This window comes from Pelophylax lessonae (genome assembly GCF_965119305.1).
Source record: "Pelophylax lessonae genome assembly, chromosome: 4".
NCBI classification, from domain to species: Eukaryota; Metazoa; Chordata; class Amphibia; order Anura; family Ranidae; genus Pelophylax; species Pelophylax lessonae.
In genome coordinates this window covers 167,001,542-167,126,653 of record NC_138771.1, presented here as the reverse complement: position 1 = coordinate 167,126,653, position 125,112 = coordinate 167,001,542, and the positions used below count along the sequence as shown (strand labels likewise).

The 125,112-nt window shown below is 41.5% G+C and overlaps 1 protein-coding gene across 1 annotated transcript; it reads left to right on the top strand.

Annotated features, from left to right (window-relative positions):
• Nucleotides 1–10,827: 10,827 nt before the first annotated feature.
• On the top strand, nucleotides 10,828–117,775 carry ITIH5 (inter-alpha-trypsin inhibitor heavy chain 5). The gene is made up of 14 exons (XM_082254061.1): nucleotides 10,828–11,120; nucleotides 45,443–45,487; nucleotides 50,069–50,232; nucleotides 53,985–54,083; nucleotides 56,457–56,698; nucleotides 66,211–66,380; nucleotides 68,519–68,635; nucleotides 90,506–90,677; nucleotides 94,239–94,548; nucleotides 110,049–110,602; nucleotides 113,050–113,103; nucleotides 115,011–115,127; nucleotides 115,349–115,726; nucleotides 116,927–117,775. The coding sequence occupies exons 1-14, from the start codon at nucleotides 11,004–11,006 to the stop codon at nucleotides 117,205–117,207; spliced, it is 2,820 nt and encodes a 939-aa protein (XP_082110187.1). The 5' UTR covers nucleotides 10,828–11,003; the 3' UTR covers nucleotides 117,208–117,775.
• The last annotated feature ends 7,337 nt before the right edge of the window (nucleotides 117,776–125,112 follow it).

Here is a 125,112-nt window from a genome sequence, read left to right as displayed (position 1 = left end):
GTTTCCACCAATGCCCAGTGCAAGGCTGAGGTTGTACACCATGTACATTGCACTGCACTGTTCTCCAGTTAACTCTCGGTTGCCTGTGACAATATACACCTTTACAATAATTTAAATTTTGGAGTGACATGCTGAGCCAGTGTCCACAACCCCCTGTCCAGCGTTTTCCACTACTACTTCCAAGTAGCGTAGTGGGCCCCCGCCATGCACCCTGCGTGGGCTCCACACATGCACTTAACTCAACTCTCAAACTTCCATACCTCTGGCGGAAGTAGTGCCGACAACATCTCCCTCGCTGCTAGAGGCAGTGCCACCTATAACAGGTACACGCTATCGACAGAATGCTTGGTTATCTTCCATTATTCTTGATGACTACTTATGTCTTCACACCACTTCACTCCATACTGATGTCTTAGTACCCTAATGTGTTAAGACCCACTAGGTGAACTATATGTGTGCAGGTTATTTATGATACACCTCTTTAACAAGTTCCGACCAGGCAGGGACACGATTTCAATACTTTTACTTTGTAAAAGTGTAAAAAAATTGACATTTCACAGTCCAACTGGTAAGGCATGATACTTTCCTAGTTCCAAAACTATAGCTTTAGGCTTGTGTGCTGCCCTGGCACACCTGGGAAAAGTTTAGTCCAATAGTCACAGTCCTTCAGAGGCATATCTCCAGCACTGGTGCCTTCAGGGCAAATCCCAAGTTAAAGCCTCTACAAGCAGGTCATGACAAGCGACATTCTCCTACTCCTGCAGGTCTCTTTGTCAGTTTCCATCCCTAACGAGCCTCAAAGCCCACAGTTGCGCTGGTACTCTCTGGACTTCCCTCCACCTCTTCTCCATTCTCCTTCTCCTCCTCTGTGTGCCAGACCACTGACCCGCCAAAAAGACCAAGGAAGCAGCATAAGAATAATCAAATAAGAGTGTCTGTTACACTGAGGACATATTGTTTCAGGTTAGCAATTTTATGCTCCTTCACTGGGTTGGAGGTGTCTATTTGTTATTGAACATTTCTCCTGTAGGCGTCAGAATAACCCCAAAGGAAAAGACTTCTTGTGTCCCTACAGTGAGTACAAAAATTAACTTTTTCAGTTTTGGATAGATTAGGGACTGCGTATAATTAATTTTTTGCTTTCTTTGTCCAGTTAGGGTGATTTCCCTTCACTTCCTGTCCCATAAATGCAACAGGAAGTGTAAGAAAATCTGTATACTGTGAGGCGAATTCCCTTTCTAGACAGTCGCCCCCAGAACAGTTGTCCTCATTAAAAGATACAGACAGGGTTTGCAATCCTTTCCTACTCTATATAAAATAAAAAAATTTTGGTTTTACATAAACTTTTAACTTGTTCATTGTAAAGTTATAATTTCAAAAACGTGTTTGGTGGGCACAACAGACTATTCAGTGGAATGCATGAAGAGGCAACGGCAGAGCAGACAGTAACAAGCAAGTAAGTGTTTGCTAATAAATGTAAGCACTGATGTAACTACTTTACAACGCAGCCACTGACAGAAGACAAACATTAAAGAAACATGTTTCAACATAAAGATTTCCATTACAGCTACTTCAACAGAGAAGTGTGATTACATGTGTGCAAGTATATAAAGCAAGAGTGATGCTATCATAGGACATTTAAACATAGAAATAATATTATAATATAATTACATTTGAAAGTATAGAAGAATTGGGGATATCTTTTTAAGCATTAGACACATTATAATTGCATTTTCCCTTATTTGCCACTAAAGTCTACTTAATTTTATTTAAGTCCAAAATAGAAAAATTTAGCAACATTGAGAAAAAAAAAATGTATGACATCACGAAAAAAGCATCTTCTTCAGCTCTCTTCCATAGAAAATATTGGATTATCTATCTATAAATATATTTGATTAGAATCACCTTATTCAATACATGTAAAAATGAAGAGGCGCTGCTTTAGAAACAAGTATATGCAATGAGAATCAAATTTTTGTAGTTACCAAAAGATTTTTAAAGTCCATTGATGGACATAGGAATGCTAAAATAATCGAGTTATACTGCTGCTTCCAGAAATATGGGACACTAGCAAATAGAAAAATACTATAAGTCAGCTCCAGTATAACCTCTCCTCTACCCAGCATGCCAATTGTTTTCGTGCAAGCAGTACAAAGGACCAGAAAAACACAGAGGGGTGGGATTTTTGGCAAGTACTAAAAAATGGATTTTTGTAAAATCTTACCGTAAAATCCTTTTCTCTTAAGCTCATTGACAGACGTAGTCCTCGTTGATTAATAACAACTCGGGTTATACTGCCCTCTACAGGAGTAGGACTAGACAGGAAAGAAAACATTCTGGCCACACCTTAGGGGCAGTCCCAGAGGGTATATCCTCTCTCTCTCTGCTACAGCAAATCAGTTATGTCACAAAGCAGTGTTTAGAGAATTTAACCCAACCCAACTCAAAAACAGAGGGGCGGGTACTACGTCTGTCAATGAGCTTAAGAGAAAAGGATTTTACGGTAAGATTTTACAAAAATCCATTTTTCTCTGTCGCTCATTGACAGACGTAGTCCTCGTTGATTAATAACAACTCGGGACGTCCCAAAGCAGTACCACAAATGAGGGGTGGGAAAATGGAAATCAAACTCCAATCTAGAAGGCCCAACCGGTGCCAACTAGAAGTTTTAAAGGCTCATCAATCACACGATGAGACTCAACTGAAATTCCAACGGAAAAAAACCCTCGAGGTAGACCACCGGTCTCCTCAAATTGCGGCCTGCAAAACCTTGCGGCCAAATGAGGCATCCGCCGATGCCATCACATCAACTTTATAAAATTTCGTAAAGGTATGTACCGACAACCAGGTGGCCGCCTTGCACACCTGGACCACTGACGCCTGATGACGGTAGTGCCAGGAAGTACTGAGCTTTCGAGTGGAGTGCGCCTTAACAGGGAACGGAGGATTCCGACCCTTAATAGAATAAGCCTGTACCACTGTCTGTCTAATCCATTTGGAGATAGTCGCGGCAGATGCAGGCAACCCCTTTCTGGGGCCATCCGTGATCACAAAAAGTGAATCCGTCTTACGGAATGTTTCCGTAGCCTTCAGGTATACCCTGATTGCCCGAACCACATCCAAGGAATGCAACGCATATTCCCGAGGATGATTGGGCTGAGGACACAAGGAAGGTAGCACAATATCTTCATTCAGATGAAAGTCTGAAACCACCTTAGGAAGAAAGGATGGCTTTGGATGAAGAACTACCTTATCCCTATGAACCACTAGATATGGGGAATGGCATGATAATGCAGCCAGTTCTGACACCCTGCGTGCAGAAGTGATAGCCACCAAGAAGGCCACCTTCTGGGATAATGTAAGCAAGGGAATCTCCCTGATATTTTCAAAGGGAGGTTTCTGCAGAACCGACAAAACCAAATTAAGATCCCAAGGTGGTAAGGGCGCGCGGACTGGCGGAGCCAAGTGCCGCACCCCCTGGATGAAATTCCGCACCAAGGAATGAGTAGCCAAAGACTTCTGAAAGAAGATTGCTAATGCTGAAACCTGACCCTTGATGGTGCTCAAGGATAGTTTCTGCTCAACCCCCTTTTGCAGAAAAGCCAAGATTCGGGTCACTGAATAGGTACGTGGGGGAAATCCCAAAGATTCACACTACGCAATATAAGTCTTCCATGTGCGATAATAGACTTTGCTGGAAGTCGCTTTCCTTGCTTTAATTAGAGTAGGAATAACTGAAGCTGACAACCCTCTGCCCTTCAGTACCTGGGTCTCAATGGCCAGGCCATTAAAACCAGCGACTGTAAAGCATGATGGAAGATCGGTCCTTGAGACCGCAGATCCTACCTGAGAGGAGGTCTCCAAGGAGCGTTCGCGACTAGCATGTCCAAGTCGGCCTGACCGGCCTGACGAGGCTAGCCTAGAATTTCCAGGATAACTGGAGTTCCCTCCATCTCTATCCTGCGGAGAAATCTCAGCAGCAACTTGAGAGGGGGGAAGACGTATAGTAGCTGATACTGCCTTTATAGGCCGTTCAGCGCGTCTGCTGCGTCCGCTAGAGGATCGCGGGCGCGCGTTACCAACCTCCGCGCCTTCCTGTTGAGCCGATATGCCAACAGATCCACCTCCGGGATACTCTGATGAAGACACAGATGGTGAAATCATTGGTGATCGACCTAAGTCATCACCCTGATATTGTCTGACTGGATCCGAACCAGGCTGCCCTAGAGCTGCTTGGTCCAGGCAATCCGACAAAGTCTGATCGCTCTCTGTTCCCACACATTTATCAGAAACCTGATTCTTATCAGGAGTGATGATTTCTCCTGGTTGAGCATTAGAGACCAAAGTCACCAGACTAGAGGCTCCTTGGTCTGTTTGCTCAACCGGATCCGATTCCTGTAGGGAACTGAGACTAATCTTTGGAAAAGGTAAAGAAAATGATCTGTTCAGGAAACGGGAACTACCGCTCCCTGTAGCACCTAAATGTTGGAAGGAAAGAATCGCACCGATAGCAGTGATCGATACTCGATCTTGTGTCCTGATCGTATGATCTCCTGAACCCCTTAACCCCTAAATTTTTTTTACCAAACATATGTAGCAGAAAACAAATTGGCCAAAAATGTTAAAAAATTTAGATTTTTACATTTTTTTTGGGGGGGAATTTCATTTAAAAAAAATGTGAAAAATATTGTTATTTTTGCAAAATTTACGCTCTTTTTTTGTTTATAGCGCAAAAAGTAAAAATCGCACAGGTGATCAAATACCACCAAAAGAAAGCTCTGTTTGTGGGAAAAAAAGCACGTCAAATTCGTTTAGGTACAGCATCGCACGACCGTGCAATTGTCCGTTAAAGTCAAGCAGTAAAAAATCGCAAAAAACCCCCTGGTCAGGAAGGGGGTAAAATCTTCCGGGGCTTAAGTGGTTAAAAATAATTTAGATCTCTTCCTCAGGAAGCAGAATATACAGGACTAAAGGAATCGTTAGAGAATAAAAATCACACACATACACACACTTGGGTTGAACTGGATGGACCTGTTACGAACTATGTAAATATGTACCAATTGTGCAGGGACAGTTACAATAAGGACAAGACTGATTGCTCTGGCTGGTTGTGTGCTGCCTCTGACATCCCTACAGCCCTAGTAATGGCCTACGTTGGCTATGTAGAATTTTGCCCTGTGTAGACTTTACATTGCATGTCAAACAGACTGATGCATTGGCTTACCTTTTTCAAATGTTTTCAACTTGCAAATGTTGTTTAATCATTTAAATATTTGTTGTGATTTACATCATCTACTGTAGTCTTTCCCAACCATTTTAACATGAAGAAACCCTCAAAATAATTTTCGGATCTCAACTAGTCAGTGGGAGAGGGTCCCCATTACACAGTTGAACGAATGATCAGTTGAAAGAATGCTCCTTATATTGGCGGAAACTGGGAATAGCGGTAAACTGACTGTTTGGTACAAACCTAGGTTCGGACTGAGAAATTGGGGATTTTAATTTTGTATTAAAGGACATGACAAACATTTTGGTGTCTTTATTTCTAAGATATATATATATATATATATATATATATATATATATACAGTAAAACCTTGGATTGCGAGCATAATTCGTTTCGGAAACATGCTTGTAATCCAAAGCACTCTTATATCAAAGCGAATTTCCCCATAAGAAATAATGGAAACTCAGATGATTCGTTCCACAACCCTTTATTCATAAGTCCTTCAGTTTATAGTCCATATAAAAAGATTATAGCATTGCAATAGGTTGTGTAACCATAAAATGTCCATCCACAAATAGCCGCTTCCATAAGGGGATTAGAAGCAAAATCCAGCAGGAGCTACAGAGTATCAAAGAGAAGAGAGGCACCTCTAAGTGTAGCAATATGGTTAAAATTGAATGAAGGTACAACATTTAGCAACTCACATGGTTGATGAATAAAACAGGCACATCTAAGTATGCAGGCATCCGGGGTAAAGCTGTCCACATAGACTATCTTCTGCACCGCCGGCTGCCAGTCTGTAATCCTGACCGGGAAGACCACCCTGCAGTAAAGCGATCTGAAAGCGAGGGGCAGCATGGAAGGGATGACATAGATGTCGGTGCGGAGGATGGTCTAAAGTTATTTTTACTAAATGTTGTACCTTCATTAAATGTAACCATATTGCTACACTTCGAGGCGCCTCTCTTCTCTTTTATACTTAGCTGTAACTTGAGACTACTTGTATATCAAGACATCGCTTGTATATCAAGTCAAAATTTATTTGAAAATTTTGCTTGTCTTGCAAAGCGCTCTTAAACCAAGTTACTCTCAAACCAAGGTTTTACTGTATATATATATATATATATATATATATTTTTTTTTTTGAATGAGTAGGAATACTATGTACCCAATGCTCATTCATGTAGGGGAAGGCAGTATCTGAGGGACCCCTTATTAATAAAGGGGGCTTCTAGATTACGATAAAACCCCACCCAAAGACCCACAGAACAACTGACCAGGATTGTGGGGAAGAACCCAATGTTCTCAGCAACACTGGGGCAAGGTGCTTTCCATAGGGGGCCCCCACTGGCAAGGTATTACTCCCATGTTGAGGGCTTGTGTCCTGGTATAGCTTAGGGAGGAAAAAGGGAACATTCAGATGCTTGGATTAAGGGTCTATCATTGGTTTTTAAGGGCTTTCATGCTTTTTTTTTTAACTTTGAAAATCCCTCCTTATTGCCTTACCTTTACATAGGCTATCCCCTCTTGAGTCCATCATAAATGCAGCTGTGCTCATCCACCTTACCAACCATTCAGTGTCTGTAACTCCTCTCTGTCAATCCCTCCACTGGCTTCCTTTCACCCAATGAATTCAAGTCAAAATACTAGCAGAAACTTACAAAGCCATCCAAAACTTGGCCCCCTGCTACATCATTAACCTAGTCTCAAAATACCAACCTAATCATTCCCTTCATTCCTCCCAAGACCTCTTGCTCTCTAGCTCCCTCATCAACTCCTCCCATGCTCGCTCCAGGACTTTTCATGAGTCTCTCCTATCCTTTGGAAATCCCTACCCAAATCTGTCCGACTATCTCCTACTCTGTTTTCTTTTTAACGATCCCTGTAAACCTATCCTGCCCCTACCCAACAACTGAACTTTTATTTTCTCCATTATCTCAACCCCCACAGCTATTACCGTTTGTATAACTTGACCCTCCCTCCTAGATTGTATGTAATGTAATGAGCAGGGCCCTCTGATTCCCACTGTATTGAATTGTATTGTAACTGTATTGTCTGCCCTCATGTTGTAAAATGTTGCGCAAACTTTTGTCGCTATATAGATCCTGTATAATAATAATTTTGCATAGAGATCCTCCTTAAGTACCACAAAGACCCCTCCAAAGCCCCCCCCCCCCCCCAAATACATAGCAGTGCCTTGCAGGGGTCTGTGGGTTTTTTTTTTTAGAAGTCAGCAAAGAAATGTAATTTGCCTGCAATTTTAAACCCTTTTTTCCTTTTTAACCCCTCGCTGACTGCCCCACATACATTTATTGTGGGACGGCAGCTCCTGTGTGCAGAATCATGTACAGGTATGTGATTCTGCATTTCTGGGTCTCGGGCGAACACATGCTCTGCCGGCAACCTGTTTCTGGACACAGCAGGAGCCAATCAGCAGGTCCCGCCAATCGTTCCCGAGAGAGGCAGAACGGCAGTCTGCCTTTGTAAACAACGCAGATCGTCATTCTGTGACAAGGGAAGATCACGATTCTGTGTTTCTGCTAAGCAGGAACATGGATCTCTGTCTTCCCACAGTTATGAAGTCCTCCCTAGGAACACATTCAACCCTTTGATTGCCCTTGATGTTAACCCCTTCCCTGACAGTGTCATTAGTACAGTGACAGTGCATATTTTTAACACTGATCACTGTATTGGTGTCACTGGTCTCCAAATGAGTGTCAAAAAGTGTCACTTAGGGGTTTAATTACTAAAGCTAGAGAGGGCAAAATTAGTCACAATTCTGCAGAGAAACCAATCACCTTTCAGGTTTTATTGCTCGAGCTTAAATAAACAAGCTGAGATTAGAAGCTGATCGGTTTCTCTGCAGAATTGTGACTCACTTTGCACTCTCTAGCTTTAGTAAATAAACCCCTTAGTGTCAGATTTGTCCGCCACGATGTCACAGTCCTGCTTAAAGTCGCTGATCATCGCCAGTACTAGTGAAAAAATAAATAAATAAACATTCCATAAAAATATCCCATAGTTTGTAGTCGCTATAACTTGTGCGTAAACCAATCAATATACGCATGTTGGGAATTTTTTTTCCAAAAACATGTAGCAGAATACATATTGGCCTTAATTGATGAAGAAATTCAATTTTTTTAATTTTTTTATTTATAGCGCAAATAAAAACCGCAGAGGTGATCAAACAGAAACAAAAGAAAGCTCTATTTGTGGGAAAAAAAGGACATAAATTTTATTTGGGTACAGTGTTGCATGACTCTGCAATTGTCAGTTAAAATAACAAAGTGTCATATAGCAAAAAATGACCTGGTTATGAAGGTTGTGGGGGGGAACCTTCCAGAGCTGAAGGGATTAAATCATGCAGCAGTTTCTGTACATCATAAGATACACCCCATTCACAGGTGGTATTGTGGCACTCACAGGCGTGTTATTTAATCACTTTTAATGTTTCACTTAAAGCAGTCGTTCTCAACTCCGGGCCTCGGGGCCACTAACAGGCCAGGTTTGCAAGATAACTGAAATACATCACAGGTGATATAATTTGCTGCTCAGTGATTGCAGTATTCTAGTCTGCATCTCTCCCAAGGTAATACCTAAAATCTTGCCTGTTAGTGGGTCCTGAGGACAGGAGTTGAGAACCCCTGACTTAACCTCTTGCCGACCGCCCACCGCAGTATTACTGCGGCAGGGCGGCTCGGCTGCGCAAAATCCTGTAGATCTATGTGATTTTGTGCATAAGGTCTCAAGGGCGTGTGCGCACCGCAGGAGCCGCGTTCCTGTTGTGTTTAGACACAGTGGGAGGCGGGCCGTGGGAGGAGTGGAGGCAATTGCCGCCGGCCTCCCGTGATTGTCAGTGAAACTAACAGAAGACCCGCCTGCTTATGTAAACAAAGCAAGCGAGTCTTCTGTCAGACAGACAGGGAGAGATCAGGAGTTTCAGCTAAGCTGACACCCCGATCTCTCTGTGCCTGTCACAGAACCATTCCCCCACACAGTCAGTAATCACATTTAGGCATACATTAACCCCTTTGATTACCCCCAGTGTTAACCCCTTCCCTGCTAGTGTCATTTATACAGTAAAAGTGCATAATATTTAACAATGATTACTGTATTAATGTCACTGGTCCCCAAAAAGTGTCAAAAATGTCAGTTAGGGGCCAGATCTAACCGCCGCAATGTCGCAGTCCCGCTAGAAAATGCTGATCGCCGCCATTACTAATAAAAACAAAAAAATAAATAAAAATTCCAAAAATCTATACCGTAGTTTGTAAATGCTATAAGGCCCCTTTCACACCGTCTGTTTTGTCTGCGGACTCCGTTTTTCTCAGCGGGGGATCGAACCGCCGATCCCCCGCTGAGCAGGCGGATGGCAGCTCTGTCTCCGCACTGTGTGCGGAGAAAGAGCTTTCAGGTCCCCGATGTCCTCTATGGGGGAATCAGATAAGAATATACCGCCTGTCCGTTCTCATCCGATCCCATCCGATCCGCCAGATGGATGGAAAATAGGGTTTCTATCCGTCCGGATTTGATGGACAAGATCGGATCGGATGTCAGCAGACATGTCTCCGCTGACATACGCTGCCCCATAGAGATGCATGGGGCATTCGTTCAGATCTGCCTAAAAAACTGACAGCCAGATCTGAATGGCCCGCATGTGTGAAAGGGGCTTAACTTTTGTACAAACCAAATAAAATACGCTTTTTGGGACTTTTTTTTACCAAAAATATGTAGGAGAATACAAATTTGCCTAAACTGATAAAAAATTTTGATTTTTTACATTTTTTTATTGGGAATGTTTTATAGCAGAAAGTAAAAAATATGGCTTTTTTCAAAACTGTCGCTCTCTTTGTTTATAGCGCAAATACCACCAAAAGAAAGCTCTATTTGTGGGAAAAAAAGGACATCAATTGTTTTTGGGTACAGCATCGCACGACCGCTCAATTTTTCGTTAAAGTAACCCAGTGCCGAATCGCAAAAAATGGCCTCATCATTAAGGAGGTAAAACCTTCCAAAGCTGAAGTGGTTAAAGCATTAAAAATATAACTGCTCCTAGCCTGATTTATTTTACATTTTTTTTCTCTTAGTACATGTTCCCCAGGGCAGTGTGGGAATTTTACAATTCTGAAAACTTATTTAAGAGACTTTTTTGGGATCACAGCTGTAATACGTAATCCAGAACGAAACTAGCTGTTCAAGATGAGGTAACACTGACACTGACTTTCACATTGCTCCTTCCTTGGGAGGTACAATGCTAGCCAGCTGCTTAAAGTCTGTTTTTAGTAAATAGGATGACATGCTCAAAGGGCTGAAATCTATTTCAATAAATATCTGTTGCCAGAAATGCAAAATACAAATTGAAACAGAAGAGTACAATGTAAGTGGCAGCAATAAATATCTGAAATGTAGGAAGATCAGCCAGGGTTGCAGACTTTTGTATATTTTGTGCCAAAGTTTCGACCCAGATCTGTAAAAGGTCTGTAAGCTGTACATAAATACACGGTACACACCCATGCATCCTCCTCCTGTCTGATTTCCTAGTGACTACACTTTGTTTGGGAATATTTGACAGTGCTTGTATGGTGGAGAGAACATTGATGAGAGGCTGGGGTGAGGTGTGGGAGGGCTGGGAGTGCCTGCCTTTTTCTCCAGGCTCTTAGAGCCATCTGAGCCAGCTGCACACTGGCAGCTCACCACCCTGCATCTACAATCCCAGCACTGCTGGAAAGGACATCAGTCTTCCCTGGGAAAATCATTGCACCCATAGGATTTAAACATGATTTTTCTCCTTGGATTCTGCTTTTGTGTTTCCACTTCCATGGGAGATAACAGGGCTGAAATGACTGACAACAACTTAATAGAGTTTTCATTAGTAAATGGCATAGAGGAAAAAGTGAGTACTCCGTGCTTTGCTATTTCTTATCTTAATTTTTATCATGAGATGTAAAGACATGTTATTATAGGCGCACCTTTATTGACATGAACATTCAGTCAATCATTTAATTTGACTAAACCAATCAAATCAAATAAAAAAAATCACAAACCAAAGACCCGCTGATCAATTTGGAAACTCTTGATTGATTTTGACTCATTGATCAGCTATGGCAGACTTTTTTCAATTTCCTTTGATCACCCAAATAAAAAATTCTGTGAGTGTGTTGCAAAACCAGATACAATGCAGAGTAATAATACAATGGATTTTAATTATTTGTTACATTTATTACTTAAAGATCATTTTTTGGATTTATATTTTTAGCTGATCACAAGTGTGGAATAATACTGTAAGATATTTTAATTGATGATTAACAGCTTGTTTGTAATTGCTTATACCAAGATCAATTGCACATCACTATGTGTATGGCAACCAGTAAAGTTTAGTTTATTACCTGGCCAACCAATAATGAAAAGGTAAGGACTGGAGCTGAAATTAAAATGTCGGTTTTAAGGTGTTATACAATGGATCATAACTGTGTTATCCACTCATCAAATTACTTTGTTTCCTAAGGTGATATATTTTATGATGGTAACTATTGGGAGGTGATGTTGGAAGTGGTCATTGCACAGACTTGTATGTGCTTATGTAACAGTCATGATTCATTAGAAGGAAGGAATGAATGCAGAATAATGTATTCTTTGCCGTGTGCTCTGTTCGTGTTTTACTTAGATTAAGAGCTTTCACTGCAATGTATGGGGCGACCTCACATCCAATGTACTTGCATACTGGGAACCGACTGTATAGAAATAGTAGTAGTGGTTATCAGATGTGTCTGAAAGGAAACTGTTTTTGAGTTCCATAACATATTATTTACTTGCACTAGGAAAATACCTGCTAGGATGTGAAATGTAGGCTGCTATGAGCCACATAGACATGATCCACTATCGTGCCTGGTATCAGACTCCAAAAACTATCTAATTCATTGCAATTATTTTCCTTTTATTAAATGTTTCTTATTTTATATTATGGACATCTGTTAATTATTTTTGCAAATCATATTACCTTAGATGATGCAGAACTTAGAAGTGCAATCTAGACAAACATGGAATATTTACATCTACTTTAATTTGGGGAACACAACATATCTATTGCATAGCTGTAATTTTCATTTTATATTCTGCTGTAGAGTTGGCTATCTGATTATCTGATCATTGCAGCTGCCAGTATCGTTATCCCTATTTTCTGAGGGAAACTGGATCTGAGGCTATCGAAATGCATGCATTGTGTTTTTTGGTTTATTGACTGCCTCACCTTTAATTCCACTGCATTATATCACATATAGATGAACATAAGGATCAAATGATATACATATATATACAGTAAAACCTTGGATTGCGAGCATAATTCGTTCTGGAAACATGCTTGTAATCCAAAGCACTCTTATATCAAAGCAAATTTCTCCGTAAGAAATAATGGAAACTCAGATGATTCGTTCCACAAGTCCTTCAGTTTATAGTCTATATACAAAGATGATAGCAATGTGATAGGTTGTGTAACCATAAAATGTCCATCCACAATATGCAGCCTTCCCAAGGGGATTAGAAGCAAAATCTAGCAGAGCTACAGAATATAAGAGAGATGAGAGGCACCTCTAAGTGTAGCAATATGGTTGCATTTAATGAAGGTTCAACATTTAGCAACTCACATGGTTGATGATTAAAATAGGCACACCTAAGTATGCAGGCATCCGGAGTAAAGCTGTCCACATAGACCGTCTTCTGAACCACCGGCTCTCACCACTGTCAGTCTGCAATCAGGACCGGGAAGAATAGCCTGCAGTAGAGTGATCTGAAAGTGAGGCTTTGAATCGCTCGTGGAGTGCAGTGGGGAAGGGATGATGAAGATGGCTGTGCAGAGGATGGTCTATGTGGACAGCTTTACCCCAGATGCCTGCATTCTTAGATGTGCCTGTTTTAATCATCAACCATGTGAGTTGCTAAATATTGAACCTTCATTAAAAGTAACCATATTGCTACACTTTGGAGGCTCCTCTCTTCTTTTTTATACATGACGCTACTTGTATATCAAGACATCGCTTGTATATCAAGTCAAAATTTATTTAAAAAATGTGCTTGTCTTGCAAAGCGCTCTCTAACCAAGTTACTCTCAAACCAAGGTTTTACTGTATATATATATATATATATACACACACACACACACACACACACACACAGTATCTCACAAAAGAGAGTGCACCCCTCACATCTTTGTAAATATTTTATATATATATTTTCATGTGACAACCTTGAAGAAATGACACTTTGCTACAATGTAAAGTAGTGAGTGTACAGCTTGTATAACAGTGTAAATTTGCTGTCCCCTCAAAAAAACTCAACACACAGCCATTAAAGTCTAAACCGCTGGCAAGAAGTAGAAGAAGAGTACACCCCTAAGTGGAAATGTCCAAATTGGGCCCAACTAGCCATTTTCCCTACCCGTTGTCATGTGACTTGTTGGTGGTCACTAGAAGTTCAACATGGCACCTCATGCCAAAGAACTCTCTGAGGATCTGAAAAAAATAATTGTTGCTCTACGTAAGATGGACTAGGCTACAAGAAAATTGCCAAGACCCTGAATTTGAGTTGCAGCACGGTGGCCAAGACCATACAGCAGTTTAACAGGACAGGTTCCACTCAGAACAGGCCTCGTCATGGTCGACCAAAGAAGTTGAGTGCACATGCTCAACGTCATGTCCAGAGGTTGTTTTTGGGAAATAGACGTATGAATGTTGCCAGTATTGCTGCAGAGGTTGAAGAGGTGGGGGGGGGGGGGTCAGCCTGTCAGTACTTAGACCATACGCCGCACACTGCACCAAATTGGTCTGCATGGCTGTCCTCCCAGAAGGAAGCCTCTTCTAAAGATGATGCACAAGAAAGCCCGCAAACAGTTTGCTGAAGACAAGTAGACTAAGGACATGGATTACTGGAACCATGTCCTGTGGCCTGATGTAACCAAGATAAACATATTTGGTTCAGATGGTGTGAAGCGTGTGGCGCGGCAACCAGGTGAGGAGTACAAAGACAAGTGTGTCTTGCCTACAGTCAAGTATGGTAGTGTTATGGTCTGGGGCTGCATGAGTGCTGCCAGCACTGGGAAGCTACAGTTCATTGAGGAAACCATGGATGGCAACATGTACTGTGACATACTGAAGCAGAGCATGATCCCCCCCCTTCGGAGACTGGGCCACAGGGCAGTATTCCAACATGATAATGACCCCAAACACACCTCCAAGACGACCACTGTCTTGCTAAAGAAGCTGAGGGTTAAGGTGATGGACTGGCCAAGCATCTCTCCAGACCTAAAACCTATTGAGCATCTGAGGGGCATCCTCAAACGGAAGGTGCACAAGCTTCATGATGTCGTCATGGAGTGGAGGAGTGGAAGAGAACTCCAGTGGCAACCTGTGAAGCTTGTCACATGAAAAGATTATATAATAAAATATTTACAAAAATGTGAGGGGTGTACTCACTATTGTGAGATACTGTGTGTGTGTGTATATATATATATATATATATATTTTTTTTTTTTTTTTCAGTGCCTGAAAGCCAGACACAGTAACCTTTTCAAAAATCCTTCTGTATAGAGTGCAGCCTCTTGTCATATGATTCTCATGTTCAGCTATATGTGATAGAATGCAGTGAAATTAAATGTGAGGCAGTCAATAAACCAGTAAACACAATGCATGCATTTCAACAGCCTCACATCCAGATTCCCTCATAAAATAGGGATAACGATACTGGCAGCTGCAATGATCAGATAATCAGATAGCCAACTCTACAGCAGAATATGAAATGAAAATTACAGCTATGCAATAGATATGTTTTGTTCCCTAAATCAACTTAGATGTAAATATTCCATGTTTGTCTAGATTGCACATTTAAGTTCTGCATCATCTAAGGTAATATGATTTGCAAAAATAATTAACAGATGTCCATAATATAAAATAAGAAACATTTAATAAAAGAAAAACAATTGCAATGAATTAGGTTTCTGGAATCTGATACCAGGCACGATAGTGGATCATGTCTATGTGGCTCATAGCAGCCTACATTTCACATCCTAGCAGGTATTTTCCTAGTGCAAGTAAACAATATGTTATGGAACTTAAAAACAGTTTCCTTTCAGACACATCTGATAACCACTACTACCATTTCTATACAGTAGGTTCCCAGTGTGCAAGTACATTGGATGAGAGGTCGCCCCATACATTGAAGTGAAAGCTCTTGATCTAAGTAAAACACCAACAGAGCACACAGCAAAGAATACATTATTCTGCATTCATTCCTTCCTTCTAATGAATCATGACTGTTACATAAGCACATACAAGTCTGTACAATGACCACTTCCAACATCACCTCCCAATAGTTACCATCATACAATTTTAGTTATAAATTGATTAGCCAGGATTTGGATTTCCGCTGAATCAGGCATATACAGTATAACTGCATTTGAAAAGCTTGCATGCTATTTTGCCTCCATGTGGTGTTCTCCATTTCAGTGCCTGGTGAGCTTTACCCTATAATACCCTACATGTGTTTCAAACCTCTAATATTTGCTTCATTCCATTACAGCAGTCAATCATCAAGGGAAATGTAGTTTGGTTTATGTTAAGTGGTATGAACCCTAGGCAACGTAAATGGAATATGTAGAACTGAATGGCTCAGAGGAGTGACATATCCTACCTCTATCTCCTTTCCAGGCTGCCTGTTCACAGGATCCCTGTGAAGTTTCAATTAGAGAAAGGAAGTCTAAAATTAAACAATTTCTGATTTCTGTGATCTCTCTTTAGAAACTGGTAACAATGTTCTCTGAGTCCTGTGTCAAATGTGAACCCTGTTTGTTTGTAAAATAAATGTGTTTAGAGTAGATTATATACAGACCTCATTAACACGGGCGCAATCAAGCATATACCCATGCGGGGGGGGGGGGGGCAAGTTTGCCTGCAGGGGGATGCACAGGTGTTCCTTGCATCCCACTGCAGGCAGTCCCATTTATGTCAGTTGGTACACAGTGGTTGCATGGACACAGCTGCTGATCCCCAACTGACATCCATGTGGATGCCCATGCTGGTCCCCAAACTTACACTGTTGGTATTCGAAGACACGCACCTGAACCACGGATGTTAGGCTGGCCATACATTATACAGTTTTCTTATTCAATTTCCTTTATATTTACCTTCAGCTATGTAGTGTAAGGGTCTACCTGATGGCATAGAAATTTAAAGTGTTTAGGTTTGACCCTTATATTGTATGCTTTTAGTAAATCTAAATAAAAATTGTACAAGAAAATTATATAATGTATGGCCAGCCTTAAGCTGGATACACACTATCCAACTTTTGTGGTTAGATTTCCTTCAGATTTACCTTTTCTATGTAGTGCAAGGGCCTGCCAGATTGCATACAAATTGAAAGTGTTTAGGTTTGACCTTATATTATATGGTTTTGGTAAGTCTAAAGGAAAAAGTCTTCAGAAAATCTTATATTGTGTATGGCCCATAAGATTGGGAGCAGCGGCTGTGTCCATGCAGCCACTGTGTACTAACTGACATAAATGGGACTGCCTGCACAGGGATGCAAGGAACACCCGTACCTCCTGTGAGGGAAAAATGGCTCTGGCTTGAATGTACATGTATGCCTGTATGAAGGAGGCCATATATTATCCATTTAAAAATGTACATTATCTCTGTAGTATGTAGAGGTATGGAAGCTGCCATTTCTGACCTCATGTTTTTAAAGAAACTCGTTTCTAGGCAGTCATTAAAGAGAAGCTTTAGTCAGCTCTGCAAAAATGAATAGTCTTTAAAAAAAAGATACTCACCTGTCCAGGGATCCAGCGCTGTCCTCACCTGGGTTGGTCATTCAATGGTCCCCAGCACTGGCATGTTAACTGTGGGCAGCCTGCTGTTATTCCTTGCAGCTTCACAGCCAGCTGCCCACTGCACATGCGTGATCTGCGCTTTGTGGATGGTCCCCCAGCCTTCTGGGACCTTTGACATGTCCCAGAAGGTTGTAGGTGCAGAGTGGGGGAAGAGAACTTCTGCTAAGTTTGCCCAGGCGACCCAAAGGTAAGTGGGAATGGTTACCTGTTAAAATATGTAACCGCTTCCCTAAAAAAAAAAATATTCCAAATGTGGCAGAGGGGGGAGGGAGGGAGAGCAGAACTTCCCCTTTTTGGGTGAATTTCTGGCTTCAGTAATTTTTTTTAGATCACTGACTTGGGACAGTTTGCAGATCATAATTGTGGTCATATTTAGTCAATGACATCACTTGGGAGACTCTGTCCCTTTGTTTACTTTTGGGGCTGGGGCTCCGGGGGATGTCATTCAGTGGGAGTCAGTGACGGGATCGGACATGTCTGTTGGTCAGTAGGGCATCTTTCATCTTAATTGATTTGGATCTGCATTACTGCACAATGCGATTGATGTGGATGTGCATTGTGGTTCTTTTTTTAGGGCCTTTTTTAAATAAAAGAGGTCTTTATTTATTTATTTATTTTTTTGTGTGAATGAGTAGGGGTACTCCTTGCTCATTAACATGGGGGACCCGTATCTGGGTTTCACATTACTGTTAATGGGTGCTTTAAGATTCTGATACACACCTGCCTGCAGCTCCCCATAACCCTTGAGCCAGGATTGAAGAGGTCCTTGTCCTTATCAACATAGGAACTAGGTGTTTTACCAGGGGGGTCCCACGTGTTAAGGCTATGAAGCCTGGTAAAGTTGGGGGGGGGGGAAGCTTGGCCCCCATCTTTCCTGGCCTGTCAGACGTCATGCTTGGATAAGGAACTGATATTGATTTTTTTTTTTGCTTTTTGCATAGTGTTCCCCCTTAAAATTCACTGCAGACCCAAATGGTTTGGTATGGAATTTGAGGTGCCCTATGCATTTTTTTTGGTGGGATCCCCCTTGACATCAGTACTAGACCCTCATTAAGGTTGAGGGTCTGATATGTATTTTTAGAGGAACCCCACTCTTTTTCGTATAGGGGTCTACCATTAACATCTATATCAGACTCTCATCTAGGATAAGGTTCTGGTATAGATGAAGGCAATCCCTGGCTATTTGTTAACAAACAGAAGTAAAGTAGCCAATGCTGATTGCCAATGCTGATTGTCAGTTTTGGTATGGTGGGTTGTATACATCGTACAGATGCCCAACTTCGTTGATCAAATATGTCCATGTCAATACTTGGTCAGTTATGTCAGCTATCCCTCCCCCACCTTTTTTTATATTTAAGGTGTCAGCAGAGAATGCCTAGCTGACAGCTGAATGGGCAAAGAGTCATGTTTGTTAGGAAGCTGGTGACCATGTCTTCCCCGGTGCCCTGTGGAAACTGTCATATTTAGTAACAGTATTAATACTGTTACTGTGAAAGCTGTCAAATTTTTTTTGTCAGTAAAAATATTTATTGGGGGTTGTACACAGAATATGGGTCAAGCACAACAGAATACATTAAGTAAAACCAGATTTTTCTGCCCTGCTGAAGGTATATATATATATATATATATATATATATATATATATATATATATATATATATATATTCAGTGCCTTGCAAAAGTATTCGGCCCCCTTGAACTTTGCGACCTTTTGCCACATTTCAGGCTTCAAACATAAAGTTATAAAACTGTAAATTGTGGGACACAATCATGAAGTGGAACGAAATTTATTGGATATTTCAAACTTTTTTTAACAAATAAAAAACTGAAAAATTGGGCGTGCAAAATTATTCAGCCCCCTTAAGTTAATACTTTGTAGCACCACCTTTTGCTGCGATTACAACTGTAAGTCACTTGGGGTATTTCTCTATCAGTTTTGCACATCGAGAGACTGAAATTTTTGCCCATTCCTCCTTGCAAAACAGCTCGAGCTCAGTAAGGTTGGATGGAGAGCGTTTGTGAACAGCAGTTTTCAGTTCTTTCCACAGATTCTCGATTGGATTCAGGTCTGGACTTTGACTTGGCCATTCTAACACCTGGATATGTTTATTTGTGAACCATTCCATTATAGATTTTGCTTTATGTTTTGGATCATTGTCTTGTTGGAAGACAAATCTCCGTCCCAGTCTCAGGTCTTTTGCAGACTCCATCAGGTTTTCTTCCAGAATGGTCCTGTATTTGGCTCCATCCATCTTCCCATCAATTTTAACCATCTTCCCTGTCCCTGCTGAAGAAAAGCAGGCCCAAACCATGATCCTGCCACCGCCATGTTTGACAGTGGGGATGGGGTGTTCAGGGTGATGAGCTGTGTTGCTTTTACGCCAAACATAACGTTTTGCATTGTTGCCAAAAAGTTTGATTTTGGTTTCATCTGACTAGAGCACCTTCTTCCACATGTTTGGTGTGTCTCCCAGGTGGCTTGTGGCAAACTTTAAACAACACTTTTTATGGATATCTTTAAGAAATGGCTTTCTTCTTGCCACTCTTCCATAAAGGCCAGATTAGTGCAGTGTACGACTGATTGCTGTCCTATGGACAGAGTCTCCCACCTCAGCTGTAGATCTCTGCAGTTCATCCAGAGTGATCATGGGCCTCTTGGCTGCATCTCTGATCAGTCTTCTCCTTGTATGAGCTGAAAGTTTAGAGGGACGGCCAGGTCTTCGTAGATTTGCAGTGGTCTGATACTCCTTCCATTTCAATATTATCGCTTGCACAGTGCTCCTTGGGATGTTTAAAGCTTGGGAAATCTTTTTGTATCCAAATCCGGCTTTAAACTTCTCCACAACAGTATCTCTGTGTTCCTTGTTCTTCATGATGCTCTCTGCGCTTTAAACGGACCTCTGAGACTATCACAGTGCAGGTGCATTTATACGGAGACTTGATTACACACAAGTGGATTCTATTTATCATCATTAGTAATTTAGGTCAACATTAGATCATTCAGAGAACCTCCCTGAACTTCTGGAGAGAGTTTGCTGCACTGAAAGTAAAGGGGTTGAATAATTTTGCAAGCCCAATTTTTCAGTTTTTTATTTGTTAACAAAGTTTGAAATATCCAATAAATTTCGTTCCACTTCATGATTGTGTCCCACTTTTTGTTGATTCTTCACAAAAAATTACAGTTTTATATCTATATGTTTGAAGCCTGAAATGTGGCAAAAGGTCGCAAAGTTCAAGGGGGCCGAATACTTTCACAAGGCACTGTATACAGTATCTCACAAAAGTGAGTACATCTCTCACATTTTTGTAAATATTTTATTATATCTTTTCACGTGACAACACTGAAGAAATGACACTTTACTACAATGTAAAGTAGTGAGTGTACAGCTTGTATAACAGTGTAATTTTGCTGTTCCCCCCAAAATAACTCAACACACAGCCATTAATGTCTAAACCGCTTGCAACAAAAGTGAGTACACTCCTAAGTGAAAATGTAAAAATTGTGCCCAATTAGCCATTTGCCTCCCCGGTGTCATGTGACTGGTTAGTGTTACAAGGTCTCAGGTGTGAATGGGGAGCAAGTGTGTTAAATTTAGTGTTATCGTTCTCACTCTCTCTTACTGGTCACTGGAAGTTTAACATGGCACCTCATGGCAAAGAACTCTCTGAGGATCTGAAAAAAAAGAATTGTTGCTCTTCATAAAGATGGCCTAGGCTATAAGAAGATTGCCAAGACCCTGAAACTGAGCTGCAGCATGGTGGCCAAGACCATACAGCGGTTTAACAGGACAGGTTCCACTCAGAACAGGACTCGCCATGGTCAATCAAAGAAGTTGAGTGCACATGCTCAGCATCATATAGGTTGTCTTTGTGAAATAGACGTATGAGTGTTGCCAGAATTGCTGCAGAGGTTGAAGGGGTGGGGGGTCAACCTGTCAGTGCTCAGATCATACGCTGCACACTGCATCAAATTGGTCTGCATGGCTGTCGTCCCAGAAGGAAGCCTCTTCTAAAGATGATGCACAAGAAAGCCCACAAACAGTTTTCTGAAGACAAGCAGACTAAGAACATGGATTACTGGAACCATGTTCTGTAAACTGATGAGACCAAGATAAACGTATTTGGTTCAGTTGGTGTCAAGCGTGTGTAGCTGCATCCAGGTGAGGAGTACAAAGACAAGTGTATCTCGCCTACAGTAAAGTATGGTGGTGGGAGTGTCATGGTTTGGGGCTGCATGAGTGCTGCCGGAACTGGGGAGCTACAGTTCTTTGCCGGAACCATGAATGCCAACATTAACTGTGACATACTGAAGCAGAGCATGATCCCCCCCCCTTCGGAGACTTGGCCGCAGGGCAGTATTCCAACATGAAAATGACCCCAAACACACCCCCAAGACAACCACTGCCTTGCTAAAGAAGCTGAGGGTAAAGGTGATGGACTGACCAAGCATGTCTCCAGACCCAAACCCTATTAAGCATCTGTGGAACATCTTAATACGGAAGTTGAAGGAGAGCAAGGTCTCTAACATCCACCAGTTCCGTGATGTCATCATGGAGGAGTGGAAGAGGACTCCAGTGGCAACCTGTGAAGCTCCATGCCCAAAAGGGTTAAGGCAGTGCTTGAAAATAATTGTGTCCACACAAAATATTGACAATTTGGGCTCAATTTGGACATTTTGACTTAGGGGTGTACTCACTTTTGTTGCCAGCAGTTTAGACATTAATGGCTGTGTGTTGAGTTATTTTGAGGGGACAGCAAATTTACACTGTTATGCAAGCTGTACACTCACTACTTTACATTGTAGCAAAGTGTCATTTCTTCAGTGTTGTCACATGAAAAGATATAATAAAATATTTACAAAAATGTGAGGGGTGTACTCACTTTAGTGAGATACTGTGTATGTATGTATGTGTGTATATATATATACATATATATATATATATATATACAGTCAAAATTCAGACCAACGTGGGTTCTGTCCAACCCCAAGGTCCATCCCTAGTGGTGAAATTCCTTCCACAGGATTGCCATGTAAAGAAATGTATCCACTTTATTGAGTAAATCTAATTAATCAACAGAGACATTTCTTATCCTTGGTAATAAAAAGTTCTTAATCTTTGTTGGCCCGTGTTAGTCTTTGAAACAGTACACAGTCTAGAGGTTTCCTAATTATTATTTTTATTAATTTAATTTATAATTTTATAATTTATTAATCTGCATTGCCATAAGCTTTAAATTAATACTGATGAAGGTAGTACCTACTTAATACATTGTGGCATGTCCTGGTGCAATTTAGGGAGGAGCACAGTGATTTTGGCTAAATTGATTTCACTGCCTTCTTCGAATCAGCAAAAGGTAACTGACATTTTGGCAAATTGGCATCTACTTTTGTTACACAGTCTATTTAGGAAAAATCTGTTTGCAAAACAAATTCTGCCTTTATAATAGCCCTTTGACTTCCTGAAAGCCACCCCAAGTAACCAATTAGTGAATGGTGTGCCACAACAAAACAGCAGCATGATGGTTCTATATTGTCAAAACTGTCACTGGTGATATTCATTAATTTAATAGTGCTATTAAATTATAGTAATCTAAATCTAGTCCTCTAAACAAAGAGCAATGGCTTGACGAAACATAGACAAAAAAATGTCAGTCTTGACAAAACACGGGCAACAAATCAGCAATTGTTACAGTACATAAGCTACAAATGGTCAGTTATGGCAATATCCAATTCTGCAAAGCCAGGTGTATTTATGCCCCTGATGAAGAGTGATACTTGGAAGACATTGGGCAGTTTCTACATCAAGACTGTTACACTTAAACCTATGAGAGTTTATATGGGGTTTTATTCCCCTATGGTCTTAAGTCTACAGCATATGTTTTGAGATAAGGTTTTAAAATAAAGATGAAATAAACTGTTATATATATATATATATATATATATATATATATATATATATATATATATATTTTTTTTTATATATTTTGGTGGCAGTAAAGTCCCATACACCCATGACACAACTTATTGGATAGACTATTTTGGTACTAGTATCCTCCAATCACACCAGATATCTTCTGCTATAACAATATGTACAATAGGCCACAATATGGCTTGTTACATTAAATATTACACATATTTAGAATATAATAAAACTGACAGCTTAAAATGTGTATTGTATGTTATACCCATAATGTAAACTATTTTTAAACAAGCAAAAGTGAGAAAGTTCCAAGAGCAGGTTTTCTTTTACAAAAGGTTTTATTTTCATTTAGTGAGAATACAAATATACAGCATGTATTAAGAAATTAGCAAAGAAAATGTATAAATAGTACCTACAAAACTAAATGAAACAAGACACAGATTGGGTAGGCAGATGACGTAAATAGCCCGAAATAAACAAGCAACAATAATATATGCAACATACATGAGGCAGGGACAGAGGGAACTCTGGATTGCGCAGAGTTGCCAACAGGGAAGGGCACAATCCGCTACCCCATCTGAAGATAAAAAAAAAAGGCCACAAGATGCCATTCAAAAAAAGCCAGTATGTACAGTAGGCAGTCAAAAGAAGGAAGTAAAGAGATGCTAGGAGAGTAAGTTTTAAATTGGTAAGAAGACTAGAAAAGTTTCAGAAAACATTACCTAGACTACACTCTTAACTCATATTGGTAACGAGAGATGAGGTTTGGGTTTTCCACCACCATGGGTTTTTGGCAAATCCCTGGGATTCACAAACTTCACACATCACAAACTTTATTGGAAACTTTGCATGCTTGCCACCAGAAATAAGGTTCAACATAGCCATTACCGTAAAAGAGCCAATAATTAGAAGAACACAGCCCCCTTTCTATAAAGGGTAGGCCCACAGAGGCCATATTGTCAGTGTTTTTGGAACTGTTGGGGGCTGATAATTATGTGTAGAAAAATTACTGTTGTGTGTGTTTTGTTTTTTTATCTGGTACATGTTCACCATGGCAGAGTTCGGCTACCCAAACATTTTTATGACAATAGGTTGCCTATTATCTTCAATAGATCAGAACTGAATAATAGAGTTTTCCTCCCATAGACTTCAGTGGGATTCCCTGCAAAGTTTGTGAAATTCAAAAAGGATTATCTTGCTTACTTTTGGATAGAGTGGGGAAATGTTGAAACCCCTGTCAGGTTTTCATTGTGATCTGTGCCGCTGCTGGGGAGATTCACCCCTCTGTTTAATCTGGTGACCACTGTCAAAAAAGTAATGAGAAATTCAAAATTTTACAGTTGGCATTGGAACAGGTAGAGAAACACAACTGCATCACTTTTCAGAGATTTCCTCCAACCTCCTGGCATTGGAATAGAATGGAAATCTCATCAAAGCGACACAGGCAGGAAAAAAAAATCAAATACAGCTTTAAAGCCCAAGGGTTGTAAAGTCAGAAGGTTTTTTTTATCTTATTGTATTCTATGCATTAAGATAAAAAGCCTTTTGTGTGCAGGAGCCCCCCTCAGCCCTCCTAATACTTACTTGAGCCCCCCTCTGTATCCAGCGATGTCCTTGAGTGCCTTAGCCATCTGGGACTCTCTCTCCTCATTGGCTGAGACACAGCAGCAGTGCCATTGGCTCCTGCTGCTGTCAATCAAAGTCAGCTTGCTAATAAGGAGAGAGAGGGGGCGGGGCCGAATGGCAGCTCCGTGTCTGAATGGATACACGGAGCTGCAGCTTGGCTCTGGGGCCTCCATAGCAAGCTGCTTGCTGTGGGGGCACTCAACAGGAGAGAGGGGCCAGGAGCTCCAGGCAGGGACCTGAGAAGAGGAGGAACCAGGCTGCTCTGTGCAAAATCATTGCACAGACCCCCCTTTAAAGACACTGTAAGTATAAAAATCCCTGTTGATCTGCTAGAAATGCACTTGCTATTGAATTCCTGCACAGATGTCACATAGTAGTTCCCAGTTTTCTTTTGCTAAACTACTCAACCACTCCCACTGTTTTCATCTCCAAAGCATATGTACTAATTGACTTGTATGTTTGAGATAAGAACTAGGAGATTTAAATAGATACCACAGATATAACACGGGCAGAGAGTAGAAAACAGAGGACAGATCTAGATCTGAAGAACAACTGTTTTTTTTTTTTTGCACTTATGACAGATATATTAATGGCATATTTAAAAAAGGCCAAAAGGGAACAAGTAAGAGTTTATTGTAAGGGTTTACATCCAATTTAAACATTCCCTATTCTAATCTGTGCACAACTAAAGAAATGTTATGGCTTTAGGTATACTGTACATGAGATCATGACCTCAATAACAAAAAAAAAAAAAAGATCTCAAAGCTAAACTTTAGGCATATAAAACACACAAATCAGTGCAGCTCTGTAATCAGTAATACATGATTAATGTATTTTTTTTTTTTATGAAAGCAGTGTAATTACCATGTATAGCAGAGCAGGAGTGTGAGAGGATGAAGCAATAGCAGTTGCCAATGCCAATCAGTTCATGTGCAGACAAGAAGCATGCTGATAGGAGAAGAAGGTAGATTGACAGAGAGATTAGCTCATCACTATGGAGCAAGTCCAGGCCAACCTGGGCTCAGAGGAAGAGGGTCAAATGATTCTGGCTATCAAACTGAGGACATCTAGTTGAAGAAAAAAGGACTGTGATTGAAAACTGGTGAAGCTGTTTATTGCAGTTAAAGTTGGTTTTGTTATTTTATCTTTTTATAGGATATTTATTTTTATATTGTTGTTTTTGCCAATATTGTGGGAGGTGGAGACCTTTTGGAAACTCAAAATATCCCCACTGTTTGAAAGTTACAGTTCATAAATACTAAACTGGAAGCTCAGGAAACTGCAGAAATTAGCAATTGTTTACAAAATGGAAAAGATCCAAGTCACTAAGCTTAGTGCAGAGTTCTACATAATGTTATTATCTGGTGTTTCTATACCCCTGGTAATATATTTAACAACAAATGATCACAATGGCAATACCTTCTATCTGGCAAACTGGTTTTAAAGATGTACTAAAACAGAAAAATACATTTTTTACAATATGAATTTCATTCTATAAATCTAAATAACCTATGCAGCGTTGTCTGGGGAGGTACTGGGTTTGATTTACTAAAGGCAAATTATCTATTCATGTTGCAAGGGAATTTTCACTGTTAAAGAGAATTTTCTCTTAGCTTAGTGAATGAGGTGAAGCTCTAATGACTTCCAATCATGTGCAAGCAAAAAAATGGATTTTTGTAAAATCTTACCGTAAAATCCTTTTCTCTTAGCTCATTGACAGACGTAGTCCTCGGTGATACACCACCTTCGGGTTATGTTGCCTCCCCAGGAGCAGGACTAGACAGGAAATTAAAAAGCTCTGGCCACACCCTAGGGGCAGTCCCAGAGGGTATATCCTCTCTCTCTCTGCCTCAGCAAATCAGTTATGTGAAAAAGCAGTCTTTAGAGATTTTAACCCAACCCAACTCAAAAACAGAGGGGCGGGGACTACGTCTGTCAATGAGCTAAGAGAAAAGGATTTTACGGTAAGATTTTACAAAAATCCATTTTTCTCTAGCGCTCATTGACAGACGTAGTCCTCGGTGATACACCACCTTCGGGACGTCCCAGAGCAGTATCACAAATGAGGGGTGGGAAAATGGAAATCAAATCCCAATCTAGAAGGCCCAACCGGTGCCAACTAGAAGTTTACAATGCTCATCCTTAATGATGAGACTCAACAAAAAAGAGAAAAATTTTTTTTTTTTTTCAAACAGAAAAAAAAAAACCCTCGAGGTAGACCACCGGTCTCCTCAAATTGCGGCCTGCAAAACCTTGCGGCCAAATGAGGCATCCGCCGATGCCGTCACATCAATTTTATAGAATTTTGTAAATGTATGTACCGACGACCAGGTGGCCGCCTTACATACCTGGACCACTGACGCCTGATGGCGAAAGGCCCAGGAAGTACTGAGCGCTCGAGTGGAGTGCGCCCTAACAGGGAACGGAGGACTCTGACCCTTAATAGAATAAGCCTGTACCACCGTTTGTCTAATCCATTTGGCAATGGTCGCGGCAGATTCAGGCAAACCCTTTCTGGGGCCATCCGTGATCACAAAAAGTGAATCCGTCTTATGGAATGATTCCGTAGCTTTCAGGTATACCCTGATTGCCCGAACCACATCTAAGGAATGCAACGCATGTTCCCGATGATGCTTGGGCTGAGGACACAAGGAAGGTAGTACAATATCTTCATTCAGATGAAAATCTGAAACCACCTTAGGAAGAAAAGATGGCTTAGGATGAAGTACTACCTTATCCCTATGAATCACTAGGTATGGGGACTGGCATGATAATGCAGCCAGTTCTGACACCCTGCAAGCAGAAGAAATAGCCACCAAGAAGGCCACCTTCTGGGATAAAGTAAGCAAGGGAATCTCCCTGATGTTTTCAAAGGGAGGTTTCTGTAGAACCGACAAAACCAAATTAAGATCCCAGGGCGGTAAGGGCGCGGACTGGAGGAGCCAGGTGCCGCACCCCCTGGATGAAATTCCGCACCAAGGACTTGGTAGCTAAAGGTTTCTGAAAGAAGATTGCTAATGCTGAAACTTGACCCTTGATGGTGCTCAAGGCTAGCTTCTGCTCAACCCCTTGTTGCAAAAAGGCCAATATTCGAGTCACCGAATAGGTACGTGGAGGAAATCCTAAAGATTCGCACCACGCAATATAAGTCTTCCATGTGTGATAATAGACCTTGCTGGAAGTCGCTTTCCTTGCTTTAATAAGGGTAGGAATGACTGAAGTAGACAAACCTCTGTCCTTCAGTACTTGGGTCTCAATGGCCAGACCATTAAACCCAGCGACTGTAAAGCATGATGGTAAATTGGTCCTTGAGACCACAGACACTCCCTGAGACGAAGTTCCCACGGAACGTCTGCGACTAGCATGTCCAAGTCGGCCAGGCCGGCTTGAGGAGGCCAGCCTAGAATTTCTAGGACCACTGGCGCTGATAGAATCTGAACCAGGCGTCCCTAGAGGTATCTGGCCCCGACCATCCGAGAAAGTCTGGTCGTTTTCTGTTCCCACACATTTATCAGATACCTGATTGTTATCAGGAAGGGTGATCTTTTCTGGTTGAACCTCAGGGACCGAAGTCACCCGACTAGAGGCTACTTGGCCTATCTGGTCAACCAGATCCGATTCCTGTGAGGTATAGGGACTAATCTTAGGAAAAGGTAAAGGAAAAGATCTATTCAGGGAACGGTAACTACCGCTTCCTGTAGTACTTAAATGTTGGAAGGGAAGAATCGCACCGGTAGTAGTGGTTGAAGCTCGATCTAATGTCCTGAATACCGGTGAAAACGTCCCCCCACCCTGAAACCGGGTGGGGGCGCACCTTCAGGCTGTGTACTCCTTTGCTTCGGGTTTGGCTGGGTTGGTCCTCTGCTTGTCCGACCAGCCCTTCTTGAACCCTCCTGGAGGAGTCTTGCCTTTCCCGCTAGTACCAGCCGGGCGCCCTTTATGGGCGGTAAAGAAAGGTCCTCGCTTGTTGCGAGGTCCCTTAGCTTTAGCAGCCTGTGGCAAAAAAGTGCTCTTGCCCCCAGTGGCATCCTTGATGATTTCATCTAGGTTGGCCCCAAATAGACGATTCCCCTGAAAAGGGAGATTTGTCAAGGTCTTTTTGGAACCTAGGTCAGCTGACCAGCATTTTAACCACAGCACACGTCTGAGGATCACCGCTGACATAGATGCATGCCCTAATAAGGGAGTAGTGTCCAAGGCTGCGTCACAGATAAACTGTAGCCCTTGTATAATCTGTTCCATCAAATCAGATGTCTCCTGGGGAATATCTTTTCCCCTAAGGTCTTGGCGTACCATTTTCGCCCATTCCGTAAGTGTCTGGGAAACTAGACCAATAACAATTACTGGTCTAAATGCTGACCCTATCAGAGAGAAGATGGTGCGGGACTCTGCTTCCATCTTTCGATCCACCGGATCCTTAAAGGACGAAGTGTCCTCCACTGGGATAACCGTGGCTTTATTCAGCCTGGAAATAGGTGGATCCACCACTGGTGGTACCGTCCATTTCTTAATGATGGATTCCTCAAACGGATAGCGTCTAGCAATACGCTTGGAAATAGTAAAGGTACGTTTAGAATGCTCCCATTCTCCTTTAATCTGATTACCGAAACATTTGGGTACAGGAAAAACCTTCACCGTTTTGATGGGCTTATTAGTACCAAAAGGAATCTCTGTTTCAGTTGCCTCTGCCGGTAAAGCCTCAAGTTTTAAGGTTTCCTGCACTGCCACAACTAGTGCGTCCACCAATGCTTCTTCCTGAATTATAGCAGGAGAAGAAGCGTCCTCCTCACTGTCTGAGGGGGCTTTACCTGGGATAACAGCCTTTGCAGAGGAACCTGCAACTGCAGTGACCATCTCTGAATCAGAGTCAGAGGTGTCAGATAGTATAGGGGTAGGCGGGGGTCGCTTCCTTGACCCCCGTCCCTGACAGGCCGCCTCCACCCGAGCCACCATAGACTCCAAAATTGCTGTAAATGACTCTACACTCTGTGCACCGGCGGGTCCCGTGGCCCCCTCGAGGTAAACAGGTGGGGGAATATGTGTGGCAGGGTCCATGATAATTCCAATCACTTCCTGGATAATATAATTCAAAAATAAAAAACCTCTTTTTTTTTTTTTTTTTCTTTCAGACCCCCAGCGCCACAAAAAGCCCCTTAGTGTTACCTGCTAGGGATCCCTATCGATCGAGAGAGAGAGAGAGATAGACCCCCAGGCTCACCACTTGATGCTCAGAGTTTAACTGCAACAGGTTACAGCGCTGTCTTGACAAACAGGAAGTCTTTTGGCTGGCTGCCCAGGAAGAAAGGAGGCGGCTCCGCCCCTCTGCACGCCTTCCGGCGCCTCCCCTAGCTCCACGAGGTGTTTGGATCACCTCAAACATGGCCGCCCCCATGCTGGAGACACGAGGCTACGCCAAAATGGCGGCTCGTGCGATCCAGCAAAAAAAATGGCGGCGGCCTGTACTGAATAGCGGTGTGCTGCAGGGCACACAACACTCTCTCTGCATGGGGATTTGGCGTGGTTGGCGGTACCGGCCCTGGCGGACCGCATGGCCATTCGAGAGGCCTGCTAATAGCTGGAGATCTGATTAGGAAGGCAGTCTACATGTCCGTGGCTTCTGACTGGTAGGTAGCTTATTCTTATCACCGTAAGATTCCCAGAATGCCACAGATTATAATCTTTTTAACATGTATACAATTAGATTGTTAGCTCCCAAACCAAGCCTCCTGGCTTTTTGCACATAAAATCACACTCAAAGTAGGAGGATCTGTGTCATTTATAGGATAGAGAGGGACTCTATCTTACCATACAGAGAGGGGCCCGCGTTCACCACAAGACCCGTCAGGGGAAAAGGGGGAACATACTACTCACCATACCGGAACCAGGCGGGCACCAACTCCTGACAGTACCCCTCTCCATCGGGGCGGGAGGGCTGTCGACCGATATGGACGCCGTGACTCATGGTCTTTGGCGTTTCAGCGAGACGTTTAACTCGCGGGGTCAGTCCTTTAATGGGACTTTGTCGCGGCCGACCCAGCGCGGAGCTATGGCCTGCACGCGCTCGTAGGCTGAACTGGGGTGACCACCGGATCTCAACATCCAGCCCGTCGCCCAGTTCAGCTTTCTTGCTTGAAGATCTCACAGGAACACTGGAGAAAAAAAGCTGTCTAAAAAATCCTTTAAGAAAAAAATCTTGCCAGGACCTAAGATCCCAGCAAGGTATCTAGGTCCTTACTCCTAACTAGACAGAAAATAACTGATTTGCTGAGGCAGAGAGAGAGAGGATATACCCTCTGGGACTGCCCCTAGGGTGTGGCCAGAGCTTTTTAATTTCCTGTCTAGTCCTGCTCCTGTGGAGGCAACATAACCCGAAGGTGGTGTATCACCGAGGACTACGTCTGTCAATGAGCGCTAGAGAAATACATATTTTATTCTTTTTTCTGGCATGTACTTGGGTATTTTTTGCAGGGTGGTTTTTCACCGCATTCACAGAGCTAAGGGAACATTCCATTAGAATTATTTCTATTAAAATAACAAACATATTATACTTACCTCCTCTGTGCAATGGTTTTACACAGGGCAGCCTGGATCCTCCTCTACTCGGGTCCCTGGCTGGAGCTCCTGGCCCCTCCCTCCTGTTACGTGCCCCCACAGCAAGCAGCTTGCTATGGGGGCACTAGAGCCGAGCCACAGCTCCCTGTGTCCATTCACACATGGACCCCCAGTTCGGCCCCGCCACCTCTCTCCTGATTGGATAACTCACTTTGACAGCAGTGGGAGCCAATGGCACTGCTGCTGTGCCTCAGCCAATCAGGAGAGAGAGCCCCTTACCGCTGAGGCACTCATGGACATTGTTGGGTAGAGATGGAGTTCAGTTAAGCATTAGGGGGTGCTGGGGCGGCTACTGCACACAGAAGGGTTTTTATCTTAATGCATAGAAGGCATTAACCACTTGCCGACTGCCTAACGCCGATTTACGTTGGCAGTCAGCCCCTCACAGGCAAAGCGACGTAGGTCTACGTCGCTAGTCTGTGAGGCTCTAGGGAGCAAGCGCACGCCGCCGCTTGCTCGCGGCCCCCCCCACGCGTGTGCCCGGCGGACCCGATGTTCGCCGGGCACTCGCGATTGTCCGTTACAGCGGGAGAAAGGCAGGCGGCTAATGTAAACACAGCCGCCTGTCATTCTCCCCTGTGTAAGAATGGAGATCATACGGTTCTGCTATGTAGGACCGTTGATCTCTGTTCTTACATCAGTAGCCACATCCAATCACAGTTAGAAGCACGCCCCTAGGGACACACTTAACCCCTCCTTCTCAAATAAAGTTAACTCTTTCCCTGCCAGTGTCATTTTTACAGTAACAGTGCATATGTATAGCACTGATTACTGTAGTAATGTCACTGGTAACCCCAAAAGTGTCAAAAATGTCAGTCAAGGGTCCGATCTGTCTGCCACAATGTCGCAGTCCCAAAAAAATATCGCAGATCGCCGCCATTACTCGTTAAAAAAAACCAACAAAAAAGACAAAAATCTTTCCCTTAGTTAGTAAACGCAATAACTTTTGCGCAAACCAATCAAAATACGCTTTTTGCGATTTTTTTTTTTTTTTACCAAACATATGTAGCATAAAAGAAATTGGCCTAAAATGTTAAAAAAATTTGATTTTTACATTTTTTTGGGGAATTTCATATAAAAAAATGTGAAAAATATTGTTATTTTTGCAAAATTGACGCTCTTTTTTTTGTTTATAGCGCATGATCAAAAAATCGCACAGGTGATCAAATGCCACCAAAAGAAAGCTCTGTTTGTGGGAACAAAAGGACGTCAAATTCGTTTAGGTACAGCGTCGCACGACCGCGCAATTGTCCGTTAAAGTAACACAGTGCCGAATTGCAAAATAGGCCCTGGTCAGGAAGGGGGTAAAATCTTCCGGGGCTTAAGGGGTTAAGATAACAAACCTTCTGCCTTTACAACCACTTTAACTTCTGGAAACACAGGGATTCATTGAAAGTAAATCAACTTATGGAGTGCACAGTGTAGACAATTCAGAATTTAAAATCTTTAGCCTTTTCTGATATGTACATTTAAATCTTGTGCATAACGTGAAAGGCTGGATGCTATAAAAAACTAAATTAGAGAACAACCTAAAATTTCCTAAATTTCAAGGTCACTGCTTAGTTCTATTTAAAATGATCTAAACGGGAGTAAAATAGCAGTTTTGTTAAGCAAATTTCATGAGTTACACATACACTGCTCAAAAAAAATAAAGGAACACTTTGAAAACAAATCAGAGCTCTATAGGAAAAAAGATCATGCTGGATATCTATAATGATATGGAGTGGGCAATGTGTTAGGATCTACACTGATATGTACTGGGTAATGTGTTAGGAACGAAAGGATGCCACATCGTTTGATGGAAATAAAAATTATCGACCTACAGAGGGCTGAATTCAAAGACACCCTGAAAATCAAAGTAAAAAAATTATGCAGCAGGCTAGTCCATTTTGCTAAAATTTCATTGCAGCAACTCAAAATGGTACTCAGTAGATTGCATGGCCACCATGTGTTTATATGCATGCCTGACAATGAGACGATGCGATGGATGGTGTCCTGGGGTATTTCTTCCCAGATCTGGACCAGAGCATCACTGAGCTCCTGAACAGACTGAGGTGCAACCTGGCGATATCGGATGGACTGAAACATAATGTCCCAGAGGTGTTCTATTGGATTTAGGTCAGGCGAGCGTGGGGACCATTCGATGGTATCAATTCCTTCATCCTCCAGGACCTGGCTGCATACTCTCACCACATGAGGCTTGGTATTGTCATGCACCAGGAGGGACCCAGGACCAACTGCACCACCGTAAGGTCTAAAAATGGGTCCAAGAATTTCATTCTGATACCTAATGGCAGTTAATGTCTAGCCTGTAGAGGTCTGTGCATCCCTCCATGAATATGCCTCCCCTGACCATCACTGACCCACCACCAAACTGGTCATGCTGAACAATGTTACAGGCAACATAACACTTTCCACGGCTTCTCCAGACCCCTTCACATCTGTCATGTGTGCTCAGGGTGAACCTGCTCTCATCTGTGAAAAGCTCAGGGCATCAGTGGTGTACCTGACAATTCTGGTGTTCAATGGCAAATGCCAAATGAGCTCCACGGTGTACTGGGCAGTGAGCACAGGGCCCACTAGAGGAAGCCAGGCCCTCGGGCCACCCTCATAAAGTTTGTTTCTGTTTGTTTGTTCAGAGACATTCACACCAGTGACCTGCTGGAGGTCATTTTGTAGGGCTCTGGCAGTGCTCATCCTGCTCCTCCTTGCACAAAGGAGCAGATACCAGTCCTGCTGATAGTATAAGGACCTTCTACAGCCCTGCCCAGCTCTCCTAGAGTAACTGCCTGTCTCCTGGAATCTCTTCTATGCTCTTCAGACTGTGCCGGGAGACACAGCAAACCTTCTGGCAATGGCATGTATTGATGTGCCATCCTGGAGGAGTTGGACTGCCTGTGCAACCTCTATAGGGTCCAGGTTTTGCCTCATGCTACCAGTAGTGACTCTGATCCTAGCCAAATGCAAAACTAGTGAAAAACAGAAAAGATGAGTAGGGAAAAAAATGTCAGTGGCCTCCACCTGTAAAACCATTCCTGTTTTGGAGGTTGTCTCATTGTTGCCCATGTAGTGAATCTGTTGTTAATTTCATTAACACCAAAGCAGCTGAAACTGAAAAGGAGTTGTGAAGTCAGGAAGGTTTTTTTGTAATCTTAATGTATTCTATGCATTAAGATAAAAAGCCTTTTGTGTGTAGCAGCCTCCCCAGCACCCCTAATACTTACCTGAGCCCCATCTCTGTGCCCCATCTCTATCCATCGATGTACACGAGTCCTTCGGCCGTCCTAGGACTCTCCCTCCTGATTAGCTGAGACACAGCAGTGATGCCATTGGCTCCCACTGCTGTCAATCAAAGTCAGGGAGCCAATCAGGAGAGAGAGGGGGCGGGCCCAAAGGCAGCTCCATGTCTGAAAAGACACATGGAGCCGCAGCTCAGTTCGGGTGCCCCCATAGAAAGCTGATTGCTGTGGGGGCACTCAATAGGAGAAAGGAGCCAGGAGCTCCAGCCAGGGACCTGAGAAGAGGAGGATCTAGGCTGCTCTGTGCAAAACCAACTGCACAGAGGAGGTAAGTATATCATGTTTGTTTATTTATTTTTATTTTTAAACAAGACTTTACAATCACTTTAACAACTCCCTCTGCTACTTAACTGACCAGATCAATATCCCAGGAGTTTACTTGACTTGATGCTATACTCTGATTAAAAAGTGTTCCTTTATTATTTTCTTTTGAGCAGTTTATATAAGCGCAAGTCCTGGCATTGAACAAATATATATATATAATTTAATGTTCATACAGCATATTAATACATTCTTTGTTGTCATTGTGCTGAACTTTTGATACAGAGAAGATGCACATTTGTTGTTTCTTTCCACTTCATTCAGTAGCAGTAGTTGGAAATTCCTTTTTATCCCATCTGTGGTTATCCAGTGTCTATGGCTAGTAAGCTGCCAAAGCTTTTATCTGCATACACAAAGACAGGTTGCTTTGGTTTGGTGCCCTTAAGTCTGATAGCAAGGCCTTAATGCTGCAAAGACATAAAAGAATGACATTTACCAACAAACTTCTATTATAAACTTAAATTACAAGACATGACAGTTCAAAACAGCAGGAGCTCCCATTATTTTCATTTTAAGGTATTTTAAGGTTTATTGTTTTGTTTTTATAGTATACAGAAAAAATTAGAAAAGAAGTGTGGAAAATAAAAACAAAACAAAACAAACACACATATTCACTTGTATGGCTACAGCATTAGACCCCGTTGACACTGGGGTGATCCGACTTGCCGGGGCGACCTCACAGGTCGCGGCGCGCTGCTCGCACCGCGACCTCGGAGCGGCCGGCACGGACTTCATAACATTGAAGTCAATGCAGTTCACTCCAGGTCGCCCCAAAGAAGCTCCGGACCCTTTTTCTAAGTCGGAGCGACTTGTGTCGCTCCTATTAGAACGGGTCCACAGCTTCTCTATGGCAGGCGACCTACGGCGACCTGTCAGGCGACCAGGTCGCCTGACAGGTCGCCCCAGTGTGAACGGGGTCTCAGTCTGATGTTGCAGCTGTCCCCCACCGGCTCTAAGACTGAGAACTGAGCGATAACATTACCTTTGCACAGAGCAGCCCCGATCCTCTTCTTTTTGGGTCCCCTGTCGGCGATCCTAGCTCCTCACCTCTGCCGAGTGCCCCGATAGCAAGCCTCTTGCTATGGGGAATTCACCTCGGCTTGCTCCTGAGTCATGCTCCTGTGAATGGACATTGTCCATTCACACACAGAGCTTGGCTAGATTCCCCCCCCCCCCGCTCTCGCCTCACTGACTCACTGGCTGTGATTGACAGCAGCAGGAGCCAACGGCTCCTGCTGCTGTGTAAGCCAATGCTGAGAGAGAGTCCCCGGACAGCAGCTGCTCTATTGCACATTGCTCAATCAAGATCAGATAATTTTAAGGTGGGGCTGCACCCAGGTTTTTTACCTTAAAGCGGAGTTCCAGCCATTTACTCACCTGTCCAACGGTCCAGCGATGCGGCCGCCGGAAGCCTCGATCCTCTCCCACGGCGCCGGCATCACTGCTGTGGGCACCCGGCTGTTACAGTTTGCGGCTTCACAGCCGGGTGCCCACTGCGCATGCGCGAGTCGTGCTGCGCGCCGTGATTGGCCGGCAATCTTCTGGGACCTCTGACGTGTCCCAGAAGATTGCAGGGAGGGAGGGGGAGAGGAGAACTTCCGCTCAGGGCGCCGCGGCGCTCCGAGCGGAAGTGGGAGCGGGTACCTGTCAAAACTAGGTACCCGCTCCCCCCCCCAAAAAATGACATGCCAAATGTGGCATGTCGGGGGGTCAGGACTCCCTAAAGCGGAAGTTCCACTTTTGGGTGGAACTCCGCTTTAATGCGCAGAAGGCGTTAGGGTAAAAAACGTTCTGCCTTTAGAACCACTTTAAGGTCTGTAGCTGGGAAATAAAAACAAACCAAAAAAAAAAAACTTATTCAGTATATTTTTCCGTTTTCTCTGTTTAAACCCTACCAAATACAGAAAAATACCTGTCCATCTGACAGAAGTCCAGTGCACTCCTAAGTTATTATTTGAGCTGACAGCACAGTGCCTTTGCTTCACTGAAATCCCAAGCAGTGTTGCCAGACCAGTTCTTTGCTTGTAGGCAGGTGCAAGTTTCCCTCTGTTTAGTGGCTGGCACTGTGCTATTATTACCGATGAAGTGGAGTCTTCGAGGGAATTGTCCCTTCATGGACTCCATCAGGTTCTCTATACTTCAGGTAGCAATCTTGGTGTGAGACCTTTTAGAATAGGTTACCTGTGTCAATTGGGCACTCCTGGAGCAAGTGTTAGGTCAGGGATAGAGACCCAGCTGGTGAGGGCAAGTGTATAGCACAAGGAGTGGTTCCTGGTAAGCAGAGACAGAGCAGGTCTAGAGCACCTTTTTTCAACCAGGGTTTTTCAGGGGGGGGGGGGGCCTTGGCAAAATGCCTCAAAATTGTCCCAAATTACCCAAATATTATTAACAAGCTTGTGGGTGGTTCAAGCCTGCCTATTTTTGTTACTCAAAGCCACAGGTGTTACTGTGCAGCATTACAATGTAGGGCACTGTGCAGGCCAACTGCCGGGGTCCTAACAACCAAAGACATCATAGGTTGATCAGCATGATTTTAGGTGCCTGAGGACATCCTTGTTTTCCTTCCCCCTACCCTTCTCTGTCAGCACTGGGGTCGCATTTGCTGAAAGAGGGAGAGAAAGTGAGGGAAAAGAGAAACGCTTGAATACTAGCACCGGTGTGCAAAGATGTATTTGCTTCGTAAGAAATAAAATCACCTATAATGTTGGGTGTTTTATGTGTGTTGATGCCCTCTCTCAACAACAAAAGACAAGCAACAATTGACCCCCCCCCCAAGCAACATAAGAACCCCCCAGCAAACAGAAACAACAGATGTCCTCGGCAACATTAGATCAACATGCAAAAAAGATCCCCTCCAGCAACAATAGATCCCCCAGCAGTGAGAATCCTCCAGCACACTCCAGCACCCCTTGTCATTACATACAGTACATTCAGTAGTAGAGGTGCCGGAACTGCGTTCCTCGTGTTCCCACTGAAAAAAAGCCCTGCATATACAGACAAAACTTAGCCCTGGGACCTTAAATTAGGTATAACACACATGGCCACTGTATATGAAGTAAACATAATTACTGAATTTACATAGTTATTGAATACTGAAGGAGGTAAATACAGCTGTCATTATAATACATCAAATGCATATACAGAAATGCCAAGGCAATCAGTGATCACTACAATATTATGATACGTGCTTGAAAATTTCAGATGTCAGTACATGTTTAAAAAAGGGCATCTTAAAGAGGTTGTAAACCCATATATATATATATATATATATATATATATATATATATATATATATATATATATTTTTGTAACCTGAAAGAGAAACACATAATGAGCTAGTATGCACCGCCTAGTATCCATAGTATGAGCTAGTATCCACCGCACGCGCGTGGGAGCCGACGGTCACAGCACGGGACTCTGAAGGAATGGCACCAGCAGCCGTTCCTTCAGAGCGCATGCGCCAGTGACGTCACTGGCTGCATGTAAGGTAAATATCTCCTAAACAGTACATGTTTGGGAGATATTTTCAGTACCTATACAGTAGGTAAGCCTTATCATAGGCTTACCTATAGGCAGGGCCGGCCTTAGGTGTTCAGGCGCCCTGTGCAAGCTAATCCTGTGGCACCAACACCCCCCCCCCCCCTGCACATCTATTTGCACCTTTTTTGCACTTTGACTTTTCTTTTTTTTACTATCACTAATAACTTAGCCCCCCTTACATTAGAGACCCCCCTTACAACAGAGACCCCCCCACAGAGCCCCCCTTACATCAGAGACCCTCACAGAGGTCCCCCTTACATCAGAGACCCCCCTCCCCACAGAGCGCCCTTATATCAGAGACCCTCACAGAGGCCCCCCTTACATCAGAGACCCCAGAGACCTTCACAGAGGCCTCCCTTACATCAGAGACCCCCCCACAGAGCCCCCTTACATCAAAGACCCTCACAGAGGCCCCCCTTACATCAGAGACCCCCCCACAGAGCGCCCTTACATCAAAGACCCTCACAGAGGCCCCCCTTACATCAGAGACCCTCACAGAGGCCTCCCTTACATCAGAGACCCTCACAGAGGACCCCTTACACCAGAGACCCTCACAGAGGCCCCCTTACATCAAAGACCCTCACAGAGACCCCCCTTACATCAGAGACCCTTACCTCCCGCTGTGTGGCCTGATCATCTGCGAGCTGGGATGGCCGCACGGCGCCCCTGTTGCCCATGGCACCCTGTGCGGCCGCACAGCTCGCACACCCCAAAGGCCGGCCCTGCCTATAGGTACAACTTGCAGAGGAGGGTTTACTTCCTCTTTAACCACTTTACCACCGGAGGATTTTGCTGTCTTCCGTCCAGGCCACTTTTTGCGATTCGGCGCTGTGCGACTTCAACTGACAATTGCGCGGTCGTGCGACGCCGTACCCAAACGAAATTTACGTCCTTTTTTTCCCCACAAACAGAGCTTTCTTTTGGTGGTATTTGATCACCTTTTTACTTTTTGCGCTATAAACAAAAAAAGAGCATTTATTTTGAAAAAAATAACAATATTTTTAACATTTTTTTATATGAAATTCCCCCCAAAAAAGATGTAAAAACCAATTTTTTAAAAAATTTTTGGCCAATTTGTTTTCTGCTACCTATGTTTGGTAAAAAAAATCGCAATAAGCGTATTTTGATTGGTTTGCGCAAAAGTTATTGCGTTTACTAACAAAGGGAAAGATTTCTGTCATTTTTGGTGTTTTTTTTTTAACGCGTAATGGCGGCGATCTTCAATTTTTTTTGCGGGATTGCGACATTGCAGCGGACAGATTGGACCCTTGATTGACACTTTTGGGGGTACCAGTGACATTACTGCAGTAATCAGTGCTATATATATGCACTGTTACTGTAAAAATGACACTGGCAGGGAAGGGGTTAATTTTATTGGAGAGGGAGGGGTTAATGTATGCCTGGTGCTTACTGACGTGTGGGGGGGGAGGTGACTGAGTGAGTCATGGACAGATCGGATGTCCAGCTATGCTGAACAGTCCGATCTGTCACTCCCTGTCACTATGGAGATCCGCCCGCTTGTGTTTACACAGGCGGGCGGATCTCCACACTAGATCCCCGGCGATCGGGGCAGAGCAGAGGCGATCGCCGCTGCTCCTCCCCTGGCCCGACTCCCGCTGTGAATGAAAACAGCGGGAGCGAGCCTCCGGCGGCGCGCAAGCGCCGCCCAGAAGGGGGAGTGTCTGACGACGTAGTACTACGTCGTCAGACGATTACGAGCCACTCTGCCGCAGTAATATTACTGTGGGCGGAGGTAAAGTGGTTAAAAAAGGCGTTTCATGAGCTACCGCTTACTTCTTCAGAAATGGATGCACATAAAACATGTAAATCGGCTGAGCCGGAATATCATAGCTACATTCCCATCTGGTGGTGGCCAGGTACATCTGGCCCAGAAGCTGTAGGATCGGAACCAGGAAAGGCCCATGGGGGAATAAAAGGAGGGAAGATACAGCATATATAGTGTAGAACAATGTCCGTCCATATATGTCATCCAAAGTAATTACATGGGTTATGTAAGAGCTGTCAATTCAGGGATGTAACCTTCATGTGAGAAAGGAAACTAGAAAAAGAGTTCCTCTTTGGCCAAAGTTGAATAATGTTCCTACTAGAGGTGTAGGCCATTTGCATATTCACTAACTAGCTAACTTCCAGGACATTGCTAAGGAACATTGCTAGGAGAGGCCCAGTGTTACTGCTCACCTTCACCATCTCAAATGCTGAGCTCAGAGCTTCTGTGCTGGGGAACAGAATTTGCATGTGAGGGGGATTGAATCAGAAAAGTGCTTACTTGTGATGGTTGAGGTGAGCAGTAACACTGGGCTTCTCTTAGCAACGGCCCTTTGCAATGTCCTAGAAATATTCCAGTCAGGCTTCATGAGGTACATGGCCTCACATAGCAAGGGCATTATTCAACTTTGGTCAAAGCTGCACAGCTTGTTTTTATCTACAGACACCCCTAGACATGTGCAATTTGTTTCCTTCCAAATAAATATTTGGAGATTCAGATATATCCGAATCCCCGAAGTACAGACAAATTTTACAGAATTCTCCGAATATTGCAACAAAATTTGTTTGAATTTCTGAAATTCAAATTGAAATTTGACTTGAATTTTAAATTGAATTCTATTCAAATTCGAACTGTAAACATATTATTGAAATCAAAGTTTGTGTGTGATATTAGAGTACCATTTCGAAATAATGCTGTTTTTGTTTAACCAAAGGTGATTTAAAGAGTCACTGTAATCATTTGATGAAGATTTTTCTTTTGTTCGTTCACTTTGCAAGTGTAAAATTGATAATAAGAACCCAGTAAAATATAAATAGTTAAAAGCATTTGTACTTGATATTATTTTTTCTCTGCTAGCTAAAACTTCTGCACAGTTTTATACAGTACATAGTAAAATGTTGAAAGTAAGATACTACTTTTATTAATTAGAACACTTTGCATATTTTGAATAAACGTATTATTAATACAAATAAGATCAATGTATAAATAACAATCAGATGCTTGGTTACTTGGCTGCCACATTCAAATAAAAAAAAAAAAAAAAAATCTAAAAATTTTCGATTCTAATGTTTTGAATCGAGAAAAAATCGGTAGATTTGAAGAAAATTTGAAAATTACATAGAACGAATTTGGAATACGAATTCTGAATACGAATTGAATTTAACCACTTACGCCCCGGAAAATTTTAACCCCCTTCCTGACCAGGGCCTATTTTGTGATTCGGCACTGCGTGACTTTAACGGACAATTGCGCGGCCGTGCGACGCTGTACCTAAACGAATTTGACGTCCTTTTTTTCCCATAAACAGAGCTTTCTTTCGGTGGTATTTGATCATCTGTGCGATTTTTTGATCATGCGCTATAAACAAAAAAAGAGCGTCAATTTTGCAAAAATAACAATATTTTTCACATTTTTTTATATGAAATTCCCAAAAAAAAAATGTAAAAATCAAAATTTTTTAACATTTTCGGCCAACTTGTTTAATGCTACATATGTTTGGTAAAAAAATCGCAAAAAACGTATTTTGATTGGTTTACGCAAAAGTTATCGCGTTTACTAACAAAGGGAAAGATTTTTGTAATTTTTGTTGTTTTTTTTTTTAACGAGTAATGGCGGCGATCTGCGAGTAATGGCGACGGACAGATCGGACCCTTGACTGACATTTTTGACACTTTTGGGGTTACCAGTGACATTACTACAGTAATCAGTGCTATACATATGCACTGTTACTGTAAAAATTACATTGGCAGTGAAGGAGTTAACTGTATTGGAGAGGGAGGGGTTAAGTGTGTCCTAGGGGCGTGTTTCTAACTGTGATTGGCTGTGGCTACTAGTGTAAGAACAGAGATCAACGGTCCTACATAGTAGAACCGTCTGATCTCCATTCTTACACAGGGGAGACTGACAGGCGGCTGTGTTTACATTAGCCGCCTGCCTTTCTCCCGCTCTAACGGACGATCGTGAGTGCCCAGCGGACATCGGGCCGCCAGGCACATGCGCGGGGGGGTCCGTGACCGCGAAGGAGTGGGAGCACGCCGCCGGCGGCGCGCGCTCGCTCCCTAGACCCTCACAGGCTAGTGACGTAACCCTACGTCGCTTTGCCTGTGAGGGGCTGACTGCCGACGTAAATAGTCGTGCGGCGGTCGGCAAGCGGTTAACAAAACAAAATAACTAGATTAACTAATCTAACCGAAACAAAACACATTTTTTTCATCATGCTCATGTCTAGACACCCCTTATCTGCACAGGCATTTTTTTGGTAAAGGTGAACTAATCCATTAAAATAAGCATTTTTTTGCTACAAAGTACTTTAAACTCCAAACAATTATATATTTTCTCTGAGAGCAGAGGTCCTGTAGAATAAAATAATGGTAGTTAATTTTCTTTCCCACAGCTATTTGCGCAGCTGTTTATCAAACGCAAATTTTCAGGAACAAAAATTTAGTGCAAAAAAGGAGGTGTGTTGAGTAAATACTGTAGATTCCAAAAATGTCAAGCCTTAAAATTGTCTGAATGAATAAAGCAGATGCTGGGTAATCCTTGAACTGCAGGTACAAATCCTTTTCTGGCAGAAAGAACAGTGAGCAGAATAGTAGTGACATCATTAAATATTACTTCAAACTCATGAGCCTAGCAGGGTCTTAAATGTTACACTGCGGATATAAAGCTATGAGGCTCGAGGAACAAGAGGTGTACTGCTATTTTTTCTAGAGGAATTCTAGTCAAATGGTACTGCTTAGACACAATTCCCATTTCTAGATGTTCACAATAAGACAGTAGGTATTCATCCTTTGGGTTTAGGTCCACTTTTTATTGTAATGTAAAAATACTGTAGCTATATAGAGTTAAGCCGGCCATACATAGATCGAAATTCAGGTGGTTCAGCGGGGACTGGCCAAATTTAGATCCATGCATGGCTGATCTACTACAACCAGCCTGTTGGATAAATGCTGTTCACTCAGTGCTGCCGGCGCCCCATTACCTGAGCAGCGCGATTCCTCTATTCATCTTGAATGTGTTTTTGGGGGAACCGGGTCAGTTTTTTTTTCTATTCAATCCACTGGTTAAAGGAAAAAAAAACAAGTCATCTATGGGCTGCTTTAGGGTGGTATGCAGTTGTGTTTGAGATATGGGGAGTTGTACATTGCAGGGCATATTTCCTGACTTTTCCTCTTGCTTTGACTTGTATGTGTTAGCCAACTATAGCTTACATAATAATTTAGTGAGCGAGACAGGGTTATGCCAGATGGTTTATAAACATTATGACAGATTATAATAAGGGTTGGCTTAGACTGGGAATGATTGTGCTGTATTGGGTTTCATAACATTACTTCTACATTCCCATTGCAAGTCTAATTATACATGGCAATTTCTCGCTATCATTTGGAGCACCATGAATGAAGTTGTGTACATTTCATTTTTAAATTATACATCTTTATCCACATGGTCTCTGCCCCCTTATTAAAATGAACACCTGTCACCAATCAGAGCAATTCAAATTAGGCATATGATGAGGAAATGTAGGCAGAGGTTCCCGTTAGAGAAAAGCATGTGTTAAAATGTCTTGTTTTTAATTGTTTTTCTCTTTGTGTAGCCATCTTGTTGGATGCACAGAGATTTTCTTTACTTTTCTAGATCCTAGACCCAAAGATATGATCAGGGCCGCTGTTAGAAATCATAGGACCCCATACAGCCCTCCTGATTGGGCCCCTCTAAACCATGCCTACACCCCACCTACCTCCCCCTGGGGTGCAGCAGAAAAGCAGTACTGATTTTATCCCCCTGAGCCCCAAAAATGAAAAGTTCCTTCTCTGTTCCCACCTCCTGGGCCCCCCTGTTAACCTGATGGGGCCTAGAAAAATTTATTTTAAGCTCTGGTAAGAAAGAAGGAATGAGATTGTGATCTAGTAAAATTCCTTCATTCAGTGTTTTCTAATCTCCCCTAATGGCCTGTTAAGCCATTTATTTTACAAAGGATGAAACAAAAGCTTGCAGCATAGTAGGGGTATGACAGAGGTTAACTTTTATTGGAGATCGCAGGTAACGTCAGCTGCACATATCCTTCAAGCTATTGATTTGTTCAAAATGTGTTTCACCTAAAACTTCTGCTTATGTGTTTTTTCATTATAAACTCAGATTGAATTTTATAGATTTGTCTACAACTCTTAATTGTAGCTGTGGAAAGAGAAGATATCCATACCCATTAATCTCTAGTTTGATTTTTTAAATGTTTTTTGGTTTTGGATATAATAGAAAATGATTAAAACCAATGTAATTTTTTTGCTGTCGTTGTCCTTTTGGGGAGTTTTCCCCTCAACTTGAAGCCACAATAGGAACTAAAAAAAAAAATCACCCCAAAGAGAAGAGATTACTTACCCTCAAATTTTGGATTTGCGATTACGTTTTGTCCTAGTGACAATGGTGACCAGAACAAACAAAGTGGATGAATCTCCTAAGTGGGGACACAAGCAGCAGTATAAAGCTGACCGTACCCTAGAAGGTTTTTTAAACAAACATTTGTAAAAAAAAAAAAAAAAACTCACAGTGCATTTAATGACTTGACAAATGTTGTTTGAAAATACTTTAAAATTGAATTTGCTTAAACATTCAATTTTGGAATGAATGCAATTTCCAAACAAAAACAACAATCACTGTTAGAAATTCCTTCATTTGAGAGAAATTTCCCATCCTGCTCCTTCGAATTGTCTCTTCGTTGTGGTCAATAATGAATATTATTTGACCTTACTGTTGATTAGAAAATCAAACAAATGTTCTTAAAACTAAAATGTGTAAACAAAATTCTACTAATATATAGACAGTCTAAAGATGACAGGGGTTCTAATCCTTCCACTCTATCCAAAACTATGAAAAATGTTATTGCTACAAATATACTTTAACAATGAATGCTACTGGATTGTACAGATTTTATATGATATAAAAACAGTATTATTTACAAATTCAGTCATTTACAAATCTTTTTTTTTAACATTTTAATGTTTTGCTTTGCTTCCGCTGTAGGTTGCATCCCGAGTTCCAAGGCAAGTTCCTTTTTCTTCAAGAAGAGTAAGTGCTACAATATCTCCATTCTTATACATTCATCTATCTGCTCCTGTATACTATATGAAATGTAATTCCAGTGAGCGACTAATGTCATTATTAACAAGCCAATTAACAATATACTTTAGTCCCTAAAAACAGAATCAGTATCAGATATCACCTTTCATTAGCTTGACTGCACTTAACTGTTGAAAACTGAACCCTGTTATTAAAAATAATATGTGTGTAAGGATCTTTCTAGTAGACTGAGAAACAATATTATAAATATCTAAGTTAAATAAAATGTATACATTCTCAGTACCAATGTTATTAGCTTTTGTTCATCAAGATTTCTTTCATAAGGGTGGGTGTGCGCTAGATTGTGCAGGGGTATTTCCGTTTACCCCTAAAGCTTGGAGTTTTGTATAGAATAGATCTTCCATTAAATCTCTGCATTGAGTGTACTACACACCTCAGAGTTTGCATAAAATCTATCCACAAAGATCCCTTGACTATACCTGCTGTGACTCCTCTATTGGTACCTTTTCACATATTTTGGACCTGCCCTAGGGTGGCCCAGTTCTGGAAAGAGGTCTTTGACCTTGTTAATACCTGTCTACAACTGTCCCTCCTGTTATCCTCTGTCTTAGCTTTATTAGGCATCCAGGATGATGAGCAGAGACCCAGGAAGTAATTACTGGTCTCTTACCTGCTGTATTATGCCAAGAAGGAAATCCTCTGCAGCTGAGCCTCTCCCTTCCCTTCCTTGTTAGCATCGTGGGTGTCTGCAATTGATGTGGTGCTGCCTATGTACAAACTAACATATATTAGTAGAAATTGCCTTGGAAATATGACAGGGACTGGCAGCCATGGTTGTCACAATGAGTACTCCCCTTTTTATTTTTCTTCATCATCTGTGCAGTTCTTCCCTCTTAAAACAGATTTATTTTACACTACCTCTGTTTTATGTAGATTTCTATATTCATATATTTGTATGAGAAGCCTGTATTTTAGAGCCTGCAATGTTTGTTTTTATGCTGGTTTGTATCAGCCTGATACTTGCTATTATTATAACACACATGTTTATTAAAGAGCAATCCTGGTTGTAAAGATATAAAAAAAAAAAAAAAAAAGATTAGGTCTCCCATAAATTTTACAGAATAAGATGAAATCTGTACATTAAAAAATAAAAGCATAAAAAGTTATTAATACCATTGTATGTTCCACATTGTGTTGACGATATACTGTATCCTCTTACTTTGTAAAGTGTTTTACAAACTGTTGGCTCTACATAAATCCTGTATACTACTACTACCCTATATACTACTACTACTATAATATTATTAATATAAATAATAATGATAATATCATATTTGAGTTTTTTTTTAAAAACCCATACTTTTGTTTACATTTAGTTAAAATGTATCTAAAAGCAAAACCTTTTATTAGCTTTGATAGAATAGCAAAGGGGTTAGAACCCTTATTTTGTTTCAACTGTTATTTGTCCTGGTGGCCATTGTCACTAACACGGAAAGTGAAAGCAAAGATATGTCTACAGGGTCAGGAGTAAAGAAAAATTTCTCAAATGGGACACAGTTGGCAAAAAAAACTGGCTAATTATATCTTACTCTATCCAAAAAGGTTTTTGCTTTAGATATTAGGTAATAGTAAAAAAAAATATGTATTACTTTCTCCTGAATGCAGCGGAGCATCAGTTGGTTAAAAGATTTACAAAGCGGTATTAAAAGTAGTAGGTACAGTATATTATGTTGCCCCAGTGTCCTACAACTCCTTTAGCATGTCTACATTTTTACTATCTCCTGAAACATGTTCTCAGCATGATGGCCAAGACCATATAGCGGACAGGTTTCACTCAGAACATGGTCGACCAAAGAAGTTGAGTGCACGTGCTCAGCGTCATATCCAGAGGTGGTCTTTGGGAAATAGACGTATGAGTGCTGCCAGCATTGCTGCAAAGGTTGAAGGGGTGGGGGGGTAAGTCTGTCAGTGCTCAGACCATACACCGCACAATGCATAAAATTGGTCTGCATGGCTGTCGTCCCAGAAGGAAGCCTCTTCTAAAGATGATGCACAAGAAATCTGCAAACAGTTTGCTGAAGACAAGCAGACTAAGGATTACTGGAACCATGTCCTGTGGTCTGATGAGACCAAGATCAAGTTATTTGGTTCAGCTGGTGTCAAGTGTGTGTGGCGGCAACCAGGTGAGGAGTACAAAGACAAGTGTGTCTTCCCTATAGTCAAGCATGGTGGTGGGAGTGTCATGGTTTGGGGCTGCATGAGTGCTGCCGGCACTCGGGAGCTACAGTTCATTGAGAGAACCAATGAATGCCAACATGTACTCTGACATACTGAAGCAGAGCATGATCCCCTCACTTCGGAGACTGGGCTGCAGGGCAGTATTCCAACATGATAACAACCCCAAACACACCCCCCAAGATGACCGCTGCCTTGCTAAAGAAGCTGAGGGTAAATGTGATGGACTGGCCAATCATGTCTCCAGACCTAAACCCTATTGAGCATCTGTGGGACATCCTCAAATAGAAGGTAGAGGAGCGCAAGGTCTCTAACATCCACCAGCTCCATGAAGTCGTCATGGAGGAGTGGAAGAGGACTCTAGCGGCAACCTGTGAAGCTCTGGTGAACTCCATGCTCAAGAGGGTTAAGGCAGTGTTGGAAAATAATGGTGGCCACACAAAATATTGACACTTTGGGCCCAATTTGGACCTTTTCACTAAGGGTGGTACTCACTTTTGTTGCCAGCAGTTTAGACATTAATGGCTGTGTGTTGAGTTATTTTGAGGGGTCAACAAATTTACACTGTTATAAAACTGTACACTCACTACCAGTGGCGGCTGGTGCTCAACATTTTTTTGGGGGGGGGGGGGCGCAAATAGAAAAATGTAATAGGCATTGCTTTGCAGCAAAAAACGCTGTAAAAAATTGCGTGACTTTGAGATCACAAAAGTGTTAAAAGGGCCTTCAGTAATTAAAGTATAGCGTGCCCCCTTTCAATGCACAGAGACCAGCGTGCCCCCTTCAATGCAGAGATCATCGTGCCCCCTTTCAATGCAGAGATGCCAGCGTGCCCCCTTTCAATGCACAGAGACCAGCGTGCCCCCTTTCAATGCAGTGACCAGCGTGCCCCCTTCCAATGCAGAGATGCCAGCGTGCCCCCTTCCAATGCAGAGATGCCAGCGTGCCCCCTTTCAATGCAGAGATGCCAGTGTGCCCCCTGTCAGTGCAGAGATGCCAGCATGCCCCCTTTCAATGCAGAGATGCCATCATGCCCCCTTTCAATGCAGAGATGCCATCATGCCCCCTTTTAATGCAGAGATGCCATCATGCCTCCTTTCAATGCAGAGATGCCATCATGCCCCTTTTCAATGCAGAGATGCCATCTTGCCCCCTTTCAATGCAGAGATGCCATCATGCCCCCTTTCAATGCAGAGATGCCAGCGTGTCCCCCCCGTGCGAGACCAGTGCACTTACCTCACACCCTGCTCTGTCTGTCTCCTGCCTCACCCTGCTCTTCTTACCGACATGGGTGATGACAGTCAGCCCCGACCCGATGGAGGGGACAGACTGCTGTCACTGGGCGCTCCAAGTGCTCCTGCTTTTCCCTTCAGCGGCTCGTGGCTTCTTCAGTTCCCCGGCTTTGCGGCTTCTCTTCGGTCCTCCTGGCTCCCGCCTCCTCCCCAGCCAATGGCATGGTGTTTGCCTTTCGGCCAATCAGGAAGCGCGTATCGGACACGCTTCCTGATTGGCCAGGAGGAGGATCTGTGTGACAATAGTGAATTTTCATTCGCTATTATCACACAATGGGTGGGCTTGGGGCGCACTGCTCTGTGCCCCGGGTCCACCCTTTCCTGAATCCTATTAGAGCCTCTGGCTCTAATCAGGTGATGGGAAAAAAAAAAAAAAGCCCATTGAACTCCATGCGTCCGGCGCCCCGCACCGGCCGCCACTGCTCAATACTTTACATTGTAGCAAAGTGTAATTTCTTCAGTGTTGTCACATGAAAAGATATAGTAAAATATTTACAAAAATGTGAGGGGTTACTCACTTTTGTGAGATACTGTATATATTTAAAGCCTCTGGCCATCTTTTGTTGTATGTTCAGAGTCTGTGACCATCTTCTGTTGCATGTTCAGAGTCTCTGACCATCTTCTGTTGCATGTTCAGAGCTTCTAACCATCTAATGTTGCATGTTTGGAGCCTCTAACCATCTTCTGTTGCATGTTCAGAGCTTCTAACCATCTTCTGTTGCATGTATAGAGCTTCTGACCATCTTCTATTGAATGTTGCAATTTCTGAAAATGATTATAGCAAAACATTCCCTGAATATTTTGTGCAGCCCTTTAGAGATGTCAGGGGCCACACCTGAGGCCCCCTATGCCAAGAAAGTTGACCACTGCTATATACTATTGTATCCTCAGGGACACCTTGTCAACCCCTGTCTCTACTTCCTCTTTTGCTATGACAATGGATCCACTTATTTCTAGAGAGGTTATACGGATCGCAACAATTCACAGCAAAGCTTGGTTGAATAATAATGTGGACATGACTTGATATACAACTTTTTTCCAGGAAATCAAGCCCTTGGTTTCTGAATTCACTGTGAAATCGACCATTATATCACGCTATGCATTCACTGCTGTGTCCTGCACCATGGTGAATCGAGCAGCTGAAGCTAAAGATGTTGTATTCCAGATGCAGATTCCAGCAGCAGCTTTTGTCTCCAACTTCACAATGTAGGTACCTATATAAAAACAAATTATTGTTCACTGTGAAGTTTATTCTATGGCTTTGTGCCCAGATGTACTGCTAAAATTCAAAATTGTGTTTCTCTCTGAAACTGCTCAAGGTAATTATTACCATAAAGCATAATAAATACGGTATTGCAGCTTACGTGGAAGAGCCCACTAAAACTGATAAAAAAATATATAAAAAAGGATGTAATAATAAACATAAAAATATATGCAAAAGTACACAAGGTAAACAATTGGTATAGTTACAGGTAAACTATACAATGTCATAGCACAAATAGAATACTCCCGATGTATGACTATGTCAGATAATAAAACTATTGTCTCTCAGATGTGCCCCACCGGTGGAATGACTGGTAAAAGGGAAAGGGATATCCCAGACACCGGAAGACTGGGCAAAAAATAAGCCAGATGGAGGGTGATTAACACTGCGTCAGTTGGTGCCCACAAGGATCGCATAGAAGGAACTAGCCAGATGAGGGAAGGAAAAGTAGGGGGGGGGGGAGGGGGAAAGGAAGGAAGGGAAAAATGGAAAAAAGAGGGACGGAGAAGATGGAAAGGGAGAGTCAGGGATATGAAACCAATACCTGGGTAATAGACATAAGGGAACAGACTAAAAATGTAGCAATGGAGTTATAAGCAACTCTGAAAGGTATTAAAGAAAGCCCATGACATCTGTACCTACATGGATAAATGACCATGCTGAGTGGTGTGGTAACAATGGGTCTGGGACATGTGAACCACAAATTGTCAATTGGCATGCTCCCCTTTATATGTATTGGGGAATGGTGTAAAACCACTTCCCATAGGTCATCCAAGGGATAAGTAGGCAAGCCGCTCAAGAATGGGGCCAATGGGGTCCCCAGGGCAACAGTACCCCATGAGGACATCCATATGGGTTGGCATTCACAGTGATCCCCCGGGTTGCCACGTGGTGATGTCTGACATCATGGAGCTGCCGACACGCGCAAAGGAGCCGCATCAACGCCCAGTGGTAGTGGGATCAAGGCGCAGACCGACGCCTCCAGATGGCATTGGCCGGCATTGCGCATGATGCGGCATTGTTCCTAATAGCCCCAAACGCTAGAAGCAGTGTGGGTGTTTTGCGCATGTCCGGGGGCAGCAACACACAGCGGAGACACATGGTGGCCTGGTAGAGAAAATGCAAGGAGATACAGTAAGAGGGACTAACAGCAGATGTTGTAATAATACACAAATAAGAAAATTCATACATATACACAATACATTCAGTACATTATGTCAGGTGAACAGAGACAAAAAGACATAGCAAAAATAACAGGAGAGAGAGAGAGAGAGAGAAAGATTGTACTCTTTACATTGGGAACCAATATATGGGGTACTTCACTGGTGATCACCATTTTGGAGAATTTCTGATTTCTTGCCTGGGACATGTCCTAATCCTAGTGATTCAAAGCTTCATCATAAAATAATATGGCTTACAAGATGTGATTTGTCAGGCCAAGAGGGATTGTAGACATTTTTGGCATTACCTGCCCATGGCTTGCCTAAAAGAAATGCACCTTTTGCCTTTGTATTTAGGTGACGTGAGCGACAATAATCTAAGGTGGCATGACAGATTTCAAATACTGATAACATATTTGGAAAATCACAAAATATTAACATGCAGTACCATTTGCTAAAACATTGTCACCTTGCCCATGCAGGGAAAGGTCCTCCATGCCTTCCCTATACATACTTTACCTACACTTCCACTTAACTACTTTGTCCTCCACAGCCAGCGGGAATACCCAGCATTTCTGGGTATAAGGGGACATGTCATTTTATCTATTCTGCTCTTGAAAGTCAGCAGGATGCAGTGGCGTAATGTGTGTGGGGGGGCTGCCAATGCGGTGGCCCCAGGCGCACAAACGCAATTTTTAGAGGGGCGCAAAAAAGTCCCGACTCCCACTGCCCAGACTCCAGAGTGTGCCACTTTGTGCTCCCTGCCACCGCCGCTCTCCATAATCTCAGCCTCTCCGGCTGTCTGGGCTCAGCGACGGGCGCCCTCTGTGATTGGCTGCACTTGGTCATGTGGGCCACGGTGGTGGGTGGAGCTAGCTTTGTCGGTGATCGCGGTTGCTGCAGCCACTTTCTCCCGCATCGCTGTTCAGGACTCACCACTGGCAGGGCGGGCTTCAGGCTCCTACTTCAGTGGCTGATCGCTGGTCCTAAAAAGATAAAAATTCCTGCGAGCAACCTTCCTAATATAGATTTTTTAAAATGCCGCAGACACTTCACTTCTCATAAAAGTGTAACAGAGCCAATAAATATAAAATAGTGTTGCACACAGTAAAAATCTATTCAAATGTGTGAAATAAATAGTGCTAAAAATAATAATAGATATATAAAACCCTCAAGTGCTGGATCCTGGTTCTAAAATCTGGTGTGTATAAAATGCGTCACTGAGAGATAAAAATGTGAAAAAATGTGATAAATAATATGTGATTCCTAAAATGTGAAAAGTAGAAAAAAATCCAATATATATAAAATCCTGCTGAGAGATAAAACTGTGCAAATGGTTAATATTGAACGTGTATCCTAAAATTAATGAATAATAAAAAAGTAAGTGCTATGTGCTGGGGTGTCCGTATCACACAAATCTTATAGTGCTAAAAATATATATAACAATTCATATATTTTGTAAAATAAATAAGTAATACCCGTGAATAAATAAGTGAAAGTATTCAAAGTAATAAGTGTCCATACTCCAAAGCAGAAAACGGTAAACAATCAAATGTCCAATAAAATCTTGGTGACAAAATGAGTGCTGTGTTATCTTCTACTAGTGCTCAAGCCACCAGTCTGTGGCGGTGATCCCAAACCGAGTGGGTGACCAGGGTGTCACTACTTTCTCCTATACGTGCACCCCCTTGTGATTGGGTGCTCACCTCATATATGAAAAGATTAGGCTCAAATGCTGAGTGTCTGGCGATCCCAGGTGATCTTAGCCCATAAACAGGTCGTTTCTCTCCACAGTAAGCAGCATGACATGTAAAGGAAGCTCACAATAGTGCTTATACTGTATAAGATCAATTTATTATTAAAAAGAAATAGTGTTGCACTCACATTTTATGGGTGCATCCATGCACCTTTAAACAAGCCGTACAGGGATTAATAATTCTCCAGGGTACCGTTGTGGTATAGTGGGAGACGCCGCAGCTGCGTCCTGATCCTCTGCAGTGGATTCAGCTGACAGCCTGACAGTCTCGCATACAATCCAGCAAAGCGCTCCGTCCGTCCTTGCCCCTCCACTACGCGTGACGACACAAGGGACCACATGTCTTCCTCAGGGGGATTCTAGAACCGGGATCCAGCACTTGAGGGTTATATATATCTATTATTATTTTTAGCACTATTTATTTCACACATTTGAATAGATTTTTACTGTGCGCAACACTATTTTATATTTATTGATATATATATTTATTCTATTTCTACAGTTCTGCAGACTGATTGTTTACTAGAGTCCATGTGGACATGATGTTCATGTGATCACATGTTCCCCTGGGTTACCAACATACTGTAGCTGATCTCCTTTGGAAAGAATGGAATATGAAATTTTGGATTTTACTATATAGCAGAGCTCTACAGTTCACTAATTGGTTTTCATTGTTGCCTGGGTATGCTTAAACAGAGGCATTTGAAACATAAACTCTAAAGTGAAGCAAGTCATTCTTATTCTATACATTGTAAAATTTGTATCTTGTGAATTCCAGGATTCTTGGAGGCAAAACATATTACAGTGAAGTCACATGGAGAAAGAAGACTGGAGACAACAATATACACGATTATGAGAAAATCAATGGCAACAGGGTGTAAGTAATAACCCTGAAAGGTAAACTGGGAATTTTGATTAATAATAACTTAAAACAATTCCTAAGGCCTCATTCACATTGGTACTCCTGCATTAAGTTTTTCTAAACCCCTGAGAATTTTTCTGTGTTTAGATGTTCCTGTTTTAAGGCAGGATTAGCTGCGTTTACATCCATTAAGCTGCATTTCTTATTGGATCCTAGACACATAGAATTCTATTTTCTCTAAACGCAGATAAACTGACCACATCTAAATGCAGGTAAATTATCAGTTTTTCACGTTACCATTGAAAATTATTATCTGCATTTATTATGTCTTTAGAAATGTCCTCTAAATACATATACATGCAGTTTCGCCACTGCCAGTGTGAATAAGGCCTAAAAGTTACTTGGTCACCTAAAAATCCTGTTAACTGCTAAAAGGTATAGGCCGACACCTTCAACTTGCCCTTACCAATGCTATGTTTGTAATCTTGGGTCACTCTCAACACACACTTCCTGATATAGTGTTCAAGCTTGCTCCGCTCTTACCTCCCACATTTTAGTATCGACCTATCCCAATGAAGGACTACCTTATTGGCCAATTGGAATGCGCATTAGGCAGGTGGGCACACCTTAATTTCCATATTGTATCATGCATGAAAAGCAAGAAGGTCTTTGGTTGCTGTAGGCACCAGAAATAGTTCTTTTGCTTTTTTTTTTTTTTTTTTTTTTAACAAAACCTTTTGTGATGTTGCCCGTTGTATATTGCAAAGAGGAAATTGAAGCCTGTGGATGTTTTTTTTTTTTTTATCTCCTCTGTGTACTAAGTTCACAGATAGGATATAAACTTTAAAGATTAGTTCCAGCTAAAAAATATGTTTTAATACTACCTGTGCTCTGGTTGGAGAAATTATGTCTTACTTCCTATGTGGTTATCAGGACAGGAAAGGAGCAAAGAAGTAATTAGGAGATGTCGGTTCCAAGGACAACCAATCACATCCACATCCTTATTATTAATTAAATCAGAAAATAAAAAGAAGAAGAACCCAGACAATCTGGGAGTGTCAGGGAACTCAACCCCAGGTGGGGAAATTGACCCACACTCTCTTCTAAAGATTAGGACTTTTAAGGCTGTGAGGTTGTCATAAATTGGAGAAGCCCCCTCCGCGATGGGGGTAGGCCTATTGATGGGCACTGGACCACGCTGGTAATTCTCAGATAGGCAGGGGCAAGAGTAGGGACCGAGCAAATGTTCCCTCTACTAAAGAGTCCACTCCCTGCTACTACGGGACGGCAAGCCTGGGATCGTTCTCTTAGCCACTATATTTTACATTGGAGGCAGACTCTTTAGAAGAGTGAACATTTGCTCGGTCCCTACTCTTGCTGTCACATTGGTAACGTGATTGTGTGGGGGGTGTTGAGCCATTGGATGTTTACCCAATATCTGGACCATGGGTTGTTTGGAGTGTCTGGCATGCTTTTCCTATTATTGCCTGTAGAAACAGTCCTAAGTACTATATGTGGTCCCTGGGGAAGCAACTGTATGAGCAGAGCGCTCTGCGAAACGCATAGGACCTATCAGTACTGTATCTACATTGAATGTATATAGGCAAATGAGCCCCAACTATATGGTTGTACAACAATTTTTATATACATCACTGTTTTTACTTTTTTGTTATTTAAATAAAGATGTTATTTTAAACATTATGTGCGTCTCCAATTTATGACAACCTCATAGACTTAAAATTCTGAATCTTTAGAAGAGAGTGTGGGTCAACTTCCCCACCTGGGGTTGGGTTCCCTGACACTCCTAGATTGTCTGGGTTCTTCTTCTTTTTATTTTCTGAAGAAAGGAGGAAAATCTCCTTAAAGCGGTAGAATACTCCGCTTTTTAACTTTTACCTACAGGTAAGCCTATAATAAGGCTTACCTGTAGGTAGAATTAATATCTCCTAAACCTGCCACTCACAGCACCGAAGCCGCCCAACCCGGAAGAGACGCCGAGGGAAGATGTCAGCTGCCTCAGCGGTGTCCGGGCGACCATGTCGGGGCTTCGTTCTAAGGTAAGTATTTCATAATGAGCTAGTATATGATGCATACTTGCTCATTATGCCTTTGTCCTTATGAGAAGTGGGTTAGGGCCTGCAAAAAAATTTTTACCTGTTCCCTAATAGGAAGGTTCTCCCCACTCCCTAAGTGGTTCATGCGACAGGAAGGAGAATACTTTCCAACACACACATAGACAGCAATAAATACCCGAAAGAGGTTGTATCCCAACTTGTATCCCTTCTCCATTCTACTCAATACTTAGAAAAAAGTTTTGGTTGAAGTTGGGTTTTTAATGATCTCAATCAGGGGAATTGAGTTTCATTGTGTTTTCATGTTTATTTGCAGAGAAAATGAAATGGAAACATTTAATGCATCAGCGTTCATTCCAGGAAGAGACAAAGCTATTTTTCTGCTTATGTATGAGGAGCTGCTTCAAAGACGCCTTGGAATGTATGAGCATGTAATCAGTGTCCGCCCACAGCAGTTAGTGGGCCGCCTATTGGTGGAGGTCAATATTTTAGAGACATCTGGAATCACTTTCCTAGAGGTTTTGCCACTCCAAAACAATAAGCAGAAAAGTAATAATGGTGAGTAATGGATTACATACAAGGATGTAATTAACCTATCATGTCCCAAGGGTACAAGGATCTAGGATAACTTTTAATGCAGGAAGACATCATCACATGAATGACATCAGAACTCTCCTATTGGGGGATTAAATAAAGAGTTGCAGCATCATCAGTAAACTACATATTGTAGGGTGTGGTGCAAAATACAATATGCTTACAATCGCCAGATGTAAATCTGGAATGTATAGAGATTTTATGCATCATCTTTCTAGAGAGGACTGAAAAAATACAATTTTTAATATATACTCATATCTCATGTTAATATTTGCACTTCCTTTTCAGCCAGCAGGCAGATCATTGATGTTCATGTTTCCAAGCTGTACCTTTGCTTCACTGAAATACAATTTGTGTTTACAGGACTCAGTAGCTTGAGCTTAAATTTATACATACTAATGAATGCATTTGAGAAATGACTCATCCCTTATTGAAAAGCTTAATCCGAAGACAAGCTAAACCTCAAAGCTAACCCATAGTGCTCGACAATTTCTTTGTCATACCATTTGTAGAACCAAATATATTTGACTCAAAACCATTATCATGTCCTGTCAAATGACAGCAAAAAAAAAAAACTGTGGGTTTCCCTTTAATAAAGTATGCCTCATTAATACAGTAAATGAGTGTGGAGGCTGTTGATGACTAGCAGTTCAGGAAATAACATCTATCCATGAGCTCTTCATAAATATGGTTATTCTGGAAAGTCACACAATAGATCATTTCCTCCATCAACACCTGATATTACAGAACTTCCTGACTTGCTAAGGAAAACTAAAACTAAAACACATAGATTTGGAATCATCCCTAAAATGATCATGTTTCTATGGAAACAGTCACAGCTTCTGATACACAGTAGCCTCTGGGAAGATAATTATATGGCAGAGAGTTTGTAACTACTATCATATAATTGTAGAGATACAGAATTTGTTTATACAGTATATTACCCAAAATATAATGCATTACACCCCTTGCTACACATATACAATATTCTTTTTAGAGTGGAAATAAACCCGCCTATCCTTTATAGCAAAAGAAGCTGCCACCCTAGCATCTGCTTCTTCTGCAGTTGCTATTGTATTACACATGCGATCAGGTTTGACACTAGCCATTTGATGGCTTGACCATTTTGGATTTAAGCGCTTAAATATATCCTCAAAGCACATCTAAACCCAAAAGCAAAAATGTAATATATTGCAAAATATCTGTTTTTAGATGTAGCCTGTGAGAATTAATTTGCAAATGCAGAGTTTTCAAGAACTTATGCAGGCCACCTTATTGCACAGCTCCCAACACATCAACACATACAGTGCTGACAGGGGAATCCCACCTGCAGAGACAGCCACCCCGCCGGGAGAGGACAGTGATTATTGCTAGTGGCTATAGCAGCTGCTAGCGATAAGTGCAAGTAAATCCAGGAAACTGGTTGTACCCAAAAGTGATCGATCAATCAACTTTGCACATTCAGCCAGCCCACACACGTTTTAAATCTCCGCCAGTTCCATCTATGGCCAGCCTAAGTTTTCTGTAAATTGTGCATCTTTTTCAACAAATGTTTGTTTATTCAAGGGTTTTCTTTTCCAGGGGTTCTCAGTTTCACAGAACAACATAAATTCAACCACTTTCCATTAGACATTGATGTAGCCAAAGTACTTGTCTTTGAGGCCAGACAGGCCAGAACACACACTTTCCTAGTTTGTCTGTACACACACGCTGTTCCATACAGAATGCTGGCTGAGCAAACTAATTGCCTTTTGTGGGGAAACACCCGCCTTCTCAGGACACCTCATTCTATCCTTGCCTCCAACTATTCTGCCATTATTTCCTATGAGACTTTTTTAAAAGAGAAGTACTGACAGGCTTTTTTTGGCCATAATTCTGTTGTAGATCACAGGATTGCACTTACTTGGTGTACTCCTGTAACCCGGAATCAGCCAACAGCTGGCTAAATCCTGCTGTCGGCTGATATTACAGAGCCTTTCCAAAATCTGGAGAGATCCCAACAAAAATGTTGAGATCCATCTAGATTCATTACAGGCAGCTGGCTCAGCCTCCCAACATGCTTCTGAGAGCCTGAGCAAGCTGCTCCCACCCTCTCTTGTCTGGCGCTCCAGGGGGCGCTGTTACAGCAGTGCAGAGAGTGGTGATTGACAGTAACCGCACCCTGCTCAGAGCAGACCCAAGGACTTAATGATCAGTGGTCATGTGATAGCTCAGTTCTTGGGCTTAGAGCCAGTAGGTTATACCTGTAGGATCCGACTGATGCTGCAGCAGGTAGGTAACTATGTAAGTAGGTCTTAAAATTGTAGGAAATCCTTCCCTAAACAAACATCCTGTATGAGTACAGACCCAATGCCCACTACACACGGTGCTGTACCACCCAAAGTTTCTATCTCAACTTTTACTTAGGAGCAGTTTTCTGGGTTATTACAATTGTTGGCCCCTTCTCTCATCTCACATTGGTATTCAGGACTAAAAGCATCTTTTTTTTCTAGCATGATTTTTCCTTTTTACCATTGTCTGTAAAGACAACCGTTTGCTCTTTTGACTTCCAGCAGGGCAGCGACTGCAAAGACAATAGATAAAGGTGACTGGTTAACTCCCATGGCAACCTCATGGCATAAAATAACCTGTTATATCTGCCACCCTACAAGCAAACGTTCTAACTTTCAACATGAAGACCTCATTCACCTCATTCACACAACAAGCAGAAGTAACTCGATTTACACCTACTGGTGGAGGTTGCCACTTGATGGTTAGTGGCAAACTAACATAGAAACATAGAAAAGTGACGGTAGAAAAAGACGGAGTAGTCCATCGAGTCTGCTCTTTGTTTTTTTGCAATGGTTAGTGGCAACCTCAGCCTAGACTTAACTTTCACAGTGGCTGAAAACAGTTGCTCAGGGCAGTATCTGGTGGTGACTATGAAGGAGGTACTTTGGGGAAGATTTTTAGCAGAAGCACCCACCTTGAGGTAATGCGATACACACTACTGCACATAATGAGATTATTTGGTTTGTAAGAAAGTCTCCCTATGGCCACACATCTATGCAATCCCATGGATCAATGGTTAGTGGCAACATCAGCCTGGACTCCAACCAGGCCACACCCCAACGCATTTTGCTCAGCTCCCTCAGAGCTTAATCCTTGCCATGGCCACCCCATGATTAAGCTCTGAGGGGCCAGAGCAAAATGTTTTGGGGGTGTGGCCTGGTTGGAGTCCAAGATGAGGTTGCCACTAACCATCGATCCATGGGATTGCATAAAGATAAGGCCATAGGGAGACTTTCTTACACATAGTTACATAGTTAGTCAGGTTGAAAAAAGACACAAGTCCATCCGGTTCAACCAAAAAAACCCCCAAAAAAACCAAACAGTATTGAAAAACCAACCATACAATCCCATATACACAATCCTATACCCGCTGTTGATCCAGTCATTATGTGTCCTAGTGTGCATCCCATTATCTCAAGGTAGGTGCTTCTGGTAAAAATCTTCCCCAAAGTACCTCCCTTATAGTCATCAGATACTGCTCTGAGCAACTGTTTTCTACCCCTTCTCTCCACTATTTATATTGCTATTCTCACCCAATGCATCATGTTCCATGAATGGAGAAGATGAATAACAGAATAAATACAAGCAACGTGAATAGAGCAGAAGGCAAATGGGGGTGGGCAAAAGATTAGGAGTGGTGGCTGTTAACACTCGCCGTGCCATTAGATAGCACTCAGGGCTCTGAAGAAGGTCCCGAACTGAAGATTCAGCACAGGATTGGCTCACGAATCCCCTGCTGAACAGAGTGGAATGGCTTAAATGTGGCTAAACGTGGTACATTTATTCTTACACATTACATATGACTTGATCTGATTCTAGATCTTTTAATTAGACCATAATTACCTTTCCAATTTAAATTCAAAACTAGGAAACAATGGATTCATTGGTAGTATTTAGTGGACACAAACTATGTTTTTTTTTTTAAACTGGTGATTTAACTCCAACACGAAATCCATCCATATATGGTTAAAAATTCCAACCAGCCTGTTGGATTTTTTTCATACGATTACTGCTTGCGGCTGCCCACGGCAGAACACAATAGTGCTGCAGGCGGTATTCCCCCATCAACATTGATTGTATTGAAAGGAGAATTGAGCAATTTTGTTTCCTTCCACCCATGGTGGAAGGAAAGAAAATGGAATCATCTATGGGCTGCTTAATGACCCCATTTATAAAGCAGCAATATAACCTTATTGTTGTCATACCACTGCCTAAAAAAAAAAAAAAAAAAAAAAATAACACCATACAATTAATAATAAAATACAAGCTGTGCAGCAGAGTAAACACTTCCGAGCCCAGCAAAGAGCTGTATTCACTCTCCTTGGAATAGGACCCCCTAGGGACATGTTAGGTAAACCTGACAACTTCAAAGATAGTTGTAAATAATACAGATTCTAAAACTAATAACAGAAGTAAGTAAAGAGATAGGCAGTATCAAAAGTGTTGTTGTACCGGTGAAGTTTGTATGTCATTGAATAGTGTATGTTTGTTTTATTACTTTTCTGCTTGGAATTAAAATATAGAATACCTTTGTCTTGTCCAAACTCATAACTGGCAAGAAATGATTTGTATCTGTTGGTCTTTGTGTTTTCAGCAAACATCAAAAACAGATTATACATCAAATAAGCAATAAGGGAACTCCTTACATGAGAACGATGATTGTTTTTTTTGTTTTTTTTTATTCTTCCATGTTTGCATGATCTTTTGGCAGCCAATCAAAGACATTTAGAATTCTCATTAGAGAATTATTTTCTACAATAATAGAATTGTGTACTCTTTGGAGCAAATATGTAAGTGGCTTTCATGCAGGTCCAATAAGAAACATTCATAGGAAGAGATATTTTGGTTTTCTGTGAAGCAATATACTTCCTCTGTACTTATCTTGGGGAAGTAACATCACACCTTTAAAAACACAGTACTGTGCCCTTACTTACAATGGTTAGTTGTTTGGCCTTTGCTATCAGTCTAAACAGAGGAACTGGACTGGAGTCCGGACATGGAGATATGTCAAGGTGTCACATAATGTAAAGCCCAGTAACAAGCTTTTTAAGTGTTTCCTAAAAATAGACAGAAACGGGAGCCATGATCAACACTTCTATGACTATCTGAAAGTTAAAGGGAAATTACAGCCAAAAGATTCCTTTTTAGTAGACCTGATAATGTGCTATCATAAATATGGTTGCTTAACTTTTCCTCTTATTACAAAGTTCAGTCAAAAAAGGAAACACGTGATAATGGAGATGTTTTTGTTTCTTAGCTTTATATCATTGAAAGTATGTGAAACTGCCCATAATTCAGTCTTCAGTTTAACCCCTCTTCACGACTAGGCCATTTTAAGTTATTCAGCACCGCACTACTTTATCGGCAGTTGTATCATTATGCGACACTACTGTACCTTAATTAAATTTATACATTTTTTTTTCCACACAAATAGAGCTTTCTTTTGGTGGTATTTAATCACCACTGGGTATTTATTTTTTGCTATATATACGAAAAAAGGTTTCTATTTGCCGTTTCGTGCATTTAGGCCAAAGTGTATTCTGCTACATGTCTTTGGTATAAAAAAATCACAATAAATGTATATTAATTGGTTTGTGTGAAAGTTATTTCGTCTACAAACTATGGGATATACATATTTGAAAATTGATCAATCCTGATGCACTAACTGCCTATCTCATTTCTTGAGGCCCTTAAAATGCCAGGACAGTACCACCCCCCTCCCCCTCTCCAATTACCCCTTTTTGGAAACTAAACAGTCTGAGGTATTTAGTAAGGGGCATGGGGAGTTTTATGAAGTTGCACATTTTTTTTCACAATTTTTTTGGAAAATTAAGAAATTATATACATTTTTTTTAACATATTGTCACCCATGCTGTGTCATAATATGACTGGTTTGGCAGTGATCAGGGATACTGACTGGCGACAGTATGTTAAAAAAAAAAAAAAAGAAATAATTTTTTATTAAGTTTTAAAAAAAAAATATTTTTTTTTTTTAATATACTATTAAAGTAGTTCAGTGTCACCATAGTAGCACTGTACTACTGGGGGTGGGGAGGGTAATCAAAGATATATATAGATATATTTTTTTACACTTTGATTGCTGTTTTGCTATTACAGAGAACATTACTGTAACAACGTTTTGAACTGTCATGAATGGGTTACATTCATAACAGCTGTGATTACTAGTGATCTGTGATGGGCTACAGCTAATCCCATGTTACAGGGTTCTGTGATTGGCCCAGGTACCATGTGATAGCTGTCATCCAATCACAGCATAATTTTACAGGAAACACAGCGGTTATGAATGAAATACATTCAAAACAGCTTTGTTGACGTTGTAATCATGTGATAGCGTAGCAAACACATGATCCTCTGGATGTCAAAAGCGGCCAGGTACCGGGATCCACAATCCACTGTGTCCAGAGGGAACCCAGAACAGGCTGGATGATGTACATGTATGTGGTCCAGCCTGCCCGTTCTGGCCACCCACAGTAAATGTACTGTGGGAGTTTGGCAAATGGTTAAAGTAGATCTAAACCCAATCATTAAAATGCCATCTTTAAAATTGAATATTTAACACATTAAGGTATTATCAAAAGAAACAAAGCTTTCAATAAAAGAATAGCGGGGATCAACATATTTCCAGCTAGACTGGCCCATTTTTTCTTTGGGACAGTTGGGTTCCTGGTTCCATGGGTGCTCAGAACTGGGAACCCATCTACACATATGGTGGACCTGCCCACTTGTTTTCACTTTATGGACCCAAGTTTATGATATGCGATCGACAATGTTTAGGATTAACACACCAGTAACCCCTGGCAAAGCCCTACTTAATTTGAAACTGGATGGGCTCCCAAAGTCCCAAGCAAACCATAGCAAAAGCTTGGCTATCAGACTCCCTTAGCAGAAATTTACAGATGCAATGCATAAATGTCACAAAACGCGCCACCCTTGGGTTAACTCATTTTTGCCATCTGACTCTAAACAGCATTTAATAAATTCAAAATTTATGAGAGCCTGCATTTGACATTCTGTCCAATATTTCACAGGTTCTGAGATGCTCCTCCTCACCCTTCCCCCATCATATTTCTTTCCTTTTCTTTTCATATTCTAGGCAGTATCTAAAGCTAATTATCACTCTTCAGATTATACATAGATTTATAGGTACAGTACAGACCTACAGTATCTAGGTCCCTTGCAACTACCTCCTAATTCACTAGTTGAATGTTATATCTCTACATTGACCTTGTTAATCTGTATGAACATGCTAGAGCATTTTCCAAATCTGTATATTTTGATTTTTACACTAACACTTATTGAAGGAAAAAAGGATAGTGAGGTCCTTGTGCAGGCACTTCCTAATTAGGGGGGAAGGTGAGAAGTAGTAGGTAAACCTCGCTTAGCAAAATCCTAGCACTGGCCTGGAGATTTTAGGTCAGGCTTCAAAAGGTACATAAATGGCCTACACCTATAGCAAGGGCATTATTCATCTATAGTCAAGGCTGTGCAGTTTGTTTTTATCCACAGACGCTCCTTATCTGCATAGGCAGCACGATCCCCGCTGAGCAGCACGGATCCGCCTACGGAGGCGGACCGTGTGAAAGAGCCCTAAATCTAGTAGCTGCAGTGCAAAAGACAGTGGACTGAACACTAGTACTACTCACTTTCAAAACTTCCAGCTAAGTAGAACAATATTATAGTGCAGAAAGCATAACATTTCAGCATGTTCACCAGTTAAACGGCTTCTGTTTTTTTCATATATTGCTGCCACTTCACTAAATACACGCTCACTTGGTACCGAGGAAGGAGGAGCAGAAAGGTATCTTCTAGCATGAGAAGAAGGTTTTGTAGCGTGCCTCATTTTCTTTCCACCACTGAAGAGGATCACCACTTCTTCTGTCAATTATTGGTTCCTTCAAATAGAGATGAAGTTCATCATACAGGGTCATTATTGCAGATTCAGAAGAATCCTCTGCATGAGGCCCCAATAAAACACTGAACATGGCATCAATTCGACCACAATGAAGTTTCTCTTCTGTCCATTGTCTTTTTGGACATTTTTCTTTTTTTTGCAGCATCCTGCTCTTCCAGATGGCTGGCTGGCACCCTGTGGTGGATGGCTGGCTGTCTGGCACCCTGTGGTGGGTTGCTGGCACCCTGTGGTGGTGGGTAGCTGGCTGTCTGGCACCCTGTGGTGGATGGCTGGCTTGCTGGCATCCTGTGGTGGGTGGCTGGCTGGCTGTCTGGCACCCTGTGGTGGGTGGCTGGCTTTCTGGCACCCTGTGGTGGGTGGCTGGTTTGTTGGCACCCTGTGGTGGGTGGATGGATGGCTGGCTGGCACCCTGTGGTGAGTGGCTGGCTGGCTGACACCCAGTGGTTGTGGGTGGCTGGCTGCCTGGCACCCTATGGTGGGTGGCTGGCTGGCTGGCACCCTGTGGTGGGTGGGTGGCTGGCTGGCACCCTGTGGTGGATGGCTGGCTGGCACCCTGTGGTGGGTGGCTGGCTGACACCCTGTGGTGGGTGGGTGGCTGTCTGGGACCCTGTGGTGGGTGGCTGGCTGTCTGGCACCCTGTGGTGGGTGGCTGGCTGGCTTGCTGGCACCTGTGGTGGGTGGCTGTCTAGCTGGCACCCTGTGGTGGGTGGCTGTCTGGCTGGCACCCTGGCTGGCCTGTGGGTGGCTGGCTGGTACAGGGCCTATGGGTGTTGGTGGCTGGCTGGCACTGGGCTGCTGGGGGTGGGTGTATGGCTGTGTTTTACACTCCTGAGAGACTCCCAACTCCAAATGAGGCTGTCCAAGGTGAGGGAGGCGGCCTAAGAAGGCAGAAGGTTAGGCCCAGTGCGTGGGGACGCGTAGCGCAACATTTGCAATGACGTCACAACAATATCGGTAATATTGGCATGTTCTGGGGCCGATACCGATATATCGGGAAAAGTGAATATCGGCCCTCTGATAATCAGGATTTGGCTATCCTACACTCCTCCTGGCACTCTTATCCTCATAAAAAGAAATAGCTAAAAACAAAGGCAAAACTTGCAAAACCAGAATTTTGAATTTACTTTCACATTTATCATTTAGTTAAAGGATCACAGAAAAATATGTATTATAAAAAAGTTATACTACAGATCATTAATGCTTTTATGGAACCAGGTTATTTCCCAGATCTTTTTACATATTTATCATTACTGTAACGCAGGCTAATTCTTTGAATCTATTACAATGAAATAAGTACAAACCTAGAACTACTAGTTGTGGTCACTGTGACAACAGAATTTGTCTTTGTTTTTTAATTGTGTAGCGAAGAAAGTAATTGTATGTACATGTCAGAATAATTACAACACTAAAATTACTAGGCTTAGAGGTACAATTTGTCACCACTAAAAGGAATCAACTTTTATTTATCTAATGTGCTGTTTTTCCTCAACAGATGAAATCTCCCCTCCTCCATCAACGATTATTAACAAGACAGAAAATTTTGCAAAAATAACGTTTGAACCCAATGTGGTTCAGCAAGCAAAGATCACTCAGAATGGGAATCTTGGTGATTTTGTGGTTCGATATGATGTAAGAAGAGAGCTTAGCATTGGTGACGTTCAGGTACTAATTTATAAAACTACAATTTATATAGCATGCAAACAGTTATTTTACAATACAATGTGTCAGGTGAAAGCATACCCCAAAGTAGAACTATAGGCAAAACTTTTTTATTCATTTTGGATAGAGTAAGGGAGGGTTATAACCCCGCTGGTTTATTGGAGAGATTTACTTTTGCTATCTGTCCCAAAACCAAAACAACAACTGAGAGGCAATCTCTACGAATTAAGGGAATATTTTGGGGTCCCCGGGGACACCAGAACTAGTGTCCCCATTGGAAGATTTCCCTTCTATTACTTTTCTGGGGACAACCCAATATTTGGGTTTTTATTTACTTTCACTTTTATTGCTAATGGTTACAGGACAAAATTGAAAATCCCTAATAGGGAACACAGAGAGCAATACAAACTGACAGGTGTTCTACGCCCTCTCCACTCTGTCCAAAACTAAATAAAATGTTTTTCCTTTAGTTATACCGTACTTTAATTCTCAATAAATTCAGATAAACTGACTTAAATGAGTAAGGTAATGCATAACTACAATTTTTGTGCAATTGGTTTCTTGATCATTTTTAAACTGTGATTTTTTTTATATACGGTGTTTATACTAATGAACAATGAACAGTAGCCTGCCTTTTACAACTGAGTACCAGATAATTTTAGGTTAATGTTTACATACTATGAATGATGACCTCAGATGGTGCACTTGTTTGCTTGTTCCACCTAGTAACTTAAAGTGGACATATACTCAAGCAATACCAGTCTTAACTGAATAACGAGTAATAGAAAAACTGCAATACTTACATTTGGAGACAATGTTAATTCACTGCTGATCACTTGTCTGAAAATCCTGGGTATTTGGTCATGTGGCTATGCTGAATTTTTAATGTTTCCCTTTAGCAGAAAACCTATTATCAAGCACAAATAGCTTAAAGTGTTACTAAACCCAGGACCCTGCATTCACTATATCCGGTCTCCTACAGTATGCAGAACATGGAAATGCAATAGTTTTAATCAGGGCTTTTTTTCTAAGAGATTAGGTGCAGGAACTCCTCCCTTCCGAGTCACCCCTTGACCTCGCCCAGTACCCACCTCCGAGCACCATTCCTTTATTCCACCACTTACCCACCTCCCGGTGCCACCCTTTTAGAGATTGCAGAACCAAGTATCCAAGTATTTTGTATGGAATGTGTTCATGATAACAAGAAAGGCAGTAAAATAGATCTAGCAACAATGGACACAACAGGGACAATCGATTCACCCCAGCAACAATGGACACCCAGCAGCCAGCCTCAGTAGAGCCTCCAGCAGTCAGCAACAAAGACCCCTCCCTCAACAGTAGATCCCTCCCAGCCATGATTGACCCTCCAGCAACGTAAGATCCACCTCCAGCCACCACAAGCAATAGACCCCCTTCCTCAGCAAAAATAGATCCCCTCCAGCAACAATAGATTCCCCAGCGTCAATAGACCCTCCAGCACACCTCAGCACCCCTTGCTATTACATACATTTAGTTCTGGAGGTGCCAGAACTGCATTCCTGCTAAAACAAAACCCTGAAATATAAACTGCAAATTACCCTTTATCATCAGCAGTTAGTGCAGTCCTGTGACTTCTATCAGTGTCTGGTTAAAGCTTGTAGGAACAGTTTTCATTTCTGCTCTGGCTGTCCTATGAGGCTGCAGGAGCCTTGACCCTCTCTCTGGACAGTGCTGATTGGCCCTGTGCTGATCACATGGACCCTCCAAAGAAACTAACAAAATAAAGCTTTCTAGCAATACACAACAAACTGAGCATGTGCAGCTTCCCCCCAAGGCTCTGTTCTATCTGGAGATGGTTTGGGAATGTGGAAGAAGGGGAGGATCAGAGAAGACAGGATCAAACAGCCTTTTTACACAAGATCAACCCCTTAGGTTCGTTCCACAGTGAGTATACCAAGCGTGCTTTACTGCATATACAGACTGATTTTACTATTGTGGGTTTAGTAACACTTATTAACATTTTAGTACAGGTCTGCTTTAATTGGAAAATTACTACTTTTTTCTGACACCAAAAGTCTTCTTGGTCTCTGAAGGTTCTTGATAGAAACAGTTTAGTGAGAGTGTAAATTCCTCACCATAAACATTGCTTTTTTTTCTTCCAGGTATTAAATGGATACTTTGTACATTATTTTGCACCCACTGATTTACCTCCTCTGCCAAAGAATGTGGTTTTTGTCATTGATACAAGTGCTTCCATGGTTGGAACTAAAATGAAACAGGTGAGAATAAATAATAATGTTGATTGGTTGGATCATTCTTAAAGGAATGAAACATTTAATTGTTAGGTCATTATATTATTATTTATGCAATCCTTTAGCATTTATTCCCAATAGCTGCCTGAGCTGATGTTCACTTTTTAACATACTGCGTCTGCAGATGGGAGAAATTTAGCAGTCCAAAGGCATTGGCAATCCATTCCATCCGTCATGCCAGACAGTCTTGTCAATCAGCTGTTGGCAAGGTGTTCTGGGACATGTGGCTTTACATCAGCTGCAGTGCTAAATTTTGCTCAGGCCTGCTAAAGGGTATATTACTGTAGAAACACCTAAACATGTCTGACAAAGTTTTTACATTCTCCCAATTAGCAGTCTTTCATGAGTGATATGTTTGGCTTGCAGCATTTAGTGGAAATACTTCTTCCCTTATAGTCTATAAATAAAAATCATCCAAACTCCACTGCATATTTGTGTGTGTTTGCCAAAGGACTGAACAGACATATCTAGAACAGGGGTCCCTAAGCTTTCTAAACAAAGAGCCAGTTTATCGTCCTTCAAACTGTAGGAGGTCCAGACTGTGGCCAACGGGAGTGGACATTTTCCAGGCATCGGTGAGAGTAAACCTCACCACATTTGTCCCATTGTTAATGTTAGTTGGCAGAATAGTGTCTCGTGTCAGTGGGAGAATAGGGCTGGATAAAAGCAGGCAAAGGGCCACATCCAGCCCCCGGGCCACACTTTGGAGTCCACTGATCTAGAATCTATTGTGAACCAGTGTTCTAAAGTATGTATTTGCTATTCGTTTTTCCGACCATAGATAAAAATAGGTCACACAACATCACTTATTCTGAACCTCTTATAAATGATTACTGTGCATTGATCATACCATTTTGGGAAATAAGGTAAGTATTCTTAAAGAAGAATCAGAATTAATCACAAAGTCTATAGATGTAGCAGTTAGAGCCCCTGCTACCCAATTTGTAGTAAAATCGAGGGCCAGTTCACACTTTTACAATGCCTTGTGGTGCGCTATTGCACATTATGTCGTGCATTAATGTGCTATGCATTAAGGCAGTTTATTTGTTATGCCAGGGCACCGCAACGAACGAGAAATGTGCAGGACCCTCTCATACCATGCATGGTCTATGTGTTGTGGTGTGCTGTGCGGTGCATTTAAACCATTTACTGTACATTGCACACATAGGGCAGATGCATTGTGATAATACAGGAATACATACATTTTGCATTGCCGCAAGTGTAAATGGAACTAACATGTTTGTTGACTTAACCACTTAAGCCCCGGAAGATTTTACCCCCTTCCTGACCAGGGCCTATTTTGCGATTCGGCACTGCGTGACTTTAACAGACAATTGCGCGGTCTTGCGACGCTGTACCTAAACGAATTTGACGTCATTTTTTCCCCACAAACAGAGCTTTCTTTTGGTGGTATTTGATTACCTGTGTGATTTTTTGATCATGCGCTATAAACAAAAAAAGAGCGTCAATTTTGCAAAAATAGCAATATTTTTCACATTTTTTTATATGAAATTCCCCCAAAAAATTTAAAAATCAAAATTTTTTAACATTTTCGGCCAATTTGTTTTATGCTACATATGTTTGGTAAAAAAAAAAATTGCAAAAAGCGTATTTTGATTGGTTTGCGCAAAAGTTATCGCGTTTACTAACAAAGGGAAAGATTTTTCTCATTTTTGTTGTTGTTTTTTTTAACGCATTATGGCGACGATCTGCGATTTTTTTTGCGATACTGCGACATTGCGGCTGACAGATCAGACCCTTGACTGACAATTTTGACACTTTTGGGGTTACCAGTGACATTACTGCAGTAATCAGTGCTATACATATGCACTGTTACTGCAAAATGACACTGGTAGTGAAGGGGTTAACTTTATTTGAGAGGGAGGGGCTGTGTGTGTCCCTAGGGGCGTGATTCTAACTGTGATTGGCTGTGGCTTGAGCTGTAGAAACAGTGATCAACGGTCCTACATAGTAGAACTGTGTGATCACTGTTTCTACACAGGGGGAGAATGACAGGCGGCTTGTTTACATTAGCCACCTGACTTTCTCCCTCTGCAGCGACGATCGCAGAGTGACCGGCGGACATGGGGTCCGCCGGTCACACGTGCGGGGGGGGGGGTCCGTGACCATGCGGGAGCGGTAGCGCGCCTCCGGGGGCGCGCGCTCGCTCTCTAGACCCTCACAGGCTAGCGACGTAGATCTACGTCACTTTGCCTGTGAGGGACTGACTGCCGACGTAAATAGTCATGCGGCAGTCGGTAAGTGGTTAAAAATGTATCTAGTCTCTTTTTGCACAGGCTCCATAAGTCCCAGTACACATATGTGCGATGACAGACATTGCATGTGATTCGGAGTGCACTGCTCTGAAAATCACATGGGATGCCTGTGTGATGCAAATTCAGCCATACAGATTGTATGGCTGAATTTGCATCGCATTCAGACACAAGTCGCACAGGACCCTTTTTTCGGGGGTCCGCAGCAGAATTGAATGCCATGGGTGTTCACACCTATGCAATCCGATTCATGTCCGAACTGACAATTCGCACTGCGATATGCGAACTGATCTGGGGGTGTTGTTACCTTTGTATTGACATCCCTAGAGATTCGCATATGGCAGTGTGAACTGCCTGCGAGTTGAATGTGATGCCGGAACCCGAAGTGGATTTGCAGGGTTCCCGCATCACAAATATGTGAACCAGAACTAAATGTTTCTTAACCACTTAACCCCCGGAAGACATACGATCCTACATAGCAGGATCGTATGATCTCTGCAGCTAGATCAGGGAGAATGACAGGCGGCTTTGTTTACATCAGCCGACTGCCTTTCTCCCTCTCCACGGGGAGATCGCGAGTGACCAGCGGACATCGGGTCTGCCGGTCACACGTGTGGACATGTTAGGGAACGAGCGGGGGCGGGCGCACGCCTCCCGCGGCGCGCTCGCCCCCTAGAGGCTCACAGGCTAGCGACGTAGTACTATGTCACTTTGCCTGTACTGGGCTGACCGCCGCAGTAAATAGTCATGCGGCGGTCGGCAAGTGGTTACAGTGACATTATAAAAATATAAAGACTGCTATTGCTAAGCTCTCCTTTGAGAATGTTCGTTTCCTGGCTGTCATGCTGATGCTTTGGCTTCAATACTTTTTGAGACTCTGACCCAGAGACAGCATTTACAGCATGCTTGTCCCAGGTCTGTGATGCAAAAGTATGGCAGCCAGACCCAGAAAGACGACAAGAATTTTCAGAAGTGAGCCAGCAATGGCAGCCACAATACTTTTATCATGACAGAGTCACTTTAAGGCACAGTAAAATTACTTGAGGTTGGAAACCAAGGGTGGTGTAATGAGTGAACAGAACAATTGTTTTTGAAAATAAAGTTTTTTTTTGTCTTTTCTACCCAGGAGATTTTAAATATACACAACAAAACTCATTATATGACTCACAAGAAACGCTGTCCTTGGAAAGTTTTAATTGGATTTAGTTTATAGTAGTTGTTAGTCCTAATACTTTGCTTGTATAGCTGTAAAATGACTAAGACTGAGTACAAAAAATTGAAAATCTATCCCCATTTGACACTGTTTCATTTGAATGCATAAAAAATCTTCAATGCATAAAAAAAAAAAAAAATATTGCTTTGTAATTTGCTCTTTCTTTCTTTACTAAAAAGCCCTGCAAAATTAGTAGACATCTGGCACTTTTGAGAGTGTTGGATCCTACCATCTGCCTTCACCCCTCACTATGTTCCACTATATCAAGGGTCCAAACCAAGCTGTCAGGAAGGAGCTCTGCATAGATTTTGTAACTGTGTTCAATTTTACTACAAGAGCTGTTCATGTAAATGACACACTACTCTCCGGGAGCATGGGGTGGGCCCAAGCTTTACTGTGTGCATCTATAGATGCACACAGCATGGCTCAAGAGCAAGCACGCACGTGCCCCCCCCCCCCGACTTTGATTGACAGCACTGGGAGCCAATGGCTTCCGGTGCCCCAGCAAAGCTAATGAGACACAAAAAATGAAGGGAGAGAAAACCTGCAGACATGCACAAATGTGTCTAATGAAATCACACCAAATAAATAGATAGCATCTGTAAGAGCCCATACAAAAGGGCTAAAAAGGAAAAATATATCCATAATATAAGTCCAAAGGAAACAAATAGTTTCCTTTGGCTCCATCAGTGTCTCCGCAATCACAATTCATAGTGCTTCCACCACCAGGTGACACCCAGTAATAAAGCCTCTTACCGGATCCTGTGGACCATCATATAGTATTTTACTTTTATGGGCGGCGGGAAAGGTGCCCCTCCTGCAACTTCCTGGTCGTTTTCCCTGCTTACCAGAGCCATCGGTAGCAGGGAAAACGATCCGGTCCATTCAGGTGCTAGGCAGGAAGTTGAGTGAGGGCAAGATGGCGCCCACTTGGCCTCCCTCCTTGTAATAGGAATAAAGGTGATCAAAAACATTTTGCTAAAGGGACAATGTAAAAATAAAAAATAAAAGGTAAAATAAATAATAAAAATTTTTTTTTAAAGTGCTCCATCCCTCTGAGCTTGCGCGCAGAAGTGAACGCATATGCAAGTCACGCCCACAAATGTAAACGGTGATCAAACCACACATGTGAAGTATCATTAGCGTGAGAGCAATAATTCTAGCCCTAGACCTCCTCTGTAACTTTAAACTGGTAACCTGTGGAAATTTTTAAGGCCTCGCCTATGGAGATTTTAAGTACCAATATTTGTCGCCATTCCACGAGCATACCTATGCATTTTAAGTATGACATGATGGGTATCTGTTTACTCGGCGCAACATTATCTTTCACATTATAGAAAGAAATTGGGCTAATTTTACTGTTTTCTTATTTGTTAATTCAAAAAAGTGTATTTTTTTCCCAAAAAATTGCGTTTGTAAGACCGCTGAGCAAATAGGGTGTGTGACATAGTATTGCAACGATCTCCATTTTATTCTCTAGGGTCGCTGCTAAAAAAAAAAAAAAAAAAAGATATAATGTTTGGGTTTTTTTAAGTAGTTTTCTAGCAAAAAATACAGATTTTAGCTTGTAAACAACAAGTGTCAGAAATAGGCCTGGTCCTTAAGTGCTTAAGGTAAAATGTTTAAGCTTTAGAACCATTTTAAATCTTATAAAGGTGGACTGCAATGGTAAAGATCCATAAACCAACTATATATTTATTTGACCTTTTAAACATTGAATTTAAAGATTGCAGTTTTGATATCAATAGTAAATTCTACTGTCTACAATATATTTTTTGACAATAGCATATGTGTATACAAAACATGTATTACTCAATCCACTTCTGCCTCATTCCTACTCATCTTTATGTGAATCCTGAATTGTTATTCTGACTAGTTTAAATCTAAGGAAAGGTTTTTGTGCTTCCTTAAGAGCCAGATAAGAAGCACAGCCCTTGACCCTAAGAATACATTCCTCAGTAGTTCAGAATAGCTGGCAGAAGACTTGAGCTCTCTAATCACACAAATGGCTCTTTTCCAATGGGAACTGCTCTAAGCTGTGCCAAAGAAACTCCATGGTTGCTGCCGAGCAAACAGCAATTCTAATTTCAACATCAGCAATTCCCAAAACAGGCTTAGTCACGTACCTAATTGAAAGGTGTCATTAAACTTTGACTCAGAGGTGTTCAGGAGCTACTAGAAGACAAACACAGGAGCTGCATGATTGTGCTAGAAAAAAACACCCCTCAATGATAGTCATGCATTTAGCTTTTTCTCAACTGTCCTCACAACTTAATTATTAGCCTGGAATTATTAATAATTATTACTGTTGCTGTTTATTGCTATTACCGCAGGTGCCAAACATTTAGTGATAATATGATTCAGTTGAGCACACTGAAAATAGAGCAAGCTGAGTCCAATAAACATCCAGTGCTCACTAGAGTTATCAAAAGTAGTGGATCCTTGGTGGGTCATACAGTGAGGGACCTGAAAAACTACAGAGTTTTTATCAGTATACAATCTTCTGTTAGATAAAACTGGCACATTTAAATTGATAAGTAGAGCATTGTGCATTGCAAAAATAGAAACTGTCTGATACTTGCCTGTGGGCAAACACAACAAACAAAATCTATTAACGTACATTCCTTGTATAAGTCAGGACATGGGATTTAAAGTCTTTATCCTAGGGTTAAATGTAGCTACCTTCAGGTTTTTTGGTTGTATCCTCAGGCCGGCCCTAGATGGTTCGAATTTTGGCTGCAGGAACTGGCTGGCATTGGAGCCGTGTATGGCTAGCCTGAGTGTATTATTATTTATAATTATTATACAGGATTTAAATAGCGCCAACAGTTTTCTTAGTGCTTTACAACTTGAGGGTAGACAGTAAAAATACAATACACTTTAATATGGTGGGAATCAGGGGGCCCTGTTCGTTGGAGTTTACAATCTAAAAAGGAGGGTCAAGAGCTACAAGGGGCAATAACTGTGTGGGATGAGCTGATGGATAAAATAAATGTACAGTTGTTAGTTGGGGGCCAGATAGGCTTCTCTGAAGAGATGAGTTTTCAGGGATCGTCTGAAAGTGGACAAAGTGTGAGTACAACTTGGATACAACCAGCCTGCCGGATTTACTTACAATTATTGCTAGCGGCTGCTATAACTGCTAGCAAAAATCACTGTCTTCTCCTGGTGGGGACAGATTCCCCCGCTCACTACCCCACCCTGGAGAATATAATGTCTCGGCAGGAGGGATTCCCCTGTCAGCACTGTGAAATTCACACCGTCTATGGCCTGCCTTAGGTGATGGCACTCATCTCTTTACTTTTTTCATTTCCTTAAATGCAGTGGGTGCACAAAAACTAAACAACAAAAATTTAATGCACACAAAAGAAGTACACTTAGGGTGTGTCACAGGTCCCCTCACGAAAAAAGGAAGGACCCCTCCCTGACCCCCCCCCAAGGCTCAAGTCTCTTGACGGGGTAAGGCACACTCAAGTTCATCTAGCCAAAAGGCCTGGCAGACCCCTCTCCTCATGATCAGCCAAAGCCAATTACCGAGTACTAGGTGGGGGGCTCTCCTGAAGAGAGACCCCCCCAAGATAGGGGAGGAAGGATTCTGATGACCACACATCCTACCCTAAACTTCAAGATAGGCCCAGGACCCCAAACCCTTCATCCTGAGCAAAAAGGGAAAAAAGGAAGGAACTTTTTCTGCTGCTAGAGCAAATTGAATCATGCTTTGCTGGGGTTTTTTGCCTTCTTCTGGATCAACTGTAGGTAAAGGATTGTGTATATAGGATTACATAATTTATTTATTTATTTTCATTTTAATGGTTGGACTTTTAAGGACTTGTGTCTTTTTTCAACCATACTAACTATGTAATATATAAGTGCAAAGTTACACAAAATAAATAAATATGTAAAAATAAAAAAAGTGCCAGTGCAGGTGAATTAACTAGGCCTTGCATGCTGGTAACAAGAATTGCCCCAGTCTCAGCTAAAGGGCCTAGCCATGAGGTGCAGTGCAGAAAAAAAGCAAAGGTTTCCTGGCCTGGTGCAGTTTCACACATTGGGGCCCCAAACCCATAGTGCCACTCTCAGGGGGCGCTTGACATTGCAGGTTTTCTGCCTTGCCAGCCTCTGACCAGACTAGGCAGCACTGCACAAATCAGAAGGCATTTGACCCCTCAGGACCCTCAATGACAGGAAAATACTCCTGCCTCACACCTTACATGGTGCATGCTCGATTCAGTTTCTTTTGTTATTGGGAAGATCCCCTAGGACCCTCATCATACCAGCAGGGGCACTATACAGGCAACCATCCTAGCCATAAGGACACAATGACAGCGGAGCACCCCTACACGACACTGATAAGAACAGATACTACATTTGAACTTGCCAAGAAGCAATTCTTCTTATTGACTTGCAATTTGCTTCAAAACTTGCTAATAAATCTGCTTGTTTGCACGTCATAGTCCTTTTTTTTTTCTGGAAAAGTCTAGTTGTCTGTGCTGGCTCAGCATCTCCACCGTTTCCCTCGCCTACTTACACAGCCAGGAAAGGAGTGAAGGGAATACTATAGATTGTCACTTGATTGACAATTCTCTGTCATTTGTGGCTGCTTACATAACATTCAAGATGCTGGTACCCAGCAGCAACTTTAGGGCTTTTGGGGGGCTTTTACGGGAAAATATATTCTTATTGTAAGTTGTTGTTAAAATAAATGGTCTGTTGGACAACTAAATGTTTATTCTTAATCTTAGGAATGCCCCTCTTCTGGTATAAACTGTTGCACTAGGCATATTGCTGTAAGTTATACCTGAGTACCACATTGTGCAATATTATAGTAACATCTTGGACACAAACCACAAAACATGCATATTTCCACATGTTGTGTCTCTTTAAAATGTTGCAAATACAAAAAAATCTGTTGATCCTGCCAAAAATTGGATGAGCTCCTAACTTACTGTTTGACCTGAATTACAGTGCCTCTGATGCACTGAAATCTAAAGCAATGTTTTTAGCTCTGTAGTTCACATATGTGGACTACAGAACAATCCCCACCAAGGTATGGGTGTAGGGAGAGGAAGACGTGGTCTGTCATTCTAACACACTTCACCCAGTGATGTGTTTAGTAACAGGTTTCCTTTTCCTACATGGCCCTGCATTATGGTAACACACATTACTGCAAAATGAATCCACCCTTAGTGTCAAGATTAGGGGAAGGGTTATGTTAAAGCAGATCTCCATCCTCCCCACCCAATTTATTTTTTTTTCAGACCAATCCATTTCAGATACTCATCCACCCAATGGATCCAGCGGTGTCCAGCAGAATTCTATCAGAATTCTGCCCCCACTCAGTCCTGAACCGCCATCTTATGTGACATATTCGTTGGGCCTCACGATAATGTGTGCTAAGCCTGCCCCTTCCTCCTTTTTTCAGTGAAGGAAAATGCCTCCTGGGATATGTGACGTGCATATCCCAGAAAGCACAGCGGGCATAAAGCACGTCATTCACCTAGACAAGTCATGTGCATGGGAGGTGAGCCTGCAGTTTTTACACAAATTTAAAAAATAAAGTGTGTGTGGAGAGGAGGGAAGGAGGGGTGGAGAGGAGGGAACTTTAATTTGAGAGAGAAGATTTGCTTCAAGAACATAGTTAGGTTACAAGTAGTGTTAGGCAAGCAGTTCGGGCCAAGTAAAAGTTTGGCCATTTGGCAAACACCCCAATTTGCAGGGCGGTCACGGCCGCATCTTCCTTAACAATGGATGAGTCATTAGCTGTAAACGGACTTCCGGCTGACAGCTGAATTATAAAAAAAACATTGCCGGCAATAGAAAAACATTAAAAAAACAGCATGGGTGTCCCCTTTAAAATCTATACCAGACCCTTATTCAAGCCTACAGCCTGGCAGGCTGACTAGTGAGTGACCATACCAGCTCACATGCCCTCAACATGGGGGGGTGCTTTGGGGCAGGGGGGCTCTGCCCAAGGGCCTCTTCCCCACAACCCTGGGCTGTGTTTGTGGGGGGTCTGCAAGCAGGGGGCTTATCAGAATCTGGAAGAGCCCTCTAACAAGGGGGCCCCCAGATCCTGACCCCTCCATGTGAATAAGTATGGGGTACATTGTACCCCTACTCATTCCCCCCAAAAAAGGGTCCAAAAGAAATAAAACCACACACAGCTTTTGACAATTCCTTTATTAAAAATAAAAAACAACTTCCTCGATGTAGATTCATCATCAATTATGATGCCCGCCACCACCGCTTGACCTGAAAAAATAAAAAAAATTAAAAAATGTTCTGCCCATTACGAAGGCTAACCACTGACTACTTGCTCCACCATTTGACAGTTCTTATACAGGTAAGGGGCGGAGTCACCTGATAATGTCACCTGGTGTCACCACCCCCTTGTGACATCACCAACTCAGCATGCATCGTTTGGTGGGGGGAGGTGCCACCAGGTGATGTTGCCAGGTGGCCCCACCCCTTACCTATATAAGAAATGTCAAGCAGCAGAGCAGGTAGTCAGCTGTTACCCTTTGTAGTTTTTTTTATTAATTTCGGGTCCAACAGTGGCAGTGGGCATCGTGATTGATGATGGATCTTTTAGTAAAGGAATTGACAAAAACTGTGTGTGTGTGTGTGTGTGTGTTTTTATTTCTTTTTGACACTTTTTTTGGTGAATGGGTAGGGGTACAATGTACCCCATACTCATTCATATTGGGGAGGCCCTTGTTAAAGGGGGCTTCCAGATTCTGATAAGTCCCATGCCCACATACCCCCACAATTACAGTCCAGGTTTGTCGGGAAGAGGCCCCTAGTCCCCATCAACATGGGGACAAAGTGCTTTTGGGTGGGGGCAAAGCCCTCTACCCCAAAGCACCCCCCCATGTTGAGGGCATGTGGCCTTGTAAGATTTAGGAGGGGGGCACTCGCTCATACCCCCCCGTCTCCTGACCTGCCAGGCCGCATGCTTGAAAAGGGTCTGGTATAGATTTTGGGGAGGGCCCCACGCCATAATTTTTTTTTTTTTAATTTTGCCATGGGGCCCCACGCCGTTTTTTTAACATTTGTGTATTGCTGGCAATGGTATTGTATTGCCAGCAATTTAAAGTAATTTTGTTTTCCTTTATAAATATCAGTTTTGCTGCAACAGGTTAAAAACAAGGTACAGATGCGCCACTTTACAGGCAGACTAAGGGGACCCCCCAGGCACTATATTTAAAGGAATTTTTTTAATTTTTATTGTTTCACTTTAAGCATCATTAAAATCACTGCTCCTGTAAAAACAATCTTTTTAAAAAAATAAATAAATTGCGTTGATACATGTCCCCCAGGGCAATACCTGGGCCCCCATACCCTTTTTATGCCCAATAACTTGCATATTCAAAATGGGGACTTGATTTTTCAAGTTCGGGTCCCATAAACTTAAATAGAGTTCGCTGCTTGGGTCTGAACTTTTCACATGTTCGACAGATCTGGTGTGAACCAAACAGAGGGATGTTCGGCCCAGCTACAGTTTTGTACTGAAAATTAAATTGTAAACCCCAAATTTAAGAAATGTCCTTTTCTTTCTCAAACCTTAGTTTTTTTTGTTTAACTAGGTATTGTTGCCTTCTTTAAAACTTCCCCTGCTAGGATGACACTGTTCATTCCTGTGTGTCTGTGTAGGGGAAGTGTTGTCACCCTAGGAAACAGACCCCCACTGCAGAATTTGCTCCTCTCGGCATCTCTTCATCTACACAACCTACCATTCTGGGGCTGCCATGTCATGACTAGGTAGAGCACAGCCACGAATGTACAATCTGGAAAAAAGGCAGAAGAAGCCTGTGAGCTGTACTGGCACATAGCTCTAAAAGCAAACAAATCATACATTTGAAAAGGAAATTGTAAGAATTAAATGTATTTATTCGCATTTAAATTGCACATTTGTAAAATTCAGTTTTTTGGAAGATTTAATTACACTTTAACATCAGACTACTGACAGAAAAAGACAATAGTGATGTTATTAACTCTCAGATGATTTGGGGACATTGACTAAAATCAATTTTGTTTTATAGTATGCTGAAGAAAGAGGTCACTGATGCGTTACATTTTCCTTTATTACCAAAGTGCCATTTAGATGGTGGATTTGAATCAAGTGATTTTTCCTTGTTAAAGAAGATCTGAATTTGACTACAGTTCATGGGTAGAACTGTGGAACATCAGACACTGTCTTACAAGTAATCCTTTGTGTTCACATTCAGCTTTGTAAAAAGAATATGTTAATACTTTATCTCCTGAAAGCATGCTATTCAGAGGGAAAAGGGATTTCTGAAAAGTTTATAATTGCAGAAATCCACGTTCTTCAGATGTTACTTTATCACACTAGTTTTTTTTTTTTTTTTGGAGCAATACCAAAGTAATTTGCAAGCCAACCTGACATCATTAGAATGCCTAATATACATAAAGTATGCCAACCACGGTGTACTGAGTGTCTCAAAGCAGCCAGGTTTATAGAAAGAATCCTAGAGCATTAAGAAATTGAAGACATATAGGTTACACTGGATGTCCAAACTGAGCTGATTTCAAATAGAAGATTATCAAAGGTTTGGAGGCCTGTGCACAATTAAGCATTTCATTCCAGTGTGTTAATTCACATTGTCTAATATAAATAAAGCATGAAAAACATTGGAGGGTATTTACTAAAGTTGGAGAGTGCAAAATCTGGTGCAACTCTACATAGAAACCAATCAGCTTCCAGGTTTTATTGCTTAATTGAAAACGTTTAAAGCTAGAAGCTGATTGGCTACCATGCACAACTGCACCAGATTGTAAGAGCACCAATTTTGGTAAATCTCCCCCACTGTGTACTGAATGCCTCAAAGCAGCCAGGTTTATGGAAATAATCCTAGAACGTTAGGAGAATTAAGATATGTATTGGTTCCATTGGAAGTCTGAACAGAGCTGATTTCAGAAAAGAGCAGTGGTGTAGCTACAGGGGTCGCAAGGATGACCCTGCCTCTGCTCCAGGGGGGCCCATGTGGCTCATAGAGAGAGGCTCTCAGATCAAACTCCCCATCATGCATTGGCACTGGGAGCTTCGTCACACACATTTAGCAACAGGGCCAGGAGGGGCTGCTGCCCTAGGCACTGTGGTATCATACGGGGTAGGGGGGCCCTGCAAGGAGATTGAGGGGGAGGGGATATGTGTTGGGAGGAAGAGTTTGGGGGTCAGCAGGGGAAAATAATTGGTATAAGAGGGGAAATTTGGGTGTGTGTGCTAGCAGTACTGATTCAGAGGAAGTAGAGTTGGGGAAGTCCATACTGGAGAAGAATCTGGGTGTTCTGGTAGATCATAAGCTTAATATATGGAATATATATATTGGATATGCCAAGCTGCGGTTTCCAAAGCAAGCAAAGTCCTTTCTTGTATTAACAGAGGCATGGACTCTTGAGAGAGAGATATAATTTCCCCCTGTATAGATCATTAGTAAGACCTCGTCTGAAATATGCAGTTCAGTTTTGGGCACCAGTTTTCAAAAGGGATATCGGGGAACTGGAGAAAGTGCAGAGAAGGGCAACCAAACTGATAAGAGGCATGGAGGAGCTCAGCTATGAGGAAAGATTAGAGAATCTGAATTAATTCTTTCTTGATAAGAGGAGATTAAGGGGGGATATGATCAACTTTTATAAATTCATAATGGGTCCATATAGTGAACTTGGTGTTGAGTTATTCACTTTAAGGTCATCACAGAGGATAAGGGGGCACTCTTTATGTATAGAGGAAAATAGATTTTGTCTTCAAACACGGAAATGTTTCTTTACAGTAAGAGCTGTGAAAATGTGGAGTAGACTCCCTGCAGAGGTGGTTCTAGCCAGCTCAGTAGATTATTTCCTAGGTGTACATAATATAACTGGGTACTAATATTTTATTGGTAAAATTGATCCAGGCAATATCCGATTGCCTCTTAGGGGATCAGGAAGGAATTTTTTCCCCTGCTGTAGCAAATTGGATCATATTTTTCTGGGGTTTTTCGCCTTCCTCTGGATCAATTGTGGGTATAGGATTGTGTATATAAGATTGCATGGTTGTGTTTTCTTTATTGTTTTGTGTTTTTTATTGGTTGAGCCAGATGGACTTGTGTCTTTTTTTTTCAACCTAACTATGTAACTATGTTGTGAAGGGGTGGAAGAAGAGGATTTGTGCTAGGAGGGGGGATTTGGGGGGCGTATGCCATAAGAGGTGAGGGGGGAGGGGATTTGTGCTAGTAGGCATGATTTGGGGTGATATTCATACTAGGAGGGGGATTTTGAGTGCAGGGGAAAGAATGTGTACTCAGAGGGGACATTTCAGGGGTGGAGTGTTTTTATTTTATTTTTTGGGGGTTGGGTACTTGTCTGGGGGGATTTGGGGGATGGAGGGGCAAAGATTTTTACTGGGAGGGGGGTTTCAGCAGGGGGGTGATTTGTACTGGGAGATGATTGCCACCGTATACAAATCAGGGATACAAAATGGGCCCAGGTGCACAGCAAATACTGAAACCGTTATGGTGAGATCACCTTTCAAGACCCGTGAGTGCCGCTCTCTTTTTTGGTTTAGATGTATGTGTATATATATATATATATATATATATATATATATATATATATAATGATATAAGTGATTAGGAATAAGTTAGTGATTGATTTCTTAAGTAAATAAAGTGGCTAGTGCATAGGTGATCAGGTGCATATAGAACAATAGTCCATCAAGTGAATAATCTTTGAAATCCCCCAAAATAGAAGGTCTTGAGGTGATCCACAGGGTTGTTGTGCTGGTAAAATAGCCTTAGTGCTCCCTTCCTAATATTAACTGCACTCACCGGAACTCAGTACCCCTACAGGGGTGATGGGCGTAATAATCAGGGGGTAATCACATCCAAGCACACCGATCATCAATGGGTTTCCCAGTTGGATCCACCTCGGAATAATGGGGCAATAATCTCCAATGTATAATACCCATGTTCTTCACTTTCAGTGACGTAAAGTGGGGTTTATTTTCTCACACTGGTGAAATCAGTGCGTGGTGCAGCCGTGCTGGATCCGCCCACAGTTTCCTGCGATCCTCTAGTAAAAATGTCCTACTCGGCTTATGTAAATGCCACCCCCTCTCTGTCTCTAATGCTATAGTGATAATCTCTGCCCTCTGAGAGTCCAGCTGTGACTCTGTAGGAGGGCATTAACCACTTTCAGACTGGAGGATTTGGCTGCTCAATGACCAGGCCCTTTTTTGCAATTTGGCACTGCGTGAATTTAATGGACAATTGCGCGGTCGTGCGACACTGTAACCAAATGAAATTGATGTCCTTTTTTCCCCACAAATAGAGCTTTCTTTTGGAGGTATTTGATCACCTGTGCGATTTTTAGTTTTTGATGCTATAAACAAAAAAAGAGCGACAATTATGAAAAAAACAATATTTTTCACATTCTTTTATATGAAATTCTTAAAAAAATGTAAAAAATCTAAATTTTTCTTTTACATTTTAGGCCAATTTGTTTTCTGCTACATATTTTTGGTAAAAGCGTATTTTGATTGGTTTGCGCAAAAGTTATTGCGTTAACTAACTACGGGGAAAGATTTATGTCATTTTTATTGTTTTTTTTTTACAAGTAATGGTGGCGATCTGTGATTTTTTTGCGGGACTGCGACATTGCAGTGGACAGATCGGAGCCCTAAGTGACATTTTTAAAACCTTTGAGATACCAGTGACACTTTTGGGGTGCCAGTGACATTACTACAGTAATCAGTGCTAAAAATATGCACTGTTACTGTAATAATGACACTGACAGGGAAGGGGTTAACCCTGTGGGTGATCAAGGGGTTAAATGTGACCCTAGGGGCATGATTCTAACTGTGGGGGGGCATGGCTTGTGAAGTCATCACAGAGACATGTGATCCTATATAGCACAATCACATGACATCTGTGAAAACTTCAGAGAGAAGTATGGACAGCTGTGTTTACATCAGCCCTCCGTCCTTCTCTGTCAGCGGCGGGAGATTGTGAGTGGCCGGCGGCCATCGGAGCCGCCTGTCACATGCACTAGCTTCCCCGCTGACGAGCGGGGGTGGGAGCGCGCCTCCGGCGCCACGCGATAGCCCCCTAGCTCCTCCTCCCAGGCGAGCGTCGTACACGGACGGGCTTTTGCCTGGGAGAGCCAGCCTGCCTCTGTACATCTGTGGCGGCTGGGGCTAAAGTGGTTAAGGTGGGCGTGACGGAGAACGGCCAAATCGTTCTGCTCCTCTAGCTGGTCAATCATTAACTTTGGATTTCTCTTCTGTTCATTTACTTTTTGTCAACTGATAAAAATAAACTAGTGACACTTCTATTTCTGAAAGCATTCTTAATTTAAAACATTTTTCACACCTGCCTAAAACTTTTGCACATTTGTGTATGTTGTCTTTTATATTACCTGGATTGTATATGAAAGAGCTGGTAAATATAATGCCAAAGGTAATTAACTTGTTGTCAAAATATGTAAAAATAAAAAAGTTGCAAAATTTAGGACTGAACAGTTTGGATTTGAGTTGATAAAATATGACATAATCATTTAGAAATGTTCGGCATGTTCTAAAGCTAGCCATTGTCTGGCTGCTGATAGACTTGTTCTTGCAATACTGATGTAATGTTTTTATTCACTTTTCATTATTGACAACAGTCTCTCATTTATATCACAAAGGTCACTGATTTGCCAAATTTAACAGCTGGAGGCAGAGACTTGTCCCCAGCTGTTAAATTTGGCAGAATTATTACAAATGTATGGATAAAGGAAGTTGAATGTTTACACAAAATGATAGATTTCAAGTTAAGCCAGGACCTTATTTTTCCATTTAGGTGAAGGGGTGTTGTTTTTTTTTTTTTGATAGGTGTAGAGAAGAGTTTGAGCCCTTGTCAGATTGTTAGGCTCCATGGGACGTTAGAAAAAACGTGCTGCAAAGCTAGTTCTGACGCTGGGAAAAAGCAGCTGGTAAACGTGCTTTCAGTAGCTTTTTCCATTTGCGTTATTGCACGTTTGGCCACATTGCTTTTAGCAGCATTTTTTCTGCCTCCATTCAAAATCAAAGGTTCCCTATGGGAGCCTATTGATTTGAATGGAAGTCGCACCGCAAGTCGGATCAGGATGATCCGACTTGAGGCGCGACTTGCGCTGTGAGAATTTTGAGGGGAAACTTCCACGCCAAAAATGGGAAAAAAAGTGCGTGGGGGTCCCCCCCCCCAGGTTCCAAACCAGGCCCTTCGGGTCTGGTATGGAATTTGAGGGTAGCCCCACGCCGAAAAAATGGCAAGGGGTCTTCTGCTCTTCTGCTCTTTTGCTGTCCGCTCTTTTGCCCTCGGCTCTTCTTCTTCTTCCTCCGGTCCTCCTCCGACGATATCTCCGGTGATTATGCCGGTCTCCGGTCTCTGCAGCTTGTTATATAGACATTGTGGGTGTGGCCCCCGATGACGTCATCGGGAGGCCCCACCCCCTCATATCACAGATTACGTCATCTGTGAGATGATGGGGCGGGGCCTCCCGATGACGTCATCGGGGTCACGCCCACAATGGCTATATAAAAAGCTGCAGTGACCGGAGACCGGCATAATCACTGGAGACATCGTCGGAGGAGGACCGGAGGAAGAAGAAGAAGAGAAGAGCCGAGGGCAGAAGAGCAGAAGAGCGGATAGCAAAAGAACAGAAGACCAGGAGAGGGAGAAGACCAGAGCAGAGAAGACCGGATGAAGATTTTTAATAAACTTTCCAAAACGTCTCCTGTCGTTATTTACATACACTGCCTTTTATGGGGTGAATGGGTAGGGGTACAGTGTACCCCATATGCATTCACATAGGGAGGGGGTCCGGGATCTGGGGCGCCACCTTGTTAAAGGGGGCTTCCAGATTCCGATGAGCCCCCTGCCTGCAGACCCCCACAACCACCGGCCAGGGTTGTGGGGATGAGGCCCTTGTCCTCATCAACATGGGGGCAAGGTGCTTTGGGGTGGGGGGTGCAGAGCTCCCCTGCCCCAAAGCACCAACAACCCCCCATGTTGAGGGCATGTGGCCTGGTATGTTCCAGGGGGGGTGGGGCCGCTCGCTCGTCCCCTCCCCCTTCCTGCCCTATCGGGATGCATGCTCGGATAAGGGTCTGGTATGGATTTGGGGGGGGACCCCACGCCGTTTTTTTCCCATTTTTGGCGTGGAGTTCCCCCTCAAGATTCTCACAGCGCAAGTCACGCCGCAAGTCGGATCATCCTGATCCGACTTGCGGTGCGACTTCCATTCAAATCAATAGGCTCCCAAAGGGAACAATTGATTTTGAATGGAAGAAAAAAATTTTATAATGTGGCTGAACGTAGGTTCATCACGGTCGGTCACGTTTTGTCACGTTCGGACGCGTTTCTGTGTTTGAAACGCCGGGAAACACACGTTCAAAAAACGTCCCTGAACTCAACTGCCTGCAAATGACTGTAAACGACCCTGTGTACATGGGCAGATAAGATAAAATGTAGATGGGTTCAGGGGCTTCTGAAAAAAACGCCCAAATGTTCCTAAACGGCCATTTACAACGTCCCGTGTACATGGAGCCTTATTCCTGTAATTGGGAGGTTTAACCACTTTAAGACCGGAAGGATTTGCCCCCTTCCTGACCAGGCCCTATTTTGCGATTCGGCACTGCATTATTTTAACGGACGATTGCGCAGTCGTGCGATGCTGTACCCAAATGAAATTTACGTCCTTTTTTCCCACAAATAGAGCTTTCTTTTGGTGGTATTTGATCACCTGTGCGATTTTTATTTTTTGCTCTATAAATAAAAAAGAGCGACAATTTCGAAAAGAAAAAACAAACAATATTTTTGCACATTCTGCTACTGTATGACATTCCCAAAAAACAAATTTTTAAAAATCTAAATTTTTTAACATTTTAGGCCAATTTGTTTTCTGCTACATATTTTTGGTAAAAAAAAAAATAGCGATAAGCGTATTTTGATTGGTTTGCACAAAAGTTATTGCGTCTACTAACTACGCGAAAGATTTATGTCATTTTTATTGTTTTTTTTACTAGTCTTGGCAGGGATCTGTGATTTTCTGGGGGACTGCGACATTGCAGTGGACAGATCGGACCCCTAACTGACATTTTTGACACTTTTTAACTACAGTAATCAGTGCTAAAAATATGCACTGTTACTATAATAATGCCAATGGCAGGGAAGGGGTTAACCCTGTGGGTGATCAAGGGGTTAGATGTGAGCCTAGGGGAGTGATTCTAACTGTGGGGGGGCGTGGCTTCTGAGATGACCATAGAGACGTGATCCTATATAGAAGGATCACATGAGCTCTGTGATCATCCCAGGGAGAAGGACGGTCAGCTGTCTTTACAACAATCGACTGTCCTTCTCTCTCAGCGGGGAACAATCGCGAGTTTCAGGCGGCAATCAGAGCCACCTGACACACGCATCAGCTTCCCGGCTGACGAGCGGGTGCATGAGCGCGCCGCTGTGGCGCGCGCTCGCCCCCTAGCCTCCTGAGAGCGAGCGACGTAGACCTACGACGCTTTGCCCAGGAGCAGCTGCCTGCCGCAGTAAATCTGCGGTAGTCGGTCGGTAACTAGTTAATTCATATTCTTTATGTGTCTGGATAACCACCAATGAAAATAAAGAAAATACAAAATTTTCAGTTGTCAGCAGAACAGACAGACAGGAAGTGTAAGGAAATCTTTTGAACAGTGGTGAATGGTAAAAACAATCACCATATTGTTTTAGATCAGGCAAGTTAAACCTAAAACAATGGGTCCAACACTGTGGAAGTATTGGGGCCACAACTATTTAATACCATTAACAAAAAAGATTATAGAACTTTTGTACTCCTATAATTATAGTAATAACTCCAACTTACATTTTATGCCAGAAAATGGCAGTAAACATTTTCAAACATATTTAACTGCAATATTATGTAAGGCAGTAAGACTTTTATCAGCTTTAAAATATTGAAGGGTCATTTATGTCACATTTTGAAACTATAGAGGTAAAAAAAGATGTAAGAGGGCCACATGCAACCCAGAAATGAAAGGTTTGGCATAGCTTTTTTGGATCTAGCTATTTGCTTGTCAGGCTGATGTAAGGAATTACAGTAAACTTTTCTTAAGAGAAAAATGTTTCCCTTGCTGACCTCCTCCTGAAGATGCTAGTTGCCTGGCTATTATGCAAGCCCACTGACTTTCAGAGTCACTGACCAGCAGCCAGTATACAGATCAAGAGAGTTGGAAAAAATATAGGTGTCTTTATATGCAGGTTTGTTGTGGGTCCATGGGGAAAAAATGTAAGCCTTTATTTATACCCACTGACATGTGATGGAAGTTGCTCTGTTCTATTGCATTAGATAAAACCCAATATATCCATATATAACACAATACAAAATTGCTGTACTTTTGTAATGTACAGCAATATATGTACTGATGTACTTTGATGATAAAATATCATAATTTTACAGAAAAGTAATTAGCAATTTACACTAGCACTAACATTGGCTAATGAAGAAATGCTTCCACAAGATGTGAGGAAAAAATAAAAATACCCCACATTGGTATCAGTAAGAGGAATGAAATGTATCAATGATGCTGTCAGTTGGAGGAAAAAATACTGCTGTGTCTGTGGTGTCAGTCCAAGGAGCACTGCCTTGGCATCTATGACAGTGGAAGTTAGAGGAGAACTGGAAACCTGAGGGAAAGGGGGGGGGGGTGGAACTCTCTAGGAAGCATTTAACTAGAAGGTCTTATGTGGCTGAAGGGCTCTAAAGGGAAGGAGGATGGCTAGGGGGATCTCAGAAGGCTTTGAGGGAAGCTCTGGGGCTGAGTTGCTCCCCCACCCTACCTGTACTTACAGTTCCGGACTCCTTCTATGCTCAGCACCCTCACATGAATGAAGACAGCTGCTCCCTTTTCCAATCTCTAGTCATGTGATGTGACTGGTTTTCCAGCATACGTGTTCGACAGAAGCTGTTTCAGCTGCCATATGCTCGGGCCGAATGTCGGACGTTTTTTATTGAACCATGTATGTCACCATACATTCGGCCCGTGTGGACTAGGCTTTAACCTGAGCAATGTAATATATACATAGCATTTTAGTAAGGGATAGAACCAAATCAAAACCAGCACCTAAACCTATTTCTAAAATTATAAAAATTTAAGTTTGCCATTTTTGTTGATGGAAAAATTGAGTCAACATGTTTGTTTATTTATGAATCTGCTTGATGCAGCTATTTCCAATACCCTTCATCATATTTTGACAGCATTGAATACATTAATTAAAATCTATTTTGCAAAATTAATTTAGATAATTTATGAAGAAGTTTTTTTCCCGATAGGTTTACTAACCTAAACCCAAAACCTACTATTTAACATGGAGGAAGAATATAAATTTGATAATGACCATATCATTATTATTTTCCCATGAAATTTGATTGACTTACTATATTTGATGACTCGGTATTGGCATCACAAGTCAGGCTGAAAAACTGAGGCACAACGTTTGGGGTTCTAATTTGACCCTATTTCAAGATCCTATTTGATGAAGGTGTCAGATTAAAACAATAGGGGTTTTGGGGCCTCAATTTTTCAGTTTGGTGTGAATTACCCTGGCCATACATGGGTCAGCTTTTTTGTTCAGCCCACTGTGTCATTGTATTCTGACGGCAGGACTCCCCGCTATTAGAATAAAGCGATTAGAGCTGCTGCCAATGAACTGCAAGTCCTGTAGGACCAACCATGAGAAGTCAGTCGATAAATCAACCTCTCAGGAACAGGAAAGGCCATAGATTGAAATTTGGCTGGTCCCTGCTGAATCCGCCAAATCTCAATACATGTATGGCCAGATTTATCTTTAGCCCTTCTGCGTTATGTTCACTGCTCATGTATGCAGATACTCTACAGTGAAAGACTTTCCACTGGGGCAATGTTTATGATTTTACTTATAGTAATACACGTTAAAATATATCCAGCGCACTCCTGATGTATTGCAGTAGATTATAATTATGGATTTTACTGTTTCAATACCTCTAATGTTTCCAATAGACTGCAAGATATTTTCTGAATACAAGTGTTTATGAAAAACATTGATTGGTGTGGGTGTGCTTATCTTTTTTTTTTCACGCTTAGCTGTATTTTCTCCTCTCATATTAGCCTATAGCTTTCCCATGCATTTTCAAATGTTAACTTACAATTCTGTTTTCAACAAAATACTTAATACAGATTTTCAATTTGCTGTTTTTTTTTTTTTTGGTAAACTGATATGGCTTAGGACTGGGGCCTAATCATTTTATAGTTTAATATATATGTATATTATTTAAAATGTTGCTCAACAAATCTATTCTTTGCAGACGCAAGATGCTTTATTTACTATTCTTCGGGACTTGAGACCTGATGATCATTTTAATATAATTGGGTTCTCCAACAGAATAAAAGTTTGGCAGCAAAACCAACTTGTCAAAGTTACTCCAAACAACATTCGAGATGCAAAAAAGTTCATATTTGGCTTGTCACCTACAGGAGGTAATACTATTACTAATAATAATATTTGCTATTAATATTATTAATAAGTGATATTTTAAGTTCATGTTTGTTAGATCCATATTCAATCATAAAGGGCAAAATATGCATGATAATTGTATGTGTTATGTTGATGATTGGAGCCTATTGACAGCTGTTGGGGGGCTTTCCTATTGGCTGGTTCTTGATGATCGTGTGTTGGCAAATGTTTTTCTGTTGATTGGGATACCTTAGACTGGGATACAAATACCCCTCAGACATTTTTAATAGAACACCAGTTCCCTTTTAAAATACTCTGGATTGGCTGTTCCTAACCAGGTAACAAACTGTGTCTCAATTTCTTAAAAATTAGAAAGAAATGTAGTGCCCTAGCTGCTGTATAGTGGAACAATTAATATTAAATAGCTGAAAAAACTCTGTTGTTCTATGTATATTATGAAGTACTTACAGTATATTACAACAAGAAAACTGAATACATTTTAAAACATTTGTTCATAAAAATATTAAAGACAAGACTAAGTTTAACAAGCAAAATGTAAGGTTCCTATCTTGTTGGATCCAGTGGAAAAAAAACAATTATAATACTAAAGTTACAACTATGTTTTTAGGGGGACTTTAAAGGGCTACAATGTTCATACCAACAACAATTCTATAATATTCCTTCTGTACTATATAAAAAATTGCATAAAACATCCACAAAATATTAAAAAAGACCTGCTTATACATTTTCATTATAGACAACTACCACAAAACCCCATACTGTATATTACAGTAAGGAATGTCATATATGTTGGGTTTAAAGCTAGCTTAGTACACACAATGAGAAAATCGGAAGAATGGTTGTCTGGTTTTTTTTTTGCATGTTAGTTTCCATATTGAAAATGAATAGGTTACTAAAGGACGAAAATTTGGAAGTGATGTAATGTATTTGTATTGTATTTTCGGATGAAAACTATACTGATTAAATGAAAATCGTTCAACCTGGTATTGTAGAGACAAATGGTAGAGTACAGAAAAATGTTTGTGTTTGTCCCTTCTTTGATCTATTGTGTACGATATTCTGATCGTATGTACTAGGCTTAAGGATTGGATATGGGGAGCACCAGATGGGCAATCATTATCCAGTTATAATACTACTAATATATTATTTAACCCATTATGGTTAATGGGCATAATAAGCATGTACTGCTCTGTGCTGCATCAATTCAGCCTCCGGTGTGTATTACATATATACTACAATCCCATCACACTATATGCACTCCCTCACACACACGCAATGGGGTCACACTGATAGTTTCATAACTGTGGCTCCAGTCTGTGTAGAAGAGCTGCTGACATTGACTACCACTATAAGTGATAACTGACAGATACAATAAGATTGTTTTATTACAATGAGCAAATATTGTAATTAATGGCAGCTATTACATGAAGTTGACAAGCTTTTCCTGTCATCTGTTCTACAGTATTTTTCAGTTGCAGAAACCTGCAAAGTATGAAAATCAATCAATCAAAAAATAATTATTTTTAAATGACTGTTTATTACTTTCTTCCCCTTCTCACTTTAGCAAGATTTTTTTTTTACTGTTTGAATGCCAACATTTTTGCTCTTCTTCACTTGTCCGATTTGATCTTTGGAACCTAAAATGCATACAGTGTAAAACAAAATGTCTTCATTAATTATTTCACCAAGCTTTGTATCTGAAATATAACTTTAGTATGACCATTACCGTGGCAAATTACAAATTAAAATGTGTAAGTCTTATCTACAGTAACGGCAGTTGTTTTAAATATTGAGAAAGTTGAATAAGGCTTTGAAAACGAGACCACAGAAGAAAGCCATGTTCCCACAAAATAAGACACATTTCACTTTGATATCAATGTTAACCACTTGCCGACCGCTGCCCGACTATATATACGGCGGCGGTCAGCCCCTCCCAGGCAAAGTGACGTACCGGTACGTCACTAGCCTGTGAGCCGATAGGGGGCGAGCACGCGCCGCCGGAGGCGCGCTCCCGCCCCCGCTCGTTCACTAAGCAGCCCGCGCGTGTGACGGGCGGACCCGATGTCCGCCGGTCACTCGCGATCGTCGGATACAGCGGGAGAAAGGCAGGCGGCTAATGTAAACACAGCCGCCTGTCATTCTCCCCTGTGTAATAGCACAGATCATACGGTCCTGCTATGTAGGACCATTGATCTCTGCTGTTACACACACAGCCACATCCAATCACAGTTAGAAGCACGCCCCTAGGGACACACTTAACCCCTCCCTCTCCAATAAAGTTAACCCCTTCCCTCGCAGTGTTATTTTTACAGTAACAGTGCATATGTATAGCACTGATTACTGCAGTAATGTCACTGGTACCCCCAAAAGTGTCAAAAATGTCAGTCAAGGGTCCGATCTGTCCGCCGCAATGTCGCAGTCCCGCAAAAAAAAAATCGCTGATCGCCGCCATTACTCGTTAAAAGAAAAAACAATAAAAATGACAAAAATCTTTCCCTTAGTTAGTAAACGCATCAACTTTTGCGCAAACCAATCAAAATACGCTTTTTGCAATTTTTTTACCAAACATATGTAGCAGAAAACAAATTGGCCTAAAATGTTAAAAAAATTTGATTTTTACATTTTTTTGGGGGAATTTCATATAAAAAAATTTGAAAAATATTATTATTTTTGCAAAATTGTCGCTCTTTTTTTGTTTATAGCGCATGATCAAAAAATCGCACAGGTGATCAAATACCACCAAAACAAAGCTCTGTGGGAAAAAAATACGTCAATTTCATTTGGGTACAGCGTCGCACGACCATGCAATTGTCCGTTAAAGTCACGCAGTGCCGAATCGCAAAATAGGCCCTAGTCAGGAAGGGGGTAAAATCTTCCGGGGCTTAAGTGGTTATTAATGTAATAAAAATGTAATAGTATTGCTAGAACCCTAGGTTCATGGCTAAAGATTTGAAAATTGTATCTGTGTGATGTAAACAGCTGCAAGACATGAAAAGTTTAACCCTGTATTGGTTTATCATTCTAAATCCACAATGAATCTTAAGCTGTCTATAGACAGCTTGAATTTCAGCCGATTCCTGCTGCACCACCCAGCTAGACAAAAGTTGATTTAAAAATCAACTGAGCTGTGTGCAAAATTATGAGCCAACGATGATTGCATCCTATCAGATGCTGTCACTGTTCAGCAGAGCCACTGTATTCAGGCATAGGGTACAACAGCTGCCAAATACAAGAGCCAGTAGTGGACATTTCTTCATCAACATTGTTCAGCATTGCTTGATGGTAGTGTCTAATTCCACTGTGTATAGTTTGCTATTAAAAAATTAAGAATACACTAGATACCAGATATAAAATAGTGTCACAGTAATGAATGCTACAGCTTTCAACTTGAACTATCATCGCAACCAAGTGACACAAGCCATTTTACTGTCTCTTTTTCTTCACTATAAAGGATGATGCTTTTATTGGGAGAGCTCATGAAATGCATTAATACAATAGAAAAAAAACTTAACACTTGTATGCTGCTGTACTGGATTATAAAAACAAATATTTGATAATTTCAGGTACAAATATCAATGGCGGTATCCAGGCTGCCACCAGCCTCCTTAATGAATATTTAGTTAATATGGACAAGCATGAGAAGACTGTGTCACTGATAATATTCTTGACTGATGGAAGACCAACTCTTGGGGAAATCCAGTCTAATAATATCCTAATAAATACTAAGAATGCCATCAGGGAAAAGTTTTGCCTATTCAGCATTGGCATTGGCAATGATGTTGATTTCCAACTGCTAGAAAAATTATCTCTGGAGAACTGTGGCATGATGCGCCGGGTCAGTGAAGACGATGATGCAGCTGTTCAGCTGAAAGGGTATGTAATTTGCGGCTTCCATATTATGGGTAAGAGATCCCTTTAAAGCTGGAATGCTTTTGTTTTGACTCTACAAGGAAAGTCCCCACATATACAGCTTATATTATGAACCAACAAACTGATTTACTGCTGCACAGGGGCTCTGGGCTTCAGCAAAATGGCAGCCTTCAGCAAGAAGAAACAGTAACAATGCTGGAGGCAAGTTACAGCACACACTCATTTTGGCAGCATAGTTATTCATGTGGAATGTATGTTCCTTGATAAAGAGCATTATTTATCAAGTTGTAATGGGTAGAGTTCCACTGTAAGTTATGCTATGTGAATGGGGACATGTAATAAATATAAAATAGGTGAAAACAATAGACCTGCACTTACAGTATTAGGATAATGTGTAGAAAAGCAGCTGACACAATTCACTAGTGGCGAATACTGGCATAAAAAAAAAAAAAAAAAAAAAAGTGCAGCCCTAAAAGCTAACAGAAAGTACTTGACAGGAAATTCGACAGAAAGAGTCCAATAGGTATAGGGTCCAAAATAGAAAATCTTGTGAGAGATCCTTCACCAAAACATGTACACACATTGACTTTTACCATACAGAGTGGACCACTACATACAGTGGCCAAATGCACGGGTTACAAAATCCAATCGATCGAACAGCAACACTCTTCCACCCTTAAGCAGATTCCACTTCATATGGTCCTCAATTGATGTAACGTTCCAACATAGATAGAAAGACACTTCATACTGTAATATGTTCTGAACGTAATGAACGTATTACACTATGAAGTGTTTATTATGTGTTTTTCTCTCTATGTTGGAACGTTATATCCATTGAGGGCCATATGAAGTGGAATCTGGTTAAGGGTGAAAGAATGCTGCTGTTCGATCATTTGGATTCTGTAACAAGTACATTCGACCACTGTATGTAGTGGTCCACTCTAGATGTGTCTTTCTATCTATGTTGAAACGTTATATCCATTAAGGGCCATATGAAGTGGAATCTGCTTAAGGGTGGAAGAAATATAAAATAGGTGTCACCGCAATTTGGCTTCAAAAGTGAAAATACACTTTAATGTAGGGGTGTCATAAGTATGAATAAGCTCATTAGAATATTAGAGCCTTCCGGCTTTACAAACTGACATAAATTGTTTTTTAAATTATATTTAATATATTTAGCTCTGTTATATAAAAGTATAGAAATTAGATTTAATTTGGATTGGACTGGGCTTTTTACATTTTCTATTAACCTAACTAGGTTTAAGTGACCACGAGTTGACAGACTACCATAATGCTATGTAGCTTACCACTTCATTGACCAATAATATATAATATAACAAACTTATGAGCACAAAGGTTTCTGTTAACAGAACATACATTACAACAATGCTTCTACTAGATGAAAGAGGCATGCAAATGCAAACATTTCCAACTGACAGCCAGATATTATCTGAATTCAGATCTTGGTAAATGAAAAGCTTTCTGCTGTTGCCATTGACAGTCCATCCAAATTGCTTAAAATCTAAATGCCTTGGTAAGAAACCTTCCTTCCTATTCTGACCTCACACTATTTAAAGCCACTTTCCTGCATTTTACTCCATACTCCAGCTGTGATTAGACACAACAGGATTTTGTCATCAGGTTTCAGCCAATGATTCATGGCTAAGACTTGCTGATTGGCAGTGTCAAACCACAGCCAAGAGCCCTGTGTCGACAAACACACAGGGCTCTGTACTGAGGGAACAATCTGTTTGTTTCTTCTCCCTGCAAAATATATATTTAGTAAAAAGCAGCACATATTACACACATTAACACATGTTAGGCGCACACTTATCCCCTTGATTACCCCAAGATGGTAACGCCTTCCCAGCCAGTATCATTAGTTTGGGGACAGTGTATAGAATTATCACTGTATTAGTGTCACTGATGATGTCAGTGTCAGTTAGTCAATTAGTGTTCCTCCCAGTCAGCTTCAGTTACTGCCAGATTGCCCGCTGCACTATCACAGTCCCACTATAAGTCGCTAATTGCCGCCATTACTAGTATAAAGGATAATAAATAAAAATTCCAGTATTTATACCATAGTTTGTAGATGTTATAATTTCACACAAACTAATCAATATATATTAAAAAAGAATAGCGCACACATGCAAAAGAAATGACTATCAAATATGAGGACAATCCATAAATAAAAATGGGGATTTGGTCCCACCATATAGCCAATCAATATATACCTATTGGAATTTTTTATTTTTATCGAAGAAATACGGCAGATATTTTGGTCTAAATTTATGAAGACATTTTATAAGACAAGACAAGTTTATAGCAGAAAATAAAAAAAATGTTGCCTTTTTTTAAAAAAAAATGTAATTTATATATATAGAAAAAAAAAAAAAATTAAGACCCAGTGGTGATCAAATTCCACCAGAAGAAATCTATATTTGTGTGAAAAAATGATATAAATGTAATTGATGTACAGCATTGTTTGACTGTAATTACTTAATTACCAAGTAGTGCAGTGCTATATAGCAAAAAATGGCCTGGCCACGAGGAGGTAAAACGTTTCAGTGGTCTGGTGGTTTCAGTTTAAGGTTTGTCCTAACAACATGGTGCCAGTTGTAATGAAAGAATCCCCTAAATTCTTTCATTTTTAAAAAATATCTCTCCATCTTATTTAAATTCCCTTTTGCCTTGTCCTTTACATTAGCTTAGCTTACTTCCATCATTCTGTAATATTGTTCTCTTCTTTGATATTTCTCTTCACACCTTTCATTTAATTCTTCCTGTTGATCCCCACAGTATCATGATGGGTTTTATTGCCCATCTGTATACAAATTTCTCATATGGTGAGCCAATGAGACAGATTGCTAATCTTGTTGAAGCAATCCATGCTCACTAGGAAATAATATCCATGGTCATTATCTCGTATCCTGTTACTCAGCACCAACATATCCATGTTTACCATACATATTTGTACAGTAGCAGGAATTATGAGTTCTTGTTGATTTTCATCTAATTATTTCTTTCGGTTTATAATTATTAAAAGACTGAAAAAAGACAGGATGACTTTTGGACAAAGATTCTACATTCTGTATTTGTTTAGCTGGGGTCCAAGTTATGCAGTAAGCTATGCAAGCTGTGACTTTATCAGCAGGAACTTTTTAGGTTTATATTTTCTTGTTGAGTTCCCATATTAGACATTCTTTAATGTCTTGTTCCAGGAGCTGTGCCGACCCCGGTATATTTATTGGCACTTTTTAAAGTATTCTTAGTATTATTTATGGAAGCTTTTCCTCCACACATAGACGTAAAAGGCCGAAGGGAGTACAGCTGCAAAAGAGCCTAATAAAAGTCCTTTTTTAAACATTATTTGGAAATACTGCTCTGTATTTCCCTTGAATATTCCTGTTCATTATAGTACAAATATTTAAAGCAACCGTTACCCTCTAATAATTAATTAAGTCAGGGCTCTTTCAGCTAGGGCATTTTTTCAGGTGGACCTGATCAGATGCTCCATGTGGGTTTTTAGATAGGCTTGTGTAAACAGACTGTCAGTTTGCATTGCCCTACCTCCGATTCCATACAGAATGGCTAAAGACTGCGTCCTTTTCCATAATCTAGACATAAACATGACAGATCAGAGGTAGCCTGAAGTAAAAGGACAAAAGTCCATTTACATACATCTGTCCATATTGCCATCACAGGCCTGCGCAAATGTGGGTATGGATGTAAAAATATGTATATGTTAAAAAATTTAGCAGGGGATCTACTCATGGAACCCCTGGAACCCCTGCTGAATGAAACCGTGCAGCACCATGTAAAAGGGCCCTTATTGTTTTTGTTATGCTTAGTACGGTGGCAGCTGTACTGTAAACTGTTAAGTGTATATCAAGCCAAAACAGTTTTTCTTAGTTTTGGAGTGGGAAAGGGTAAGAACTCCTGCTAGGTTTTTACAGTTGGTCAGGGAAATTGTTAGGCTCCATTAACACTGGGCTTAAAAAAATACCAGTTCCCTGAAAAAAAAAAAAATACTAATTTAGAGCATTTTAGTTTAGGCGGGTTTAAAAGAGTTTAGCTTTTTTTCTGCCAGAAAGCTCCAATCAGAAACGCAAACCAGAAGGTTTTTTTTGCCTATAAATGTTGAGCTTAAAATATATCTTTAATCGTCCTAATGTGCATGGACACACAGGATAACATTGAGCTGCTTCTACAGGCAAAATACAAAACTTTAGGCCCATGTGCATGGAGCCTTAGAGAGATTTTGCCTTACTTCCTGTCCTCCTGAAAAGGCCACCATAAGAGGGGGACAGCCAAAACACATGTAGGGGGCCCAGGCCCCTCAGTCCGTCATAACGCATGGGACAACCAGGGCATTGCCCAGAGGTCCCAGGTGCATGGAGAGGCAGCTCCCCCCGCTTCAGTTTCCATCTCTGCTCCGGCACTTTGCACTAATCTTCTGCTGATAAAGAGGTCATGTGAGCAACTGTGACCAGCCCTCGCTTCTCCAGTTCCTATGGATACCTCCTGCTTCATATCAGTGGCCATGACACTTCGCACCGTACTGTGGGTGGTAAATCCTCCAGTCCACTGAATGGCGTAGAGTGACTCCCGATCATGGGTTCCTCAAGACGACTCCTGCCCCTTTGTACTATGTTTTCCTCCCCCCTGTACTGTGCCCTCCTGCCCCCATGTAATGTGTACAGATATAAATACCGTATCCCACAAAAGTGAGTAAACCCCTCACATTTTTGTAAATATTTTATTATATCTTTTCATGCGACAACACTGAAGAAATTACACTTTGCTACAATGTAAAAAAGTGAGTGTACAGCTTGTATAACAGTGTAAATTTGCTGTCCCCTCAAAATAACTCAACACACAGCCATTATTGTCTAAACCGCTAGCAACAAAAGTGAGTACACCCCTCAAGTCAAAATGTCCCAATTGGGCCCAAAGTGTCAATATATTGTGTGGCCACCATTATTTTCAAGCCCTGCCTTGGACATGGAGTTTACCAGATCTTCACAGGTTGCCACTGGTGTCCTCTTCCACTTCTCTATGACAACATCATGGAGCTGGTGAATGTTAGAGACCTTGCGCTCCTCCACCTTCCGTTTGAAGATGCCCCACAGATGCTCAATAGGGTTTAGGTCTGGAGACATGCTTGGCCAGTCCATCACCTTTACCCTCAGCTTCTTTAGCAAGGCAGTGGTCGTCTTCGAGGTGTGTTTGGGGTCGCTATCATGTTGGAATACTGCCCTGCCACCCAGTCTCTGAAAGAAGGAAATCATGCTCTGCTTGAGTAAGTCACAGTACATGATGGCATTCATGGTACCTCAATGAACAGTAGCTCCCAAGTGCCAGCAGCACTCATGCAGCCTCAGAGCAAAACACTCCAAACCCTGCTTGACTGTAGGCAAGGCACACTTTTCTTTGTACTCCTCATCTGGTTGCCGCCACACACGCTTGACACCATCTGAACCAAATAAGCTTATCTTGGTCTCATCAGACCACAGGACATGGTTCCAGTAATCCAATTCCTTGGTCTACTTGTCTTTAGCAAACTGTTTGCAGGCTTTCTTGTGCATCATCTTTAGAAGAGGATTCCTTCTGGGACGACAGCCATGCAGACCACTTTATTGCAGAGTGCAGCTTATGATCTGAGCACTGATAGGCTGAACCCCCACCCCTTCAACCTCTGCAGCAATGCTGGCAGCACTCATACATCTATTTCCCAAAGACAACCTCTGGATATGATGCTGAGAACGTGCACTCAACTTCTTTGGTTGACCATAACGAGACCTGTTCTGAGTGGAACCTGTAATGTTAAAAGGTATGGTCTTGGCCACCGTGCTGCAGCTCCGTTTGAGGGTCTTGGCAATTCTTCTTACAGACTAGGCCATCTTTATGTAGAGCAACAATTCTTTTTTTCAGATTCTCAGAGAGTTCTTTGCCATGAGGTGCCATGTAAAACTTCCAGTGACCAGTATTAGAGAAAGCAATACCACCAAATGTACCACACCTGCTCCCCATTCACACCTGAGACCTTGTAACACTAATGAGTCACATGACCCCAGGAGGGAAAATGGCTAATTGGGCCGATTTGGACATTTTGATTTAGGGGTGTACTCCCTTTTGTTCCTACATTATTCTCCAATACCTTCCATGTATTCCTGATCCTCTTGCATCATTACCTTTCATGTCATACTGATCCTGCTGTATTATTCTCTCCTTTCTTTACATCCAGATTTCCCTCCATTATGCTCTAATACCTTCCATGTCACCCTGATCCCCCTGCATGATGTACTCATGGGGTGGCCAGTGGGAGGATTTGGTGTAATGGCAAGTGGTCAGGCCCTAGGGAATGTTGGTTGTCAGGCCCAGGGGGGGCCATGCCTAAAGCTGTGTAAGCTGTGTAAGGGGCCTCAAAATTTCGGATGGCTGCCCTGCCTGCTGACAACCTTTTACCAAACAGGAAGTGAGAGGAACTCTCTAACAGCAACATAGATAATAGGGATAGTTTTGATTTTATACTACAGTTGAGAAAAGTCATACCCTGACTTTTATTTCTGTCTATGCTTGTGTTGCAGATTTTCACTCACTTTCTGCCTGGTAAAATTGATTTAATGGGGGTGGGAAGTAAGGGGAAATCTCTCAAACGGAGTCCCAAAAAGCTGTAAAAACCCAGACAGGAGTTCTGATCTAATATGAAGCAAAATATAGCATACATTTTCAGTAAGGTAATAGAAAATGTGATAATCATTATCATTAAAGTCCTAGGCTTTTTACCAATTTACCCAAACATGTACCAAGCCCTGACATTTATTCCTATGTTCTGCTAAATACAAGCCTCTTACAGCGAATAAAAATTAAAAAATAAATACATTTTATAACATAGCATTGTCTATAACTTCCCAAATAGCCACTTCATGTGTGCATTCATTTCGATTGCAGCTACACTATATGGAACTAACAGGATCATAAAACAGATAGTTGATGGTTGAACTAGATGAACTTGTGTCTTTTTTTAACCATACTAACTATGTAACTATGAATTTTTCTGGTGTGTCCATGCACATGTGTGGCTGAAATGGACACTGAAAGCCATTCATCAATTTATTACTGTCCTTATTGCCCAACAGCCACCAGAACAACATCAAACAATGGGATAGCATTGGTCATTCCCTAGTACACTTGAACCACTGCTATAGCTGCTAAACATTGCTTCATTAACCACTTAAGGACTGCCCGCCGCAGATTTACTGCGGCAGGCTGGCCCTCCTGCGTGAACCGACGTAGCTCTATGTCGGTCGCGCGCCTGCAGCTAGGGGACGAGCACGCGCCTGCGGTGGCACACTCCCGCCTCCACTCGGCAGCGGGGACTCTGATGCCCGGGGCGGTGGCTCCCAATTGCTGCCGGTGTAACGTGAGAATTACCTACCCCGTGAGAAAAACCTACCATCGTCACTTCCGGCCAGAAACAGCTGAGCAGCGCAGCAGTGCGCATGCTCAGAGCCCCGGATACCTAATGGAAGAACTGAGGAGCTTACTAGCATGCGCACTAGTATGAAACGATCACGGTGTACCGTGAAAAAAACCTACCGACGCGGCAGTTACATAAAACAGCTGTGCAGAAATACGAGTCATCTCCGCTCCTGTGCCTGTCACTTCCCTGCTCTCGGCAAGTAAATATAAAAGCGGCTCTCGGCTCCGTGATTTATGTTTTCATACACCCGCCGCCGCTTTTATATTTACTATCCGAGATCAGGGAAGTGACAGGCACAGGAGCGGAGATGACTCATATTGCAGAACAGTTGTTTTAATGTAACCGCTGCATTACATACAGTGCCGAGAACCGGAAGTGACGAGGGGTAGGTTTTTCTCACGGGTAGGTAATTCTCACGGAACACCGGGCACCTGCGATCGTTCCCCGCTGAGAGAGAAAGACGGTCAGCTGTTGTAAACACAGCTGACCGTTCTTCTCTCTGGAATGATCACAGAGCGCCTATGACCCTTCTATGTAGGATCACAGGGCTCTGTGATAATTTCAAAAGCCCAACCCCCATACAGTTAGAAACACTCCCCTAGGCTTACATTTAACCTCTTGATCACCCACTGTGGAAACCCCTTCCCTGCCAGTGTCATTATTACAGTAACAGTGCATATTTTTAGCACTGATTACTGTAGTAATGTCACTGGTCCCCCCAAAAGTGTCAAAAATGTCAGTTAGGGGTCCGATCTGCCTGCCGCAATCCCGCAAAAAATCGCAGATCGCCACCATTACTAGTAAAAATAAAACAATAAAAATTACATTAATCTTTCCCCAATTAGTAGACGCGATAACTTTTGCGCAAACCAATCAAAATACGCTTATTGCGCTTTTTTTTATCAAAAATATGAAGCAGAAAACAAATTGGCCTAAAATGTAAAAAAAAAAATTTTTTTAGGGAATGTTATATAGCAGAATGTGAAAATATTGTTTTTTTTTTCAGAATAGTTTTTTTGTTTATTGCGCAAAAAAGAAAAATCGCAGAGGTGATCAAATACCACCAAAAGAAAGCTCTATTTGTGGGAAAAAAAAGGACATCAATTTTATTTAGGCACAGCATCGTATGACCGCGCAATTGTCCATTAAAATAACGCATTGCCGAATCACACAAAATGGCCTGGTCATTAGGGGGGCAAATCCTTCCAGTCCAGAAGTGGTTAAGACACCTACATAGCACCATTATTTACTGGCTTCCTGGCTTCTCGCCATTTCCTGTAATGGACTTTAATTATATATATATATAGATATATATATATATATATATATATATATATATATATATCTATATATATATATATCTATGTAGAAGAGGTACAAATACTTTTGGAAATATTTATTTTGTTAGCAAAAGCAAATAATTGGAGATAAAATACACTTTTACCATAACTATCCATTGTAGGCATGATACATGTAGATAATTATAGCAATCCCTTAATTAAAAACAGCTGTAGCCACCCACTGCAAATACAAACCATGATCAAATGACCATGGAACGTAATGTTACTTTGGACATTTAGTATGGAAATCCTCTAACATTATTTCTTTTTTTTAGTATGTAATTTTTCATACAAAGGTTTCTCGGTTTACAGCACGGCTCAGCTCCTGTAAGAGCCTGTGTAATTCACATTTCACATAATTTAAACATTGGTCTCCCACTGGATATGATGGTAATTGCTGGAGATGCATTCCAGCTGGCATCATTTTGTGCTAACTACACCCCATAATTTTGAGCTATGAGGCTTGTCAAACACAAAAATACATTAACACATTTAAGTTTAGAATCAAAATAATAATAAAATGCATTAAAAAGATTGAATCCACATTTTAGTGACCAGATGCCTCAAAATTACGAGACCCCATCACTATACCTGACATTCGTCATGTAGGTTGGGCCTAATATTTTACATGATGAATACCAAGGATGGTGATTAGGTCAAAGATTATATTCTCTAACCAAATCAAGTGGACTAGGTTTTGGATCATAAATATGTTTTTAGTGCTATGTCTCTGTTCCCAGCAACCCTAGATAGCACACAAGGCATAATGCCATCGTTTGTTGCAAATTTGATGATTGGTGTTTAACTGGGAAGGCACAACTTCCTCAGTTCATGTATATTGTTTCCCCAATTAGCCATTTTCCCTCCCCGGTGTCATGTGACCCATTAGTGTTACAAGGTCTCAGGTGTGAATGGGGAGCAGGTGTGTTAAATTTGGTGTTATCGCTCTCACTCTCTCTAACTGGTCACTGTTAAACATGGCACCTCATGGTAAAGAACTCTCTGAGGATCTGAAAAAAAGAATTGTTGCTCGACCTAAAGATGGCCTAGACTATAAGAAGATTGCCCTGAAACTGAGCTGCAGCACGGTGGCCAAGACCATACAGCGTTTTAACAGGACAGGTTCCACTCAGAACAGGCCTCGCCATAGTTGACCAAAGTGCAAGTTCACACAAGTGCACGTTTCTTGGGGAAATAGAAGTATGAGTGCTACCAGCATTGCTGCAGAGGTTGAGGGGGGGGGGGATCAGCCTGTCAGTGCTCAGCCCATAACCGCAGAGGTGATCAAATGGAAAAGAAAGCTCTATTTGTGGGAAAAAGGACATCAATTTTATTTGGGTACAACTTTGCAGGACCACGCAACTGTCAGTTAAATTTTTTGTATTATATTTTTTATTATTTTAATCGAGTTATACAAATTATACCATATAAAATTACCAAAAAAAGAAGAAAAAAATCCAATTTTTTTTTATAACATTTTTAATATTCCTTTATATAAATTCCAGCCTTATTCCCACCCTTCCCCCCCCCCCCCCCCCAGTACCCCTATTTCTAACAATTTTCCCCTATCTGGTGTTTCTTATAAATTCTATACTTTATTTTCCCATATTCATATGTAGTCTCCTGTTTCTTTAAAGTCTTTCCACTTAACTAAAAAGGTATCCATCCTATCTGCATTTCTGCAGCACAAATATTCCATACTATAAATATACTCCACTCTATTACACCATTCTTCAATAGTGGGGGCTTCTAATTCATGCCACCTCTTTGGGATTGCTCCCTTAGCAACATTTAATAAATTTGGAACAATTGTATTTTTATATTTCTTTAAGTCACCATCTACCCTGTGAAATAAACATACCCAGGGGTCATCTACCATTCTTTCTCCGGTAATCTGATTAATTAGATGTATCTTCAACCAGAATTTACGTATCTTAGGGCATTCTCACCAGATATGTACCATTGTACCATTCACCTGACACCCCCTCCAACACAATTCTGACTTCTCTGCTTGATATCGATGCTCAATAACCGGTGTTATATACCATCTTGCTAGAACTTCATAGTTCATCTCTATCGTGTTCACGTCTCTAGCAGTGCAGTGGACTGCTCCCATCACGTTTTTTTTCTCCCTGATCCTCCAGTCTCAATCCAATTTCTTTTTTCCCATTTCTCCATAAATGGGGGTCTCCTCATTTCCACCATTCCCAATTGTCAGTTAAATTAAAGCAGTGCCGTGTCGCAAACAATGGCCTGGTTATTATGGGGGTAAAACCTTCCGTGGCCGAAGTGGTTTAATCTAATTAATTACACGGCCTTCTGCACTTTATACACTTCCTTATTTAATTAATGCCCTGTAAAAGAAGAAGCACTATACTTACCTTTTGGGTGGCCTGTGACTTGAAATGCTCTCCAGCCACTTACAGGTGTCTGAAAATCTTCTGCTCTCCTAGCATGCAGCAGTTTCCCTGCCAGCTTGTATGTGACTACAGTACATAGGAGCTGGTTGGAGGAAACATTGCATGCAGTGAGGGGCAGTGCCACCTTAAGAGCATTATAGGCCCCCAGGAAATGCAGCGCCCTGGGGCCCTGCCTACAATTTCACCCATGAGAATAAAAATTCAAATTATCGATAAGGCTATATTTTTTGGTACCTCCAACAAAATCAGTGTTTAAACATTACTTTAACAAATAATAAATTATTTTAAAAAAGGATAAAGAAAAATAATAAATTAATAAATAATTTAAAAAAAAGGCTAAAAAAAAAAAATAATAATTTTTAAAAAAGCGAAAATAAAAAAAATGCACTGATGTCACCTACTAAGTTCGGAGGCGGGATGCACACAGGAGTCGGGACTAATGCATGACTGGGTCGCTAGGCAGATGGGGCCCCCGGGCAACTGCCCAGTGTGCCCATGCTGTAAGATGGCCCTCGTGAGGGGAGCAGGTATTTGACCCATCTGACCGGTCAAGTACCTGAAGAAGCTGGAGGGAAGTAATTCTGAAACATTTGTGGTTACAGGGGCACTTTAAAACCCAAGTAAACTTTTAGTTTACACCAGCTAAATAAATTCCAGGTCCATGAAAACAAAAGGAGGGGTATTTATCAAAGGTGAAGCAGCCAGAACCTGGAGCAGCTATGCATGGCAACCAATCCGTTTCTATCTTTCATTTTGTAAAGCCCATCTTAAAGCGGAAGTAAACCCCCCCCAAAATAAATGGAAAAAAAAAACCCTGGAAGACAAAGGCATAATGAGTTAGTATGAAATACTTACCTTAGAACGAAGCCCCTGCAGTGCCGCCAGCTGACGGCTGACATGTTCGGCCATCCTGCTTTCTGGTTCACCCCCTTAGGCCATCTGATTGGGCGGAGGCGCAATGACATCAATCCCGGGCGCACATGTGGGAGCCGCCGTTCATGGCACAGGGCTCTGAAGGAATGGCACGGGAGGCCGTTCCCTCAGAGCTCAAGCGCCGATGACGTCATCGGCTGCATTAAAAGTAAATATCTCATAAACAGTGCAAGTTTAGGAGATATTTACAGTACCTATAGGTAAGCCTTATTATAGGTTTACCTATAGGTACAAGTTATAAGAGATTGTTTACAACCTCTTCAACAAAATGAAGATAGAAGCTGATGGGCTGCCATGCTTGGTGCTCCAGATTCTGGCTGCTCCAGTTTTGATACATTTCCGTCAAGGTTTTCATGGTCTTACAGTTAGTTTTATGTAGAAAGTCATATCCTGAAAAGAAAAGGCTGTCACCTATCAGCTAATGAAGAGACAGATCATTTCTCAAGCAGTCCTGTCCGTCCATAGGCCCAACACATTCCCTCCTGAGTCAGACCTTAAAGTAGAAATAAAAGCAAACCTTTTTTTTCTTTCATTTGGGATAGAGTAAAGGGGGGGGGGGTTTAAGCTCCTGTCAGGTTTTGCCATGTGTGTCCGAGGACAGGAAGTGAGAGGAAATCCCTTCAAAATAAAGTAATGTCACGATTAAAAGATTAAATCAATCAGAAAGGCAGCGCTAACAGGTAAATATAATAAATGTATCCATATACTGTGTTCAAAAATCTGAAAATAAGTATATAGTAAGGTGCATATCGTGATCAATAGAATAAAAAAATTACTAAACATTAAAGTGCAAACAAGTGTTATAATAGTATGTCCATTGTGCAACCATGTGCTGAAATATACTGTGCAAGAATTCCAAATAAATTAATAAAGTGCAGTACAAATGGGTTCCTTCAAAGAACTAAAGTGCTGGAAAGGTGCTTAAAAAATAGTTCATAAGGTGCCCAAGTGCTCTTCAAGAAGAAAAACCCCCCATGGGGATGCACTCACCAGATTGAGGATATATATAGGCCGAGAAAATATGGTATCCCCTGGACAAATAAATGGATCCTATACAGCCTCTTTCCAATCCAATACAGCCTCTATTTGAATGGCTCCTTATAGTCTCCTCTCCTCTCTCTCCCCAGCAATGTGTGTCAAAAGAAGGGGAAGAAGCCAGACATAGTGAAGCCCGTAGTTGTATTTTATTAAAATCAAGTATCAAGAGTGGTACTCACAAACATAATGCAATATTGAGCGTTGGTTTAAGCATAAACACGATGAGTCACTTCACTTCCGCGAACGCTGCCGGCGTGCGTTCCAAGATGGTTTCAGGAAATGACGCGCTTTTATTAGCGCTGCCTTTCTGATTGATTTTATCACATTCTGGTCTTTTACTTAGTGAGCAGCAGCTCCAGGAAGCACAGTTTTATCCACTTTCTTATATTTATACACTTTTTAGCGCGGGTTTTAACAATTTAGTTTTTACACGATTAAAAGATTTCCCATCTATTCCTGCTCTGGTGACAACCCAAAATTGAGGATTTTCTTTTACTTTCATTTCAGTGATAACGGTAAGAACAAATAGAGAGGGTGACTCTCCCTAACGGTGGCACAGACAGCAATTAAAACATTATAAGTGTTCTAACTTATCTCCACCCTATCAAAAACTAACAAAATTGCCTTTAGTTATACTTGCAGTTAGGGATGGGCTGAGCACCCCCCTGTACAGTTTGCAGCAGAACTCCCGAACAGTGGAAATGTTCCAACATGAATGGTGAATCCCATTGAAGTATATGGGAGCAGAACAGAAAAAATCAAAAGTGCCCATTTTGAGGGCTTATATGCAAGTAATTGGCCATTGAAGGGTATAGGGGTCAGATCGTTTTTTTTTTTTTCCAGGAGCAGTGATTTTAATTAAACTATAAAAATTAAAAATTCCTTTAAATAAAGTGCCATTAACATGCCTGTAAAGTGGCGCATCTGTAGCATGCAGAAAAAAAGAGTAAAATCCCATTTAAAATTACTCGCAGTTGCAATTGCCGGCATCCGGCAATTGAAAAAATAAAGACAAAAACGGCATAGGGTCCCCCCCAGTCCATACCAGGCTCTTTGGGTCTGATATGGATTTTAGGACCCCCCCCCCCCCCCCAAACCCACACCAGACCCTTATCCGGGCATGCAGCCTGGCAGGTCATGAAAGGGGAGGGCGAGCAGGTTCCCCCCTGAATCATACAAGGTCACATGTCCTCAACATGGGGTGGTGGGTGCTTTGGGGCAGGGGGTGGGGGCTCCCTAACAACCAGCTTACTCTGTGCCCTGATTGGGCAAAGCTTTGCCCAATTAGGGCGCAGAATGCACTGTGCAGCGCTCAGTGTATTGCAGGGTGTTCGTCAGGGCAAACACCCGGGGAACACCCTGCAAATTCGGGTGTTCGGTGAACAGCCAAACAGGCAATTGTTCGGCCTAAACTCATACTCGGGCCCAACTGTTCACCCATCTCTACTTGCAATCTATGATAAGCTGTGCATTTAGCAAGGAGCATGAGCTTTGCTGATTGCTTTGTTCTTTGTTGCTTTGGTGGGACCACTGCTTACACACAGAGATCAAGGGTCCGGGGGACAGGATTTTCTGCTCCAAAAAAATAAATAAATTAGCAAATAAAAACAAATAATATAGCATATACAATTGCGACACAAGCCATATTGTAATTGAATGTTATTAAAAATTACCTTTCCTTTTTAATCTTCAGCTCTGTCATTTTCTGTAAAATGCAGTGCAATATGGCTACCTGGAGGCATTCTGTACACAGATGGTGTACAGAATGCCCACAGAAATGTAATTTCCTGTTTGTATGATTGGCTTACTGATTTTTCCATATGTCTGCACAAAGATACAAATCATTTTGGGCATCCCCTGCAACAAAAATTTAATTTTTTGGTGAGATACCCTCAAAGGGAAATTATGTTTAAAGGGATGCAGACTTTCCTCATTAGAGCCCTGCAGGTGCAGCAGCTGATTGACAATTATAAAACCACTTCCATCCAGATTCACTCTGCACATAGACAGACAAACAAACAGCTATTCTTTCAGAATAACAAAAAGTAGAAACCTGCAGCAAAGTTGATTAAAATCTCTGCAGCGTACATAGATCACCCAGAGGAGAGTGTTTTCTTTTCAACAAAAGTGAAGTTACTCTTTAAACTGAAAAATTCAAGTTGTGTATTCTTTTAATTATGATGTAACCCACGTAAAATAAAAATAATAATACAATTTAAATTTACTATGGATTTTTGATGTGATGTCGTTTTTTTTCACTTTTTAATGCTATTTTGTACATTATAGGTTTTATGATGAAATCGGAACACCATTATTATCTGATATTCGAATTGACTATTCACCAGATAGTGTTGAATATGTCACACAGAACATGTTTTACAACTACTTTAATGGGTCCGAAATAGTGGTTGCTGGAAAACTGATTAATACATCCAGTGATGCTTTGCATGTGGAAATCACAGCAAGTAACAGAAACAAATATGTTTTCCTCGAAGCCGATGTAAAGATTGAAGGTGATGGACAAAAGAAAATTTCAGGATCTCAGATTATTGAGGACAGCAAACAATACAGGGACCACATCGAACGGCTTTGGGGGTACTTGACCTTTAAGGAACTCCTTACAGCTTGGCATAAGAGTGATAGAGACCATGAGAAGGAGGACATAACAAGAAAGGCCAGCCAACTTGCACTGAGGTATAACTTTGTCACACCATTCACACTGCTAGAGGTAAAGGACTATGGCTTCCAGGCGGATCTTCCCAAAGAAGAGTCAGCCAGCCTTTATACAGAGGGGATCGGACAAAAACTGCTCAGCCTACAAGGAAGGAAAGTAACAAAAGGTACTTCAATTATACAGAGTTGTAGAAATATAATTTTGTTAGTTTGTTCTAATTTTCTATTTTGTTTAAAACAGAGCTTTTCTGCACATTTTTTCCCCCCCAAGGGCCTTTTGACCAGTCTGCTGACATCACAGGTCCTCATTCTCACACTGAACAGCAGGCCCACCAATGGGGGGGTACCACTGACCTCCTGAGGGAGGCACAGGCATACAGGGGGGCCCGGGACAGCAGGGGATCAGTGGAGCAGGGGCAATCGCAGAACAATGCCTTGTGCAGCTCTCTGCAGCAGCTGAAAGACGGTTTCTTTCCCTCTCCCTCCTGTCAGCTTTAAGCTGCTGGAGAGAGAGACACATACATGACCAGATTTGGGGATGGGGGGGGGGGGGGGGAGTGCTGGGATGGGCTGCCCCCACTCAAATTTCAGTTCTGCCCCCACCCAAATTTCAGTTCTGCCCCCCAGGCCGGCCCTTTCTTGGATGTTACGTCGTTGGTCGCTGAGCTCCTTCCCCCAGCCCTGCCTACACTCAGGACTGGGACAAGGAGATGGCAGCCTGGAGGCTGGAGCATTGAGAGAAGATCCAGAGAGGAAAGAGCCAGAAGGAGGTGCACTGTGTTTTACTCTCCCCTCCTCCTCTCTCTCCCCTCAGAACAACGCTGCTCCATACAGCACATGAGACCGGATCGCTCTTAGATCACATTGGACTGTACACACACAGTTAGATTACTGCCTCCTACCCCCATTACCTGCTGCCAAGAGATGAGCAGCCCTTAGAGGAGATAGAGGGCGGTAATCAAACCATGTGTGTGTGTGTGCAGTCCAATGCAATCTCTGAGCGATCCTGTCTCATGTGCTGGGAACTGTAATAGGGATTTGGGGAGGGGGGTGTTATATGTGCTAGAAGGAAGAATGGGGGGGGGGGGTATGTGCTAGGGAATATCTTCTAGATTGTAAGCTCTAACGAGCAGAGCCCTCTGATTCCTCCTGTTTTGAATTGTACTGTGACTGTATTGTCTTCCCCCACACTGTAAAGCGCTGCGCAAACTGTTGGCGCTATAAAAAACCTGTATAATAATAATAATAATATTTGTGCTGGGAGGGGGGCTGGGGGGGGAATTTGGGCTAATGAGAATGATTAGGGGGATTTTTGCTAGAAGGAGGGATTGGGAGGGGGGTTGTGCTAGGTGGAGGGATTAAGGGGGATTTGTGCTAGGTGGAGGGATTAAGGGGGATTTGTGCTAGGAGGAGGGATTGGGAGGGGGGGGTTTGGGCTAGGTGGAGGGATTAAGGGGGATTTGTGCTAGAAGGCGGGATTGGGAGGGGGTTTGTGCTAGGAGGAGGGATTAAGGAGGATTTGTGCTAGGAGGAGGGATTGAGGGGGATTTGTGCTAGGAGGAGGGATTGGGAGGGGGATTTGTGCTAGGAGGAGGGATTGAGGGGGATTTGTGCTAGGAGGAGGGATTGAGGGGGATTTTTGCTGGCAAAGGGGATTTGGGGGAAAAGATTTGTGCTAGGATAGAAGTTTAAGAAGAAAGAGGATGCTGGTGATTTTTTGGGGTGAGGGAGATTTGTGCTAGGAGGGGGAATTGGGGGTGATTTGAGATGGGAGGCGGGGTTGGGGGGGGGGCAAAGATTTGTGCTGAGAGGGGGGATTTGAACTGGGAGGAGGGAGAATATGTGCATTATTGTTTGGGGAGACAAGTTGGAATTTATGTTTTTTATGTTTGACGGAATGTTTGTGTCCACTAATAATGATTAGTATATTGGAGCTGCATTATCTGCCGATTTGTCATTTATCCAGCCAGCCCTAAAATGTACACAGCCTTGCCAGTCTGAACACATGGATAGGTTGGTGACCTCAGTTTTATCTATTGTAGTTTAGAAATAAAGCTTAGTCACTGCCTTGGCCCTAGCTTGGCATAGCAGTAGACTAATGAGGTCATTTCTCACCTCCAGTCAGCATTTTCCTTGTCAGCAGATGAGCATGCTGCAAATCCAGCTTGGCTCAGTGTTGACCCTGTCTCCCCAAATTTGAGTGCTGCTGCACAGGGGATTAGAGGAGTTTGGTATCAGACAGATTCAGGTACCTGCACTCTTTTTTTAATAAATACATAACACTTGTGCTTTTGTTGTGACCACCTGTAACAAGAATACTTTGTTGTAAGCAGAAATTGTGTCATGTACACATTTGAAGGCTGATAAAATAGGCTATAAGGCTTTCCAATTTTTTTTTTAAATACTTGAAGTCCAGCCAAGGAGGTCTATTACAGCTTTGCTAACAATACAAGCTCAGTGTGTATTATCAACGGAAATGTGTTATCATGAAGGAAGCCTGATGTTCTCAACGCTGTTGTTTTTAAGAGTTTTAATGAAACAGGTGTCTTTTTTTTTTTTTTTTTAAATGAAACAGGTGTCTTGACTAATGAAAAATTTTTTTTTTTTCCGCTAGAACATCCATCCCAACAGATAGGCAAACAAAAACCACCGCTGTCTAAAACTTCAGGTAATATATAAGGAACTTTTATATCTAAAAACTTTGTGGCCTCATGTGGTTTGCATAAGCATTCCAATTATGTTTGAAGAATATGTTATCCCCAACATTTCATATTCCTGATATGTGTCTGTTGTACATTGTACTTGTGTTAAAAAGTATCCTGTTCTCTTTGTATTCCTTCCTTTGTGTGACATACCTGATGAGCCTTCCAGTCCCTCTGCTTTCATATTTTAAACTGACCACACTGTGGAAGCACATCCTCTCCAGTGGGGTCAGTTTTCTGGCTGTTCCTGCCCTCCAACAGTCAGACTTATGTTGTGCTGACACACCCCTCTGCACAGCCATCCACTGGGAAGATAAGTGTACTGCAGTTTCTCCAGTCCTAATTCTACAAGCCCCTTATGAGAACCAAGGTTATATGATCGCTAAATGGGGAAAAAAAGTATTTATAAGGTTTTTTAAATATACACAAAAAAAGCTTTGCCTTTTTTAACCACTTCATGACCGCACTATACTTAAAGGATGGGAGGGCATCCATCGTCATCCTCCCAGAACCACGCCCCCCTGGGGCACTCATCCAGTGCACTTTGTGATTGCCGTTTCTTTTGGACACATCTGATCACAGATCTTGGTAAAGGGCCAATCACAGTAGCCCTTTCTAATGTGATCAGCTGTGTCCAATTACAGCTGATTACATGTAAACAAACTTGCCGGTTATTGGCAATCCTTTTCTCATGCACTGTCACAGTGTGAGGAAAGGAGAGCCTGGTAAACGGCAATTCAGACAGCACACATTTACACTGATAATCAGGGTACTTATCATCAGTATAAATTAAATAGGCTGCGCTAATAAGACATGATAGTGCAAATCAATAACACAACAGGGTCGCGGGGTTGCTGATGTCACCCACGGTGAACCCAGAAGGACAAGCGGATCTTCTAGCTGGCCGGGCGGCTCTGTATTTATGCTGTATATACGTTATTTATGCAAGTGTCTTTTAATTTTTAATAAAAACTGCTGTGATGGTACGCACTATGGAGCCCCTTATGTTTTATTTTCCATAATGGTGGTCATCTAGCCGCAAAATTGAGGTGTATAGTTGATAGTGGGCGATACATAAGTGGCTCTGGATATCCAGGTGTACTCATTCTCTGGCTGTTCTTCCAAGCCTTGTCTCCCTGGTCCACCTTGATGATTGAAAAGTATGTCTAATTTGGTTTCTGGTAAGCAGATTCACGGTGGCAGCATTGAGCACTGGCGTGGGACACTTAAGTTAATCTTTGCATTGTTGTCACCTTGATTGGGACTTTTTGGACTATATTTATTTACATTCATTTATTATCACTTCGTAATTTTTACTTTATTCATTTGTTCACTTTATGATTGTCAATATTCATTTTGATCACATTTGTGTACAATTTATGTAGGAGGATTTGTTTTATCTCTGTGTATTACCTGGAGCTAGTCACTTCAATGGGTATATGTAAGGGTTTACAACCATTTTAAACTAGAACTGAAGTCTGCAAATATTAACCTTCCTTTTCAGCAATGTGACATCCACCATATCTTTCAATGGTACAGATATCTTCACCCACTCCTCTTCCAGGTTAAGGATCTTTAGTCACCTTGAAGGGTTGGGTCAGGGTGATTCCCACACTTGTTCATGGGTTCTAATTTATTCCAGCAGCTGACAGATATCAGCTTTGTACAGAGCAGTTAAAAAAAACCTTTATTGCAGAAGAGACATCACAAGTCTAAAAAAAAAAAAACCTTCCTGCTTGCCAATTTGTTCAACTTTAAGCCAAAATGACTTGTGTTGAAATGTTATGTTATATAATTGTTTAGCATATTTAGAATATTTATTTTATATTTTTTCATTTGACATTCTCCCTTGTAAATTTCTATATCCTTTAAGCGGATGGAGATCCACATTTTGTTGTTGACTTCCCCTTAAGTAAGTTGACAGTGTGCTTCAATATTGACGGTGAACCCGGAGACGTACTAAGGCTGGTATCAGACCACAAATACTCTGGTAAGAGATCAGTACATTGTTTTGTCTTTGCGATTTTCATAACTAAAAAAAAAGGCTAAAATTAAAAATGTTATGTATGCAAATGTACTCAGATTTCAGAGAAAGATAATTGGCATTACAAGTCTTTTCTAGGGGGGCTTGAGCCATTTCTAGCTTTGTTTACTTGCATCGAAAATTTTAAAAAATAGGAAACTGAAACATTGTATTGTTGTATTTCTAAGGTGTGACAGTGAATGGACAGCTGATCGGTGCTCCAGCTCCTCCAAATGGACATAAGAAACAACGGACCTACTTTAGCAAAATCACTATAATCGTCAACAAACCAAAGCGCACTTATATAGAAATCACACCCAACAAGGTGATCCTGGACAGCAAGGATCGGCTCATTCTAGCATGTGACAAGAGTGCAACGGTGAAGAGTGATGATCTTTTGGTCTCTGTTGCTGCTAAATCCAATGTCACGGTTACCATTTACGGCACTATTACTTTTGTAATTCTGGTGCATCAATACAAGAATCCAGCTCCCTATCAAAGAAACCACTTGGGATTTTACATTTCTAACAGCAAAGGGCTGTCCCCAAATTCTCATGGACTTTTAGGTAAGCTTGATTGCTCCTAAGAGAAATAGTAAGAAACATAAATGTAATTTTCAGGGCAGTTGCAAAGAACAAATCATATGCTCTTGCTCCATTGTCTTACACTTTATTTTCCTGCCAGATTTCATTTGTATAGTTTCATTAATCAGCAGGTAAGTTGTTTAATTCATGTATATGGGCACACTTTTATGTCAAAAAGACAGAGGAAAGAGTGTTTACAATAAAGGATATTGGGAGCCAGTTACCAGTCACTTTTGTCTTTTTAAAGTTTTATTTCAGAACAGTTAAGGAGGCAAGGGTTAGGGGTCCCAGATGCCATAGCAGACCACTTACAGACTCTCCAGATCCAAATCAATCTCCAGCTTCCCAGTGTCAGACCCTTTAGGCTGACCCAGCCACACTGTAAGCATTTCAGTGCATCCTCCACGTGAGTCACCAAACCCTTCTAAGAGACCAGCCTTCTTCCTAGCTCTCCCCAACAAGGGGCCCCCTCTGGGTCTCCTCCTTGGAACAGCTTCCTTTAGACCAGGCAGGACAGCTTTAGGACCACTTCAGCACGTTAGGCCCTGAACCAGGCTATTGGGCCTAACAGCAGAGCTCCATCCAACAGCACCTTCTCAGGCCTGAGGCAAGAGAGAGAGAACACATGGCCTGTTCTAAATATTTATATCCTCCCCCAGCATGGCATAAACCTCCTACCAGATTGGCTAAAGAAAATATAAATATTCATAACTTAGTTTGTATGTGAAATCTCATACTATGACCAGTAATACTAGTGACATCTATTGGCAACAGTGAGAGATCACAAGCCAACTTAGGTTTAGGGAAAAACCAGGTGAAAAACAATACAATCAGTCTAAGCTAACTACAGCCCAGCCCAAAACTAAATTGTCATAGTAGCCCCTGTTTAGGACAAAAGGGCTACATAAACATTATTTTATTAAATAAAAATCTTTATATTAATTTATCCTGTTGTTGTGTTTTACCTAATGTAATGTTCAATGGGCACTTTTATTTTATTGCTGGATTATATTATAAGGGAGGCACATCATTTCATGTACTATTTCAGTTTAAACTATATATATATAGGTCGTAATGGATTTTTTTTTTTTTTTTTACTATTAGGGGTATGTATTTCACTGAGATATCTAGTGATACCAGAAGAACTACTGTAATCCACATATTTTTCTTTTTCTTCAATAGGTCAGTTCCTATATAATGAAGTTAAGGTCACTCAGGTATCACTGAGCACAAACAATGATCAAGCAACAAACAAAAGCTCACATGTAATTAACATGCTGAAGGTTCGAAATCGCTCAGTCCCTGTAATCAGAAAGCAGAGGAGATTATACAATGGCCTTCACCAAGTGGACTGCTGGTTTGCAAAGAATAATGCAGAAAAACTGATTGATGGGGTGTATCAGGATTATCTGCTACCACATCCCTTTGACTGTGGTAAGGATTTAATAACAAATGAAGTGTAAATAACAAACCATGTTTCAATCATTCTGCTTATATGTGCTAAAAAGCTAATTAACAAGAATTAGAAGAAGACCTCAACCAATGTATCTGGTATGGCACAGTATACCAATATTTGCAGTCTGGGTCACAGTAAATGATTGTGACATCTTTACACAAAGTGTTCCTTGGAAACCATTATAGATGAACTTATATCTACATTTGCGGCGTTGATATCGTTTTTTTTGTACATTCTTACCAGCACATAGATATATTCTTAATGCAAGAAAGTTTTATATGAAATTGTACTTTTACCATGTATGTACCATTGTTCCATCTGCTCCAGCATATGATGCATTGATTACTGAAATTGTTTGTATTACTAACCTTCTTTTAAATGTGTTATCTTTAATATGTTCTTTCAGATGAATATAGGTTAAAGACAGCTGGGCTTAATTAAAGTGAACTTTTCCTCTGCCTTGAATACTTTAAATTAAAAATGCTGCCTGACAACATACGCTACAAAGAAGAGTTTGCTTTGTGGCTGTCTGAGATTACTTTAACTTGCAAATAAAGACCCCATAGTGAAGTTTAATACTCTATGCAAAGAGATGGGAAATTCTCATGGTGTACAGAACATGGTGTAAAGAAAAATCTTTTGGACCAGAGAGGTAATAGCAGTTGGGTTTGAGTACAAGGGTTGACAAGGATGAAACGGTGTTGTTGATCATGATATTTCAGGGTTCACTCTGTAATTTGCAGTGTGAGAAAAAGAAAATTTGAATGGAGTACATTTATAACTAGTATAGTTAGTTTCATGGTAATTCACTGTATATTAGCATTCAAGCTGGTGCTCCTCCATTTCACCCCAAATTACATATGTATACATTTTTTAAATCGATTAACAAAATAGAAACTAACTTACATAAACCTATGGCAAGCTGTTAAGTACCTGGATATAAAGGGGTTAAAAGATTCCAGCAACAGTCCACTTCACCGATGGTCGACCCGAACCGTTCGATCATCCCTTTGATGATTTCCCTGATAAGCATACTTATTTCAGATTAGTAACACAAAGTATTAAAGCCACTGGATCAGCAAAACAGCAGGCAACTAGCACTGGCAGCTGACATATTATCCCAATACAGGTTTCCTTCAAGGGCATTAACTCTGTCTTTTTCTGAAATCAGCTGTCAGCTACACAGAGAAAGCAGTTTAAACTTCAAACTCTGACCTACAAAGTTCGTTTTAACCAAGCCCCTCCAAAAATCGTCTTGTTTAATTCCAGATACTACCCCAAGCACAAACTTTACTCTGCAGGTGACCCTCACCTCTTCTCCACTCTAATTAGGCCATGAATGGCCATACCTCTCTGAAATGTCCTCAGTTATGCTGCTCAGTAATCCTTCAAACCTTCCACTACAAGTCACCTGTTCAGACAGGCATACAATCTAGCCTAAGATTAGTGATAAGCGAGTTGGTTCAACTGAATTTACAGTGGGTACAGAAAGTATTCAGACCCCCTTAAATTTTTCACTCTATGTTATATTGCAGCCATTTGCTAAAATCATTTAAGTTCATTCTTCTTCCTCATGAATGTACACATAGCACCCCATACTGACAGAAAAACACAGAATTGTTGACATTGTTGCAGATTTATTAAAAAAGAAAAACTGAAATATCACATGGTCCTAAGTATTCAGACCCTTTGCTCAGTATTTAGTAGAAGCCCCCTTTTGATCTAATACAGCCAGGAGTCTTTTTGGGAAAGATGCAACAAGTCTTTTACACCTGGATTTGGGGATCCTCTGCCATTCCTCCTTGCAGATCCTCTCCAGTTCTCTCAGGTTGGATGGTAAACGTTGGTGGACAGCCATTTTTAGGTCTCTCCAGAGATGCTCAATTGGGTTTAAGTCAGGGCTCTGGCTGGGCCATTCAAGAACAGTCACGGAGTTGTTGTGAAGCCACTCCTTCGTTATTTTAGCTGTGTGCTTAGGGTCATTGTCTTGTTGGAAGGTAAACCTTCGGCCCAGTGTGAGGTCCAGAGCACTCTGGAGAAGGTTTTTGTCCAGGATATCCCTGTACTTGGCCGCATTCCTCTTTCCCTCGATTGCAACCAGTCGTCCTGTCCCTGCAGCTGAAAAACACCCCCACAGCATGATGCTGCCACCACCATGCTTCACTGTTGGGACTGTATTGGACAGGTGATGAGCAGTGCCTGGTTTTCTCCACACATACCGCTTAGAATTAAGGCCAAAAAGTTCTATTTTGGTCTCATCAGACCAGAGAATCTTATTTCTCACCATCTTGGAGTCCTTCAGGTGTTTTTTAGCAAACTCCATGCGGGCTTTCATGTGTCTTACACTGAGGAGAGGCTTCTGTCGGGCCACTCTGCCATAAAGCCCCGACTGGTGGAGGGCTGCAGTGATGGTTGACTTTCTACAACTTTCTCCCATCTCCTGACTGCATCTCTGGAGCTCAGCCACAGTGATCTTTGGGTTCTTCTTTACCTCTCTCACCAAGGCTCTTCTCCCCCGATAGCTCAGTTTGGCCGGACGGCCAGCTCTAGGAAGGCTTCTGGTCGTCCCAAATGTCTTCCATTTGAGGATTATGGAGGCCACTGTGCTCTTAGGAACCTTAAGTGCAGCAGAAATGTTTTTGTAACCTTGGCCAGATCTGTGCCTTGCCACAATTCTGGCTCTGAGCTCTTCAGGCAGTTCCTCATGATACTCATTTGCTCTGACATGCATTGTGATCTGGAAGGTCTTATATAGACAGGTGTGTGGCTTTCCTAATCAAGTCCAACCAGTATAATCAAACACAGCTGGACTCAAATGAAGGTGTAGAACCATCTCAAGGATGATCAGAAGAAATGGAAAGCACCTGAGTTAAATATATGAGTGCCACAGCAAAGGGTCTGAATACTTAGGACCATGTGATATTTCAGTTTTTCTTTTTTAATAAATCTGCAACAATGTCAACAATTCTGTGTTTTTCTGTCAGTATGGGGTGCTATGTGTACATTCATGAGGAAGAAGAATGAACTTAAATGATTTTAGCAAATGGCTGCAATATAACAAAGAGTGAAAAATTTAAGGGGGTCTGAATACTTTCCGTACCCACTGTACATTGGCCTCATGGAGTTATGTTTTTATATAAAAGAGTCCTTATCCTTATATAAACCCTCACCAATCCTAAAATGTAATGCACTCAGGGATTGTGGGGTGCAATCTTTCACACCAGCAAGAAATACCTTTCCTTCCTTCTCAGACCAACACTAAATAATGTAATTTGTTAGTTACTTTTTTAGCTTATTACATATCATGATTGTAAAATACTATCTTGAGTAATTTTGCATAGCTCTCAACTGTCCCTGATTTCGAGGGACTGTCCCTGATTTGAAACAAAGTCCCTCTTTCCTTCTCATTTGTCCCTCATTTTGGTCTGATCTATATAGTTTTATATAAAATACACTTTTCAAAAAGTACTAAGCCTTTCATCCAATTTCTAAATTGCTGCATTTGTAAATTTCAAAAGCCAGTATAAAGGGAATAGTAGTGGTAAAAAAAAAAAAAAAAAGCACTTGTGGATTTAACTATTCCTTTTTTATAATTCTCCTTTAAGAGGGCGTAGCAGGCGGGTGCGTCCCATGCCTATGCTAATAGGTGTCCCTCATTCCCATCTCAAAATGTTGGGAGGTATGAGTTTGTAACAGATCCATTAGCCCCATTTACTAGTTCACCATATGCTGGACAGATTGCAATTCAAATATTGTTTTTGTTTGATTACTTTATGGGTGCACAGGTAATAACTTGCTGATCTTGCCTGAAATTCGAACATTTGCTAACAAGGAGCCCTGCTATCTGCTTACATGGAAGAGGCAGCAGCAGCAGCAGCAGAGGGAAGGGTCAGGAGAAGGGGTTGGCAAAGACAAGAATTTACAATTACGGAAAGATTCCTTCTAACTTTACATGGGTTACAACATTGAAAAAGTTTTTTTTTTATCCTCTACTGCTGCAAGATTTTCATTTAAAAAGTGAGGTATAGTGACAAGGTCTTGTTGTTAATAATACTAATAGAGTTGACTGAATGACTTCAGAACTTTTAAAAAGGTGGTCTACCACACATAATATGCACAAAGATTTGACCAAATACAATGAGCGAAGTGATGGACAAAAACGTTTTTGGACTCTACTATCACTTGGTAACATAAGGTGCTCATCTTATCTTATAAAGGGGTCCCTAAATGTGGCTCTTGATATAACCAAAGGCTTGCACATATTTTTTTAGTGAAGACATACTGTATGTTGACTGCCATTGTTGACCTGTACTTCTGTAAATGCTAGTTCCCTGACTGTCATGCTGATTTAATGGCTTTAACACATTCAGAGTCACTGACCCATACAAGGTATGTCGATCAGCAGTTCTGAATTTATTTTATGCCTTTTCGGATATACATGCTTGCTGTTGGTCACTAATCCGGATGGTGCTACATCAAAGACAGACAGGCAGTTAGCATTTTCAGGGAAAGATCAGAAAAAGTAGTGTCCATGAATGGGTTTACCTACATATATATATAAAAAAACACAAACTACAGGGGTGCCTCTAAGCGTATTCATTGTAAAGAAGTGGTATCACACACCTGTTCTGCTATTAGAGGGTGAGTTGGATATGTCTTGTATTATTCTCAATGAATACAATGCGGTTCCTGATTGGAGAAGGTAGAGATCATAATGACATCCAAACCTCCTTTCAGTCTCGTCCAATTAGAGAACACCTTTTATCCATTGGCATGCCAACCAAGGGGCCCTATGCATTCAGTATATAGAGGGCAAGTTGCTCAAGCAGACCCTGAAAGAGACAAATGCCGAATGTGGCACAGGCTAGAATTTCTGCAGCTCTAGAGGCCCTCCAGATATGTGCTATGAAGGATTGGTTGTAACCAAGCTGGACGAATGTATGTTTAAAAAAAAGAGATAATTTTGTCCTGTGATGCACTGTATGGAATTGCCCCAGCAACTCCTTTAGGTGAGCAGGTTTGGATTTGATTAGTGACACCACTTCTTAAAAATTGGTGGTCTTAGAGGCGCCCCTGTATTTTGTGGTTTTGTATATATATTTGGCTATTATGAAATCCCCTCCATGACTTGTAAACCACAGTCAGTTTGTATGCATTATAGTGCTTGGCCTGGCTTGCTGAGACTTGCAGCTCCTGAGTTGCTGGATATTTCCAGATTACCCATCTCTGTGCTAAATGCTCTATGATTAAAACTAAATAGAGAAGGGTAATGACAAATGATATTTATTTAAAAAACATTTAATTTTGTCTAAACAAGACACTGAAGTTCTAAAACCCAAGTTTTGTTTATAGCAAACAGAACATAAATGCACTGATGTATGAGTTGTTTTACTTATGATCATGATTGTTGAATTCTCTGAAATGCCAAAGATTTGTTTGACATTTGATTTGGCTTTTGGCCTGCATCGCTTTAGAATTTTTTAGGATATATATTTTTTCTTAGTGCCTGTACTACTTTCACAGCAACTATGTGAACAGAGAAAAATAAATTTTGGTTACAAAGTTTTAAATGTTATTTTACAAAATGTAAAGAATAAAGAGCAGCATTGCTTAAAGTGAATCTGTATGTGTTCTGGTCATTGCTTCTATTGCAGATCACATTTTCTGTTTGATATTCTTTTCCATCAGACTTTTGATAACCATATTAGGAATGATAAAAGCATGCATTATTGTTCTAAACGTAGCCTTTGTAAACAAGATAAAGGTCAACTTTTTATCAAAGTTTATGCTCTATTCCTATCCGTAGGCAGGCCATACACTGTGCAAATTTCTTTGTGCAAATTTCTTTCTTGCAAGAACTTTGCATGATTTCCCTTTGAACACAGACAGTGCTGACAGGGGAATCCGCAGTTTTCTTCTCCCAGTGGGAAGGGAAAGACGCCCCCACACGAAGAAGACAGGGATTATCACTAGCAGCTTAAGTAGCTGCTAGCGATAATTTCAAGAGGATCCAGCAGGCCGGTTGTACCCAAGTTGTTCGATCAACTTGGCACATTCAGCTTACTTATTGACAGTTCCAATCTCGGCTGGAGTATTTCAAACTGTTCAAAGCTGATATCTGCTTTCTTAGGACTGCTGCATACTTAGGCTGGTGGTTTGAATGTCAACCAGTTCAGCAGGAACCGGCCAAGATTGGAACTGTTAATGAGCAGGCTGAATGTACCATGTTGATCGATTAACTTGGGTACAATCAGCCTGCTGGATTCTCTTGCGATAATAGCTAGCAGTTGCTATAGCCGCTAGTGATAATCACTGTCTTCTCCAGCTTTCCCCGCCCGCCCCCCTGCCAGGAAAATACAAATGCTAAAATTTGCACTGTGTATGGCCTGCCTTGGGTGATTGAATTGCTTAAAGTGGAATTAAAATGGACAATATTCTCCTCATTCCCTGGGAAACTAACAAACAATTCTACATAACATACAAAACAAGGAGGAATTTCTGAATTTGACTACAATATTTAGTTTTTTTTTTTTTATACATTACATTTTTATTGACCAAGAAATTTGCATAACAAACTCACTTGAGAACAAACTTTATAACAAATTTTAAAGCTGAACTCCGGGCAGAACAAACTCCACAGAAATCCTTTGGCAATGCCTTGCCTTACCAAGGTTTGTACATCTTTCTTCTATTATGGCAGCTTGCCCTTCTCAAAGCCTTCTGGAACTGTAGTTAAATATAGCAGCAGGACATTGGTATCCTGTTTGCATGACTGAACTTTACTGCCCACTCTCTATGAGTAGGTACCTTGTTATGGAACTGGCTCTGCTGTAGTCCTAGCTTACAGCTCTTGAGGCATTTTGTAATCCTATCATTGGGGGCTTGTGACCACTCCTTTCCCTTCCCATCTATGCCTATTGAGTTTGATTGACTGATGTGTAGCTATGAAGTAGTAACAAAGTAGAGAGAACCCCCGACACTGACCCTAGAACTTCCCAACCAGGTGAACACATTTTCAAAGCATTATGGGATATATAGTTCAATGCGGGGCAAGGACTTATGCTGAAAGGCCCTCCACTGTGCCTGGAAAGAATTCTAAACATGGCTAGCGATGTCATAGGTATTTTAAATGTGTTTTTTTTTTCATTTGATTTGACTTATTATAATAAAATTAAGATATGGTGTTGGAAGAGCGTTGGTGCGAGGCTGGATCGGGAGGTTTATAATGGTTATTCCACAGTTTAGCTTTAAGACAGGATAAAGTAAGGGAACAAAAAACAATGAGTATAAAACCCTTCTTATTAATCTTCCAAACTACTCATTTTCTGAAACTTGTGCCAGCTGGCCCATACAGATTGAAAATTAATATATTTACCTAGGTCTCTCCATCATAATTCTTCCATCTGGCAAAATGAGTTTATTTTTGTTACTCACACAGATAGAGAGGGAGTCCTTTTTTGATTTCACTGTTTTAGTTTAGTTTATTTGGCAGAAGAAAGGCCTAAATGTTCAATTTTTTTCGCTTAATATTAGAATCTACATTCTGATAATACACACAGTTACTTTTGTAGTTATTTTTATGCTTACACTAAGAATAATGGTAATAAATAGGACAATCTTGTCAGTTGAAATGTTCCAAACACCTATATAAGCACATATACTGGTTATTTTAAAAGGGCAGTTCACAGATATCGGTTACCTTTATGAATAAAAGGTTCTCAGTGTTTATCCCCAATATTAACAACAATATCTGTACTATATATTTATGGTATCTTCTGTATCCTTCATTTAAATTTTAACAGGTCACTTTAAATGAGACTTATAGGGCATACATCACATTTTAATGTTTACTAGATCAGTACGACTTTGAAAGCTCTTGCATACTGTCTGTCACTACAAACAGCAGCATACC

Coding starts and splice junctions, on each gene's coding strand:
- ITIH5 (XM_082254061.1), top strand. CDS start 11,004: ATGATTTTTCTCCTTGGATTCTGCTTTTGTGTTTCCACTTCCATGGGA. Junction 56,699..66,210: donor TAAGCAGAAAAGTAATAATG/GTGAGTAATGGA, acceptor TTTCCTCAACAG/ATGAAATCTCCCCTCCTCCA. Junction 94,549..110,048: donor GCAGCTGTTCAGCTGAAAGG/GTATGTAATTTG, acceptor TGTACATTATAG/GTTTTATGATGAAATCGGAA.